This window comes from Pteropus medius, unplaced genomic scaffold (assembly GCF_902729225.1).
Source record: "Pteropus medius unplaced genomic scaffold, Ma_sr-lr_union100, whole genome shotgun sequence".
Lineage (NCBI taxonomy): Eukaryota > Metazoa > Chordata > Mammalia > Chiroptera > Pteropodidae > Pteropus > Pteropus medius.
In genome coordinates, this window is record NW_024340848.1 from 3,810,040 (window position 1) to 3,954,218 (window position 144,179).

Here is a 144,179-nt window from a genome sequence, read left to right on the forward strand (position 1 = left end):
GTGGTTGATGAAATTTTCAGTAGAAGGATAAAGAGTAAACATGTTCTGCTTTCCCAGCTATGTGGTCTCTGTCTCAACTATTCCACTCTGCAATGGTATCACTAAAGCATCCACTGACAGTACATAAAAGGACATAGTTGTGTTCCAAAAAAACTTTATTTCTGAAAGCAGGAAGCTGAACTTTACTTGAGAGTCATAGATTTTCCTCTGCGGATGAGGAAAAATTCTACTTGAACATTTGGGCCAGGGGGTGGAGTTCCAATTATTGCTTCCTAGAAGTCAATAAAAATATAATGGTATTCTTGAAAAATGTTAATTAGAAGATTCAAAGCATTTTGAAGGTTAATACTTATTATTTGAATTCTTCCTGCAATTTGTCATATTGATCCTTAAAACACAGATATTGTATATAATTATACTTTTCAAAAGTAGATTGGCAAATATGTAAAATATTGACATATATCCTTTTTTTTTTTTTTACAGAACTTTAGTAATAGCAAGTTTATAGTACGTAAACTTCAAACAGGTAAATTGTCACTGAACTTTAAACTGAGGTAGTAAATATAGCTTTTCTGATAAAAATGAAATGTGTTTAAATTTTATAAAATTAAGGGGAAGTAATTTTTATGCCCTTTGGAATGTCTTGACATTAATTGTTTTTTCAAATATTTTTATAACATCTAGATAACTGTGTTCTGATTGAAATTTAACAATTGCCTGCACAATATGGTAAGATAACATAAGATCATACTTTTAGTCTTGTTTAAGTATCTACCCTGTTCTATGAAAATAGGCATATCACTTAACACTTGTTCTTGGCTGTAGCAATTCATAGGAAATATTGGGAAAGCAATTTTAAAAACACTTTATATTTTACAAGTGACAATACATATTGATTTACTAAATAAGACAGAAAAGAGCACTTGTATCATTTGAGACAGCCAAGAGAAATTGATCTTAAACTGGTTGAAAAACATGTAAAAGGAACATTTTTCAAAGTAATATTGGAATTTAGATTGAAGTTAGAACTGTCTAATTCTGGGTCTTTGTGCCTTTGAAATTCCAAAGTACTCCAATAAAAATAGAAAAAAATCAATAAGTAAAAATGTTTAGAAACATCTGAGTCATTGATTTTTCCCTGTTTTATTTGAATATGTAACAGGCATGTCTTTAGTTAGTAAATAGATAAACTAGAGTACTGACTATTCTATAAGACTTCTGCTTTATCAGTACTTTATTTTCTTTGTGTAACATTTTTTTACCCATAAAATGGATTTTAAAATAACTACTGATTTGGAAGCTAAATAAAGCAAAATATTGTAAAATTCTTCTGGTCATTCTAACTAAGCTTCTTTTCATAAAAATTCATGAATAGTTGTAAAGGAGTAAAATTAACCTTGATGCCCAGTCAGTGTAGTGATGTTCATCAACACAAGTTCATGTTGGCGTCAGGTCAAGGCTAGACTGGACTGAGATCTTACTAGCTTTCAGAACTGGGTTCTGTGCCCACTCACTACTACTAAGAGAAAAAAAGAAAGGCTGCTTTTATATACGTCGAGTTTCCATGAGGAAATTATCTTGTTAAAATATTCACAATGTGTATCATTGTTTTGTTCTGACATAAATTTTACTACATTTTTTTCTTCAAAGGACTCAAATATCAAGAGATACTTCTTACAACATGGAAAGATATATATTTGTAATAGACAGATGGTATTGAAAATTGTAAAAATGTCTATTCTCTTTGACCTAGTACTTCCACAAGAAAATATATTTATTTTAAAGAAATATGTAAAAATAAACACTTGATCAAAATGTTCATAATACTGATAGTATCAAAAGTTAAAAAATTAAAATATCTAAGAATATTCAAGTTAGTAAATTAACGGTTGATACAAATATAAAATAAGCAGATATTAAATACAGTTTTGCAAAATTTCACAAATATACGTTGTTGCAACACATAAGTTGTTGATAATACAGATGTTTTGCTTTACTTGGTAAGTATTTTTATACTTTGTTTTATAAGGAAACTCTGAGGCATCTAATGGTACTTTCCTGCCTGGTGATAATGATTAACAGGTAATTGTACTTGTTGGTTCATGAATTGATAAGAGCAAAGGTTCAGACATTTCAGGATTGAAGGTCAAGGCAACCGCAGCCTGAAAAGTTACCTAGACCAGCAGAAATGCTAGTGATTGGTAAAAATCTAAAATGGATAGGAGGAGAGCAAGGTAATCAATACAATCAATAGCCTTAAGTTGGTTGCAGAAGTATTGATTGTAGCTTGTTACAAATTGGCTTTCACTTTGGCTTTAATAGATATTAAAGCCAACTTCAAACTTAAAGACTCAGTGACAAAACAGACCAAAGTGAACACAAGTGGATCTGAGTAGAAAAAGAATGGTCTGTAGCAAACACCTTATGTACCCCATATCGCATCCCCTCAATCCACCTCTGATATCAGTAGAATATATTGGACAATTTCATAAGCTCAGATTCATCTACCAACTCCCTTACTGACCATCTTTTTGCTGTCCGAACTGGGACTTTCACCAAGGCATTAAGATACTGCTGGATCCACTCACAAAAGCAGCCTAGAAATGTTGCTCCCAGAGTCAAGCCTCAATCCACAAAAGAAGGGTTCTGGCAGTTAGACACTCTGCTTGACTGTTCTACATTCTATTATACCTCTCAGGGGGCCTAGAGAAGAATTTGGTCCCCATTTCCCACAGTAGTAACTTTGAAATAAAACTTTTGTGTGTGTGTGTGGCTTTTCCTTCTTCTCTGTCTATCCTTACTCTTGAAATATTTCCCAGATATACTACCTAAATCCACTTTCTTAGGCTCTGCTTTTGGGGAACCCAGGCTAAGCCCTGATCACATTAATTTTATGTGATTGCTATGATCATAATTCTAATACTAGATAAGGATAGTTAAAATAAAGTAAGATTGTAATCTTAATAACTATATGTAGAAACAAAAAATCTAAAATACTAAATGAAATACTAATTATCAAAGTATATTAAAATTATATGATAATAATTAAGCCATCTTGGGGTTATACCAGGAACAGATACAAAAAATAAAGACAGAAAGACAGAGTCATTTTCTTCAGTGATCTAGTCACCCTTCCACATAGAAAATCCAGTAAACTTAACACAAAAACTATTTCAAACTAATAAATCAATTCAGGAAGCTTTCTAGATAAAAGATTAAATTATAATTGACAGTTTTTAGATACATTCATATTAGAAAATTTAACATACTACCCACTTGCTATAGAAATATAAATTAAAAAGTATCTATGAATTAACCAAAGAAGACATAAGGCCTTTATTGAAAAACATTTAAAACTCTTATAATAGACTTAAAAAAATAAAGAAATGTCATTAACGCATGGTATTAATTTTAAGATGTTACTTTCATCTATTTTAATATATAAATTCTATGAAATTCTAAACTTAAGCAACTATCTTGTAGAAATCTTATCAATCTGAATCTAAAATTTTAAAAGAGTAACAAAACACAACCAGGAAAGAAAAACAAACAGGAGGAACTACCATGCTAAGACATGTTGTACAACTATGCAGTAAAAAGTTTTATATAAACACAGAAAAGAACAGACAATAAAGTTGAAAAGAAAGCCTAGAAAGAATTGGTGCATGATAGGGGTAGCATTAATAATTAATATGGGTCAAGGATGGATTGGTGAATAGTTATGAGAAAATTGGCTCTGTGGTGAAAAAAGTCTGATTTCTAATGCAAATGAAAAAGCAAAAACTCCAAAATAAATTCATAACCTAAAAATAAAAGTTAAAGCCATAAATCAAATAGGAAATACAAGGACAATGTGACTGGGGAGATGAGAGTTATCTTTTAGAACAATTCATTAGAAGTACGTATAATATAGGCACAACATAAAGAACTTGTTTACATTCAGGTTTTATTATTCAACCCTGTATACTATACAATTTTAAATTAGGATGAGAAGAACTATATGTGGCATCTGGAAGTAATAAGGATTTAATACTTAAAACATAACAAGATATCCAATAATCAACAGGAAGAATGTAGGAAAAACGGAAAAATAGATAACAGGTATGAAAAGTTGATTCATGGGTTCCAGAATATTTTGAAGCACATATTTATATTATATAACCACATCTTAGAGAAGAAAATTCTTCAAGATCACACAGCTGCTAAATGGCAGTACTAGGACTTAAACCCAAGGCTATCTTAGAATTGCCACTATATCATCTGAGGCTCCAGGTTAATGTCTTTCTTGATTTCTTTATTTCATGCCACTGGGCATAGAGTTTTAAAGTTTGATCAACCTATTGATCTACAGCTATTTTCCAGATTTTTTGTTTCGATAAATGACTACATTATAAGCTCTACAATGGCCAGTAATGTAGCTAACTTAGCCACTGCTATTTCGCCACATGCTTAGTACTGCGAGTGGAAAAAATAATGTGTTTGATACTACTGAGTGGATTTATAAGTGATTCTTGCCAAAATAATACACTCTCAGCATTGCGGCTACCACTCCCACCACAAGCAGCACCCACTGCTACTACCTCTACATATGTATGCACAAACTTGAGAAGGAACAGATATCACGTTCCCAAATACTATCACCACAGTGATTTTTTAAAAATGTTTTACATTATAGCTCTTGACCTTTCTTAAAGAGTTAGTGAGTCTGAACTCTGATGTGCAAATGTAGAAAAAGTGGTCTTTCTGAATTCTCTGATTTTCACAAAGCTTTCTACAATGGCTTGTGATAAACAAGACAACTGAGATATTCTGCTGAATTTGTGGTATGTGTGAGTGAGCTGGTTTAGCCTTTGCAAAAATACTTTGTATATTTAGAAAGGGTGATGATATGTGGTTATCAGCATTCACAGATATGTAATTTGTTAGCTTGACATTTTATCCCTATTGTTGGCAGTAGTTTATTTATAACATCTATTTAATCAGTAAGCAGACATTGAACTGGTTGACTAAAAACAGAGTAAATCTGGATAAATAAGGTATCCAGAAAAGGAAGATGGAGTTCAAACCTCTCCACTGGACCCTAATTTTTCTCTGGGGAAGGAACTAACTAGAAGATACAGATTTCCTGTTTTTCTTTTGGGTAGTATTTTAGAACTTTGACTTCTTTTTTTCAATATCTGATTGAGCTAATTGTGAGGACATATTTTTAACTGGGAAAACCTATTCTTATTGCCATTTTTCCCCTCCTGAAAGACAAGAATTGTTACTTTCTTTACCTCACCTCTCTGCATTAAAAGGCAGAACTCTACTTGATAAGCAGTAACCAAACCACTAAGGTAGTTAGAGATTGTTTCTAATGAGGCCAGGGTCACAGAGTAAAGCAGCATACATGCCAATTAGCTTTATGCATAGAAATATATTATCCCATGACTACCCACTGGGTTTCTACCTGGGCCAAAATTCATAAGATGGAATTAATTAGAAAATGCAATGACTCAGCAGAAACCTTCAACATTAGCTGAAGGCAGAGGGAATTTCATATTCATATCCTTTTACATATTGGCCAATTTTATCTTTTAAGTTAAGGAAACATTAAAAGAAGTCAGGTGGTTTGCTTATGTTAGATAGGTATAACTTGGGAAATGAAAGAGCTAAAAGTATTTTGTAATTGTTCTTTTCTCCCCCCCATAGAGTCTCAGAACCGATTTAATAAATCTGTGTGCTTATATAATACATGCTTACGGTACAAAGTTCAAAAGTTTCCAAAAGGTATACATGAAAACAATTTCACCCTTTCTTTCCTTTCACTCAGAAACCTACTTTCCTCAGTAAATTTAACAAACTATAACAGATTCTTGTTTATCCTTCTAGAGAAGCTTATTGCATATAAAAATATGTTTTACTATAAATTGTCTTTTTTTCTCCATCATTCATAACATATGACTTTATTCTTTGAATCATTCATTTGATAGTGCTGGGAAACTGCTACCTTCCCCAAATTATTATCAACTAACCTTTATAAAGCTTACCCCATGTAATGAAATACTGAATCAAAATCAGTGTTCCTAGGGAATCATTCATTAATATATTCATTTATTCAGTCCTCAAGTACTAATTTAGCATTGTTATGTATAAAGTACTGTGAGCATTGTACATATATAAACATTGAATTTCCTAGTAGTTGGTATGCTACCCAGATTAGTCTGACTTTTCTTAATGGTAGAATTTCATGTAGGTGAAGCCATATATTACATAGCTATTTGAGGTTTTCATAAATTTGAATACCTTGAAGTTTTTCAATTGTTGATCATACATCATAGTTGAATTCCCTTTTCATTGCTCTGCTTCGAATAAGTAAAGAAAATTTGACACTATAAATACATACACTATTATTCCAAATATTATTTGATTAGCACAAAATAAAGCTAATTTATCATCTCCCTTGTATCCAGATACTATGTACTACGGTTACCTTGTTTTCTAGAGATCCTCCTCATAAAAATGTCTTCCCTTAACATTATCTGTTACGACTTTCAGGAATTAATCTAAGGGGACATGCTGAGCCATCAAATACACTTGTATAGTTTGTATGTACACTGACAAAAGATTTCCAGTAAAGAGGACAGTGAGGATTCAAGCTCAGCCCCACTTTACTTTTCATTCTGTTATCTTGCTACTCAGTTGGTGCATTTGAAGAAAAGAGCATCTCTTTTTGAAATAAACAACAGTTCACGATGCTATGTCAGCCCAAAGGATCATTGTTATAAGTTTTAAAATGGAGCAACAAAATTTTTGCAGTTCCTCTTATCAAAAGGTAAAGTCCATTTCCCTACCTTGAATCTTGGATAGCCTTGTGTGGTGCTTTGACCAATTCAGAAGGTTGCAGAAGTGAGGCTTAATTTTTCATCTTTGCAGCTTTGTACTTTGTACTCTTGAATCATAACTCTAAGATCATCATATAAAGAATCCACTCTAAGCTGTGAGAGAATGAGAGACTACATGAAGATGAAGCAAATTACCCTAGGCCACATCCCGCACTAATTACTACACAGGTGAGAAAAACAATCTTGAACTTTCTACCCCAGTTGATCTGCCAGTTAAATGCTTTCTCAAGAGGAAAGCTAGGTAAACCAGCTGAGGAATTTCCCAGCCAACCCACAGAATCAGGGAAAAAAACAAATTGATGTTTGAAGCCGTAAGCTTTCAAGTGGTTTAACAGCAATCATTAATTCATATAGGTGTCTTTTATCAATCTTTCTGTCAAGTCTAATATTCAAGGAGAGAAGAACATGGGGCTTTTTCTAATTCTTGGAAAGGCACATATGTGCTAGCACTGATGCTATAATTCAAAACAATATTCAAGGAGTTTAAAAATATTCAGTATGAATATTATGAATATTCAGTATGAATAATATGAATCCCAGCTAAGAGCATCAAAGGGAATGGTTCTTGAATGACTGATTGCTGCAGATATCTTGAGAGAAATAGTATGCAGTCTTACCTCTATGTAAAAATTAATTCACTCTAATCATATGCTTGCCAAATAAACAAGGAAGTTATAAATTTACTAAGTCATTATAAGGAATACATTTGGGGAGTACACAATAATGGCATGAAGGAACAGAAATGCTGCTAAAATTTGTATAAGATATCTACTCTTGTAACCAGACAAGATCTTTGGGTCTTTGTTATTTGACTTCTGCCATGAGCCTACAATGAAAATTAGCATTTTGAATGGTAAAAACAAAAATGCCACAATATTTTGAAATGTAAGTATCATGCAAATGTTCCACGAGAAATTCACAAACTTCATACAGTTACTATAGCAGTGAATTTATTATTAAGAGGTATATAGCTAATATGTGAAAGTATATCTTTTTGGGTTTTAATATTTTTAAAGAATATTAATATTTTATTTTACTCTATTATTTAATATGTCTAAATGAAAAAAGTAAAACAGTATATTAGTAAGTTACAAAAAATTATGTGCTCGTAACAATTGTGTGTGACTTTATATTTTGATATTTGCTTGTGAATGTCTATAATTGTAAGTGGTGTGGCTTTTAAATATGTTTTAAACATGTGTTTACTGACTAAAAGTGCCAAACAAAGGAAATATTAATAAAGTTATGAATAAATTAAAAGTAAAGATATTTAAAGGAGATGAAAAAGGAAATATAAATGTTAACTTGAGAAATAAATTATTTAGAACTTTTTACATAATTTTGTTAAAATTAAACGAGCATATTTCACTGACGCTATGACAAATTTTCACTTTAAAGTTGAAATGCTGAACTTTTTACTTACTTCATGATAAAACATACATGTGAAATGAAAAACTCTTGATAGATTTAGTTTCCTTTCTCGAAATAATAATAAACTTATCACATGTATATAAGAAGATTAAAGATATATAAGAAAGCTTCCTGGAACCCTAACATAGTGACACACTAAAATAATATGCACATAGAAATATCTAGTCTGATTTTGGGTAATAAAAAAAATATGACTATTATCAATAATATTATTGAATTACCAAAATTAAGGGGCTTTATCTAGTTTGGACTTATGATTTTTATATTAATTTTGGCTCCAAACAATGCTCAGAATCACAAATTTTTTAAAAAGTAAAGTTTAAAAGCCATCTCAACAATAACAATAGCATGAAAGGCCCAAATCCATGCTTGTGACAAGAGGCGGTCTGTGCTAGGCTTGTAAATAGTTTTATATTTGTGTTTATGTAGTGTATAGATTAAAATGTAACCAAGGAGTTTAGATTAAAATGTAACCAAGGAGTTTAGATTAAAATGTAACCAACAAAATAGTCTCTACTAATCTTTTTGATACAATCAACGTAGCATTACCTAATCACAATACATTTTGGATTTTTTTGGGGGGGCGGCGGGTTTGTGTTTCCCTGAGTGGGGCATGTTTTAACACGTAGGAAGGTATTGCAATTAATTTTTTAAATTGATTTAATCATTACATTAGTTTCAGGTGTACATCATAATGATTCAATATTTGTATATATTATGAAATGATCACCACAATAACCCTAGTTAACCCTACTCCTTTTTGGCCTTCAAAATTTCTGCTGAAAAATCTGCGAATAGATTTAGGAGTATTCCCTTGCATGTAACAAGTTGTTTTTCTCTTGCTGCTTTTAAGATTCTCTCCTTGTCTTTGACTTTGACAGTAGTTCCCTAGATGTGTGTTAAATTAGATGTCTGCCCCTCAGGCCACAGTTATAAGATAAGCGAATAAGTGTAATTCATAAAAAGACTGGGCACTTCTCAGTGTGTTGCTTCTGTGCTGGGCCTTGAGTGGGTGAGCCCGCCTGATCCCTTTAAGAACTGTTTCTCAGTTCATTACAGCCTTATCTTATGAACACAAGCCTTGTTGGCTTTCCGAGCTAGATGTTTTGGGGGCTTGTTTCTCAAGATTATAAAGTTGGGATTGCCAGACGTGAGGTTCGAACTTTTTTCTTCTCAGGGAGAACCTCGTGGTTGTGAGTTTCCTCCCATGGAGGTTGCCATGCCAGGGGTGAGTTTATTCTATCCACTTTGATGTGGTTTTTGTGTCTCATTTGCCTTATGTATAGTTGTTGCTCAGTTAGTTTTTCAGAGAAAATTATTTGATATGTAGCTGTAAATTTGGTGTGTCCATGGAAGAAGGTGAGTTCAGGATCATTCTATGTTGCTATCTTAAACTGGAACTACCATTGGTAAAAGTCATAATGATTATGATGTCACGACAGTTATCACCATTCACTTAACACCAAAGATGGCATCCCTATTGCCATTGGATTAGTATGTCATCTATCTAGTAACATACTAGGGCAACAAAGAGAAATACATGCCTGGATATCTCAGTTACTATAAGCTCGTGGAAAAGTTTTATGTGCCTCTGATTAATTAATCAGTGCAATTGCAGAAAGCAGGCATGTGAAAGAGTGAGGCAGGGCAGGAAGGGAAGCCAATCAGATGGGTTTTGCTTAACTGACCACCGTTTGATATCAAGCAACACTGATTACTTGATATTGCTAGACTGTCTTCTGAGAAGACAAACACTACTTCCCAGGACAGTTTATCTGGAGAAAAAAGGAAGAAACATGTAATTCTCCTATATTTTATAGTTGTGCATATGTCTTAAAACCTCAGAAACTGGGGTTGGAAGCAAGTGTGCATAGTTGAGACATGAGATTAGGCTCTGCTTGTAGATAATTGGCTGGTGCCAATGCAGTGTTAGTGATTGCAGAAGCTGCTGGGCCAAGGACAAACAGACAAAATCACGGAAACTGATTACCTCTGATATTAATTGGTGCATACCTCTTTGAATACTTTATATCATTTGAACTACCCTAATCACATTTTGAAACCAAGAAAATTAAGCCTCAAAGAATTCCCCAGGACAATTAGGAAGTAACAGAGCCAGGATTTATATCAAGGTCTCTCGATTTTAATGTGCATGCTCACTCCCTTGCCCTTTATATAGGAAATGTATGATGATAAATGTCTAATATGTGTATATATTACTGATTTCTACTTTGGGTTATAAACTCGTAGCCTATAGACTAGTTGATATTCTGATGAATATCTATCTAATGTATCAAAGTTTACATTCTTTGAATATCACTGATAATATCTCCCCCTAAATACCTCTTTTCTATTATTTCTCATTCCAGCAAGCTTCCATACAGTGTCTGATCCAGAAACCTTGATGTGGCTCTTCCCTCATCTTTCAAAATATAATTAATGACATGTAGAAAATGCTAATATTTAAAAGCACTTGCTACATGTCTGGAACTGCCCTAAATTCTTTACACCAATCACCAATTCTTTACTCCAGTTCTTTAAAGTTTATAGGAAACTAATCAATTAGGCACTATTTTTATCCATAGTATTCAGATAAAGAAACAAGGCAATTTACGCATTCCCTCATAGTTAAAAAATGGTAAATCTCACATAGAAACACAGGCACTAGGAGTCTGTCCCTTAACGGTTAATCATTGTTTCTCAAAAAAAAAAAAAAAATCCTTCAATTCTACTGAATAGTTTTTGAATCCATTCGCTTTAATCTACGCTCACTATCAATAACCCAGTCCAAGTCATCATCTTACTGAACTTTTACTAATGTCATATTACCTATAAAAATGTGATTGTGGTTGTGAAAATTCAAAGAGTTTTTTTCTAATGCCCTTACACAAGACTGAACTTCGTTAACACAATGGATTTAGCATCCTGGATGTGGCTTATGCCTACTTCTCCATATCATCTTTCCAGAATTATCTTCCATCTCTATGATAGCCACATTCAAATAGTTTGTTCCTGAAAGATCTCACCCTGTCTCTTGTGCAACACCAATCCTTCTACATGCAACCTCTCATATCCCATCTTCAACATCTTCATGCACATTTTTCTGGTTTGTTCCATTGATCCTTCTTTTTCAAATTTTTTCAAAAAAGACTAATTCCAGAAAAATGGGTCCTCCTGATTTATGACTCTGTAGCTCCATATATCCTCATCATAATATTATTAGTAACTCTAATTTTATTATTGTTTAGTATCAGTATTTCTGGTTAGACTTTAAGCTCTCTGAGGGCTGGGACCACGTCTACCTTGTTCACTACACTCTGTATTGCTAGCACAGCATGGGGTACAGGAAAGAGTCTCTCTTTCTCTCTCCTTACCACTACCCCCACACACACAACACACATACACACAGATATACATAAACAATTCACATGCAACCACATGTATGCACAAACACACACAAGGATCCTTACAATCATTCAAATAATTGATTTATATGGTTCTTTCAGTGTGGTTTAATCGTTAAATACTCAACTGGGATACAAGTGAAGACAAACCTTAATTGGATATCACCAGTTAGCTTGACATTTTTTAAAGCTACCATGAGAAAATCACCTTAATAAAGGTTACTCCTAATTTTTGAAACTATTTTCAACATCTTGTTGCCTGAACATTGCTTCTCTGTCTTTATTCAGGATCTTTCTGATTGTAAAAATAGCATTAAGTTTGTTCTCTCCATCTCCTGTAAATCCCATGTTGATATGTACTAAAATAAATATGTTCTACTAATTGCTGATTCTATATTTTAAATAATCTACAACTTAAGCTGTATTTAATTAATTTTAAACATTAACAATTAAAAAAAAATCTGCTGGATTAGACATCCAATTTAGTTGCAACCTTTTAATTTAGCATTGAAAAGTACTATTTTCTTGTGTATTATCTGAATGGAACTGTTTACTGCATGCTAAAATATAAAAATGTATAAAATAAAGTTTAATTTCACATATTAAAATGGGAATACTTTGAAAACATATAAACACATATCTCAATATTGTTGTTACTAAATATTTTAATGGGATTCCATTGATATGAATTCTAAATATTGTAATCAAAGGATAGATTCAGATGCTTTATCTAATTGAAAGTCAATACTTAAAAATTCTGTTCCAATGCATGTAATTTTAAGAAAGTGACTTTCTCTTAAATATACACATAGCAATAAAATAACTAATCTATCCTACAAAAATTTAATTTGATCTGTCTCTATGCATTCAATATACCATGCTGTGATATCTTGGTTAAAATACATCTTTAAACAGTGAGTTTTGAATTCTGGCAAAATGTATGATATATTTTTATGTGTGTATCTTAGTAAAACAGTTACAGTGATTCTTTAAAGAAATGAAAAATTTCCAAAATACTTCTGAAAAATAATTCAAAGTATTTAAATATAAATGGAAATACATTATTCTTAACTCCGAAAATAAAACATCTCCATTTGTAAGGGAAATACAAATAGCTTTCAAATGCAACTATTAAAACATGCTATAAAATTCTCTTCTCGTTTCCCACCCCATCTCTTATTATGTCCTGATACTTGACAACAAAAACTTCTTTGCTATTTTTTTCTGCCACAAATCTTGTTGTTCTCAAATCCCTTCTATTCACCATTTGTTTTATCTAAAATTCAACCCTGACATATCATTTTGCATATGGAGATTAGTTGATGATTCCCATTTGGTTACATTAGAAGGTTCAACCTTAATACAGCATAAAATGTATTCCATAAACTTGTTTCTCATTTTGTTTCAATCTATCCTGCCAGAAATTTTATACAACCTTGATGAAAATGAGATAGCCCAGCACTAGAGAATCATGGGGCTCCATTTACCCAATTTAACGGCCAGGTTTATTTTTTAGCTCATAGTCAGATGAGGACTTACAGCATCTCCAGACACCATCCAAGAAGGTGATGTGGTTGGTCTTTGTGCTTCTGTCTCCCTTAACCAAGGGGAAACCTTTTATGGAAGTGGCATTCCCTACTTCCCAGCAGAATTGCTCTTAAGTTCATTGGCTAGGACAGGGTTGCACATCCACTTCTAAACTAATTACTAGAAGTAATATTTAAAACACTAATGTTTTGATCAGTTTTGACTAATTGTGATTTGTTCCCTAGAACAGGGGTCCCCACCTCCCAGGCCACAGACCAGTACTGGTCCTTGGCCTGTCAGGAACCAGGCTGCACAGCAGGAGGTGAGTGGCTTGCAAGCCAGCTAAGCTTTATCTGTATTTGCAGCTGCCTCCCAGCACTAGCATCACCACCTCAGCTCCACCTCAGCTCCACCTCAGATCATCAGGCATTAGATTCTCATAGGAGCTCCAGTGTTTGGTGTCAAAAAGATTGGGGACCACTACCCGAGAGCACTAGAGAGACCTTTCTTTTCTGAATATATTGTCACCTGAACAAAATTAGAGTTGAATTTATTTGGCAATAATGACAGAGGAATATTTGTTGGGCATGCAAATAACATTTCCTTAATCCTAGTCTCGAAGTTTCTGAAAGTTTTGTAACTGGCCTCAGAACTCTTCCTTTTGCTAGGTTTATTTCTCATCTTTAGTTTCTTTACTTCAAATCTCCAGTGTCCAGTGTCTTTTTCATTCTTATTGTTTTATACATTTTTATGTGTAAAGCAACTATAGAGGTCTTAAATTACACATAATTAGTCAATTTTGATCAAACACATCTAAGGTACCAACTCTTTCTAGTGAACCAGACAGAAAATAATTAGAAATGTTTTGTTTTATTCATATTTGCAGTCTTACCACTCTATATTTCTTTAATATTACTGCCAATATCATACTTTATTCATGTTATGCTTAGCTTCTATATATTTTTATCTCCATCCCACTTCTATCGCTACATTGGGAGCTGTCAGATAATCTCTAACGAGCCTTCCCTGACCTCACTTGCATTCGATGACCCCACTTCATGCTTTGGAAATACACTGGACATATTTTTCTCATAATCATCAATGTCCTTGATAATGTCAGATACATATTATTTTATAATGTATTTCTATTTTACAATGTAATTAATATATGATTTAGATATTTATATAAGATGCACATTAGCTCCAAAATTCTCTAGAGTACACAATATGGCTAAAAAGCATTTGTTACTTTTTATTATAAAAATTTTAAGTTGACGTATAATACCTAAACACAAACAGTATAATACCAGCATTTTCCAATGTTAAAAATAGTGACTTGACTTGAAACTGTTTAATTATTCATATATGCCTCTCCCATTAAGGACATAAATTTATTATTTTTACAGTAGCTGTACCAAGTTATTGCAATCTTCATACTGTAGGTAAACTTAATAAGCATCTATTTTTTAGTTGTTATTACTAGAATTCCTTACCCTATAAACCAGAATTCCTCCTTCTAAGATTCTATTTTTCAGTCATTTTATATCTTGAAATGTAACAGGGTAGAGTAAAAAGTAACATCAATAAAAATAACAAAACATTATATACTACCTTATATTACAAAATAATGTATGAATATGTGTCAAGGCGTATTGTCAGTATCGTATGTGCACGAGCTTATTTAATCTTTACAGAACATTTTTAAATAAATATTATCCACATTTCCAAGATGAAGACTGAGGCAACTTAGCCAAGTCATACAGTGTTAGTGATTTAATCAGGATGCATATCAAGGCATTCTGTCTCCAAAAGATGTTACATGCCTCAAATTAATAATTAAGTTGTATTTTCAGTTCCAGAGAAATAGTAAGAAATAATCCTTACTTCACCCCAGAATGAAGCAAGAATGGGAAGCTTAAATAAGACGTTTCTCTCTGGACCTTTGGTGCTTAATAAAGGCCATGTATTTGATAATATCACTTTCAAAATCATACCCCTTCATCTACTCGACATTATCCTGAGGTTAAAATCCACATTTGTACAGGGTAGTCAAGATAACCTATAATATGACCCGACCAACTTTTTCAGAATAATCTCTAGTTTTTGTTGTTGTTGTTGGGGTAATAAGTAGCAAAATAAAGAGGCATAGACTTTGGCTTCAGATTGATCTGAGATAAATCATGACTAAACTATTCTTCAGTTTTGTTAAACTGATCATAACTTCTGTCATCACAATGTTCTCATCTCTGAAAGGAAATGATTCCTAATATATCTTGGATGGTTGAGATGAATCGTGTACAAAAACTTTACTTCCTTTTCCCGGTCCATTCCAGGCAATTGATGCTACATAGCATTCCTGAATACAAGTGTTCTTTTATGGTTTAAGTCCCCATTTCTAAGAGTGCTAAACTGATCCTGGCAGTGTCACCTAAAGCATTCTGGAAAAACATTTTATCCCATAGTGAATCTCTCCTACTTATGAACTATTAGAGTGCTTTTTATCTAAATCAATTAATTGAATTTTGTTTGTCATGTTTTTCTTATTTTAAGTTTAATTTCTATTTTACAGTCTTTTTATTTTTTATTTATAATTTTTAAAAGTGTATAATTTTTGAGGTCAGGGACTGTAAAGTGACTGAATTTTTTAAGAGTAATAATAATATGGTATACTGACAGCATTCTGCTTATTTTACATATCATTTTATTATATTATAATCGTGGCTTTAAAAATATATCAAATTTAAAGGTATCTGTGAAGAAAGAAATTATTTATTGGACACTCCCTTTTGCTAGCAATTATGCTAATCACTTTGTATGTTATTTAATCCAAATAACTACCTCATGAGTACATGGCTAGAAACTTACACCCTGAAAGATGGGTTGTGAAAAGACAGGAAATCGATTGAATATGTACATGTGAGAATGATAAATAACCTGTACCTAAAGTAGCATCATTTATCAAATTGAGTCCACATCCAAAGTAAGATCATTTTGTAGAACTAATAATAAAGTCATTACATGAGGAATTTATGGTGAAAATTTAAAGATGTAATCCAATAGATTTATCATTACTACTATTATGTGTTCAAACTAATAATTATAAGCAATGTTAATTTGTGTCTTCAAATTAGACACTTTATACAATACTATTCATATATTACACCATTTAATACATTCAAAAGTCACAGATAAATACTATTATTTCCTCAATTTTACACACAAGAAAACTAAGACAAAAATATTAACAAAATCACTCAAATGTAAATAGCTTTGATAGAGGAAAGAGTATTGAATATGGGTCTGATTGATTTTATACATAACCAGAAGTAAGTACCAATTTATCCTGCCTCTTAGATTACGTTATGATCAAAAAAGGATTGCATAAGAGAAGAAAAGCAAAATGGCAAGGAAAAAAAAAGCTGCATAACTTACGTGTGTGATATACTGTTGACCCTTGCATGGGTCCACTTACATGTAGATTTTTTTTTCAGTTGACCTGTGCAGTTAATTGACCTGCACAGTTCAAACCCCTGTTGTTCCAAGGGTTAACTGGTGGTTGGGAAACCGTGAACGAGAAGGGTCGGCTGTATTTTACACTATCAATTTCACCAAGAGGCATGGTTTGCTTCTAATCTCACCTCCAGAGAATGATAAAATTTAACAATGAGTAATAAAAGATCTGAAGAAAGAATAGGCTAGTGTGTGTACATGTATGCACCCATGCAAGACTATAGGTGGGATTAGAGTTATAGTCATATAATTTATTAAATCTAGCCATATCATAGCATATCAACCCACCAACTAAAATATAGCCACTATGTGGGTAGATGTTTTCATCTGTTTTATTCAATATTGTAGCTGTATTGCTTAACAAGTCCTTAGAACACAGTAGATATTTAAAAACTGTTCATTGAATGTATGTATCTGTGAGTTTACCATGCATTTTTTGTACCACCTCCCCTAGAATTGTACAGAATGTGATTATGCAAGGTGCTATCTTATAGCAGTTAAAGCAATGTATTTCATACAGTACTGCATTGATTTACTCTCACTGAAGCCACAGAAAATCTGACAAAATATATTTAGTAAAATAGATTATTAAAGTGAAGGATTTTACAAATAAAGAAACCAGGGTCTAGAAATTTAGGGCTCTCTACTCTAGAGCCAGGTTCTAAGTCAATGCTTCTCAAACTTTTTTCTCGTTTCACTGAGCTATAATTGATATACAGGATTGTATAAGGTTAAGGTGTACAGTGTGATAAGTTGACTAATATATGTTGTAAAGCAATTACAATAATCTGTTTAATTAGCATCTATTATCTCATATAGATATAAAAAGGAAAAAAAAAGTGTTTTTCCTTGTATGAGAACTTTGGATTTACTCTCTTAACTTTCAAATATACCATACAGCAGTATTAACTATCATCTTCTTACTGTACTTTACATCCCTAGTACTTATTAATCTTATAAGTGGAAGTTTGTACCTTGTGACAACCTTCATCCAATTCCTTCTCCACCTCTCCCCTATCCCCTGCCTCTGATAATCACAAATATGATCTTTTTGATGAGTTTGCTTTTCTCTCTTTTTAAAAAATTTAATGTGTAAGTGAAATCATACAGAGTTTATTTAAATTACTTAACTTAGCATAATGACCTCAAGGTTTGTTTGTGTTGTTGCCAAAGACAAGAGTTTCTTCTATTTATGGTTGAATAATATTCCATTGCAATACCACAAATTCTTTATTTATCCATTCGTTCTTGGTCACAGGTGGTTTCTGTGTCTTGGCTATTGTAAACAATGCTGCTATGAATATGGGGGTACAGATATCTTTTTTACTTAGCATTTTCTTTTTTATATATTCTAAGAAAGAAATTACAGAATCATATGTAGTTCTATCTTTAATTTTTTGAAGAACCTTATACTTTTTCCATAGTGGCCATACCAATTTATAATCCTATGAACAGTGCTCAGGGTTCACTTTTCTCCACGTCCTCACTAGCATTTTTATCTCTTGACTTTTTGATGCTAGCTATTTTAATAGGAATAAAATAATATTTTATTATGGCTTTGATTACTGTTTCTGAACATCTTTTCATGAACCTATTGGTTATCTATGTGTTTTCTTTTGAAAAATATCTATTGAGGTCTTTTGCCCTTTTCCAAAAAATTATTGCTAAGTCCTATGTCAACAAGCTTTTTTCCTGTTTTCTTATAAGAGTTTTATGCTTTCTGGTGTTACATTTACATCCTTTATTCATTTTGAGTTAATTTTTGTGAGCAGTGTAAGATAAAAGTCTAGTTTCATTCTTTTACATGTCAATATTCAATTTTCCCAGCAGCATTTATTGAAGAAAATGTCTTCTCTCCATTGAGTATTCTTGGATTCTTTGTCAAATATTTGTTGACTGTAGAGGCCTGGGTTTTTTCTTGGCTCTATTCTATTTCATGGTCTATGTGTCTGTCTTTATGCCAGTACTATACTGTTTTGATTACTATGCTTTTATGATATAACTTCAAATCAGGAAATGTGATGCCTCCTACTTTGTTGTTCTTTCTCAGGATTGCTTTGGCTATTCAGGGTCCTTTGTGGTTCCACATAAATTTTAGGATTATAAGAAATGCTATTTTGATAGGGATTGCATTGAATTTACATATGGCTTTTGGTAGTATGGACATTTTCACAATATTAATTCTTCCAATCCATGAACATGGGACACTTTTCCATTTATTTATGTCTTCCTTGATTTCTTTCATCTATGTCTTACAGTTTTCAGTGTAGATATCTTTCACCTCCTCAGTTAAATTTATTATTTTTGATGTTATTGTAGGTGGGATACTTTTTTTTATTTCTTTTTCACATAGTTTGTTGTTAGTGTATAGAAACACTACTGATTTTTGTATGTTACTTATGTATTCTGCAACTTTATTGAATTTGCTGATTAGATCAAATATTTTTTGATGGCATCTTTAAGATTTTCTATGTATTAATTCAAAGGCATTTGCAAACACAGCTAAGTTTACTTCCTTCTTTCAAACTTTGAAGGCTTTTATTTCTTTTCCTGATTGATCACTCTGGCTAGAATTTCCAGTGCTATATTAAATAGAAATGATGAGAGTGGGCACCTTGTCTTATTACCGATCTTAGAGAAAATTCTTCAACCTTTTACTAATAAGCATAATGTCAGTGCTTCTCAAGTTTTAATGTGTGTACAAATCATGTAAAGGTTTTTGAAGATCCTGTTCTGGATGGCACCTCAAATTCTGCATTTTATAAATCTCCCAAGTGATGCTACCGCTGCCAGTTGTAGATCTTACTTCTAGCAATAAGGCTTTAAGTCACTATACTATACTGCATCGGTGGGTGACAGATGGGTGAGTGAATGAGTGTGTATTCCATGACACTTATTTGCAATAAATGCAATTGAAAATATAAATATTTCAAGAAAACTTTAGCCTGGTTGATTCTACTTAAATTTGACTATCATCAATATCCAAGCTATTCAATAAGGTTATTGAAGTTGGTGCAATATTCTTGTCCCCTATCATTAACATTGATATCAGTTTCATAAATAGCACATACATGATGCGCGCACACACACACACACACACACACACACACACACTATCCTATCAATGTCAGAAACAAACCGAATGAAAATCTGTGATCTTCGCATAGGAGTTTTCATTATTTCTAAGTATTTTCAAAACGACATGTTTATTTGCAATCAACAAAACAAATGCAATTTTAAACCAGAACATGAAAAAATATCTTTTTACTTTTGTCCCCACCTGTTTTCTTCCTTGGACAAATTATTTTTATTTTTGTTCATTTGTATGCATAACAGAGAATCAGTCATTAAGATAATTTATATTGCTAACATAACAGCAAATAATTATTTTCTTAAATATTTGCATTATGAAGTTTTTTGCTCCCATCTGATATTTTCTTGATGTATTTAGGTACATGACAGTTACAAATTTTCTTGATATATTTAGGTACATGACAGTTACAGATTTTATCACTGTGTGAAAGAAAACTGTTTCTAAGCTAAGAAAACACAAATATCTGTCAACTTGCATAATTAAGAAAGCATTGTTTAAAATTATCTAACAATAATTCAAATCAGATAAACAAAATTTTTATTATCTTTGTCTTCTCTATAATACTGAAAATAAACAGAAATAAAATACTCAGTGACATTATTTTAAATTTTTATGAACTCAAAAACAAATAGGTGATTAGGAAATAAGGTAGCATCACCAGAGTGAAGAAATGACAAAATAACATGCTAGTCTGAAATCAAAACAATACATGTCATTTATGATTTTATAAAGGGTGTTTTGCTTTATTTCCTTAAAAATACCTATTCTTCTATTGAAATATCAACTATTAACCATATTCTTAATTTAATTTTTTTGCACAACAGATTTGATGCATACTCCTATTACTGCAACTTATATAATGCTGATGATCATTAGAATAAACATTATTTCTCTGGAGACTATAATATGTCTGTATGCACAAATTAAGATTGATGTTAAATGTTAAAACATCAAGTTCACATTATATTAAAGGTTAGATTTATTTATATTTTCTCCATTGAGACATCACAAACTATTTTTATATTATCTAGAAGGTCATTTTTTTCCAGATTATTTATTTATATTGCTACCTATTGAAATAAGTTAAAGAAAAATTTTAAATGTTTAATCCAAAATAAAAGAATATATGATAATATTCATAAAATATGAAGCAATGAAGCAATTCCTTTGATTTTAAAGAGTTTTTAAAATAACAGACTTAACATTCACTTTTTAAGAAAACCAAAGAGGTTATTATGCTGAGTAAAATAAGTCAGACAGAGAAAGATAAATACTATGTGATAAATACTATGTGCGGAATCTAAGGGACAAAAACAAACTAATCAAAAACAGACTCACAAATACAGAGGACAATCTGGTAATGGACGGGGGCGGAGGGTTGGGGAGCTGGGAGAATGGGATGAAAGGTTAAAGAAGTACAAATTAGTAGTTGATATATGGTCACAGGGACGAGGAGCATGGCATAGAGAATGCAGTTAGCATTAATGTAATAGCTAGGTGGAGAGCCAGAGGAGAGGAGCAATTAGGGGGATCATTTTGTAAACTATATAAATGTCTAACCAATGTACTATATACTTGAAACTAATGAAATAAAGTTAAAAAAAAAGACAGAAATATGAAGCATACTTGTAATACCTGCTAAAATAACAAACCATAGTGAAAGTAGCAAAGGTGTGAGTAGGAATCTACTTCATGAATATTTCCAAGAGATAAATGAACCCAATACCTCAGAATAGCTTGCATAATGTTCAAGAATAAATTATTTTTTAATAATTCTGGATAGCAGACCAATACTAAAATGTATATATCAAATGGCTCTTGTTTCCAGGCACTGTTCTAGAATTGTTCAACTGTTAAAAATAGATGGATTATACAGATTAGAATCAGATAGACATATCTTTTCTCTGCAATTTTATCTAACTTTATTTTTGTCTTATTAATTTATTGCTAAAATAAAGACAATGATACCAGCCTCAAAGAATTACTGAGAATTAAATAAGTACATATTAATTTTAAAGTAACACCTCTAAAACAATTGATATTCTAAACATGTAAATAGGTTAAATTTTTCTTTAAATACATTATTTATCAGTATGAAAAATAGGCCTTGGCAATGGTCCTAATCTTTGCTCAAGGTGAGCGGATGAGAACTCAAGAGGCCACTAGAAGAGCACTGAAAAAGTGTAGTTGTCAGTACATCTTCATTTTGTGACTTTTAGCTTCTTGACTTCCTGCCTCAGGTGCTTCCTACCATTTTTAGGTTCTTGGCCTAATTAGATAGGAACCCGACAACCGAGTTATGAATGTTGATGCATGAATCAAAAAGGAGTGGGTCTTGGGTCAGTTTTATTCTGGCTTTCTGACATTCTCAAGATCCCAAGATACACACTATAATCTGAGAAGATCCAGTCAAACACAGTCAAACAACCGATCTTTATTTTTAGAGATGCTGTTCTGAATCCCACGTGCTTTGAATGTTGGTCAAAAACCTGGAAAAAAATTCCAAGAACTCTGTATTTTCCTACCTTGCTATGAAAGTGTTATTTGATGCTTTTTTAGTATAAATGGCAGTTTATAAAATAAATGGCAGTTTCTTGAGAGGACTCTTCCATTACATTGAATCATATGTATTCCATAAAGAACTTTGAAACCTTTGAGAAGTATAGCTATCCATGATCTAAAACTTCTTCCCAACAGAAAGCACCATGAACAAGAAAGGAGAGAGAGGATTCAAGGATGGAGAGGATTTGAGTTAGCAGGCAAAAGCCTATAGGCCAGAAAAGATTACATTCTCAAAGCCTCTCACCAGGCTTCTTAAAAGTCTCCCCCAAATGCTCATAATCTAGTTCTTGTATGTTACACGAGTGTTTGTGGGCTTCATGCCCAGCAGAGTTCTACCCACAAATACTGGGAAGTTTGGTTGACATGAAATACAGGCTGGAGGGGAGCAGAGTAAGTGATAAGAATGCAAAAGAGGATGTATCTTGCCTACTTGGTCCCAGTTTCTCAATAAACTAGTGCACACAATTTTGTGTCAATTCGACTGACATATGTTGTCTTGAGTTGATGCTTGATTACTTTCTTTTTAATAATTTAGAAAACAAAACTTGTTTGGATCATCAATAATATTTTTTCATAAATGGTTGAATTCTCTCTCCATATATACATATATGTACATAAACATGTATATACATATATTTACATATACATGTATATATATGCATATACACATATGTGTATTATACATATATTTATATAGATTAGTGAAATAGCAATAAATTTTTAGGAAATTTTATTTTAAAATAAAAATTATAGTACTTGATTTTAAAATTATTCTTTTATATTATGTAAATCAATGAGTCAAAGGAGATAATAAATCAAAGAGACTTGTGATTGCCTGTCATACTTTAGAGCTAAGATTTAGACAATTATAAGATACCAATGATTTTCTTCAATATGTTCCTGCTGTTAATAAGGAAGGAATGGTGTCTTCTGTCACATGATAATCAAGATACAGAGCAGACTAAAAATATCTAGTACATGATTAGGTGACTCAAAGGAATTCAAGGTTGCTCTAGTCATTTGATTGGAGATAAATTCCAGGGGAAGAATTTAATATTTTAACGGAAAATGGCATTGTTTGAAGGATGTAGGGTAATGATATACAATATCAGAACCAAGCAACAATGTCAATGGCTATTGCTGAAAAGAAGAGAATTTTAAATAAATAGAAATAGTTTCTAAGAAGACCAAAACTAGAAGAGAGATGAGCCCACATGGAGGCTGTCTGATACCAGCCCTCTACCATTTGCCCTACAACCTCTCAAGCTGGCCCTAAGCTGTTGTGACCCCTCTCTTTTTCCAGGATCCATTGTGATAACTCCTCTATCATCCTTGGAAAGAGGAACCAGTAAAATGCCCCAGTCAGGAGCACTATTTCACAAGGAAAACTGAACAAGTTAAATTGAGATCACATCTACCTTTAGCATACAGGACAAATTCTATCCAAAGTTTATAGCAAAGCCTAGAATTATTTACGCATATCAGGAGAGAGACAATGAAGTTGAAGATATTCTTCTCTTCATCTTAAAACAAATTCATTGAGCACCCACTATAAGCCAGAGGCTGTAACAGCCACCTATCTAGACTCACTTCACACCACTAGATATATCTATCTAGACTTGCTTCATACCACTCGATACCTCATGTGTTGTTACTCTGACAGCAATGCCCTTGTCTTTCCTGGGAACACATCAAGGCCTGTATATCCACATATTCTCTCTTCCAGGAATGCTCACAAGAGTGACTTTGTTTTAGTAAATTTCTTCATTATTTTAGCATTAGTTAATTGATGCTTCTCTAGAGAAGTCTCTTTGACATCCATCCCAAACCTATTACAATCTCATTACACTTTTTCCTATCTTTAGTAGTTCATATTGAATTCTGTAACTATGTCCTTTTCCTGTGATTATATATTATTGTCTGCCTTACCAATAGACCAGAAGCAAGTGTTTCTCAACCTTGGCTACACATGAAATTATCAGGGGCCTTTTAAAAATTTGCTAATGCCAAGAGCCCACTCTTAAATATTAAGATTAAATTATTTTAGGGTTTGGTCTAGACCTCAGAAATATTTGAGAGCTTCCCAAATGATTCTGATATGTGGTAACTAAAGCTGAGAATGTGATATACACTCTTTTAGACAAGGACCTATGAGGGCAAGGACAATATCTCTTTGGTTTGCCACCACACTCCCTATGCCTGCCACATACCAGCATCCCCTCAGTAGAAAGCCTGCTACATACCAGAGACCCACCAAATGAAAAGAAAGCCTCTGACATTTGACATTGAGTAACTCAAGAATGACATCCAGAATGGACATGTTTTCCAATTATGACTAAAATACTCCAGCGTATTTGTTGTAAAGTAAAAGCAGGGAGATATTTTTGGCTGAAACCAGGAGGGATATCCAGAGGCAAGTGAAGCATTATTTGGGTGATCTAAATGAGTTCAAGATACAGGTACAGATTAAATATTCAACCTTTTACTTGTTGTGTGACCTTTGCAAACTTTTTACCTTGTTTGTGTCTCAATTCCCTTAACTGAAAAAATGGCAATAACAATACCTACCTCATATAATTGTGAAGATTTAATGAATGAATATATAGAGAGAGTATATAATAAGTGCTAAGTAAGTATCTGGTGTTATATAGTGTAATTATCAGTAGCTGAGTATCTTATTCTGAAAATACAGCTACATATAAACCCAAAAGAAGTGACATATTATAAAGGAAATCACCCATCTGCCCTTATCATTCCCAAAATGAGCAATATATATCGACATGACAAAAATAATGCTTTGAACACTGCCCCTATTTGATGAGGTCAAGGCTGCACAGTCAGAGACCTTTGGAGTGAAGCCCAGCCATACAATTTACAAAAGCACTGAGAATTTTTCTCTGCCAAAGAAAATCCTAGATTTATCCTCCTCCTTTGCTTTCTGTGTTCTTATGACACAGAAATTTTTCTCCAAGATGTAAATCATTTGGGTTACTATATACATATGAAAATTATTGGCATACTAAAAGAATATAATAGCATATTGATGTAGCATAAAAAAAAATTTAGAATTAATGGAAGTTTGAACACTAGAAAAGTTAAAAAAAAATTTTTGAAAGCAGGAAGAATTAAAAAAAAAAAGACTCCAAAATCCTATGGACAATATTGAGAGTTTGTAAATACCAAAGTTCTAAAAGCTGTTTTTTGTGATGTCATTCTGTTTATTAATATCTCTCTCCTTTCAAATGTATACTGCCCAGGACTGCCAATTTATAAAATAAAATAAATAGATCTAAATAATTAATTTGACAATAATGTCTTACGTTTTCCTTTTAGAAAGAGCTTGTTGGAAAAACAATACAGCAGTTTGAAATGTGTTAAATATATGCTCTGGTTCTGCAGACAACTTTTGTTCAAACTCACTCTCTTGATAGAAAAGTCCTGATGGTGATAGATTTTTTTTTTTTTTTTCTGAACATTGCTTAAGAGTATGGATCTCATACGGTCCATAATTACTGCTACTATTATTTACTAAGAAGGGTAATTGGTATATTTGAAAGGCTGCATTTTTCCAATCCCACAATCTCTAATACCATTTTTCCTGCAATGAATGCTCACTTTTCCAGGGGAAGTCACAATGATGGGTCTGGTCTTCAGAGTGTATTAGTTCTAATTTGGAAGTATAATTAGAAAGTCTGCTAGGGAAGGTCATATGTCAGAAATAATGATGCTAAATCTCTTCTGCTGGAAAGGTCTTCAAGCCAGACTTTCTTCCTCCACATCTAACTGACCGACAATTCTTTACCACATTATGGACACATGAACATTGCCAGGGAATACAAGAAAATTTTCAAAGCTGTTGGCATCAAGAGTCTCAGGTATTTCCTTTTTAATGTTTAACATAAAGGTGATGAATGTCAGCTCTTTAATTTTTAGAATTTTAACAAAACTGGGAAAAGCAGGATGAAAGCCTTTATGTCATAAGTTTAGCTGAGTATTATTAATAAAGTGCATCATATGTCTTAGAATTAAATTTAATAGAAAACCAGTCTTTAGACAGTCAGTAGAGCTTTTAATGGACAAGTAATACCAACAGAGACTTAATGTATGAATTTCACTTTTATGTCTCATGTCTTTTATGTTATCTACTGTAAACCTCAAAAAAATGTATTTTAAATATAATGTAGTCAATATTACTGTCCAATACCTTTTATTTTAGAGATGGGCATTTTGTTATCTCAAAAAAAGTCAGATCAAAAGATTGCTGAAGATTTACTTTACATCCTAACTTTATATTTTGAATAGAGAAAATATTTCTCTTTGAATATTCAATACCTATGGATTGGTTTAATTCCGATTTTTTTATGCTCCTTCACAGAACTGTCACAGAACTCTCCCGACTGTAACTTTTCAGTCAATACAGTCAGAGAACATTTATATATCCCACACTACCTTAGCTGTAGCAACACTTGCTGTGTGGGGGTTCATCTGTCTTGCTTTGCAAATAGGTAGCATCTGATTAGTTTAACCTAAAATGAGAGCTCTTGTTTCTGCTAGTAACAGGTAGCTATATCTAGACATTGATTCTCTCAGCAGGAGAATTTGTCAGCACAACTGCTGTCTGATAAGTGTACAAGTATTCTAACATTAGTATTGCAATATTGAAAGGCAATTTAAAGGACCTTAGACTGCACTTTAGTTGTTCATATTTTAAAAGTAATACTTAACTTTTAGGTACATAATAAATTAAATCATAACATTTTTACTTTCTGTAATAAAATAATAATACTAGTTTTAGAAATATTTATTAATGTGATGGGCATTGAAAGAATATAATAAGCAAATGCAAACAATAAAACGGTCATTATCCTTCCAACAGACATACTCTGGTGGCTTTTTAAAAATGCCGTTTAATACCGTCCCATGACTTACTTTAACTGTATCTCTGTAAAATAAAATTGACTCCAGTTTCGAAAGTGTTATATCTTGTCATTATTTATTCAGGGTACAGAGTATCCTAATAATTGCCTGAAGGAAATCATTATTTTAAGCTTAATCTGAGTTAGTGAACTCTATGTGTAAGTTTGGAAATGAGAATGGCCCAAGGGCTTCCATCTGTACCTAAAGGCATGCAATAATAATAATAATGATAATTTAGCAGTTGCATTTTTAGATTGAAAACTGAAATTGTACTGCATAATGCTTTTCACTGCATAACCGACTGGCATGAATCAAAGGACAAAAGCTTATTAGAAGGAGGGTTATGGTTTAGATTTAGAATGACACAATTCCTGACACTTTTTGGAAACCCAATGAATGGATAGAAGAAGTATGAGTCTGATTTTCTCCTGGGCAGTCAAAGTTGCCTAAAAGAACTTAGAAGTTCATTTGGGGCTGTCTACATCACTGGCAAACTTAATTTTCTAAAGCCAAATTTAGGTCAAAAAGTTCAAAGAAAAGAATAGTTTATTGTCTGGAGTCCGTTGGAGGTCTGAATTCTAGAATTCAAATATAAAACTGTCTTACCTTCAAGAAAGAAATCAGCCATTTTTGAAGCTTTAATCTTTGAGATGAAAATAGAAAGATACTTTTTTATCTTGAATTAAAAAACAGAAAAATAATGGAGAAAAAAAACTAAATGATAATACAAACTATAAAAGTGAGAATAATGATAATCTTAAAAAATTTCTTGTTTTAGAACTCATTTGGCATCAGTTACTTTTTTCTATCTTCAAAATTTTATAAGCTTTCTTTTCCTTTAATTTTTCATAATTTATATATACTTTTTAAATGCTAGGTGATAGTAGAAATATTATAAGGTTTATTTTGACTTTCGCTTCTTTATTTGATCTACAATAACCTTAGGAGGAAATGGTAACAATATAGCTTTTCAATTTTTAGAGAAAACTATATCCAATCTTATTTTAGAAAAGATGATACAATTGACGCTTGATATTACACAGGACAAGTAAAATTCCAATATAAACTGCTACAGCTAGCGTGCATAGTTTTCCATGCCTACCCCGCAACACACACTTGCTTTAAAGTGAAACTTAAAATTGAGAACTTTTTTAACCTTTCAGGTACACCTAGGCTTTAGAGGAAGAAGTTGTGTTTTTAGCAAATATGTTTCTTGAGCTAGAGGGCTGCTTTGAGAGATGTAAAAAAGTGATATATACTTTACTACTTGTGTGTGGGTGTGTGTGTAATACAGTTCAGGAGGCAAGTTATTCTGCGACAGAACTTCTACAGCTATTACACTCTGATGTTGGCAAATAGGTCTTCCTCAATCAGACTTTGATAATCTTGTAGACCTTGTCCTTTGGTGGGGTGGGGGAAGAGTATGGTAGTGAACAGGAGCAATTGTTATATCAGTTCTCTCTGTCTCTGGTCAGTGCTGGACTAGGCCATCCTTCTCCTTCCCCTGAAGCTAGGCAAAAGGAAGCATTGAAGTATTGTAATAAATAAGGATTTCTTTATTTCTAAGTAATATTTAAGAATTTGGTCTCTAAAGATCATTCTGGAAGTATCAAAAGAGGTAGTCTCTTCGAAAACATATCTAATTCTTTTCAATTAATGTTCATCAATCACTAAGACACAGTGCTTAATGAATGAAATACATTTAAGTCTTGGCTTCACACTTAATTGCCGTGTGAACTTGAGTAATTTCCTCATCTCTCTGTGCCTTAATTTCTTTATCTGCATAGTGGAAATGATGATAAAAGTTGCTTCTTTCTTGTGTAACTATAAGAATTCAAAAAACTACATATAATTCTTCAGAACTTTGAACACTAAATAGCACCTTGTAATTGCTCCATAAATATGATATTATCTTTACTATAATTATTATTAAAAATTCTAGGGATTTGCACACAAAATTATGACCAAACTTTTACACTGATATGTGTGTGATTGTGTGTGTATGTATGTGTGTTTGAATGGTCTCAAGATTTGGTTTGTCGATATCACTTTAGATGGTTTTAGTTTCTTTAAAAGGGATCTTAGCATTTCTTCCTGAAATGTTTAGTTGGCATGCATATAACCATGTGACACATTAGAGATATTAGCTAATGTTACAGTGGTGATCAAATTTCAGTGTATTAGTGTATCAAATCAACATTTTGTACACCTTAAACTTAATGTTATATGTCAATTATATCTCAATAAATACGTAGCTATGGCATTCAAAATTTCCAGCATCAAAAAAGAAAAATTGAAATTATAGAGGAGTAATAAAAATTTCTATTTGCTTAAAGTTATGCATGGTCACTAAAAGCTTAACATTGATCTATATATTTGTAGTATCACTCATGATGAAAAATGGACCAAAGATCTTATAATGAGCCCTACTTCATGTACACACTGGTCTAGCAAATATGCTGCTAACTTTGGGATGTTTTCTCATAGTAAATTGAAAAGTAACCGTGTGGTAGGCATATATCCTTGCTGTTACCTCAAATCCTCACTATTTCTAAGATTTCTTTTAAAATCTGTTAAATTTTGTGTTTCTTGAGATTCCGTAGGTACAATCTGGACCATACATAGTAGGTAGCAAGGCTTTAATAAACATTAATTAAATAAATTGATGAAGGTTTCTATATTTTTTGTCTAATTGAGACTAATGTTTTTTTCTTGGTTGTCTCACTCTTCCTTTTCTCAGTATCTGACTACTTCCCTTCCTATAGGTCTCACCTCTTGACCTCTGTTAGGCTGTTCCGTTTACTCTCATTCTATTTTTATTTCTTTCTGTTTCTTTGATTGGTTCTTCTCTTCTTTTATAACAGAGATGACTCACAAAATTCTTTTCTTAAATCTTTAATGGACTCTTCTCTCATTTAAGTTCACTGTGAAATCTTTCACCTCATGGCTTCTAGCACTTTTATACTCATAATTTAAAAATGGTTATCTCTAATTATAAACTCAGCTGTTTCCAGTAGTGCTTCAAAATTAGAACAAAGCATTTTTGAGTGACTTTTTTCAAGCTCAAAATGCCTGGGCTCTTTGTTTTTAAAACTAGGTTTCAGTAAGAGGCAAAGAGTTCTGACCAATCAGGTTGAAATCCAGGAAGACATAAATGACATGCCCCAATTCTACTTGGTTAAATACAAGCTGCCATCAATTACAATTGATTCTTCTTTGCAATATCACTAAGACGTGCTACATCCTCTGGTTCCAAGGTCACAACCACCTGAGTAGAGACCTTTCAACTTGTATTATGTAAACTGCCTTTGGCATTTCCACCATCTTCTATAAGCCCCATATCGCATCCAGATTCATCTTTAAGAAACACCATTTTCATCAGGTCACTCTCCAACTTCTCCTTCCGGTGCATAGTACCTGTTATGATCTTCAAAGCACCCAATAAATCTTCCCCAGTCATTTGTTCAAATACACTTTTCCACAACATATATCCTTTGCCCAGTCACTTTCTGAAACTCCTACTGCCATGCCCAGACTCAAACCCACTACAGATAGACCATCTTTCCTCTACTGTGCTTTTTCATGGAATGATCATCCTTCGAAACCTGATCACTCTTTCTTCCCTATAGAATCTCTGAAGAGAAATTATTTCATCTTCTTACCATTCTTTTTCTTATTTTTGTAGTGCATTTAAAGTGAGTATTGCATGGTTAGTCACTTCTGACTTTTGTAGTGATAACTGATTATCACAGTCAAATTTTATATTTCTTAAGAAAAAGTTCAGGCCTTGAGGTCTCTTTGTATCTTTACAGTATTAGCACTGCTTTAGGCATTCCAGAGGGGTTCAATACAGGTTTTTATGATTTTTTTTTTGAGATATATAAGTAATCATAACAGGACTCCCAAAGTCCTTTTACCTCACTGATCTGTAGTGCCACCTGTATTACATAAAATTCCTTATTTTCATGAATCTGATCCTAGATTTTCTGTAAAGTTATATTGTTCAATGCCATGCATTTATAATTACAATAATTTGGTAATAAGTGTCAAATAGTTTTAATTGTGCATTTAATTGGAAATATTCTAGAACAGCAGTGTTTAGCTTAGCTGAATGAAGCTCATGGGTCTCGGCAAAACATTTTCTTTAAATTTGAACTTCTACTAAGTCTTCTTTAGGAGTTCTTTAACTATTCTCACCCTTTTACACTTATGTATACATTTTAAGTACTTTCATTGAATAGAGAAAATATACAGAAAATAAGAATATAGCGCATTACATTTTCAAACAATGAACCTACCTTTGGTAGTCAGAATTCTAAAATGGCTTTCAAGATTTCTACACTTGTTGTGCATGCCCTATATAATCTCTGGGACTGTGAACATTATGAGTTTCACTCCTGCGGTTGGGATATGTTATATGTTGCAAATGACTTTAAGAAAGAGGTACCTTGGGTGGGCCTAACTTAATCATATGAGCCCTTAAAAGGGACAGGGTTCTTTCAGAAGACAGATTCTAAACATGAGAGCGATTTAGATGAAGCATAAGAAGGATGCAAAGGAGATCTTTATTGTGGCCCCCAAGGGGGCCACATGGCAAGGAATAAACTTTAGTCCTACATAAGGAATAGAATTCTGCCACAACCATGAGAGCTTGGAAGAGGACTCCTAGATCTAGGTGAGAATGAAGTTCATCCAATACCTTGCTTTTCATTTTGGGAGACCCTAGAAAGAGAACCACATACACACATCATACTTGGACTTCGTCCCTACAGAATTACGAGCTAATAAACAGTTGTTTTAAGCTGCTAAATTTGTGGCAATGAAAAATTAATACATCACTCAATGTAATCAATAACCCCTCCCATAAACATACATTTGCAGCAACTGAGAAGTCCCCTGTTATTATTTTAATTCATTAAGATGAACCAAATTTTTAAATTCCACCATAGCTATGTTTCTACCTCTTGCATTTCCTTTCTGATGCATCCCAGTTCCATGTAACTTACTTTACCCTCCAGAGGTACATTTATCATTTCTAGATACAAAGGAATGCCAATAATGATGGAAGCAAACTGTATCCTCTCAACCACCTCAGCTTCTTATCAGTATCTCCTAACAATGAGAAATGCACTTGAAGAGATAACACTTCCCTAAAGACCATCATGATAGTAGTTGATATTCACAGGTGCCTCAGTGAATGATTAAGTTTCAGTATACCATAAAGAATGTAAGACAGGGTACAATCTTGAGCCCCATGAATAATTTTATGCTTTCAACTTACTCTGCCCATAACGGAAAATGCTGTATAGTAGAAACTCTGCAATCAGAGCTAGATTCTACTTCACCTTCTGCTGTTCACCATTTAAATAGTAGTATCAGAACCATCAAAAACCAAGCCCTTTTTTCCGCTTTGTTTATATAATCTATCTCTTAAGCATACTATATCATAGGAAAAAACTTCTCTTAAGTACAGTATAATCTACACGTATGAATCTTTACTTTATCCTTGCTAGTAATGTTAATACAATTTCCTTACATGAAACAATACAATCCAGCTAATCTTGTTTTATAAGTTTCATGCCCTTTCTCTTACTTCTAAATTCTTAATGGTAGTCACCCAGATATTGAAGCTCTGGGTTAAGTGGTAAAAGACATTGAATTTTCCACAATTTAGATGCTATTTAAATCTTTTCAGAACTGTCAAGCAAGCAAATGTTCAGGTACTAAATAAGTTTTAAAGATAATTAAAAGAGAAAAGAAAGCCTTTAAAATAAACTATCAACTTATTTTCCATAGGAAAATAAAAGGTTCTAATCCTTTCGTAATGAATAGCAACAAAATTATATTCTATTCAGCTCAATCTACTTTTTGAGAAGGTAAAATAAAGTATTAGAAAAATAATGTTTTGCCAAGGCCCATGAGCTTCAGCTAAACTAAACACTACTTCTCTAGCGTATTTCTAATTAAATATGCAATTAAAATGTTCACTGCACCCTAAGGCCTCCCATCCATTTTAAATAGCTTCTCATCCTACTTTTAAAGGTAAGTTATAACTTTCCAACTATTTCTTTAAAAATCTTTTAGATTGTCTATGTAATTTCTCTAACATATTTATCTCTCATTAAAACGAACAACTTCAGACATATGAACAATTCCTTAAACATGAAATAAGCATAAATTAGACATCTCTAAGTAGCTAAATTAAGTCAAAGCACAAAACATTCTGTGAAAAATGAGTGCTTTATAGAAAATTTGGGTATGATTCAAATAACCTCATGAACTATGTGTATTTTTGACTTATGTACCAATGGACTTTATAATAAATTTAAATATTCTAACTCATTATGTATCAATTATATATTACTGAATAGAAACAAAGCTCTACATAGTTGTATGATTTCAAATAATGCTCTTCTGTACCATGTCCTTAAATCATATATACATATGATACTTTTATTCACAACATGAATAATATCTATGGAAAATATTCAATTCACATTATATTTTTTAACAAATTACTTATAAGTCAGATTCAGCATAGAGGACAACAGATTGGTTAATTAAGTCTCTAAGCTTTTTATTTTACCACCTTCAACTGAGAATAAAAAAGACAATGGTAAATTCTTCTATTACTAGAGTTTTATAGTAAAATTTTATTATTTAGACTTGTCACTTAAATATTTATTTATTTATTTATTTTTTGGACAGTGGTTGGGTTAAAAAATGACTCTGTGCTGGTTCCTAGGAAGATCCCAAATTATTGGTGAATTTTTGGATCCCTCTTTAGAAGGGAACTTTGGTAATTACACTAGTCGAGTCTAGGTTTGTGGATTTCAAATCATAAACAACTAAGGACTATGTGTGGAAAGTAAAGATGCTTTTTTAAATCCCCCCTCATATACATTTTTCTAGAAGATCATTAGCCAACATGTCACAAATGTGGGATTTTAAAAAGGACACTTTTAATGTGATTCCAGAAAGAACCTAGGGTCTAATGTCAAGCAATGCTTAACTATATTTAAAGAGGAAAGCAGATAACAAGAGAATCATATAGACAAGTCAGCCATGATCATTCTTTCCTGTCACATACCATGCCAAACAAGGAAAATTGTTAGATATCATAAGAAAACTAGGAATCACTGTTTTGGTGAGAATACCTGGACATATTTATAAGATGTATGGAAATTTGAGTGATATTTATAACATTTAAAGATAATGAGATTTAATACCTTGACTATACATGAAAAAGAGAAAATCCAAAATAAAAATGGAGGACATTATCAATGTATAATATGCACATGAGGAAATGAAAAAACGGAAAATCAGAAAAATGCAAAGTCAAATAACATAAACTACCACATTACTCTTGTTGATTGACAAAAATTAAATATCAGATACTACTAAATGATAGTAGTTGATATTCACAGGTGCCTCAGTGAATGATTAAGTTTCAGTATACCATAAAGAATGTAAGACAGGGTACAATCTTGAGCCCCATGAATAAAAAGTATGGAGAAATATTATGTGTGTGACTGACTGCTGGTGGGAGTTTCTATTGTATTACCCTTTCTGCAGAGCAATCTGTCAACAGTTAGTCAAATTAGGATGTATAGGCAATTTGACCCATCTATACCTATCAAGTTGCAACTGCAGAGATGTCTCTTATAAAGAGTAAATAATCACATACGAGGATCTTCACTGTAGCAGCAGTTATGGTAGAAGAAGCCTGGGGCCACTTAAGTTTCTCTCACTAGAAATTGGATTGGGTTGAAGCATATATCACGATATTATGGAGTCATTAGAAGGAATACACCAGATGTGCATAAAGAACTATGACTATATCTTAAAAATATATTATTGAGTATAAATAGAAAAGAGAAAGAAAAAAGTTATAAACTAAGTAGATTCATGTAAATCATACATAAGACAAATTATATGTACATGTGAATTTTATTTAAAAGCTTGAAGTAGATGTCTATAAGGTGGAATGGAGTAGGATTGGAATACAAAGATGAGTCTTTAATGGATTAATGATCATAATGGATAATAATTTTACAAGTACTGAAGGTTATAATTAACTAAATTATTTGCACTTGAGGTTCAAAATAAAATCTGATAATATAAAGTACAAATAATACTGCTGAGTAACTTATACCAACTCAAGAAAATAACTGATTTAAGCACTTTATACTCCACTTACATATAAACGATGATATGCTCATTAGAAAATTTTGTTTTCTCAAGTTAGTCTTTCCTCCCAGTTATTTGTCAAACTTTTTATTAGTTTAATTTAAATTACTGTGGAGAAACTGAAAGCATTTAGACTTATTCCATAATTCAATCTTTTCACTAATTAAACATGACCCATTCGAAGTTAGATTTTTTTTCTTTCAAAGTTTGCCTTTATTTGGCTCTTGCAGAATATAAAACTGGTTAGGATTTGAAGTTTTTGTTTCTGGAAACTCAAAGCTATGTCTGTTCAGAAATATAAATAGTAGCAATTTTTTAGAAATGTGAATGACTAGAAAGATTCATACCAAAAATAAAATGTCTGTGACATTGTAGAGACAATATTCTAGTAAATACTGAAATGTGACTAATTTAATAGCATTAAAATCTTTAACATTAAAAAGTCTTGTTTTAGTAGGAATAATCTGATAATTTTCCTGTCATTTAAAAATAGCATTTCTAATCTCTGCTACTATACAATATAAGATAAAATAACTCACTAGGAGAGAAATAAATTGTTACATAAATAGTTTATATTTTCCTATTATTCAGAGTTCAAAATTGTCTATTTTTGTTTTCATAATATACATTAATATTACCTATTAATATTAAGTATTAGTAATGATAGTCTTAGACATAGAATCAATAAAAAAAGTAGAAGCAAAATTGTGTCACAAAAACATAATTTAATTACTAAGTATTTCCAGGTTAAAAGGAGCATTAGAAAGCTAATCTAATTTTAGTTCAAGGCTAGAACACAAGAAAACAATGGTGTGTTCATAAAACCATAATGTAACCTTAGTTTTACTTTTGACTTCAATAGCCAGATTTGCTCTGATTATGAAGATTTTCACTGTATGAAGACATACTGTATAAATTACTGTATAGATTGTATGATTTGAGAGAAAATAGAATGGCCTGCCATTATGCAAACATAGTTAATATTATTCCTGTAACCAACAAATATTTACCAAGTTCCTATGAAAATTAAGGTTCTTAGGAATCTTGCTGAAGACATATTAGCACTATATTATTTATATTAGCACTATTATATGTAATAAAAGGAATACCAAGATTTTCAGATAATACGATTCTGGAAGTGAGCGGCAAGATAAGACAAGGAAAATATGACAATCAGTACTTGGAAGATGCAGAGCAGGTTTGACACCTATATTTAAGGCTCCTTTACAGAAACCTCTCTCACCTCCCATCGAGCTTACATTTGGGAGGTAGAAACTTTCCCTTCTCTCCAACTGAGGAAAAGGTCTCTGCTTCTGAAGGTGAAGATGGTTGGATATTTCCATTTAGGTGCTGACATTAATAATTTTGAGGTCTGTATTAGTTTTCCAGGTTTGCCATAAGAAAATACTAACTGGGTATATTAAAATAGTAGAAATTTAATGAAACTAGACTGCTATCTATCTCCATACACCAATATTAACTTAAAATGGATCAAGGACCTAAATATAAGACCTGAAACAATAAATTGCATAGAAGAAAACATAAGTACTGATCTCATGGACTTTGGATTTAGAGAAAACTTTATGAATTTGACTTCAAAGGCAAGGGAAATAAAAGCAAAAATAAATGAATGGGACTATACCAAACTAAAAACTTCTGCATGGCAAAAGAAACCATCAAAAAGCAAAGATGCAACCATCTGAATGAGAGAACATATTTGCAAACAACACCTCTGATAAGGCCCTAATATCCAATATATATAAAAAACTCATACAACTCAACAATAAAAATATGAACAATATTATTAAAAAATGGGCAGAGGACTGGAACAGACTCCCAAGAAGACATACAAATAGCCAACAAATGTATGAAAAGATGTATCTGGCTATTCAGGAAAGGAAAAATCAAAACCACAATGAAATAACATCTCACATCTGCCGGAATGGCTATCATCAACAGGACAAGTAATAACAAGTGTTAGAGAGGATGTGGAGAAAAATGAACTGTCATTCACTGCTGGTGGAGCTGCAAATTGGTACAATCACTATGGAAAACGGTATGGAGTTTCCTCAAAAAACCAAGAATTGAATTACCATATTATCTAGAAATCCTTCATCTGGACATTTACCCAAAAACATGAAAACATTTATCTGAAAAGATATATACACCCCAATGTTCATAGCAGCATTATTCATGGTGGCCAGGACATGAAAGCAATCAAAGTATCCTACAATAGATGATTGGATAAAGAAAAGGTGGTACATATATACAATGGACTATTACTCAGCCATTAGAAAAGATGAAATACTGCCATTTGTGACAACATGGATGGATTTTAAGTCAGACAGAAAAAATTGAAAACCACATGTGGGATATAAAACTGAAAGCAACAAACATGACAAACAAACAGAGACTCATGGATACGGATAGTAGATTAGTGGTTACCAGAGGGAAGAGGAGAAGGCGGAAGATGGATAGGAGTAAAAGGGGTCAAATGTTTGGTGGCAAAAGAAAATCTAACTTTGAGTGGTGAATACACAATGCAACGTATATGACATATTGTGGAAGTGTACATATGAAACTTATTGGAGTTTTTTGATCAATGTCACTCTGATAATTTTAATTATTTTTTTAAAAAAAATTTAAAATTAAAATAATATAAATTTATCTCATAGTTTTGGAGGTTATAAGTCTGAGATCAAGGTGTTGATAGGGATATGCTTCCTCTGAAGTATAACTCTGTTTCAGTCTTTTCATACACCTGTCTTCCCTCTGTCTACATCTTTGCATGGTGTTCTCTTGCTCTCTGTCCATCTTCTCAAAGAGACACCAGTCATTTCGGATTAAGGGTCTACCTTATTTCACTATAATTCTAATTTAACTAACTCTGTCTGCAAAGATCTTATTTCTAAACAAGGTCACATCCTAATGTATGGGGGAGGTTATTTTGGGGACACAATTCAAGCCATAAAAGGGTCCTTCTCTTGTGGTATGTACCAATTATATGTAAAGAATTAATCTAGTTCTCACCGTGTCTTGTGGGGGTTCTAGGTATGGAAGACTGATGCTACACTGCTACTCTGGCAACCGTTATTGCTGTGAATAAATAAAGGTCTGAATATCAATTCAGCAACATGGTGTTTCTGTAAGGACCTATCTGTCTATTGGTCTGGCTATCCAATCTTCAAGTAGAGTAGCATCTCAGATCCTTCACAGCTCCTGATTTAACACCAACTTACTAGTAGAGGGAAAACCCCCAATTCACAGAGACGTAATTGCACTGGCCCAGTATCTGGATGAGATCAAAGAGCTGATATCTAGTTGCTGAAAATTTTGTGAAATGGATGTTTAAACACTGACAGAAATCTATTAATCTAGTAGTCTTGAATTCAGAGAAATAATTTTTTTCTTTAGGAAAATTATTTTTAATCTATTTGTGACAAAGCTTTTTAATACAATAACAATACACATTTGATACTGGTCTGGCCTGCCATTCTCATTCTTATCTAGGCCCTGAAGACAAGTGCTGCTGCTGAGGGCCCCCTCACAATTTTTGCAGTTCAACAGCCCATGCAGGATGCCTTATTATAATATAATCATAATGATTATAATATTATCATTATGATGTTAATCATAATCATCCACTGATGCTGAAGTAAGAAACTGAATCCAGAACTCATTCTTAGGTCTACATGAAGTGCTTAGTAAGTCATATTTACAAAATGAATGAAAAGTCTTGGTTGAATTCGTAGGAGTTCATCTGGAAAAGGCAGAATTCCATGGCCAAAACGCTAAGCATGTGTCTAGCAAGGAACCAGGGTGCTTCAAGAGGGTATACATACTAAACTTCTCCTTGCCAGCTATTCTTCAATATCCATCACTAAAGTCAATACATCTGACTAATTACAGTGAAATGTAACTTGCGCAAGATTTTTATGCTAACGTTTATTTTTACTATGATTCTTTTAGTCTATTTCTACTTCCTCAAAGGAATTACATATGGTTCGAAGTAAGCATTGAAAAATGAATTTGAGAAATTATCAAGAAAGAATGGAAGTAAAGACAAGTTGAGGGAACATCTTTAGCAAAATCACAGAAGTTTTAAAGTGTGGCATGTGTTCAGAGACTTGGAGAATTTATTTAAGAGAATATTGAGAGAGAAAACTGCAAAGAAAGCTTGAGCTTACTTCGTTTATAAATTAAATTGAAATTAAACTAGTGTTTGGATTTGAATGTTTATACCAGAATTTCCAAAATTATTATTATCATTTCTCATTGAGCATGTTCCCATATATGTATATTAATTTCTGCATTTTATATACATATACTCATGTATAATTACATGTTTATGTTTATAATAAAACAAATCTCAGGTTTTAAAGGATGATATAAAAATACATAGAAATAGAAATTCTGACATTAAAAACCCAAATGGATCTTCAAATACCATCTTAGAGCGAATGTATTTCAATTCAGAGACCAAAGTTATAGTAAGGATTAAAAAAGATTGTTGAACATGGAATGAATATAGTGATCCCAAATATTATATATTGTCAGCTTTGTCCAAGAATAGTCTTCTGATAGAAAAATTTTACAATACAACATAATTACATAAGTTCAAGAAACTAAACAAAGAAATAAACGGTATAGACCAGAAACAACTACTCTAGATGTGCTTTATAGCTCTGTATTTGTTTTGTCTTGGAAACTCTTATGAGAACAATTTCATTTGCACCGGTTCTGTGAAACTGGTTTAGAGCAGTGATATTTAAGCCACACTCTGTATACTTGTGTGGGAGCCTCAGAGGCTCTTGTCAGTAAAAAGAAAGGTTGGAAAAGATTGATCTGGTCTGTTTTGGGCACACTATTTCTACCATAGCATCTCTGATCATTCAATTTATACACTGAGGCTTCAGGAGGATTTCATTTGATTAAAGCATTCCTCTGCTTTCAAAATAAAAAAAAAGTAAAAACCACTGGTTAAGCAGATTAATGTGCCAAGAGGAAGCAGCATTTCTTGACAATTAGATGTAATATCAAACTTAGCTTTGCTACACTTTCAGATCACTTTCTGTCAACTGCATATGGTTGCAGTGTTGTTACTCAATAGAAATTTACATTTTTCAATTATATTGCTTTGACGAAAAGCATTAAAACATAGCTTACTTTGCTAAATATGGTCCAGCAATGGAGATATGCAAATTGACTATTATGGTGCAATGCAAAGCTCTTACTTTGTTCTCTGTTGTTACACAAAATAAAAACAGAATAAGAAAGAAAATAAAATATCCTATTATGGTGTAGAAGTAACTGAAAAATAATCTTCCTTTAAAGGAAGCATATTAATCCAGTTAGTTAAGAGAAATGATTATATAATGGAGTTTCATACTGACACCAGAAAATTCTACTTATATTCTTTGGCAAAATATCTTATTTGGATCTCAAATCCTTTAAGAGAAGAGACATAATTAACAGACACAAGTGTACTTGATTGTCTCATAAATATTAACTAATAAAATTCATGCTTCCTTCTGAACTACTAAAGTTTGCAATACTGTGAAGCTGGCTATGTAATTGTGATGAAGCTGGCTACATAATAGTATAGTTAATACAATGACAATTAATATAATTTATGTGACTGCCATTATAGTTCTTGATTGAATTTTGGGAAAATGTGAATAATTAAGATCAAACAAATATCAGAATTTCTTGGAGATAAAGTTATTCATCTGCTACTTACATATGACCTGGTTGCAGCTCATTACTCCCACATTCATTATTTTTTCTTTTCCTTTTTTTTTTTTTTGACAGAAGAAATAGTCTATTATTTTTTCAAGTTTAAAATATTTTGTACATCCTTAACCCATTTCTCCCACACTTCACACCACACACACCCCACAACCTGTCTCTGGCAACAACCAGTTGTTCTCTGTACCGATGAGGGTTTTATTTGGTTTTCGAGTTTGTTCATTTGTTTATATTCCATATGAGAGAGATCATATGATATTTATCTTTCTCTGACTTATTTCACTTAGCATAATGCCCTTGAGATTCATCCATGTTGTCACAAATAGCAAGATATTATTTTTCATGGCTAGATAATATTCCATTGTATATATACATACCATAATTTCTTTATCCATTCATCTACCAGTGGATACTTAGGTTGTTTCTTTATCCTGGCTATTGTAAATAATGCTGCAGTGAACATGGGGGTGCAGATATATTTTCAAGTTAGTATTTTCATTTTCTTCACATAAATACCCAGAAGTGAAATTGCTAGGTCATATTGTAATTCTATTTTTAATTTTTGAGGAATTTTCATATTGTTTCCATAGTGGCTGCACCAATTTATATTCCTACCCACAGTACACAAGGGTTCCTTTTGTTCCACATCCTCATCAATACTTTTTATTTGTTGTATTTTTGCTAATAGCCACTCTAACAGTTTTGAGGTGATATCTCATTCTGGTTTTAATTTGCATTTCTGTGATGATTTAGTGATGTTGAGTATCATTTCATGTACCTGTTTGCTATCTGTATGTCTTCTTTCCAAAACTGTCTATTTAGACTTTTGCCCACTTTTAAATCAAAATTTTTTTGCTGTTGAGTTGTATGAGTTATTTATATATTTTGCATATTAACCCCTTAGCAGATATATGATTTGATAGTATTTTTTTCCCATTCAGTAGGTTGTTCTTTTACTTTTTTAATAGTTTCTCTTGCTGTCCAAAAGCTTTTAAGTTTGATGTAGCCCCACTTATTTATTTTTCCTTTAGTTGCTTTTGTTTTGGGTGTCAGATTAAAAGAATTATCTCCAAGACCTATGTCAAGATAGGTTATTATTTTTTACTTAATATTAGTAAGTCAGACCTTGAATACTTGAATTTAAAAGTATCTAAATTTATAAAAAATATTCCAAATCACTAATACAAAAGTTGTTTTGCAAACTTATCTTTCCATTTCTCTCCCTAGGTTAACATTTTTTATTAAACAATGATCAGTTAATTCATAAGTTGTTTCTCTAAAAAAAAATAAAAATAGATTGAACAAATGCTTCCTTCTCTCTCTGTCAGGGTTATTGTCAAATTATATTGAATACTTCTAAATGTTTCTTAAACATTATCAATTTAAGATATCTACTTTGTAAACCATTGGGGTTTTGCTTCATGATATTATGTGAACACATTTAATTAAAATAATAGACTTTAATAAATAACAGCTTTATGGAACAATCCCTTGGGCCACAAAGAGAAATATGCAATGTCTTTTATTTTGATAATATTTTGTACAGGATTCTCTTTTCCCTGAATTAACTAGGAAAGGGATTACCTTATTTGCTTACACCAACCACCTTCCCAAGTAGAAAAAATCTGAAAATCTTTACAAAGTATTCTGTTAAAGTGATTTATCCTTGTTATATTTTTAATATAATTTTTGTCATGATAATTAAGAAAATTTTTTAATTTTTGCATTGTGCTTACCAAAATATTTTTCATGCCACAACAAAATTGTCTTAATTTCATTTTACATAAAATTTGATAAAACATATTTATAATTCTTGATTAATTTTATTTTGTCCCCAATCACACTAACACAAAATTCTCAACCTCAGCACTATTGGCATTGGGGACCAGATAGTTCTTTGTTGAAGGAGCTGACTTGTGCATTCTAGGATGTTTAGCAGCATCACTGGCCTTAATGGACTAGGCATCAGTAGTACACAGACATGCATTCGCACACGCACATACAAAGACACACATACAGTTATGCAATAAAAATATGTGTCCAAATCTTCCCTGGTGAGCAAAATTGTGCCTGGTTGAGAACCATTGCACTAATGTATTCTTTATAATAAATTGTGCTTTAGGCTACAACTAGAAAATTCTATTTATTTGGACTATAGGAACTTTCAAATTTCCATATTTTAACAACTAAATTTTATTCTCAGCAATAATAGAAAATTAATGACATATATACATGTAATATTTGGTAGAAAATAGTGTTATTATCTCACTAATGGAAACTTATTACTTAAATTTGACATAAAAATTAGATTTGAAAACATGTTAGAATGGTAGTATGTCTTTATGAATCCACACTATGAAGTTATGTAGCTGCACAAGCTGTACATAATTTGAAAGAAATGCAAATGATATTCCTAGAGAATTTAAGTTCAAAAGATTATAAGTATTTTCATATGCAAGGCAAACATTCTAAATGTGTTCCGTGAGATGTGTGATTTCTATTTTCCCTAGGTGCTAATGTCTAACAAAAATCTATAGAGAAAGGGCGTTTAGGTTATAACTCAGACCTATATGAGTCTTAGTGCTTTGTTTGTTCATTTGTTTGTTTGGGGTATGTCTTCCAGAAAAGGATAAATCAGATCACCCTGGGATATTCTTTAGTAACCCCCTAAGGTCTTGTCCTCATGACATTGTGAAAGTTCTCAATGATTAGTGCTTGCTTTCAAAGAACTTTGTTTACATACATATATACACATATACTTGTGTAGTTATATATATAAAACGTAAGAAAGATAGACCATCATATATGGACATATATAATTTTTTCCTGACACTGTTTCCATGAAATGATCATGGTCACTTTTTGTCTTAAGATGATAGCTTAATGTCACTAATTAAAGAAAAAAAAATTAAGAAAAAACAATGAAAAGTCTCATAAGGCAAAAAATAATAGATGTGCAAAACATTAAAAAGAGCATTTCTAGACTCTCAAGAAGAAGCTAAAGGAGTCTCACTAGCAGTTCTAAGTGCAGGAAAGGAATTATTCAATAAGGGATATTATTTCTTAACCACAACGTAATTTTCGATAAACTGTGGAAAACAGCATTTTCCCTAGGTGTGTGTGCTTTATGTTTGGTAGGTCTTAGATTTAGTCCTGCAGTCACCATGCAGGATTACGATTCATCATCTCCCATCGAATGAGATCAGATGTATACTTCATGCTTGAAAAATGTAGTACGCGGGTTTGTAAAACGAGTATAGAAAACAGGTACCCGTTTTTCATGTGCCATGCACGGGCACATGAGGGTGCCTATGTCTCAATATACATGTGAGTATTTACAGATAGACATAAACAACTTCAACCAGATCTGATTTATATTTCCTCGAAAATCAGACTTCTTAAATAACCACACCGGCAGCGGCTAAAGTGAAAGGAAAACAGCCAATTTAATAAATGTTCGTCCGTGTAGCTGTCTCATAAATGCAGAAAACCACATAGTGTTATGAAAAGTTTTCAATAAAATGTCCTATTCTTACTTAAACATAATGCTTATGGTTTCATTGTTGGGCTAAATAGAATGTGCCTTTCTAATAGTTTGCTTCACTTCAGTATTTAAAAAAAAAAAAATCCAGAGGTTGTAGTGATACACCAGAACCTCCTTTTCTCTAACATAAGTGGGTAGTACTGGGAGAAAGGCTGAATGGAATCAGTTATTACTCATTTTAATTATAGTTTATAACAATGTTAAGTGTCTTAAATTTCATTTAACGGGGTATCTGGCCACAATATATATTCAGAAAAGTTTTTGTGGAATAATGATTAAATATTATGCACCAAATCTAAATGTATAGAAGAATTATACAAGGTATCTTAAATCTTTTGTTACCTAGAATAAATATTTTCCCAGGAACCGGATAGTCAGTACTATCTTTAATGTCCCCAGCTTAATTAAATAGTAAGTTTCATAAAGCAGTATTTCTATCCTTCCTCAACAGAAGCAGATGATACCTTGTCAATTATTTGTATTCAGCAGAGCATAAGTATGTAGAGACTAAAGAAAACAATCCCAGTGCACAGTTTTCTCATCACCTAATTTAATCTAAGGAAAGAATTTGGATTACTCAAGGTAGGAATTTCCAAAATTTAATATTCATGAGAATTACATGAAGTGATTATGAAGTTCCAAGGCTTTAATTCCAGTCTCTGGTTCTGTGGGTTAGGGCAGGGCCCCTAAATCTCTCTTTTTTAAATAAAATTATTCCTATAAACACTTGATAACCAATATATTAAAAGAGTAACTGTGTATTCTCATCTCTCAGATGTCAACTTTTGACAATAAATGTCCACCATGGACCTTGAAATCATATTCAACTGCAATAAATGAATGCAGAAATAGCATTTTCCTGATTAAGAGTAAATGTGTATGTTTTAAAAGTAAAAAAAGCAGAGGACTGAGTTCACAATTTAAAAGTTATTTAGAAACTAAAAAGGACATTTGGCTGAAGGACCTATACACAATTTTAAGTTAAGACTTTCATTAGAAGACATATTTCATGTTCATCAATTTACAAATGCATGGGTCATAAAGGTGCTATGATTTTGAACTATGAAGTCTGCGCACAGTAGTTTGGGCCTTTAAAAGTATAATTGAAAAACAGAAATTCAATGAAAACTACACAAAACAAAGGCAACCATATCTCTTTGTGTGTATACACATATGTACATTAAGTACACTGATTGACTTGATATGTTATAATTTTTATTAAAGGCCAATTAACTTTTGGAGGATTATATTTTAAAAATTTAGTTTAAAAATATTTGATCATGAACCACTGTTTTTATAAATATTTAAAGGAGGGAATCAAGTTAGTTGAGACAATTTTAAGTTTAAAAAAATAAATAGAAAAAAACATAAAAATATATTATTTTTCTATTTTTGTCAGCTTTGAAACATATATAAACCTATAGCATAAGTATATGTATACACATATATTTATTATATATGCATATTTATAAATATATACATCTAGATTATCTAATATAATCAAGTCATGAAAGTACAAGTTTAAAAGAAAATTGAGTGGGGCCTTTCAAATTTATGCAGCCTGCCAGAAGATTATTGTTATTGACCCTAGACCCCCCAGGGGGGTATTAAGGTTTTTATAGACCTCATTTTCTGCCTGGCCTCTAGAGACACAAAGCAACTTAGCTACTGATGGTCTCCCAGAGTCGAAGTCTGTGCTAAGATCAATAAAGGTGCAAATAATCTAATGTTCTGACAGAATTACCAAAGTGAGAGAAAATAGAATGTACATGTCAACTGTTGACTTCTGTGTCTGGACTCATGGCTCCAAAAAGCAACATAATTTCATACTTAAAATGAGAAAACCACCAGAAAATCATTATTAGACTCCATGTTTAAGGACGATTATGAGAAAAATTCTGATGCACTCTCATCTCAACCACCTATTTTTTTTAGCTTTTTTTCTAGCTTATTGAGGTGTAAGTAATTTTAAAATTGTATATATTTAAGATGTACAACATGTTTTGACATAAGTATACCTTGTGTAACAATTACCACAATTAAACTAATTAACATTTCTATCTCTTCACATAGTGACTATTTCTGTGTGTGTGGTAAGAACACCTAAGTAGGAGAAGATGTAAAGACACTGCCAGTGGAAATATAAATTGATATAGCCATTATAAAAAATACTATAGAGGGTCCTCAAAAAATTAAAAATAGAACTACCATATTGTACAGCAATCCCACTTCTGGGTATTTATTCAAAAGAAAGAAAAACATAATATAGAAGAGATATCTGCATTCCCATGTTCACTGCAGCATTATTCACAAAAGCCAAGACATGAAAACAACTGAAATGTCTGTCAATGGCTAAAGGAATAAAGAAATTGTGCTATACATACATAATGAAATATTATTCATCCTAAAAAAAGAAGAAAACCCTGCCATTTGTGATAATGTGGATGAATTTGGAGGACAGTATGCTATGTAAAAATAAGCAAGACATAGAACAAATATTGCATGATATCACTTATATATGGAATTCAAAGACATTAGAAAACAGAGTAGAATGGTGGTTGTCCAAACTGGGGGAAATGGGTACAAAGTTTCAGTTAGATGAATAGGTTCTAGAGATTTAATATACAGCATGGTAACCACAGTTAATAATAGTGTAATGTATGCTTATAATTTGCTGAAAATAGTTCTTAAATGTCCTCAACTAATCCTTGACACACGGGACTATGTGCCATCAGCTCCAGTTAGATAGCTGTACATCAAAATGATCTAATGTTTCTCCTGTGAGCTGTCCTGTTCCACCCTCATTTTTTACAATAATGCTTATAAAGAGGTACTCATGTCTCAGGTTGCTGTCTCACATTTGGCCAAAACTCAATTCTTAATTTCCCCAACCCCAAACTCAGTCCTTCTCAGACTGGCCCATTTTCTTTTTTTTTTTTTTAATAAAAATTTTTGGAGTGACATTGATCAACAAAATCCAGTAAGTTTCAAGTGTACAATTCAACAGTATGTCATATATACATTGCACTGTGTGTTCACCACCCATCGTTAAATTTCCTTCCATCACCAAATATTTGACCCCTTTTATTCCTATCTACTTCCTCCCTTCCGCCTCTTTCCCTCTAGTAACCATTAATTCATTGTCTATGTCTATAAGTCTCTTCATGTTTGTTTGTTGCTTTTAGATTTATGTCCCACATATGAGTGATATCATGTGGTTTTCAACTTTTTCTGTCTGACTTATTTTTCTTAGCATAATTATCTCAAGGTCCATCCATGTTGTCACAAATGGCACTATTTCATCTTCTCTTATAGCTGAATAATATTCCACTATATATATGTAAGATATCTTTTTTATCCAATCATCTATCATAGGACACTATCAACAAATGATAATCAGAGTTTGAGATCATGAAAGTCAGAGGCAAATTGAGTAATCAGAAATAAATGGAACTTAAAAGAAACAAAACACAATGCAAGCAACAGAATAAAATTATCATTAATGTCTTTGATGTAGGAAAGTGTTTACATATGCAAAAAGATAGTATAAAATAAATAAAATATTATGGGGGATAAATCATCTTAAAAACTGAAAATATAACAGCATGAAAAATAATAGAGGGGTTGCAAGAATAAGTTGAGATAATTCTTAGAAAATAGGATATTGACAATACTCAGAAAATTAAAGGACTAATAAAAAATAAAATAAAAATAAAAATTGGGAGGAGGCATAACAAAAATGAAGGCCAGTGAAAGAGGTTTACAAAAATTAGAGAAAATTATAAAATAAATAGAAAATTATAAAATAAATAAAGAGAAAATTAGAAATAAGTAGTATGAAAATCTTTCTTAGAACTAGAGAATACTATATTCCATACTGAAAGTGCTTGCTAGGCCTCAGTAAAGCAAATGAAGAAAGATCACATCAAAACACATAATTGTGAAACTTTAGAGAAGAGAAACAATCAATCAAACAAGGTCTTAAAAGTTTAAAAAAAAAAAAAAGAAAAAAACAAGGATAAGAAGTTGCCTCTAGATATTGGTAATTTGGAGTAAGGAAATAGTAAGGTAGTAGACTGGTTATGTTTATTATTTTTAATTTTTAAAATTATGTATCTATATTACTTTATAAATATAAATTATTTAGCTAAGAGCTAAGTATTTTTAACCATATCATAAATTCTCTAAAGTTTTTTTAATTAATTAATGCTTTAAAATTTTTAGTGCCACACATGTCTACAAAGTAGTATAGATATTATTAGAGCATTGTTTGTAATAGCAAAAGATTAGAATCAGACTAAATATACATTAGTAGGTACATGGGGAAATAAAATGCAATAATTTATACAATGGAATAATATGTATTGGTCAACAAAAATGCAAATTTTGATCTGAAACTCCCTCTAAATTAATTGCTTAGCCAAAAAATTGAATAGTGCTTTTACAGCTACCATTTGTGGGAAAGTATATGTGGTATGTGTGTAGAGGAGTCATGTATGTAAAGTAATGTAGTGTAGTATAGTCAATTGTAGTGCAGTATACTATAATAGTATATATACTTTTATAATATATGTATGTATATGTGTATATATGCATATGTGTATGTGCATGTTTGCATAGTATCTTGTATGTTCAGAAAAGAAAAAATAGCACGTGGTTCACAGAGTCAGAAGAAAACCTGGGTCTTCGCCTTGGCTCCATCACCTCCTTGTTCTGTCACTTCTGATAAAGGTATTATTCTGTCCCTTAGTTCTCACTTCTGTATTGTAGGTACACTTATTCTCAGTTGATCATTATTTATTTATTTTTGTTGCCAGAGTGTTTCAACTTTAAAAATTTTTCTAATGACTATTACTGAGATACCTGAACCATATAAACCTAACAGATTATTTCAATAAAAATCTTACTGCCTATATTTATTAAATATGTTTAAATGTAACTAGTTATCCCAGTAACCTCATTACTGTGATTCTAAGGAATAATTAGATATGTCTCAAAAATGTATGCCACAAATTTTTCATCACAATATTATTTATGACAAAAATTTAAAACATTAACTTTCCAGTAATAAGCCATTATTTAAGTACATCAGATTAAATCTACAGAATAAAACATCTTAACTAAAGCTATATTTAAAAATGCTGATCATACATTAAAAACAATACCAAAATCTACAAAGACAAAACTATATATACCTTGTGGGTGAAATATACTTAAAATGTGTATAGTATTCATATATGTGAGTGTGTGTGTGTGTGTGTGTGTGTGCGTATTGATCTACTTTCTTTGTGTAGATACAAACACACCAAAGTAACAGTGGCTGCCTGTAGTTGGTGACAGTGTTTGTTTTCCTCCTTCTTTTACTTTTCTTTATTCTCCTTAATCCCCTCCTCCTCTTCCTTTATATTTCTAAATATGCTATATTATTTGAAATGTTGCCTGAACAAGACATGTTCATGGAATAGAAGAGCCACATATTACACTTGCATTCACCTTGACAGAGAAGAGTTTAAAATATTCTGCTGTCTTCCTGTGCCACACCTGAGCATGTCTGCTTCTCACAAACTATAGCTCTGTCATTACCTGGAAGGACAGATGGCATGGTTTTGTCACACCAGCACACAAATTGCCTTGAGCCTTTGGTTATGAATTCCTAAGTAAAAACCTTGATCATCAGCAAAACCAAGCTTGTATTCTATTTCCTGGTTAACTAGATTAACTATTAGTAAAAGTTTATAATAGAGCTTCCTTTAATAAATTCTGGATAAAATTATTATATAGCAAACCAAATGTTTGTTATAGATCAAGGACAGGGCAGCCTGAAAGCATAGGGCCGAGCTTTATAACCATTCTTAATTCTTTTTGGACCAATCAACTATTAATGATAATAAATGTATTAACTTGTTACAAATGATAGTGATCTCTGGCAACTACTTTTGGAAAGGTAATCTATTACTTAGATTAGATAATAAACTTATTTTATTTCCTAAACTTAACATTTTATAACCACTAATGTGAGGTTACTAATAATTTCATATCATTCGTATCAAACTCCCCTATTAAATTTTCCATAGTTATTGTATTTAAAAAATTTTTACATAGTTGAAAAAATATTTGTTCTCTCTATAGTATGTTCATAAAGCCTACTTCCCTAACTCACTGGAGGGAGAAAAATGTTAAAAGGGTTCTCCTCAATGCGGGAGATGTATTTGTTCCTGTTTCAAATCATCTAAATTCTAAAGCTCATTGTACATTACTGATCTTGTTTCTATGGTTACCTTGGAAAAGAAGCATACATATTATTACACATAAACCCACTATTTTAAGAATGACCAAGAAGGGTAAGAAACCACACATACATTTCCATTATTTTTAACCTAGGTCATCAAAAGTCTAGAGGGACAAAAAACAGAGTGGGAAGTGAAAGTCAAAAAGGGAAAATAAAAAGAAACAAAAAGAGAAAAAAATGTACACAGAAATCTTTGAGCACAATATTAAATTATTGTATCCTTCAAGGACGTAAAGCATACTCTGTGTATGTGTTATGTGAGAGTGCGTGTATGCACTTTAAAATCATGTAAATCGATAGGAAGAAGTAAGTTTGATGGAAATACAGTGAGTTTTAAGGATGACCTTCTGTGGTGTAAACCTGAAAAAAATAATATTTGCTTCTTATGCAACTATTGGATATATACTGAATTTCTGCTAATTGCTATTTTAACCTTGATGAGCAATTAAATGAAGGGGAAAGAAAAGATCATAAAACAGAGATAAGGTATATATGTATCATTAAATACTATAGACAAAAATATAAAAAGTATACAGTATGTACTTTCTAACCTAAGGAAGACTATCACGTGTTTATATTTGGAAAATCAAGATAAAATTACATGACATATTAGATGTTAAAATGTAAGAGTGTGAAAAAGGTGCAGTAGAAGCAGCACAGTAAGAGAGATCCAAGGAGTTAGGTTGTCACACGCCATAGAGTGTTTGGAAATATTTTTAAACGTGTGATTACAAACAGTGTTTATACTATCAAATGTTGGAGAGCATGTGAGGAAATAGGAACTCACATTTCCTTCTGGTAAGAGTAGCCATTCCAGAGTGTAATCAGCCACTGCTTACTGAAACAGAAGAAACAACCTTCATGACCCAGCAATCCATGCCTGAAAGAGAATATAAAGGCAATGCTGTTTACAGTAACGAGAAATTGGAACAATGCGGTCTATCTCAGGGAAATGGATAGTTACATCGAATTCTATGGAATAATGTTTAGCAGTTAGATAAAATACACATTTTATTTCATGCATTATGAGTACAAATTAAGAAACAGAATGATTCTGAAACAGAATCATTTGTGTAAGATAATACACTTGTACCCATATCAATGGATATTTGTTAAACTTGCCATAAAGGGAACGTAAATGGAAAAGGAGATAAAGAGTGAGGAAATGTTATAAAGAGGATAGGGAGGGCTTAAATGTATTTATGATGACAAAGGAGACTAATTCAGTCAACTCTAGCTCTCTGCACTGAAGTAAAAAAAAAAAAATAGTAATAATGATAATAAATATATCATATGTGGTCTTGAGGTTTTGAAAATCAATTATTATTAGAAAGCATTTCAATATTACCAAGTATCTTTCAGTATCTGAGTGAGAAGGATTGAGCTCTCAAGCACTCCTACTAAAATCCTTTAGCTGTTAGATCTTTGCACTTTTCTTAGCAGATACTGAAACTAGATACTTAATGTACGTATACTAGATACTTAATGTACGTACGCAGTACTAGATACTTAATGTACGTATCACACCTTTTTACAAGCTATATCCATGCATTTTACAACACCAGTGTTTATTTCTAAATATAAAAGTGCAAAGATTAGTCACAATAGCATTTGAAGACAGTTAACAGCTTCAGCCTGGCTTGAGAACATATGAAAAGGTCCTGTATATAAGATCCACCTGTAAAACAACTATATCTCTATCTATTCACTGAAAAGTTCCTTTTATTCCCTATGTAAAGCAATAATCTACCTGGAAGGAAATCATATTCTAATCTAGAACATCCTTACTTGAATGCCAAACCTAACAACGTTAAAATATGAAGGTGATTTGACAATTTATTTACATAGGAAATTACTCACATAGTTTCTTTATTAAGACTACTTTGCATTTCATTAAGACCAAAGAAAAATCACACATATGTGGAACTACAAAAACCAGGTAGGTATTTAAGAAACAATAACAAAAAGTACTACTCCTACCTTCAAGAATCTATTGTCTATTGTAGAAGATCAGCTAGAGAGCAAGTATTTTCAAAACAATGCTTTTGTATCACAATGAGGAAAACAGTGAAGAATGCTATGTGAAAGTTCCTGGTCTTAGGTTGCCTTAGCTTTTTTTTAAAAGAGATACTACACTGAGACTTGAGGAACAAGTGTAATATATCCAAGTAATGAGAGAGACGAAAGTATTCTTAGAAAAGTGAAAATAAAAGAATCAGTAACTATACATAGACAAGACAGAACACAGTTCATTCTGTGAACTGTGAGTACTTCAGTATGGCAGGAAAATAATATGCAAGGTGGTAAGTTGCATAAAATAAAGAAAAAGAGGTAAGCAGGGGCCAGATATAAAAGGGCAGTGAGAAGACATTGGATCATGACACCGGTTTGATCACACTGTGCATCAGAAAGATCAAGCTTCTACATGGAAAATTAATGGGCAGAAAGATTTGTTAGGAGACCTATTAAAACAAGCATGTATAACCTGAAGGGAGAAAAAAACACAAAAAGTCGAAACTGTGGAGATAGTAAAAAGATCCGTGGTTGTCAGAGGTTAAGGAGTACGGAAGGATGAATAGGCAGAGCACAGAGGATTTTTAAGACAATGAACTACTCTGTATGAAACTACAGTGGTAAATATATGTCATTATAAATTTGTCAAATCCCATTACACGTAAAACACCAAGAATGCACCTTAATGTAAACTATAGACTTTTGGTGATAATGATGTGTCAATGCAGGTTCATTGATTATAACAAATCTCCCACTGTGATACAGAAAGTCAATAGTGGGGATGGTTGTAGGAGTCTGGGAACAAGGGATACATGAGAACTCTATCCAATTTTGCAGTGAACCTAGATTACTTAAATTTTTTCTCACTAAAAAAATAGAAAGAATCAAGTTGTACTTTTTAAATATATGTAATTTTCTGGATGTCATTTATATCTTAATAAAGCTGTTTAGAAATTTAAAAAAAAAACATGGATGCATCGAGATGTAAAAAAGAAGAAGTATTTGAGAGCTAGTTAGAATGAGGAATTGATAGGAATTTACTGAGTAATTATATATGGGAGAATGTAGAAGTGAAAGAATTACTGAAGTTTCCCACTTAAGTGAATGTAGTAAATGTGCTTGACATTCAAAGATAAATGGAATAGAGGAGGAGAACCAAGCTTGGATGAAATGTGTGTGAGCAATGATTATTTATTATATTGAATCTGTGCATCATAGATATTGTAGTAGAGATGGGTAGAAAACAGTAGCAGAAAAAGGCAAAGGCCAACAACCTGAGGTCATGGCCTCCAAAAAAGCAAGCACTAAAAATAGTCACTTTTATAGTATTCAGACTTCACATCACATAATCTAGTAACTTAACATAATTTTGTTTTATGACTATGGTATCAGTGATAGTTTCTTTACTGACATTCAGACCAGCTAGGTACATTTTGAAGGAAGAGAAACATCCCTATGAAGAAAGAGAATCTCCTACTTAGGTGGTCACCTTCTAATAAGCATCCATATTAGTAGAAGCCTTATAACAGAAGAGGTAAAAGTAAGCCAAGAATGAGGAAAAGGTTTGTAGTAAGAAGTGATAAGAATTACTCTGCTTTTCATCACAGAGAGATGTATTAAAATAATATGAACATCTACTCCATTCCGGTGGCAACAAAAAGATGGCCATTGAAAACTACTATGCTATGTGTGCATGCCATATGTGTGTCCTGAACTGAGCACTGAGAATCTATTCATTGTAAATGGTTATTCAGAACTTGTTAATTTCATAATTAGTTTTTTTCTCAATACAGAATTAGGCTATATTCCTTTAACCAAAAAAACAAATGCATTTGGATAGATGTGTTTTCAGAAAAGGTCATCTAGTAAAAATAAAAAGACTGGTATGCTCAGAGTTCTTGTCGCAAAGAATAAAATAGAATTCAATGACTCATTTTCAAACTTGCTCATGGCTTAGAACCCAATATTCTTCTAAAATTTTGTAATAAGAATTGAGAAAATGCCCTTTGAAATCATAAGCCCAGGAAAGATCCAAGAAATACAATCTCCTTCTGTGAAAGGTACAGATTTTTTTACCAAGGAGATAGCTGGGCTTTGGTTAATAATCATAATTATTATTTTATTATTATTATTAATGTAATTAATATTATTATTATTATTACTTCTACATGTAGTGAGAAAGGTAAACTGAGGTTGAGCGGGGCCAGATTAAGAGTAGAGAAGTTTCCAGAAAGACATAGTCCTTAAGAAGAACTAAATCTTCACTTTCAATGTGCAGAAAAAGAAAAAACCTCATTTTACTATAACTATGAATATTTTTTCTTACATGTAGATAATTCTGAAATTACTTGAAATTAGGATTCTTCAGAGAAACAGAACCAATAAGATGTGTGTGTACAGAGAAATAATTATTTTATTAAATTGGCTCATGCAATAATGGAGGCTGGCAAGTCCAAAATCTGCAGGGTAGGCTGGCAGGCTGCAGACTCAAGAAAGAGCCAACGTTTTAGTTCAAGTACAAAGGCCATTAGCTGGCAGAATTTCTTCTTCCTCCAGAGAGGTCAATCTTTTTCTATTAATGCCTTCAACTGATTAGATGAGGCCCATAAATGTTATGCTTTACTCAAAGTCTACCGATTTCAATGTTAATCTCATCTAAAAATACCTTCACAGAAACACCTAGAGTAATGTTTGACCAAATATCCGTTACTCTAGTCTAGCCAAATTCACACATAAAATTAATCATCACACTGACCTTTTCACAAAACTTATTAATCTAATTCTTATTATTAAAAAAAAAAAAATGGTCTCTGGTGGTGGGTACAAGAAAAGAGTGGCCAAGGAAGGATGCTCTGCCACATTTTTCCCAAACTTAACACTGAAAAATGGAGTAAGTCTGTCTAATACGCAGAATGAGGCCAGCAGAAGAGAGCGTGAAAAAGCAAGAAAATGCTACAGCAGATGCCGGAAGTTAAATTTCCCAATTTCCCCATGAGTGTTGAAATAGGAGCAGTCTCTCATCTCCCAGTCAACAAGTAAGGGGGGAGCGGCTGGGAGAATGGGGTGAAGGGTTAAGGAAGTACAAATTAGTAGTTGACAGCCGGTCTCGGGGATGGGGAGCACAGCAAAAGGAATGCTGTTAGCATTAATATGATGGCTAGGTGGAGGGCCAGGGAAGGGAGGGAGCAATTGTGGGGATCGTTTTATGAACTATATAATGTCTAACCAGTGTACTGTATACTTGAAACTAATTTAAGTAAATAATTTTTTTTAAAAGAGATCTTTTGCCTTTAAAAGTATCTACATGTAAGATTCAGACAAACCCATAGAGTGTGAACTCTATGATAGCAATCAATAAAATATTTAAAAAATTTGTACACTCATAGTAGCCCAGTGATACAACTTCTAAGAAAATTTTCATCTCTGTTAATGTAATTCATACCCTGGTCATCAAGAATCTTGGAACTTGGCCTTTGGACTTATAAACACGGTATGCTGTAACATCTAGAGATACTACTCTTGCCATCGGATCTAGCAACTTTCAAATATTTGGCTATGTAAAACAAATCCCAGAGATGGTATTTTTATGTTGAGGTACTCGGTCTTGGAAAATATGGCTCATTGGGTTTTTGAATAGCTCAGGTATTTTACAGTCTGAAGATCACTTCTCAGCCAGACTTTGCATTGTATATAGTAGTAATGTATATTTGCAATAAACTTTGCAAAATATATTGTAATAATGGATTCACTGTCTTCAAATGAGATTAAAAACTTTCTGAAAGTGTGTGTGCATGTGTGTGTGTGTGTGTGTGTGTGTCTATCTACTTTCCCCCAGCCTACCTGAGATAATAAGCTTTGGAACCTAAGCTAATAGAAAGTCCTTAGAGTCAGTAATTTAGGCCATGATAATCTTAGCACAAGATAATTTCCCTGTTCTTACATTTTCTAGGACATGCAGATGAGGTTGGAAAGTTAAAAACCCTTATCAAATAACATGGGGCTGTTGCTCTAAAAACAACTGTATCCTCCTCACAGATACAAAGAGCTAGCATGGAGTCCTTTGCAGTTACATTCTTGGTCACATTTCTGGCCCTATCTCTTGTTTCTAGGTTTCTCAGGGTCACCTGTGGGAAAGCTTTGAGATGAAATGGGTAACCATAACCTGAAGCAAAATTTACAGTTTGGGTAAAAAAAAGTTAGTGAATGATCAATCAATAGCAGCAGGTTTATGTACTTCCCCTATCAGATTTCCACCCATAGGACCTGTTGTGTCCTTGACCCATTTAATAGCTGCTTCTGTCATTTATGACCTGTCACTCAAGTTGGATCCAGATATTTGATTTAATAAAACAGAACCTTTTGAGATAGACAGAATCCCTAAAAGCTTAGAAATTGACTTGAAAAGGGAAGAGCATGACACAAAATCCTGCATATGCACAAATGGCCTGCTAGATGTCTCATTGGCAACATTTCATTAGTTTTCTATGACTGTTATAAATGTTTAGTGGTATAAGGTACATAGAAAAATTCTGACACCCCTGCTGTACCATAGCTAACTAAACTGATTCAAGAGCAATAGTCAGAGATAGAAAATGGGTCTAGAGACAGGATTTGAGGCCCTACAAGTCTGGAATAATAAACAATGAAGTATGTTCTTGGGACCAAATAGGATAAAGTAACCCTATACGGCTGGATGTATATATGGCATCAAGATCCTGATCATAAAATACTGACTTACCAGTTACAATAGGATTAAAGTTTCTCAAACATGGAATTCCTACAACAACCATATCTAATTTCTTAAACAGTTTTATTAATAATACCTATGAGCCATGTATAACTCAGTGAGTTCACAACATCATATGGATAGGAAGGAGTTCTGGGCACATAGTGCATTGTCAAATGTAGATACTTCATTTACTAAAACGTAATTCTACTGAGCTGAGAATATATTTTTTAATGGGTAATATTTATGTTCCCAAACAACTACTGAATGACAGGTAAGTTTGATTGGGCAGGCATAAAGCAGTATACAAAAGAAGATTTTTAGAGATCTACAGTGGATTTGCTGTGGCTGCAGGATGCTGGGGGTGGGGAATGAACACATAATCAGCTTGAAGTAATTGCAGTAAGAGGAATGACTCATTTTGAGCAAGGACAGCCTTTGAAAGAAAAAGAGTCATAAACAGAGTTGGCAATGACTATTAACTTCCATTTGTATGCTGCACAATACATTCCAAAACACTTCCACATGTTTTATCTCAGTTGAGTTAGAAAACAATCCTGAAAGTTAGAAAAGGCAGGTACTGTTCTGCCTGTTTTATATGCAGGGAAAGGAATACAGAAAGGTTAATTGAGCTGGCTGAGGTCACATTGCTAGTTAGAGAACCTACAAGGAATAGAACCCAGATTCCCAGAATGTCAGTGTAATATATTTTTAACCATTCTTGGCTGCACACAGCAGTTTTGCTGAACAAAGAAATTCTTTACTCATGTACAGCTTAGAGAACATTGGTGTTTTTAGCCAGTCTTACCTTCTTAATAACAATGATGTCAGTTTCATCCTTCTCCAGCCATGAAATCACAGGACCCAGAGGTCACCTGGTTCATTTACCATCAATTGTGCCACAGCATTGACCAGTCCAAGGTCACATTAACTTTTTCAGCAGCCCCCTCAAAATGTTGTTGATCTTAAGGCTAAACATATACATCAGAGAAATGTATGATACATAGAATAACTTAGTTTTACTTAGAAAAATAGAATCTTCCCTAAAGAACATATTCTATCTGCTTGACCTGAGGGATGGTTGAGAAGAATATGAGGTATTTACATTGTGTATTATGTTCTTGGACTATGTTTTTTTTTTTTAATCACCTTAAAAATACAAAGAATAGTTCATGTTTATTTTCCACCCTAACATATAATTTTCTCTATTCCAAATATCTAAATCAAATTCCACCACAATCAGTGCTATAAAAGGGAAGAGAAAAACAGCTGCAGTTAGGTGGCTAATCACAACCTGCCAATACCTGCTGTTGATCAGCAGTGAGCTCCACTTTTCATTGTCAAACAATTGATTTTCCCAGGCAATGTCAGTGAAGTGGAGGAGAAAATCTCTTGTGTTTGCCTCCAGGACGACTCCTCCTGCTTGGAATAACTGAACCCCAAATCAAAATAATTTCACTCCACATCCTAATTATATCAGTTCTCAATGTCTCCAGTGTCAAAAATATCTCCATTTTTCTTCCAGTTGAGCATCTCAAGCACAAGAAAAGATAATCTAAAGTGGGAGTGAAAAGAAGCATGATCTGAATCGAGAGAACTGTTTTTGCATAAGGCAAAGCTGCACTTTAGTTTTCATTTGAATATATTTCAGCTTTTGAAGCTCTACATTTCTCTCCTTACAATGGTATTATCATTGATTGCATGACTTGTATGAATAAATGAGGCTTAAAAGATAACTACATGACTTAAAGTGTTTTCACCAGTGAAAATACTTATAATTTGTCCTCCAGTTGCAGACTTGAAATACAACTAGCAAAACCTAAATTTGTTTAATGTTCTGTCTCTTTCCTCATTGGCTGCCTAATGTTTTGATCTAGTCAATTCAGCCCATTTTTGATTGATAGGCACCATCACAATTTAGCTGCCGTTGATACTTGCCTACGATCAATAGCAATGGGACATTGCCTCACGTTATATATCAAAATATTCACATAGTTCTGTTGCCATAGTTTAGTGAGTCACATTTCCTTTTCTTTATTAAGCAAAATCAATTTCACACATTTGAGTTCCAAAGTAAATGGTAAGATACTAATCTAAATGCTGTGGAGAATAAAAGGAATACAAAATATGGTCACTAGTCTCAAAAAAGGAGATTGACAAATGTTGAGCCCTTACAATCTGTGGTATACTAGATCTTTTAAATGTAAAGACAAATGTCCTACTCATTCTTTTAAACTAAGAAGACAATGAGACTCAAAGAGATTTAATCACAGGTAAAGATCATACAGTGAGTACATGACATGTCTCCAGTTTCCAAGCCAGTGCAAAGTTTCCCAAAACATATAGTATTGTCTCTTTGAGAAATAAGACACAAATGTGATGCAAGTTACATAACAAAAATTCAAATGAGATTATAATGGCATTTCTTAGTGGTCATAAAAACACGAGTTACTGTAGTCACTATACTCTAGGAGCATAGCAACGCTAGAAATTATTTCAGGTGAAGAAGTTTAAGAAAGCCTTTGGGAAAGTTAAGATAATTAAACTACTTCTTGAAGAATGGTAGAATTTGAATGAATTAGAATGATGAGCTGGGAATTCTGCAGTGGGGGAATGGTATGAGCAAAATACACAGTAGATGGTTAAAGCAGTGTTCCAAGGTGTTTGAATAGAATGTAGAGCTTGATTTATATTCTGTCTTCCATCTTGAAGAATGGACTGATTGAAATATGGTGGCCCTCAGCATAGCCAGAGCAGATACCCCCCTGATGAGTATAGTGGAAGTTAGTCTCAACAGCTTGTCTACTCAAAAATATCTGCCTCAAATGTCTGTATGATTATTTGAAATTCTCAAGAGTGCCATTTTTCTTTCAATTTAAGTTTTTAGGTCTATTTAGCTACTATGGCATCTCTTAACTAAATGTAAATATTTTTCTTGAAGTTTTTTGTACATTAACCACTATGCTGTCACCAAGTTTGTGAGAGAATCTAGAAGCATGAGAGATTGCCTAAAGAGAATGAGGCTGAGAGTAGGTGAGCAGTGAGGAGAGAAAAAAATGGTGGAGTCTTTTAAAATGGTGAGAGCAACAAGAGCACTTGCTGACAGAGGGAAAAGATAAAAAGTACTTCAGGAAAGGCTAAGGATATACTGATAACACACAGGGACATTTTTAGTGAAGCCTGAATAAGGGAGATTACTTTACATGCAATATAAAATAAAGGTCAACAAGTATGGTTACTGTTTATTTCTTGGAAGTCTCTGAATTCATTGTAGTAGTTCCTACTTTGGACAAAGACTAGTACTTGGAAATAAACGTATTCTTCACAATACTAAATGTTAAACATTTCTTTAATGTATGACAGTAAATTGTAGAATTAGTCACTAATTAATATTTTCTATTGTATTACGACTTGGATCACGATAAAGTACCTATGTGATTTAACTACATGGGAAACTTGTTTTTAATTGAGATACAATTGACATATATCATATTAGTTTCAGGTATAAGACATAATTCAATATTTGTATATACTTAGAAATGACCACAATAATTCTAACTAACATCTATCACCACACATAGTTAGAATTTTTTTCTTGTGGTGAGGAATTTTATGATCCACTTTCTTAACAACTTTCAAATATATTATGTAGTATTATTAACTATAGTCACCATGCTGAACATTACATCCCCAGGACTTTTATTTTATGACTGGAAGTTTGTACCTTTTCACTACCTTCGCCCATTTTGTCCCTCCATCCACCTCTACCCCTCACCTCTGGCGACCACCAACTGGTTCTCTGTATCTATGAGTCTGGTGTCCTTTTTTTTATTGTTTGCTTGTTTAGATTTCACTTACAAGTGAGATTATAGAGTATTTATCTTTCTCTGTCTGACTTATTTCACTTAGCCTAGTACCCTAAATGGCCATCCATGTTGGTGCAATGAAGTCTACAATTTATTTTTTTATTCACCCATCAATGAACACTTAGGTAGCATCCATGTCTTGGTTACTGTAAATAATACTGCAATAAAGATGGAGGTCCACATATGTTTTAGTTAGTGTTTTAATTTCCTTCAGAAAAATATCCACAGATGGAATCGCTAGATTGTATGGTAACTTTATTTTTTTAGCCTTTTTGAGGAAACACCATTCGGTATTCCATAATGGCTGAAGCAAATAACATTCCCACTGACAGTGCACAAGGATTCCTTTTTCTCCTCATCCTCACCGACCCTTATTTCTTGTCTTCTTGATAATAGCCACCTAACAGGTGTGAGGTAATACATATCTCATCATGGTTTTGGTTTGCATTTCCCTGATGAGTAGCGATGTTGGGCACCTTTTAATGTAACTGCTGTCTATCTTTATTTCTTCTTTGGAAAAATGTCTATTTAGATTCTCTGCTTATTTTTAAATCAGATTTTCTTTTATTATTGAGTTATATGAGTTCTATTATATTTTATATTTTAATTCCTTATCAGATATATGTTGTGCAAATATTTTCTCCCATCTGATAGGTTGCCACTTCATTTTATTAGTGATTTCCTTTACTGTGCAGAAGCTTTATTGTTTGATGCAATCCTACTTGTTCGTTTTTGCTTTTGTTGCCTTTGCCACAAAAACAAATCATTGCTAAGACCATGTCAAGGAGCTTACTGCTTATGTTTTTTTCTAGGAGTTATGGTTCCAGGTCTTACATTGAAGTCTTTAATCCATTTTGAGTTGATTTTTGTGTATGAAGATAGTAGGATTGTTTTCTCCTTCTGACAGTGCATTAACAGTGTATGGAAACACAACAAGTTTTTATATCTTACAATTTTACTGAATTTTTTGATGAGTCCTAATGGTTTTTTGGTGAAGTCTTTAGAGTTTTCTATATATATCATATTTTCTGCAAATAGTGACAGTTTTACTCCTTTCTTTCTTATTCAGATGACTTTTATTCTTTTTCTTGCCCAATTGCTCTGGCTAGGACTTCAAATACTATATTAAATACAAGTGGTAAGAGTGGGCATCTTGTCTTGTCCTTAATCTTAAAAGGAAAGCTTTCAACTTTCCAACTTTGAGTACAATGCTAGCTGTGTGCTTGTCATATATGACATTTATTATATTGAGGTACGTTTCCCCAATACTCACTTTAATGAAAGTTTTTATTGTAAATAGATGTTGAATTTTGTCAAATGCTTTTTCTGCATATTGAAATGATCATATGATTTTTATCCTTACTTCTGTTTATGTGGAATATCACATTAATTAATTTGTAGATGTTGAACCATCCTTGCACTGCTACAATAAATTATACTTGAACATGGTTTATGAACCTTTAATATACTGTTCAGTTCAGTTGCTAATACTTTGTTGAAGATTTTTGAATCTATGTGCATCTGCAATATTGGCCTGTGATTTTCTTTTCTTGTGGTGCCCTTGTCTGGTTTTGCTGTCAGGGTAATGCTGGCCTTGTAAAATGAGTTTGGAAGTGTTTCCTCCTATTTTTTTTGGAATTGTTTATAAAGGATTAGTATCCCTTTTTTAGTGTTTGGCAGAATTCACCAGTGAAGCCATCTGGTCCTGGACTCTTTCTTTGTTGGGAGGTTTTTGATTACTGATTTAATGTCCTTATTTTAATCAGTCTGTTTAGATTTTCTACTTCTTCATGATGCAGTCTTTGTTGGTTGTATGTTACTAAGAATTTATCTATTTCTTCTAGATTGTCCATGGGAATCTTTACAAAAGTCATAGTGAATAAATTATTGTGAGAGAGGGTAAAATAAAACACAGAAACAACAGATAATAAATTGTCAGTTAAAATTATCTTATTCAGTATCCATGATCTGCGTCACTTTTTCCTCCTTAACCTCTCTTTCCACATTTGCTATGATATCACTATTCATTTATCTAATATGATAAATAGCACTTTTCTCTTTACCAGTAATGCATTTTGAACATTTTTGCACACCCTTTGTACCAAATAACTATTTATACATAAGAGTCACTTATTTGTTGGTTACTTCTGAGATTTGTAATGTTCTTCTCAAATATGTGTCTGGGCTTCTGAAAATATCTAAAATTTTTAGCAATCAATTGGTACCTATTGGCACATAGTAGATGCTCAATAACTATTTATTGAATAAATAAAATATAAAAAGAAGAAAGAATAACAGCATACACTTACATAATTTGTATGATCTATTTTACATGCCTTAGGTATTTTTACATTTATTTATTTAATTACCATAACAACCTTATGATATAGGTAAATGATTATCCCCTTATCATAGATGAAACAAACCAAATGCCACATTGGCAGTAAATCCCAGAGCTGATATTCAATCCCAGACAGCCTGACACAAGCATTTCTATTAACCACTATGCTATGCATTCATTAAGCTCAATAAATGAATAATTAGATCTACATAATTTCTTAAGATATCTATCAGTCAATTATTTTTCTATGAAATTTTTAGCTTTAATTAGTTTTACTATTATTATGTGACATAATGTGACTCTTTAGTAAAATTTTGATAAAATGAACATTAATAAATGTTGAAATCTTTCATTGAGTCTTACATCAGTTTATAAAAATATAGTATATGTGATTTTCTTAATTTAAGGATCCTATCTTATAAGATACTGTCTGGACAATGCAAATCGAAGTCTGCTTGCCAATGTGAAAACTAGCAGGACGAAAGGGAGAGGAAAACCAACAAGTGGAATGTTAGATTAGTATGAATGCAATTTCTTCAATATCTTTTAAATGTATCTAACCAAAGATTGATAGCAAATTTAATGAGTACTCTGTTCTTATGCTAAATGAGCATGATGCTATTATACAAAATAGAAACAACTGGAAATGTGTCAGAAATGCACTTTACAACATTAATTTAAAATGTTGTTGATTGATCAGTATCACGCTGTGTTTGACCTCAAGAACTACCTATACAGTATGTAAGACAAATGACATGTGAAAGGAAGTTTCAAGTAAAATTCATGTTTTTTTTTTCTTTTTTAACTATTCTTTCAAAGAGAAAATGTCAGTGTTTCTTTGAAGCAATATGCCAATAAAATGTCTCCTGTCACATAAAAGAAAGCAACCATTTTGGTAAATTATGTTGTCTAATTCTTTATATATGCCAGGCACTCATTTGGTAAACTGCTACGTATCTTGTTTTGCTTTTAGAATGTAAATTATATCCGGTTTCTTCCAAATTGCTACTTATTTAATGAGCATTTATTGAGAAATTTATTCTTCCTAACTTAACGTAAACATAAAGGAGGGCTAGAGGTCATTTAATACTTTATGGAATGCTATCCCAGACTGCAAGGAGGAAGCACTATATAACGAATAGAATCATACCATGAGTGGGTCACAAATGTTAATAGGTCTGACTGATTACATTTAGTAAAAATTGTCATCACAGAAGCCAGAATCAGAGAATTAAATTATAATCATTTGGCTGAAACAGAATCGGCAAACTCATGGGTCTTAACTTTTGACTTTGCTTCATTTTTCCCTAACCTCTAGCCTTTGGGATGAGTGAAGGTGGATGTGCTCACTGAGCCAAAAGAGCATTAAGAATACTACCAGGGAAAAGGATGACAAAATTTACCTGGAGCATAAAAGAGCATAATAGGTAGCTAATTCAGAGAGAGAGTTAAAGTTTATCTCTTTATGGCTCCCTAAGTACATAACCTCCTTAACCCCTAAGAGTAAAGATTGGTAATTTCAGAAAAAAAAAAAAGATAGGATTTGAAGAATTACTATTAAATGTTTCAAATTAAAGGGAAGGTAAATAATTTAAAATTATAAACATTATTTTTAAATATATAAAATAATAGTAACTAAGAATTTACATTTAATATCAATAGTTTCTCCTCTCTCCAAAACCTTATCAAGTCCCCAGAATCAACTACATTTAACCACATCTGTTCTTGGTTATAGTGATAGCAATGACCATAATTTTAAAAGATATGCATATAGAACTCTTTTATAGCATGTTAGCTTTTTCCATTATCTTTGACTCTTGCTATGAAAAATGAGGATTCAACCCATTTATCTTATTTACCATTTCTCTTATCTCTCCTTAGCCCCACTCGGTCAAAATTTTAAATTAGTTTTTGTGTTTCAACTGATTATTTTAAAAATTTAATGATTTATGTTCTTTATTTATTGTTTAATCTTCTATAGATATCCCCTTTTCATTACTGACTGGATATGAACATTAGCATTCCTACAATTACTCCACATCTTCTTCTCTGCTATTCTTCAACATTTTCAGGTCCCTATACTTTTATATTATTGGGGTAAATATATTTTTCTTTAAAATATATTACATTGAAAGCAATATGTGCCTATTGATAGATGTATATATAAAGAGGATATGGTATGTATGTACAATGGAATATTACTTAGCCATAAGAAAGAATGAAATCTTGCCATTTGCAACAATGTGGATGATCATGGAGGGTATAATGCTAAGTAAAATAAGTCAGACAGAGAAAGACAAAACCATATGATTCCACTTATATGTGGAATCTAAAAAACAAAGCAAACAAACAAAATAAAACAGAAAATAATCAATAGATATAGGAAACAAACCGGTAGTTATCAAAGAGGGGAGATGTTGAGGGGTACAAAAAATAGATGAAAAGAAAGAAAAATACCGTATGACTTCAACTATATGTGGAACCTAAGGAACAAAAAGAATAAACTAATAGAAAACAGACTCACAAACATAGATGACAATCTGGTGACAGCCAGAGGGGAGGGGGGTTGGTGGGCTGGGAGAAAACAGTGAAGGGTTAAAAAAGTACAAATTAGTAGTTGATAGATGGTCATGGGGATGGGGAGCACAGCATAGGGAATGAAGTCACCAGTAATGTAATGGCCATGTGTAGAGCCAGAGGGGTGATAGAGTAATCAGAGGGATCATTTCATAAACTATATAAATGTTTAACCAATGTACTGTATTCTTGAAACTAATAATAAAAAAAGTAAAATGAAATAAAATAATAAAATAAAATAAAATACTAAAAAAATAGGTGAAGGGAATTAAGAGGTACAAACTTCTAGTTAGAAAATAAATAAGTCATGGGGATGTAAAACTCCTGTTGTTCAACATAACCCTTAAAAAAATTTAAAATGAACCCATAATTTGTAATGATATCTATCTTAAATGGACTGTATTCACAGAAAATGATCCATGAAGTATTTGATTCGTATGCCATGTCTCCAGCAAGTTCAGCAAGTTGTTCTCCCCAAGTATCTAAAAGTATAACAACTATATTAATGTACTTGGACAGCTATAACAGAATACCACAGACTGGGTGGCTTAAACAATAGAAATTAAGTTTTTCACAGTTCTGGAGGCTAAAAGTTCAAAATCAAGATGTTGGCAGGTTTGGTTTCATTTGAGGCTTCTCTCTTCGATTTGAAGGATACCAGTAATATTGGATTGGGCTTTCCTGTGTGATCTCATTTTTACCTTTATTACCTCTTCAAAGGACTCATCTCCAAATATAAGGTACTGGGGATTAGAGCTTCAACATATGATTTTTTTGGCAGGGCGGGGAGAGACAGTTTAGCCCATATCAGTAATTTTTTATTTACCCTTTGTTAATTCAATAGGCTATTACTGTGGCTATGATAATAAGCTCCTTTCCTACACTGCTCTTATCTCCCATTCCCTGGACTGTCCTGGAGTGTTCACTTCTGTTTTTCCAGGCTTTTAAATTGTTTGCAGACAGTTTTTAGTCTTTTTTGCTAAATGCAGAAATGGTGAGGTAACCAGTTCTTTCTCTAAATTGTGCAATGTTGTTTTGCATTCTGTTCCTTCACTTGCTAATTCCCTCCATCAGCACTAGTATTTTCTTTAGCCTGAAATGATGAGAGCAATTTTAAAGTTCTTTCCTGTTTGGAGTTCATCCAAACTAAATCTGGGAACTGGAATCTACTCTCTCATTTAATTGGATCAAAGAGTGTCCCATGTCGCACCTGCAGCCACAGTAACTGCTTTGTGCAGTTATTGGGCGATCGATGCAGGCCCAATAGCTCAGGAGTTATGCAAGGCCACAAAGTTTACTACATAAATGGAGTTTAATGTGAAGTCTCTATCTGGAAAATAAATCACTAGTTATAATTCCTGGAGCTAGACACTGAAATATGTCTTTCAAAGTATTTTTTTTTCCCCATCCCCATTAACAAAATAATTATTTTTATGTGTTAGGAGGTGTTAAAGCCATTTCTTCTGAAATACTGGTGTAACAAATTAAATTTCTGTTATCAAGAGCTTCTCAAACCACACAGCTAATCATACAAATCACTAGCATTTACTACCTTAAAATTCAGGTCTAATCTTTTGATTAGGAATTCTAGATATGGGCAATAAAATAAATATAAATGCATTTTCAACACATATAACATATTATAATTTGCAATGTTTAATCATTTTATAATTAAGTATAATGAACAAATACATGACAATCTCGTATTTTTTATAAATATTCTCAGAGATATGCAGAACAAGAAAGCTGTTCCATCTTAAATATAATAATATTATATTTCCATCCTAAAATACAAAATTATGATGAATTATTGTCCTGGATCTTCACAGGTCCATGAATTTGTACATTCCAAAAAGACTGACCCCCCTCATATTTACTTTACGTTCTTTTTTAACACATCTGATTAGGCATCATCAGGAAATTAATACTTGGGTTCCTTCTCATGTGTTTTTGTGTCTCACAGCTTACAAGGTGAGTTCAGTGTTATTGAAATGTGCTGCTAATGATACCAATTTAGAGAGTGGGATGGTTAATTTTGTGTCACCTTAGCTGGGACATGATGGCCAGATATGTAGTCAAACATTATTCTATGTTTCCATAAGAGTCTTTTTATATTAGATTAACATTTAAATTGGTGGACTTTAAGTAAAACAGATTACCCTCTATAATATGGGTGGGCCACAACCAATCAGCTAAAGGCCTGAATAGAATGAAAGACTGGCCTCGCCACAAGCAAGATACGCGCACGCACAGCTTACTGGTTTTTCTTCATTAGAGAACGCTGACTAATACAGAGAATATCTCCAAACACTTTATGAAACAAAGCAACAACAATAAAAAGTGGAAAAAAGCAAAGTGATAGCAAAGAAGAAAAAAAGGGACAAAGGGAAAAAGAAGTACTTTTTTTAAGTACAGAGTTAAGAGAAAAAAGAAGGAATGTAAACAAAGGTAGCTCTAGCCATTCATAAAGCATAAATGTTTTGCATTTTGTAGAAGAAAATCTTCAAAGGGCATTTATTTACAATCAGAGAGAGAAAAGAAAATGTATGTAGGTCATTTTAAAACAATAGTTACCACTTATCATAAACAGTTTATATGCTTATCTTATTTAAACCTTAAAATAACCCTATGTTTTCTTAAAATAAGAAAATAAAAATTCAAACATGTTAATTGGCACTCCAAAATTTTAGAGTTCTATGTGGCAGATGGCTCAAAATTAAATCTGTGTCTCTAAAACCTGCTATGTTTTTCACAACTCACTTTTTGTTTCTCTAAGGTGTGAACTATGTCATTTGGATACAAATAGGATCAATATCTCTACAAATAAATCTTCCATGACTATAATATAACATAATATAAGAATATAATATAATGTAATATAATATAATATAATATAATATAATATAATTAATAATGTAATATAATATAATTAATAATGTAATATAATATAACATAATATAATTAATATAATAATTGGATTTCGCTCCCTTAGATTATATGTCTTACCACATTTATAAGTTGACCATATTGATTGAAAATGTTTCAACATATTTATATTAAAATTTCTTCACATTCTGTTCTTCTTAATTTTCCAGAAATATATGGAAATAATATAAATGAATAATTTCATTGTATAAATTAATAGTTACATTCTTCAATGTTTGCTAACATTTTAATAGAAAAGAACAAAAATGCGTGTTTAATATACTTAATTCTAAAGAACCCATTGTTGGGAGCCCAGCATCAGGCCTGAGTTCTTATCTAATTTTTTAAAACATTATCTAGCAAGTATAAAGTTAGCATGACCCAGAAAACATCCAGCCCTGGGCTTGCTGAGTTTCATAAGATCAAAAAAGATTGCAAATACTTATAAATAAATAAACATAGAATCATTGTTTTAAAATTGTAAGGTACCTATTGGATAGAATAATATATATTCCTTTTTCGGATGAGGAATTGAAATAACCGAGGTAAAAAGTCAATTGCTCAATTCCAGAAAATGCACATAAAAAATAAAGGCAGAGGAAGATTAAAATGTATACTTAAAGTAAAACTCTATATTAATCACTATTTTTCAAAGTCACTTTGTTTTATATTTAGAATGTTAAAAAGAAGCAATTAGGAATTTTTAATAGCTAAATGAACCAAAAGAACATATAGAATAAAATATTCAAGTACAGTCATAAAGAATTCAAACTATTAAAAAAAATATATTTTTAAATAGATGTGGGTCAAGTTCCTGCCAAAAGTGAAAATAGTGATAAAATGTTTACAGAGTAATTCATTTTGCAAAGAATAAATGTCTTGAAAATATTATCTTTTTAACTTAAACTGCTTTTAGGGTATTTTTAAAAGTTATTGTTCTTGAATTGCAATTCACTTTAATTATAAATGGCTTGCAATTAACTTTAATTATAAAGAAATTTTCTTTTATAAATTATATCTTTCAAGTTATGAAATTATTTTAAACTTTAAAACACACCCTCATACTTAATCTCTGGACAAACTGTAAACTCAGAAGTTTGTTTCTAAAGGTTTATTTAAGAACATTAAATAGGAGCTTTCTAGGACTATTGCAAATAATCATCTATGGCAGCTAAGCTATTCTCAGCATACAGAATAAAATAAATACACCTGAACTCAACAGTTGGACATTCAGGTCTGCAGCAACCAATACAATAGTCAATTCAAATGTATGTGGGGAATGAAAGAGTCTGTGTTTGCTTCTTAAAGACTTTATAATACCTTACCCTCAAACCGAAGTCTTAAAGGCAGCATAAAGATCAGTAAGCATATAGATACACTTCTTTGCATCCCTCCAAATATCCCTCCTAACATTCATTCCAATTTTTTGTCTGTTTTGTTCCAGGATGGTCCCTATTCTGACCTTTGATTTGCACCTTAAATAAACTTGCATTTGAAGTGTCAGAGTGTCCTTTGCTATCTTCAGTTTCGGCTCTTGTGTTCAGACTCAACAAAAAAATCTTTCTATTAAAAATTAAGTGTACATCCTCAAAAAACAATTTTAACCCAGAAGATGAGGTTATACCCTACATACCATTTGTAGCCTTCTTTCTTATTGATATGAATATTTTCTATGTCAATATATTTATTAATACAATAGGCATAAGGAACCATTCCCTGTGCCTTGCATATATAAATTTATTCAATCCTCACAGCAACCCCCTTGCTTTCTACTTCACTGAGAAAATTTAAGCCATTAGCAGAGAACTTCATAGATTTCTACCAACAAAATGGATATATTTACCCACATTCATCCCTCATTTTCTTCTTCTGACCTGTTATCAGAGATGATCTTACCAAACTTCTATTTAAACCCAGCCCCTACAGGAGCATTAGATCCCACCATGTCTCTCTAAAGAACTTCAACAATGCTCTTCTCTCTCTTCTATATCATATTTCATGATATATAGATAAATATATATATGTGTGTGTGTATATATATACATATGTATCTATACAAATATGTACACAATATACACACAAACACACATGTATATATATAGAAGAGCTTTATCAGAATCCTACTACTCCTGCCTCTTCAGTTTTTTTGACTCTCCCTTGTAGTGAAACTCTTTAATAGTTTTATTATTGTTATTCCTTTAAATTCTCCTCCTCCCAGGCCCTCTTAACTCACTGCCTTAGGCCAGAAAGCCATGAAATCTGCTCTCACCTCAAGTTGTAAATAATTAGCCATTGTTAATCTAACAGTCAACTTTCAATCCTCATCTTCCTTAATACATAAAAGTTAGATCCAGTTGACCACCTCCCTGTTCATCTCTCTCTCTTCCACCTCTTCCCCACTCCGCAGTGTCCACAGACTGCATTTTGCCAACTCCTAATCAAAAGGCAATCTTTCGTTTACATTCTCATAAACCAAGATTTTTTGTTGTTGTTATAACCATGACTAGAGAGTACCTTAGATAACATGTTTCAACTGACCCTCAAGAAAAAAATTATTTACTCTACTGAGACATCTGCAAATTTCCCATTGTGACAGCTATAGAAATGCTCTGCTCAGATTTCATGCTGTGGGGAGCATAGTTAACTAGCAGCCCAGCTGTCACCATTCTGTATCCACTGCTGCATATATGCTGAGGCCACATGGCTCTAAGGCTGCTCTCAGTCAATGAGCGAGTATGGCAGGGATACTACGAAAGCTTATAACTGTAAGATATAGGGGTCTATAATGGGTGACTTGGGGTGAAAGATTCCCCATTATCCTAGCTTAACTTTTTTTAAATATCTGCTGTAGTCTGAGAGTCTTCCTATACAATCCTTTTTTCCTTTCTCCTCTTTTTTCACAGGTGTCAAACTTGCATTGTGGTCAAAAGACTCTCCCTGTTCTCTCCTTTTATCTTTTGCACACATTTCCACAAATAAACTCTCTTAAACATCGAATCCCACTTGGCATTTGTTTCTCAGAGAGAGGACTCAAACAATCACACCAGATGAGTTCACCTCTGAGCAACAAATTGCCCTCATGCCATTTTTCTTCTTTACCAAGTTAAAAAATATTAGTTTGCTAGGGCTGCCATAACAACGTACCATAACTGGGAAACTTCAACAACAGAAATTTATTATATCACACTTTTGAAGGCTAAATCCGAGATCAAATTGTCTGCAGAATCGATTCCTTTAGAGGGTTTTGGGAGGAAACTGTTCCATGCCTCTCCAGTAGCTTCTGGTGATTTGCTGACAATCTTGGGTGTCCTTTGAGGATGGCGTTGTCCCTATGTCTTCACAGGATCTTCTCTCTGTGCATATCTCTCTCTTCCTGGGGCACTCTTTTTACAAGGACACCAATTATATTGGATTAAAAGCCCATCCTACTCCGGAATGACTTCATCCTAACTAATTATATCTGTAATGATCCTATTTCCAAATCGAATTACATTCTGAGGCACCGAGAATTAGGACTTCAATATATGAATTTTGAGAGGACTCAATTCAACCCCAAACACCAAAACATAACACTTAACTTCTTCCGCAGAGACCACATGAACAAAACAAAAATTATCTCCCATAAAGCAACAGTGAAGATTTGAGGGTGACGTGGTTGGAAGTATAACGTTAAACACAGAGCAAAAATTTAAGATTGTTTTTTTGATATTCTTAAAACATTTCAGGCTACCATCTCCAAAGAACAGGTACCCTCAACAGACTATCGCCAACTTAATATCCATCTTCCAAGATCTCACTGGTTTATTTCTCCCCTCCCACTTTTCCTCCTCTTCCATCTGTTCTCTCCTCCTTTCCTTGGGGAAGAGAAACAAATTCTTCTCATTTTCTCTTCCATATCTGATAACCACTTCCCTAGAGCAAAAATGAGACTATTGCAATAAACAGGTCTAGTCTCCTTAGATGCAAAATACACCTTAAAAGAATATTTTACCCTCCTCCTTCAGGCAGCAGACAGGCAATATAAAATGTTATCACAGAAGTTTATGGAGTATACAACAGAAATTGATTGCTTCGTATGACTGATACCTCTAGAAAATCCAGTGAACCACAAATGGGATATGGCACATTTTATAGTGAGGCATTTTTTCTTAAAAACATTTTTATCATAAAATTTTATACCCTCTAAAAAAATATTAGAGTTGATAGTGGAAAATAAGTTTTAATGTCAGGTGAAATAAAAATAAATTATTATAATTATTCTCTCATAATTTCTTACGTTTTCATATTTAACCCTCTCTCTGAGTGATACTGGCTTCAGTTTAGAACATAGGAGACTATTCAGAACAGCACATGATTAATTAACTGACAAACACTCCTCAGCTCAAGCAGAACTATAATGTTTTTAATCCAAACTTAACAAGTTAATGCAAACTAACAATTCCAGTAGATAACATGACTTGTGAATTACATGAATTTCGTCTATCTCACTCTGAGATTCTATTTTCTAATTGAACACCAATTTTGGATCATTGGACTCTTTGAGACAGAAATTAGGATGTTTAAGTATGGCAACAAGAGAATCATTCTGCTTTTACTTGACTCTTATATAGCTCAAGATTAAGTGTTAGTCATATTGAATTCAAGTAGAGCAGCTTGCCCCTATTAAAAGTACCACGTGACCATAGCAAAGGATTCTATAGGTACACTTTACATGAATACCAACTTATAAACCACATCGAAGTAATTTCCCAAACAGACTGGTGCTTTCCTTATTGAGATGGTGTAACTAGGTGTTAATATTGTAAACTGACATTGCCTTTCCTAATACTTGCAAGGCTAGTTGGATTTTTGCTCATTTATGAAGCATAAAGATCCAAGAGTTATCACGAACTCTTCCTTTCCCTTATACCTCATCTCATCTTTAACTCCATTTTTTCCAAGAACCCAACTTGATTTTTCTGTTTCCATTGCTTTCATTACAGACCATCTTTTGTCTCTACAACTGGAATTTTTAAACAATAAAATGGCTAGAAAGAAACTCAAATGTATTGTACTCTTATTATAAGTATTCGTGCTTTGCTCTGTGTTTTACATGATGAATTAATTCAATCTTTACACCAGCGCACATCAGCATGGAAGCATTCTGGACTGTAGACAGTTTTTTAAAAGAGTAAATTTCTCTTCTATTCCATAGTCTTTCAAATAACATTCAAATTATCAACTTCCCCTTTGAAGTAAAAACCTTCTGTATACTTGATGCTCATTTCTCTTTTCTAAATCTCTACCTTTTCCCCTCATTTTTTTAACATAAAATATAGAATCCATATTATAGAATATATAATGTTTATATCTGGTATAAAAACAATACTATTAATGCCCACATTCAGAATAGGTCATAGAGCAGAGCATCAATGGAGTATCTGAAGTCCCCCATAATCTCTTTAAAGATTTCATTCCCAATTATCTCCCTATAGGTAAAATTCTACCCTTGGGCTTTCTATTTGTAGAAATGGCAGACTGGATTATTTAAGATAAACTCTCAGTGAAAGGAAGGAAAATTTGGAAAAATATTTTAAAGGAATGTGTTTGAAGGAATTAAAATATCAACAAGGGAGAGTGCTCTTAAAGATGGGGAAACATAATAATATTCTAAGCCTGGCTTCTAGGCATTAATCTGAAGTCACAAGTTTGAGAAGCAAGGCATAATATGGAAAAAGAGAAGATTAGCAGCTGAGAAAATCTTCTGAGTATCTTTTGGAATGGGGGACAAAACTGGATTCTACTTGGATTAAGGTGATTTGTTCCTCCACTAAGTGCATGCTAAAAGAAAAGAGAAATTCTCTCTAGAGGAAATAACTCAAATCTTCAAATTTCTCTATAATGTTTCATGTACATCTGCAATTCAATCAAAATTCACCTGCAAAACCCACAGATAAAAATGAACAACAAAGAAAAAGAGAGAGAAACAAACAACAACAACGAAAAATACAGAAAGTTCAATATTGGCTTGATAAGACTGACTTAATAATTGATTAACATGTTCAAGAAATTAGATAAGAAATAGAATATGTAGAGAACTTTACAGAATTATAAAAATAAGTTTTAAAAATCAAATGAATTACATTTGTAAAGCTGCAAAATATAATAATCGGATTTGAGAACTCTATCTAAGAGTTTAAATAGGATTTTATATAGCCGAAGAGAGATTTAATGAACTGGAAAATAAGCCAAAATAAAATATTTACACTGAACCCAGGAGGAAATTTGTCTCATCAGTGACTTTCCCTAAACACCTCATGTAGAGTTGCATCTCCATCACCTTTTTATCTGTTTTTGTTTGTTTGTTTGTTTGTTTGTTTGTTTTGGGGGGGCTCACTTTTATTTACGGTATCTTTTTTCTCATCTATTTTATTTATATTTTGACATTTGTTGAAAATTTAATGAAAGCTTTTTGAGTCCACAGATGAAGGTGATCCCTATAGAAAAAAAACTTGCACTTGATTCTGCTAGACATCTGAAGACATTTCCAATTCAGAATTCATTTAAATAAACTGAAAACCACTGAAAACAGAAATTTTCAGAGAATGTATTTAGGCCTCAAAAATGTGTGATCTATAACTCATGGTCTCAAAAATTCAATTTATATATTTTCTCTTCTACCAGATCTAGTCCTGTGACAAATGAGTATTTTTTTCACCCTTTGTGGGGTATTTTTTTTTTTTTTACTAAATATCTCTTTCAGTAATATCGTTCTATAGGATTCCCAGCTTAATGTTAGGGTCTCTAACACAACTCCACACAATTGCATTACCTAGGTTTTGTCTTTCTTGCTTTCCCTTTTTTAGCAGTTATAAATAATACTCTTAGCAAATAAAAATAAGTAGAAACCTTTAGTACACTGGTTGTTACAGGATTGGCTTACCTCTTTGAAAATAGTGTTCCAATTGTGGTTTTTGTTTTGTTTTGTTTTGGCCTTCAAAAATTTCTTTTAAATTTTTAATTTAACTACATAAAAATTTTTTCTGGTTAAATGTTTTAAGAGTTTAAGTAATATTTTCTTAAATATTTAATATGAAAGATTTTTACAGTATCAGGAAAGATTTTTAGCCTACCAAATTACTACTCTTCTATTCAAACTGTCCTGATTAGTTTCATCAAGAACTCCATATTGCTGAATCTAATAAGTTCTGTTTTCATCTTACTTGAGTTTTTAGTAGCATATGACATAGTTGATCACTTCTTCCTTTTTTTAAGCAAAATAATATTGTTTTATTTAAATACGTATAGAAAGAAAAATTATTAAATGTAAGAATTTTTTAAATCCTGTTTTACTAATTTAATAAATAATTTTATTAATTAGAAAGTTAAATTTGTTTTTATTAAATTAAATTCATTACTTTCAAACCACTTCATTTACGTTTCCATAGAGCTTCATCATGTACAAGCCTCCACATGAGAAATCTAAACAGTAAAAGATAGTTTGTGATGCCAGCAATTGAAATAAGCTCTATATAATTAAAATATAGGCAATTTGTAAAAACATATTAAAGGAATATTACTCAGTCAAGATGTCCTGCCACTTTCTAGGAGGGATTTTTGGGAAGAAAATAGTAACTTACATAAGCAAATGGACAAACACAAATATAAGTACATAAAAATACATGAAAACAAACATTTTTAAGTATGGTAAATAACAGATTAACACTTTTTAAAACCATTAACACAGATTGTGAGGTTTCATGAAGACGTGGTTCATGAGTAATAGTCAAAGTTCAGGTTTGATGTAGAGGAAAATATTTATATTCAGTTCAGGTTTGATGTAGAAAAGGAAAATATTTATATTCAAGGATGGAAGTAGATGAGTCAGATTAAGTAAAGAGAATAAGAAAATATGGACAAAGGTGATGGTGTGAAGCCAGTAAGGAAGCATGTATGGTAAAACTCAGAGGTAGTAACTCATTCAGAGAACATATGGTGGGCACAGAGATATAAACAAGCCAAAATTCCTGTCCTTCAAGGAGCTACAATCTTGAGGGGTAGATAGAAAAGTTAATAGGCAATTAAGTCTATTGTTATGGTTAAGATAGGACTAGAATGCCTTGGGAAGTCAGAAAAAAGGGCCGTTGGTTCAGCCATGGGTGTTCAGGAAAATTTCTTGACTTGGTACATAATCTTCAGATGGTTTACCTTTTGAACTGATCCAGCAGCTGGCTTGTCTTGATGATTGGCCAATATTAAAAAGGGTAAAGCTCGTAATTGTGGGTGCTGAAAAGCTGAGTACAGACCATTTCTAGCAGTTTCTAAGTCATCTTCTGAAGAGGCAGTGTCCAATATAAATATTATCCCTTGAGATCTTCTGTAGCATGAGAAAACTCAAAGTCTCTGTACTCAGTCTTATTCTCAATTCTCTATTTCTCTGGAACTGATTTCATACAGTCCTATGTTCAAAATACAATCTATGAACTGATGGTTCCTAATGTGTACCTCCAGCCTCAACTTTCCCTTAAACTAAAGACACAAAAATTGACCACTTGAAATTTGCACTTGTGTATCTAAAAGAAAAGTCCTGATTCTATTCCTCCTACTATATTTTGGCAGCTTTCAGCAAAGGGTGATTTCAGTAAAGGGCACCTCCGTGTCTTTAGATGCAGAGGCTAAAATATCATTAGTCACTCTAGGCTACTCTTTTTCATATACCTCACATTTGATCCATATAAAAATACTGTAACCTGTATCTTCAAATATCTGAAATCCAACTACTTTACCAGTGTGCTACTACCACCTTAATTCCAGCCATCACTATCATTCACATAGATTATTCCAATAACATCATTACATGCACTTTAACTTATATAATGCTCATTTATCCTCCATAGCTATGGTAATTCTATTAACAGGGAATAACATCTTATCACATCTATATCTAACACCTCTAATGTATCCTTTTTATTACCTAGAATAAAATCCAAGTCCTTTCCATGGTCGATGAGGCTTCACAGCATTTGGTCCCTGACCTCTGATCTTATTCATCCCACTCGACATTTTTTCTCACTGCATTCTTGACTATTCCATGGATATGCCCAGCACACTTCTACCTCAAGTAGTTTGTACTTTCTGTCTTCTCTCATGGACTTTCAATATGATAAGCCACATGGGAACCTGACAAACAGTTTTTGCTTTAGTGAGAATTACCCTAATCTCTTTATTTAAAATGATGGAGTTTCTTTCATCATTCTCTATTCCCTAACTCTAATTTCATTCATAGAATTTTTCTTCCTATTACATACTGTATATGAATTTATTAATTGCTTTTCCTCCCCCCAAATTTAATCTTGATATAAGCATAGAATTTTTGCCTTTTGTTCACTGATATATCACCAGCTATAGCACAGAGTAAATCTTCAGAAAACAAAATAGAATTTAATACGTATAGTCTCATTGTACAGAATAGGAGTTGGAGGCTAAGAGAGTTTTATGTGTTTCTGATGTCATAAAGATAGTAAGTAGAATAGCTAGAAATTAGATTCTGATTATTTAAAAAATAATAACAAAGCAAAACGAAAAGTAATAATTCCTATTGTCCCTTGCCAGACTCCCAAATTTTTTCACATGGTATTCATGATTTCACAGCCTGACCCCAGTCTGCCTTTGGAGCCTCATTTCACATTATGAACCACTTTCTTAAGAAGGCCTATCTAAATCACAGCTCTATTACTTTAGCTGCCTTGCTCCAAAAAGGTCTTGCCTTTGTTCACTCTGTGCTCTGCTTCACACTTCTCTTTTAGCCTAAAGTGATCTCTTTCCCTATTTCTGGCTAAAGAAATCTCCTTCTTTCTTTGACTCGGGTCAAATGCCACTTAGTCCATTAAGTCAATCTAGTCATCTCAGTAAAAATTAATCTCTTTCCTTCCCAGGCAGTGCCAAATCACTGAGTTTTTATCAAACTTTTGGCACTTTCCACTATGTGCTTTGTGTTGAATGTAATAATGTGCCTTCCTGAACCCCTTATGTGAAACTAAGCTTCTTGAAGACAGTAGTTCTTTCTAACCACCTTTATATTCTTCTTTTAGGTCTTAACGTATTCCATATACACAACTAGTATTCAATTAAATATTGTGGAAGTTCTTTTAACTACCCAGTCATAACCAGTTGTCCCAATAAGGAAAATGTTCAACTATTCTCATTTTTAATATTATTGTTTTGATGCATAAAGTTATAAACTTAAATTTTTCTTTTTCTCTCTTGGCTTATATGTTACTATAATGATGAATAATACAACCAACAGCATTTATTTACAACATGTTTTCAGATAAATCCATATTATTTAAAAATAGAGAATCACTATTATGAAAAAAATAAAAATAATACAGAAAGAGGCAAACATAAAGAAGTGAAGTATATGTGTCTGGGAAGGAAATTCTCAGTGAGTCATGAAGGATAACAAGGTCTTCTCAATTCCTTTAGTTTTTTTTATTCTATCCATACTAAACCCAATAGGTTTTCCATTTTTCTTGTACATATTTATTTATTCTCCAATCTTAGGAAGTTGGAGTACATATTTATGGTAAAGCAGATATTTTGATGTAGTTAACATGAAAGATACTTTGTGGTGATACTATAAGTAGGTAAATATTACAAAGATAGAGTTTAACTAACAATACTTTACCATGCTAAGATATTAGAATATATTCCTTATACACATGAAGAGCCAGTGAAGGATTTTGAACTGAAAAGTAACTTAACCATATCTAAGATTTGAGAATTTAACATTGAATTCAGCAGAAAATATAAATTGTCAAGGGAAGAAATTTGAATCCAAGAGTTGGTTAGCAGAACAAAAAATGAAGGCCTCATTCTTAGTAGCAGATCAATAATAGTGAGGAAAAAAGAGAAAACTCACAAAGGTCACAAACTTAAATGACAGACCCTAGAAAAATAATTTATTAAAGTATTTACTAATCCTGGTTTCATTAACTTTGAGTTCTTACTATAAATCTTACGCTAAAAGATGGTGCTATTAAAGTATAAAATTATAATTTTTTTACATAGTCAAGGAGACAAGAGACATGACTACAGTTGAGAAGAAACAGTAGGAATTAACTATGAGGTGAAGGAGAAAAGGAAAGGTATTTCAAACTGTGAGGCTATCGTGTGCAATTCTAGTGGCAGGACAGGGCCTGGAAAATTTAAGAAACTCATTATAAGTCCAGTAGTGACTTCAAAAGACAGCAAGAAGTTTTGTGTGTGAGATGAGACTGAAGAGACAGATAAGCCAGACAAGGAAGGACATTGTAGATCATGTTAAGAATAATTTCTCTCTTTTGGTGTAATAGGATTTGGACATTCAACCATCTTTGCACTGGTTTACTTTCTATGCATAAGAAAGATATAGAGCAAAGATTTTTTTCTGACATCTTAGGAATTTGAAGTTAAAGTCCTTTCTATCCTATAGATAAACAGAAAAAAAAATCATATTCTGATTTATGAAAAGATAAAGTTTTTATTTGTTTGTCCGTGCCTCTCTATTCTCCCCAACCCACTGAAAAGGTAAAGAAGATGTAGACCCAGGAACTCTAGAATTGGCTCAGGCTTGGTGGGAGGTTACATTACAAAAACTGAGAAACTTGAAAAATATAATGGGAAAACAATCAGAAAAACAAGAGAACCCAGAAGGAAATAAGTGAGTTGAAATTGCAAAATATGTTTGCATGAGATCTTCTAAAGTGTTCAAGATCTTATATCCAGACCAATATAAGACCATCTGATTTTCATCCAGGCCATGGGATTTATCTCCAGCTACCCTTTATGTCCATCCTAGGGCATTTGTACTCAGTTATCTCCCTGCTTCTTCAGGGAGGAAAGTGCCCTGCACATTAGAAGATTGGGATTGCACTAAACAAACTTGGGACTCTTAGATATCACTGGAATAGTGATCACTGACACTTCATTTTTGTTAACAAAAATGAGAAGGCAAAAAATGTTTTAATATATTTGTGTTTCTGAAGAAGCATTCTGGCTGCTAAGCAGTGAAATAACTGAGTCAAGAAGGAGAGAATGCATGCAGTGCTTGCAGGCTACTGTAACAGGCATATCTGCAGGTTTTGTACCATCAAGGTAACAGTAGAAATTTTAAAAAAAAATTTGGATATGAAAAGATAATTAGGTAATTTAAAAAGAATTATTAACAGCTTATCAATTGGACTTTGAAAATGAGAAAAGAGCATTGACCCAAAGGATGCCAAGTTATCTGACTTAGGAGGAAAACTAATGAGCCTTGTGTTAGACAAGTTGAGTAGAAAGTTTTCAGATATCTCTGCATTAATAAAATTGCAAATGCAATTTTATTTAAACTGAAACACAGTTTAAAGTTGGAAGTTAGTGATTTTAATCATTTTCAAAGGAAAATAGCAACAAAAAGTATAGTCAAGGTCAGTTGTTATAATTCACAAATTTTATTTCATCTAGGCTTCAGAATAATACTGCAGAAAAACAATATCAGGATACTAATTTATAGATGAGAAAAATGAGGCTTACACAGTGTAATTCGCCTAGGATCTGATTTCAAAGTTTGTCTTTTTTTATTACTATTATTTTCTGCCTCTCTAAGATTGGATGAGGTTGCCCAGAAACAAATAGGAAAAAAAAAAGATCTTCCTTCAGCAAAAGAGAACAAAAAACAGAAGACTGAGAAGCATATAAAGATAGACAGAAGACTGAAGTACTTTTGAAATCAAAGGTGGAGATTTGGTTTTGAAAGTTAGATTTAACGAAATTTGTTAACTTGCAAAGTGCTTCAAAGATGCATAGGATGAGAAATGAGAACAGTTATTTTCATTCCGTCATTCAAAAATTTTATTGAGTAACTAATCTGTTCAAAGTGCTGCAAATATAACAGTGAACGACACAGAGAAAAATCACCTTCCTAATGGAGATTAAATTCTAGTAGAAGATAGACAATAAACAAATAAATGATGATGCAATTTAAGGCCATGATTTGACACTTAACAAGGAGGGGCTCGTTAGAATTATCAAAGTAAGGATTTTCTGGGTTGCAAGCCCAATGGCCATGAGTGGAAAGATAAAGAGGAGATATTTCTAGAGTGGAATAAAAAAAAACATTCTGCACATTGTATGTGAAGAGAAAGGATATACTGTACAGGTTTCTGAGGAATGTTGATGGCATGTACAGAAACTATACACACATACGATTATGGGCATTCAAGGAGTCCTTGGATGCATGTGGTCTCCTTCTTTCATGCAGTTCCCAATTAACAGGAAGATTAAAATGGAAAGTTTTAAATACTTGTTCTCAAAATTTAGCATTTATTATAATCAATTGGAGAGCTTATGAAAACAGAATGTTAGGTCTACTTCAAGAGTTTTCTTCAGTAGATCTGAATTGGGACCCAAGAATTTCCATTTCTAATGAGTTCCCAGGTGGTGCTGAGGCTGCTGATTGGTGGATGACACCTTGAGAACACCTGCCTTAAATAAAGTAAATTTTGTAAATAATTAGAATAATCAAGACTTTAATCACATTCCTTGTTCTCTCTCCCAACCAGTTCTTAATCAGAAGAATTAAACTTAAGCTAACTTGAGTAATTCTGTTCTTATTTAATTATTCAGAACATTAAATTTAAATCTTTAACATGTTGGTTTGCGTTTTCCCTGAAAAAGTCTCTGTGTCTCATTATATTAGAGGCTCCATATGCATTGCAAAATGTCAATTTTGCTGCTAAAAAGCGAGTTCTTAGTGCGTTTTACAGAATGTAAAAAGCAACCAATTAAAAAAACTTTTCTCACAGTGAGATATCCCATTAAGTATTCTAATCATAAAGAATATTTCATATTCCTGCAAAGAGCTGGGTCATGACTAATATTAACTTAAAATGTGAGATGTTAACATTTGCTTCCTTGTAAAAGTTATTGACTTTGTATATATTTAGTAAATGTTCTTATTGCACTCACAAACTATACTTGTAAGTAGCAACTTATTCTGCTCAGATTACTGCAGTGACTCTCTGGCTAATCTCCCTGTCTCTATGTCCATTAGTGAAAGTTTCCATGACCTCTACACTATTTAGTACACATTTCAGTTGTTTTTGTTTGTTTTTTTGTTTGTTTGTTTTTATTGCCATGTAACTCTAGCTAGATTTATTTTTTAGATCATTGAAATGTCATTTCATTGGGTGAGCTCTGTCTGATCCCCTTTGGGCTAGGTCCAGATTCCTTTGTTATAAGTGCTCACTGAACATTGATTTATTTTGTTTTGATTTGTAAACTTTATTGAAGCAAATATATATATATATAATTATATATGTGTGCATATATAAGAATGTATGTGTATATATGTATAAATATATATAACAAATTAAAGGTATGCAGATTGATAGATTTTCTGAAAGTTACCATATTTGTTTACCAGCAATCATCCAGATCAATAATCAGAATATGGCCAGAACATCATTTTTCACCATCTTGTGCACCAGATTTGGACAGGGAGTTATAGTGCCCTCATTTTCTTGTATCTGTAGACCAGCTCCACTGACCACTTTAGATCCAGATTTCCTCTGCCTGGAACCTATCCTCTGCCCTTCACTCGAAGACAGTTTAAGGCTTTTCCCAGTGAATGCCTTCCCTGAATCATGGCCTACATATACTGAGATTCTAGAGCCGCCTCTGAGGCAGCATGAACAAATGTGGGCTTTAGAGACAACAAGAAAATTACATTAAGCTCCTGGAGCCTCAGTAGCCTCTTGAGAGATCTGGAGTTTAAAATATCTACTTTAAGAGACTTTTTAAAGAATTATGTGATACAGAATATGTAAAGTGCCCAGCACAAAATTGGCACTATTTAAATACTAATTATCTTTCTTTCTACTACTCCACTTTCCTAAGAATCTCTTTTCTTTAATAATTCTGCCAAATACTTCTGTTCTTGCTCTTTAATTATCTGTCATGTTATAGAGATAGAAAGCATTTTCTTAAGAAATAGATATAGAAATGTTTTTGATCCTTTAATAAAAAAAAACATACACCATCATTTTGTGTCTAATATGAGCCAAGCATATTTGTTCAATTTATATTATCTCCAAACTTTATAGTTTTGTTTCGGAGTAGATATAATTATCTCAGATATTAAGTGACTCCTCTTGTGGAAAGAGCTCATATTCTTGAAAGTAGGATTCACATTTAGGTACTTGTCATTCCTCCATGCCTCACCGCTTCCATGTGCATTGTGTCATATGAAGTTTGCATGCCCATGAGAAGAAACGATGAATGAAGTCAGAAAAATGCAGTCCTTTATTTTAATAATTTACTATAAATTGGTAGAAAGTCGTGTTTTTTTTTAAGATTTTGAACATAACTGAATTTTTCCATTTAAAGTTGCTATTTGTGTTACAATTACTTTAAGTAATGCTTAAACAATCTCTAACTGAAATCAAATGGTATTGTTATATTTACTGTATGAATAGAGCAAAATGCTTCAACCTCAACCACAAGGATATTGCATTTGCCAATTCTATACTATCTCTGAAGGAATAGACTGATTTAGACAAACAAGTTACAAGAGTAAAGTACCTTCTAAAACATTGACTCAATCTCTACCCTCCATTTTGGCTCTATCATATCATAATAGAGTATCAAGATATACTTTCAGTACATGTTGCCATTCAGTTTACAGTTTTAACAAATTGTGGTTCATAAGTATCTTCAACAGCCATATTGCTATGGATGTCAAGACTACTGTGATTTAATGTAAGTGCTTTCGATGTAATTTTTCATGGGCATGAATACAAATACAATATCACATTTGCAACTTGTGAGCAAATATCAAATAAAGTAATCTGAAATTTTCTGGAACAGTGTATCTGATAAATGCATTGTGAACTTCTTTTGAAGTAAAAATTCTTAAGATGATCCCTTTTGCCTTAATTTTATGAATAGGCATAAGAGGAAAATTTAAAGTCAAATGATAAAGAGTATTTTTGAGAATTTTTTTTACCCCAATAATTTTTATAGGTCACCTGATGTATTTTAATAAAACATGCAATAAATTAATACATATTTAGCCTTGATACTAGTAATAAACAAACTTCAAATGATTTATTTAAATCTCTGATGTTCAAATATTGTAATATATTGTAAATCTGGCATATACAAAATATAGATTATCAAAATAAAATTGTATTTCTTGCTAATCTTATCTAATTTTCAAAGTCCATAATAAAATTTTAGAAGATATTACCACTCAGGTAACCCATTAATATGAAGAATTTAAATCTGTGAGACAAAGAAGGATAGGTAATTGGAAATCAGAAGAGAACTCCATTAAACCCTATAGCTGATTTATCTCTGATTTCTGCTAAATTCTTCAGATTCTGCTAAAGCTAAGGAATAGCTAAAGAAAAAAAATAACATGGTTGCATAACTTATTTAACATTTTTTTCATAGAGTTTTGTTTAATATCTATTATATGGCATAAATGATGCTGAGGAAAGAGTGATTAATAAAGACAAGGTTCTTAGCTTCATGGAATTCATAGCTGGCAGGTCATATTTATATTTAAAAAATAATTACATAAATTATTTCATTATAGTTGATATAAGTGTAAAAGTGGAAATTCTCCAGTTTCAAGGAGGTGGTATGTCCAGGCGCCAGTCCCCAGGGAGAGCAGTAACTCAGTTACAGGGAAGTGATATCTCCAGGCGCCACCCCAGGAGAAGCACAACATTCTAAGGTGCAGATGATAAAACTATCTGTTAGGCCCTGTTTGATCTGAGAGTTCCCTGGATACATTTATCTTTGTACAAAATGTTAACGGCTAACTTCTGCTTCTTGTAATCTGCTTATTCAAGGATGTAGTTGGAGGCTTTATAAGCTGCCTCCTCTGGAAGCTCGGAGATGATCTCCTCTAACCCTGCGTGGTAGAGAGTCAGTCGCTGGCCGGCTAATAAAGGCTCATAATTAATCTCAATTGGCTCCGTGGGTCTTAGAATCGTTTGCGCAATAACATAAGTTAAATGAAGAAAAGGTAAAATGTTATAACAGAGAACCCCCAAAATAACCTGGAACCAGAGACAGATTTCCAGAATGATGATATTTAATCTAAGAGCTAAACAATGATTCAAAAATTTCAAGGCTAAAAGGAATAGGGGAAGCTTTTTGAATTAGGGGTTGTATAGGCAATGTTTTAAGAAGGAAGATGAGTGTTTACTTTAAGTAAAGAAATGGAGACTGAGTTGGCTGAAACACAGAATTGTAGGAGTTTATGAAAATAAAACTGAGGAGCTAGGCAGTGGTGAATACAATGGGCTATTGTCAGGTTACAGAATGTGAATGCTTTCCTAAAACCAATGGGATATCAAAGCATATTGAGGAGAGAACTAGCATGATCAAACTTTCAGATTTTTTTTTCTCAAGATTATTTTAGCTTCTGTATGGGCAGTGGATTACAGCAAGGTAAAAGAAAATGCTAGAAGACAAATTCAGAGGCCACCGTAGTCATATGGGCAAGTGTTGTTAGCTTGACTTAATTATAATGGAAATGGAAAGAAACAAACAGATTTGAGATATAATCAGATAAGGAGTGGAACTCATGAATTGATTAATTAGATATATGAAGGAATCACTTATCAAGGATATCAAGGATAACGCCAAGAAAAGAGGCTATATCAAAGAGAAAGGAAAACATTGGAGGAAAAATGAATAGGGAGGTAAAGGGAAAGGAAGAGATGATCAAGTTTTAAAATTTGGACAGATTGTGTATGAGATGCCTGATAGATATATGTACATAAAACTCAGTAGTGAGATCTCATCTATAATTATAAATTTGGGTTTTTTAGACATGGTAGGAGAGGAAAAATATATATCCTCTACTCTCTGAGTTCTTAGCTGAAGCCCCAGTAATAAAACACAAATTAATAGTTGGCTCTCCCAACTATTAACTGCCTTTCTGATTTGGGCAGTCTGTTAAGTTCACTGTTTTTCACATTCTCATTGTAAAATGATGCTAATATTAATAAATAGGAGTTTATTATGTATATTTCATGTATACATGGGAGATACTCAGGGGAAAATAAGTAACCCAGAGGTAGCTTTAGAATTTAGGGTTAAATATCATTTTAATAGAGAAAAAGGTTGGGGGAGGAAGGTGTAGGCATTTTAGGGGAGAGAAAATTATTTTTAGGAAAGATGAACATGTCTTTAGAAGAATAGATGGGAAATATAGTTTGTGACAAATTTGTCTGGAGTTGTGTTAACTGATAAGAGTAAATCTTCCTTGGTTGATAAAACTCACTTACTGATGGGCTTCTAAACAATTGAGTTCCTTTAAAAGGTTTAACTTTAGGCAGATAATGGAAGTTCACAGAAAGCCTCTCCCTGCATTTGCAGTTTTCCAAGTGCCTACAGCTCAAAATAATCAATATGCCAAAGTGGCATATTTTGGGGTGGCATATTCTGCTATTCTTCAACATATAGATGATTTTTTATTCTATGGGAGGAAAATAAATTTTCTACAAGGAAAGTATAGTTTGGAAAAAAAAAAAAGAGTGTAAAGGACAAAGCCCTGAAAAACTTGTATATTTAAAGTTTTAGCAGAAATGGTGAAACCAGTGTTAAAGAACAAAATTCAACTGAGTAAATTTGAAGATCTAATTGACTTTAATAAGCAATTCAAGAATCAGGCAGTATATCATCTAGCAACTAGAAGGCACCTCTAAGAGATTATGGGATGAAGGGTGGGGCAAGGGAACTCTTAACAAAAGATAGGATTAATTTTAGAACCAGGACTTCTTCTGCAGGGGGGAAGAAAATTGCAAGGTTTTTTATCATGCATATTGCCTCTTCTTTCTCTGGGAAGGGGGAATGTAGAGGGGCCAGGTGACAGAATACCTCATTGGTCTTGACCAGAAAATTCCAGACTGGTTGATTCAGATTATATTTCTGGGAGAGGTTGAAACAGCAGTTAGGTCCAGAATTAAATCTAGGTTTGGTATCTGGGCTTCAGCACAGATTATTGCATTTTGGGCCTGTGGTTTTCTCTTTAACACCAGGAAGGATAACAAAGAAGGATGATCAGAGGGATATAAATAATGAAAAGTGAAGTAACTTAGAAGCCAAACTGTTTCATAATGGAGGGAGCAGTCAACAGAATTTGATCCCTGATTTTGCATGATTGAAGTTATTGGAGACTTGAGCAGGAGCAGTCACATCAATTTTACTGGCCTGTAATAAGTTGAGTTGTGGAGTATGTGGAAGAAGAAGAAACAGAGAAGCATAGCTGAAAAGAGGGCATGGGCTTTGGGAGGAATATTTATAAAAAGCACTGGATTATGGTTAAATGATAATTGGAAGGATGCCTGAAGAGGTAGAGTTTAAAGATACAAGAAGAGTAAGGCACATTTGATAGTATCCACAGTTCTTGAGAAGGGAGAAAAAAGGAGATGAAAGTACGTATGGATGAATAGAAAAGTACATTCTGAATATATTTTATAGAAAAGTTACTTCCTCCATGTGAATAGGAGGGCAAGTGGATAAGAGAAGATATTGATGATGGTAGGTTTATATAATTAATGTTTTTAAGTTTTTTAATAATTTTTTCCCAAAAAGACATAATTATCTTTAATATGGCTGGACCGTAAACAATATGTGTGGTGGTAATGAGAGAGACAATGCTTAAAATGTTAGAATTTGGGGAGAAAATTAACGGAATTTATCTGAGGAAGAAAATACTGATAAATATGTTTCAGAAAGATTCCTTTAGCTATGGCAGAGAGACTGGATTTAAGATGTCAAATCCAGAAGTGAAGCAAACTGAGAATAACTGTCTTCCTAAAGATTTCTGTTGATGTTCTTGGTTTTGTTCTACCTGCCCACCAATCTCCTGCCCACTTCACTCCCTCCAACACATGAGTTGCCACCTGTCTTCTCTTCTCATTGTCTACGAAGAGTTATACAAGGGTTGGTCTTGTATCTGAGTGATAGTGATGTTAACAATAGTTGTCTGATTCTTTTTCTTTATTCTTCCATGTAGGCAGACCATGCTAGTTGATCAGACCAGTATGCCAGTAGGAATTCTTTTCTTTATTCAGCGAGATTCTGTTATGTGCTGTTTGCTCTGCACCAAGCACTTAGGTTGACATAAATGTCTGTCATGAACCAAAATGAAAAGATTACTTAAACCACTGTAACTTTAAGAAGTAGACATGGCCACTGTTTCAAGACACATGGATATGTGTACATAATCACTTAAGTTCTTTTTTTTTTAATTCTGTTCAGTGTACATAATAAGGACATAGTAAATTATATATGACTTGGGAAAAGAACAAATAGAGAAGCATGCATTACTCTTATTTAGAATTAGTGGTGAACTTGAGCTCCTTCAAACCCTTGACTTTAAGTCACTAAAGGTAAAATCTAAGAATGGTCCCATTTATTTTAAACTTTGAAACACTGGAGTATAGAGTACCTATTCCAATACAAATGTACATAAAATATCTAGCCACCCAGGGCTACTTTTTATATATATCCATGTTAAACTTTTTTGGGGAGGTATGGGGGCACTATATGTACATGATGCTAAGCAATTTACTTTAATGTGCTGAATAATTATATCAAAAGTGTTAAATCTCTAGCACATTCTCATTTTATTATGTACAAATTCTGTCCATTACCTAAGAAAAGCTAACAAGCATTAAAATATTTTCTTTTCGAAGCTAATTTTTATCTTTTGGATTATGACATTTTTTCATAATGTGTTACAGGACACTTCTTAGAAAGCTAAGAAGTTTATAAATTATATCTGTTAAAGCCAATGAGTAGAGTATGCTACATGATGAATTGATGTATTTTTTTAAGCTTGATTTTCCATCTTGCCTAGAAAATATCAGTAACACACAGGTTTCTAGAGAAATCCAGAAAAGGAGAAAGGCTCCATCCCCAATAATGTTCTTTCTAGAGTCAGTCAATAAAGAATCTCTTGTCTGCAGCAACAGCCACTTTGTAAATCCTTTTCATGTCAATATTTTTTCAGGAGAAATCACCCTGGAAACATGAAACAGCAGTTAATCTTCTGGAGAAAGGTTAAGAGTGAAACAATAGATATGGAGCTCCACTGCATGGGGAATAAAATGGATATCATTTTATTTTACTTCTAGTAATGCTTTCCACAATAAGGTTATCATGAAATCATAACTGCTTTTCGAACAAAACAATTGTATCTTTAAGAAGTAGACATGGCCACTGCACAACTTTATACACAGTGCAGAACTAACTTTGGATGTATTGAAATATTTTGGCAATTTCTCTTGGTAGACCACTGAATTTAATTTTAACTGGGACTGTAAATTATAACAATTAATTAAATTTGGAACATTTGTTAACTATTTAATTATTCCAAGTGAGACTTTTTTGCTTCAAATAGTCTTTGCCACATATTAAGTTTTTGATCTTGAGCATAACATTTAAACTCCTTCCTGCTTGGTTTCCTCATCTATAAATTGTGACTATCAATTTAAGCATTAATCTGAACATTATAAAGCTAATATATCAAAGGCTTAAACAGAAGCCAAGCACATGATACACATATATAAGTACATCTATCATCATTCATATCATCACTATATTTTTGAGTCCATGTTAATCAAACTTCATTTCTACTGTGTAGTTATAATCTTAAACAATTTATAAGATAAGAGCAAATATGGCATTTGAGTTCAGAATTTTTACTCTATTTTCTTCTTAAATAAGACGAAAATTCCAATCAGTTAAAATTCTTTTGAATAGAGTTTTAACGAAATTCAATTCTTCCTTTGCTGAAAGTAAGTTCAACTGATGTAATTCAGTTTTAAATGTCCAAATGCATTTATCTTGTTTACAGAAGGTTTATACATGACATGTAGCAAAGTTGGTCAAAGTAATGCAATAATTTTGTTCTTCTGCAAAACTCTAAATATATATACAGTGAAAAAGGGAAGTGCATTAGGAATCTAGGGACAGAATTTAATGCTAAATAGTAATTGAAAAAGATGTGTTGCTTGGAAACTGCAGAGAGCACTGCTTTGTTTCAAGTAAAGGGTAATACAAATGAGGCATTAAAGTAGTAGAACCTTTTTAAAATTTCAGCAATGCAATTGATGAGAGTTTTAATATGCTTTGACACATAACTTAGAATAGTGCATTTCAATCATACAGTGGTTCACCAAGATAACCCACAAGCACTGATAGATTTATATTGGGGTTTGGTTACATACCTTATGAGGCTTCGGGTTATGGTCACATAAACTAGACTCAGATTAAAGGTAATGAAATATTCCTTCTAAGAATAATCACCTTTAAAAAAAAAAAACTACACCTAATCAGAGATGTCACACACCATTGAGTTTTGACCATAGGACTTGCTATTTAATAGCTGTTTGGTGACATTTGCATTTGGATGCAGTTATTAAAGAATGTAAAATGCTAATTTGTTACTTGGCGGGGGAGTGAGTGCTTTCACTCACGTCCAGTTTCAAAACATGATGACCCTGAAAGTTAATGAAAATAAAGAGATACGCACAGAGAGAGCAAAATTACAATTCAGTGGCAATGACTACTCATCTTTTGTTTGGCAGCTTGAGGGACGAAATTAAAATACTTACAGACAAAGCCCTTGAACTGTGAGGTTCTCCCTCCTGAAGACTCATTATATGCAAATCTTCTCCTATAGTTCTGAAAGTTCTTGCAAATTGGAAAATAATTGATCTGCACATAGAGCAGTTTCTGAGATGCTGATATTTTGGAAATTTATTCTTTATTTGACCCAAAATTTAATCTGATCATTTCTTAGTAAACTGTAACTCACATTAAGCTTCTCCTTTATGTATTAGTCATCAGAAGTTGGTTTTTATCTCATCTTAAAGAAATCAATTTATAGCAATTATAACTATCCTTAGTTTAATATAGGGGAAAACATTTTGGGGTCCTATTGAGTACCAGCCATCCTACTTACTTTATTTTAGTTTTTAAAAGCACACAATGAACTGGTAAGTTAGACACCAATAAAATTAATTTTGTAATAACAAATTATCAAACATAAAATTACAAAGATTTAGAGTAATTTTTGAATGGTTTTTGTTAACAAGAGATTTGGGTACTTTTTCTCTATTAATAAAAGAAAAGGGTTAAGAATACATGTACAAGATAATGAAAGTTATAACTTTGATATGAAATTGATAAAATCAAAACTTAAATAAAGGTAAGAGTTAATACTACCAAAGTTATAGTAATTTGAAGGTCTAAGAACAATTATCTCTAAATATCATCCAAAAAGAATTTTTGTTATATACATTATACTAAAATTAATTTTCAAATTATATCTTTCCAATTGTTTTGGTTATCTATTTTTCATATTGAAAAATATTTCTAATATTCTTTTATTAAACTTTAATTTGCAATGTTTTAGCACTTGACAATAACGAGTATAAATACAAGTATTTATATAGTAATTTCTGGTAAATAATTTTTTTTTTTATTTACGTTTTTACAATTGAATACCATTTAGGATAGTTTAGGTTATTACGAGATAACTAACATCACAAAGTCTTACTGACTCAGAAAACAGACTTACTTCTTCTAGTAGTCATTATCTTAACCATATAAACAAATTTAATGTCACTTATAAAAAAAAAAAAACTACTTTCTCAAGCTAGAGTACCCCATAGGAAGAGGGAGCTATGCTAATTGTAAGATCTTGACCAGTCTGAGGTAACAATCAATATTTCAAATAATGCCATATAAGAGGGAAAAGAGAAACAGGGAAAGGGAATCTTAAGCATACTATCAAATATCACATTGTATATTTGAAAGTTGCTAAGAGAATAAATCTTAAAAGTTCTCATCACAAATATATATATAAAACCTTGTGAGGTAATAGTTGTTAACTAAACTTATGGTGGTAATCATTTTGCAATGTATACATATATGAAATCATTATGCAGTACACCTTAAACTAATACAATATTCCATGTCAATTATGTTTTGATAAAACTGGGAAAAAATTGTGCCTCATACATGACATTCATCACTTCTGCCCACAACTCATTTGCCAGAACTAGTTCAAACAAAAGAAAACCAGGAAAAGTAATCTATCTTGTTCCTCGAATAGAGAAGAACTAGAAATAAGAGTTGAATAATTCATAATTACTATCGATAGATTTTATTCTTAGCATTGTTTTACAGATAAAGAGAAGAGACAGTTGTTTAAAAAATTTAAGTTGCTTGTTCAAGATCACCTAGTAGTTTTATTTCAGAACCAGGACTCACATACATATTTATAAACTCTAAATTTAGTGTTCTATTATAACTTCTGTTGTATCTGTATTCAGTCCACATCATTTCAATCCACATCTATTTCAGAAGTGTGGGTCATAGATTTGTAATCATTGTTCTTGTACAGAACCAGCCATATTGTTTTTCTCTTCTACTTTAGACCATTGTTTTGACTGCAACTATTAGTACATGACATAGATATCTACCATGTAGCAGTATTAAACTAAACCCAAATTTTACTCCAGTCTTCTCCTTCTTCACCTCAGGCACCTGGTATGATGGTCCACTTAGCCACACATTTCAGGATTATTCACAACCTCCTAATTTCTCCCACTCAGGGCATGTTACCAAACCCTAAGTTTTACCTCTCAAAATCGTAACTTTAGTCATGTGTTTCTCTTTCAGTGCTAGTGTATTCTTTCAAGTATAAAAGAAAAATTGTACCAGACAGTTGTTAAAAACTTCAAGCAAGACTTTATTTAAGGCTATTGCCAATAGGAGTCAAGATAGATGCAATTCAGCTGAAACAAAAAGCAGGAGAGTTTTTAAGTGCTGAGGTGAGCTAGTGGGGAAGTCCTAAAGGACATCAGTGAGACAGGTTAGTCATTGCTATTAGGCCATCTGTGTTTGCTAATTGGTGCTTATTGAAGTTGGCCTTCTACCCTCCCATAAAAACTGAGAGATAAGAGCTCAATCTTTTTTGAGGACTGTTTTTCAAAAGGATGGCTTTCAAATCTATGAGAAAGACTTTCTTGGGTTGCAAAACTGGACAACAGACTGGCCAGAAGAAGCAAAGAAAGAATTTACAATTTCAAATTTTCTAAAGTAAATTCTCTAAGCAAAGTGAGGAGCCTAAAGTCAGAAAGAAACTATCTAAAATTAAATCAGACTGAGGAGAATGTTAAAGGCTTCTTAGTCATTGGTTTGTATTTCTCTTCCCTGATCTATGAGAAAGCATCTTTCCCATCCCTGGTAATTCCTCATTCTCATCTGTGTTCTTTCTTAGCTCCTGAGATATGCCTTCCTCCAACAAAACAAGCTAGATCAGGTCATTCTTTTCCATAAAAAAAAAATAATAATTCTTGACACCCTTATGCTTAAAATATAAAATTTTCCTGACCCCCCCATACTTAAAATATAAAATATGTTTACAACTCTAAACTTCTCTCTTACCACTCAATTTTCCCTGTATGTACGTCTCATATCCCACTCTACTGATCTTCTCACTATTCTCTAAAAATACATTTTCATTACTCTTTGTCTTTGCACATTCTACTCACTTCTTCTAAAATGTTCTTTCTTTACTTCTCTTACCAGAACTTCAAGACCAGCTCAAATTTCATCTGTTTAATCAAATCTCCTTATGTCTGGTAGTCAGGGCTAGTTTCTCTACTACCTGGCCTCACATAGTATGTAAAACTGTTCAACCCTCAATAGGACTCACCAGATTGTTCTCCTATTTATCTATTCATGGTCCTACCTGTACCTTTGGTATAAAGCACCTCTAGGATGAGGACTCTGTATCATTTACCTTTACATTTTTAGTACTTATCAATTGTTCTAGTACGTAGTAGTTGCTCAGTAAACCTTTTTGGAGTATCCTTTGATGTTCGATATTTAATGAACGATTGTAATTTAATTATATAACTTTTTTAGATAAATACATTTAATAAATTTATTATGTAAGTATATTAAAAAATATATATTATTCACCTCCAGTATATGAATAAGGAGATTAAGTTCATATCATTCAGCTCATATCCTTGATAAAATTCAAGCTCTTCGAACAGTTTATTATTTAATAGTAGACCAGGCAGACATATATGACTCATTTAAGAATAAACAAATGGTAGTATGGACATTGCCAGAGACCCCAGTCCTTAGAGATCACCTCAACTTCTGAAAGGAAGGAGCACTTCAAGGTAGGCTAAAGGAGAAGGGAGCTAGTTCTGGCTAACTCCTGGGATGGAAGCATTCTGCACAGAAAGAGCAGTACATGCAAAGGTACATGAGGAAATAGCATTTTCTGGGAACTACAAGTAATTGAGTATTCTTGGAGCATAAAATGTGAATAATGGTGGGGGTGGGGGGAGGGGGGAATGAGAGGAAACCAAAGATAAGTCTGAATTAATTAGTTAAGGAAAGCCCATAACGACCTACAATGTCATCCAAGGCAATTTAGAATTTATCCTGTCATGACGAAACTAGAGAATCAAGCTTTTATGTGATTTGTTCGAGCTCATTCAGCTCACTAGTGAGGAAAGGAGATAGAACCTTGCCTACAGCTTGATATTTAATAAGTGTTTATTTCTTCAAAATATATTGTAATCAGTAATTAACACTGAATACTGAAATCCCTATGAGACAGAGCTAAGTTTGCTTCGCTTTTCAAGATAAGGCTGATTAACAGAACTGGTGAATCAAGGCCATGATAGCATCCTTTTGAATTAAAGATTAACATTAAGCAGATTTCACCACTCAGTTCATTTTTCTGTCTTTTGCCTCTCTTAGTAAATTACATGTTTGTATCTTTGAATAAAGACCCCAATGTTTCTTGTAAATTTAATTTTAAAATCCATGTTATTTTCTGACCTATAATTACACAGTAGATTTGTTATCTAACCAAGAATCTGTTAACAATGAAATAAATACCTGGTAAACATGTAGAAAGAAGAAAATACAGACAGACAATAGAGAAAGAGGCAACACATTTCTTTTTAGCCAGTGTATTACCTCACAAAGAAACAAAATGTGATGTAGTAGCCCTACAATTAACTAATAGTAAAGAATAAAGCTAATAGTAACTTTCTCAGGTGAAAACTGTTACTTAGTTTCCCACGTGAAATATCTATGTGCTACACATTGCAAATGAAAATCTCTTTTAAGAGGAATGCATGTATCTTGAAAAGATTATTTCATGATTTATGTAAAATTAAACTAATCCTAAGGGCAAACTGCTTAAATGAAATGATTGTAAGGCTATCTGGAAGCAGTTGATTCTGAGTTTATAGTACCTTGCCTTACTGTATCATCATCATGATCAACTTGCCTCTGAAAGCTTTTGAAATGATTTTTATTCCTTTGTCTTTGGGACATGTTGGAGATGCTGGGGAGTAGAGAGATAATTGTAATGGGATTTTTCCCTTCCTAGTATATGAATTCACTTCAGAAATCTCCTTCCTCTTTAATGATAAACAGTAGATATTGTGATCAAAATAATGTGAATAATAACACTCAGCATGAATCTTCCTCCCTTTAAAAAAAACTGCTTTCTTTTATATTCAGACTAAAAGCTTCATGTTAAAGAGGATGCTCATGAACATTGAGCTAATCTTTGAAGGAAAAATAAATTTCCTGACTGAGTTTTTGGCAAGGTTCTTCTTACCAATTAATTTAATTTTCCCACCATAACTTTAATTTTCACACTATTAGGAAGGAGTGTTCAAAATTTTCTTCTTTAGTCCCTCCTCCACATTTTTTTAAATGAGAGCAAACATGTTTATAACATCATTACATCAGCTGAAATATAATTATATGCAATATTTTAGCTATTTCTACTTTTTTTAATCATTTGAAATTGTTTAATCATATTATATGTTTTGTAATATACTTATATGAGTAACGAATGTATATAATTTGTATATAGTTTTACTTATGTGAGCAGTGGGCTCTGCTTTTGTTAATTGATAAGTATTTATCATCAAAAGTTGAAGCCCTCCACTATAAAACATCACTGGTTCTAGAAATTAACTTTCAATTTTAAAATATTTCTAAGTCCATTTCATCTTTTTCTTAATAACATTTATGGATTAAGGATATGGTTTAAGAATAAGATTAATAGTATCTTAATTCATGAATCAAATGACATCTTTTCATTCCTTTTTCCTGTTTGCATTAGATTTGACATTATTCATTATTTCATTTTTAAAAAGTTGTTGAAACTTAGATACTTGTATAATAGTCTTTGTTGATTTTCCCCCTTTTCCTCTGCATTTTCTTTCTATTCATCCTCTTGAGCACTGGTTATCAACTAAAGGCAATATTCCTGGGAATTTCATCTGCAGTTTTCTCCATTTCTATATTTATTTCCTGGGCTACCACAACTACACTCATTATCTCACTATCTAAGTAACAAAAATTCTCAACTCAACCTGCTCACCATTTTCATACATTCATCTCAAGCTCTATATATTCAAACCTCAAGTCAAAATTTTTCTTTCTCAAATGAGTTCTATTTTTGTACTCTCTACCTGAGAAAATGAAACAATCATTCAGTAGTTATCCAAGCCAGAAATGTGATTGTTATCCTAGATTCTTGTTTCTTTTTTTTTTCTCTCTCTCTCTCTACTTCATGTTAAATCAGTAGTAAGACATGTACAATTCTTATTCCTGATCATTTTTTAAATTCTTACCATACTTTCCATGCTAATGCTTTTGTTCAGGCCCTACAACATTTTTCATGTAGATTATTGGAACCAAGTGACTTTCCTTTTCCCATTTTGTCCCAATTAGTGATGAATCTAATTATATTATTCTTTTGCTTAAAAAATATTACCTCTGGATCAGCATTGGCTAGATAATTAAAATATGACCTATCAACATACTCAGGACTTTTCATGATCTATCTAAAACCTGTATTGTTTTGTTTTGTTTTGTTTTGTTTTGTTTTGTTTTGTTTTGTTTGTTTTTGTTTTGTTTTGTGGTCTTGGTTTCAACCTGCTCTGCAAAATGGAACCCAAATTAATACTTTCATTCTATACATAAAAGGCCTCAAAATAGAGGTAATTATTTAATTAAAGAAGAGGTGATTATTCAGTCAATAAATTTAAATTCTATTTAAAATACTACTTTATTGTACTGAAAGATGGTGAAAGAGAGCAAAATATGCCACCATCAAATATGCTACTTTGGCATATTGGTTACTTTGAATTAAAATTACCTAAGAAACAGCAAGAGCAAGCAGGGTACTCTGAAACTCCCTTGTTCCTCTGAAAGCAGAAAATAAATCTCTCGTATGAAAGGTACCCTCCCTGTTACCATGAAGGTAGAAGGCATCCTTATCACCAGAGATAGGGAATTCAGGGCTGAAAAGGCTGTACATTGTTATTTCTTCACTAATTTACTACCCCAAGCCCAAACTCCTTTGTCTTTTCAATTCAATTTGTTTCCTTGTCTGAAGGTATAAAATCTGTTTGCTTTAGTCACTTCTTTGAGTCTCATATTTTCATGGTACTTCTGAATATATGAAATTAAATGGTTTTTTTTCCATTAATCTGTCTTATATTGTTTTAATTATTAAACCAGCCAAAGAACCTAGAAGAGAAGAAGGAAAAATTTTTCTGCCCTTATAATGGTATTAGTTGAATACAAGAAACAATTTTCACAAACTTAAATAATATATAAAAATGAATGTATCAAGTCAACTATCTACTCCATCATAAATTACTGCTTTTTTATTTTATAATTGAGCAGCAGAAATTGGGTTGTCTCAAAATGTCATATCTGTGATCACTGAATAGAAGTATTTATAAGGCTGCATTTGGGAAAGACATTTTCTTGCTTTACTCATTTTAATTCTTAGAAGATATGCCATTATATAATTTTGACCTTCATGCTATCATTCAGATGATAGAATCAAAGATTAAAACAATTTCCAATCATTTGTTTTAGTATCATTCTAGAAAAAAGGGAAGAAAATCTTCAGATATTTTAGCTATTTGCTCTCCAATCTTCCCAACCCAAGAAATAATAGATTCAGTTTATTTTGAAGACATAGAATACAAGGTCTTGCCACAGATTTTTTTTTACATTAACTATCCCAGTTATGATATATATTTACTGTCGGTGTAAGAAACATCCAAACCTGTAGAGAATTTTAATGAGTTTATTTGAGCCAAACTGATGACAATTTCCAGGAAGCAAAATCTCAACGAATTAAGAAAATGCTCTGGAGAATGGCAGTTTCGCAGCTTATTTTATACATTAGAATCAAAGGAGAAGACATAAGGAGTGTTCATTGCTGGTAGATAAAGGGAATGGGAGAAAGCAAAGTGGAAAAATGTCTGAGACTGGGTAAAAAGTAAAAAGGAAGGACACATACTTCTTTTACATTGGTAGGTACAGGAGAGTTAATAATTAACATTTACAGCACAGGGATGCAGGGGACAAGATAATCATGAGGGGTTCTGTGGTCTTGTGCTCTCCTATGGTGGATTGAGCTCTGAGGGGGTCAGGAAAAAAACTGATTACTCTGACATTAGGAGGCGATGTTATCTTAGATGCAAAAAGACAATAAACGAGCTCCCTTAAGGTAAAGGCTGACCTTCATCAAGAAAACCACAGGCCAGGATGTGACTATCCACCATTACCTGCTTTGGGTTGGAAATTTTTCTGCTCAGAGACTGAGTTGGTAGGGCCCATCATGCTGCCCTCCCCTGAGCTTGTCAGGTTAGTATGTAGCCCTTTTTTTTTTTTCCCATCCAAATTACAATGTTATTTGAGCTATTTGGGAACTAATAAAAATAAAATAATTCATATAAAACACATGAATATGTAATTCATGTAAAACTCGTGGTACTTTAGATAGACTTTCATTTTTAGTATAATTGGTCATCATTTAGCACATCCAGGCTTATTGATTTTTCTATTTTTATTTCAGATGTTTCAGTCATTAAGATAGACCTGTTTCACATGAAGCATACACATTTAAATTTCCTAAACTCATTTGTTGACTTATGCAATATTAATTTTAAAATACTGTCTTTGGTATAATTTGTTTTCCATATGTGATTTAATTGATTCTTTTACATAATTCCAGAGATTCTACTCGACTGTATTATTTCCTCTTTCCCTCTCTTAAGCTAATAATTTTTATTTTTATAAATTTGCTTTGTATATCAACCAAATTTTACCTGTAATTTATTTTAAAAATATATTATTCCATTTAATGGAAATAATGTTTGTTTCAAGATTCAGGCACAGATTTTATTTTTCAGAAGTATGATAGTTATGAATTTGAGAGCTAATTGGTCCTTTACATACAATTGTAACCAGATTTTGTGGAAAACTAATCTGCGAATCAATGCTTTCTGTGATTTGAGATTTCAGTTCAAGGATGCTAGCTAACTCCCAGGTTTTCAGCTTCATTACATTTATCCAAATTTAAAGTATAAAGGAATCAACATATTGGAAAGTAATTGCTCTGTTGCCAAAGGGAAAGAGATTAGGAAAACTGAATTTAAGGAAGTAACTGTCTGGGTAGTAATCCCTTTTATTATCTACTCTAAGCTATAAATTATTCTATCCCTAACTTAATAAATAATTATGTCATGAACTGTAAGGTCAGAGGACTTTAGCAAGATTGTTAAGAAATACAACTATTAGAAACTTTCCATACTCCTAAAGTCACATTATCCCTTTTAAAAGTATGTATCTGACAGCATGAATGCAATACAGATGGTAATGCACACAGCAGGGGAGAACAATTACCAAAACCATTCATTTACTAGGTGATCTCTAAGGCCCCTTCTAACTTAAAAATTCTATGTCTATGTCTAAATTAGAGTCATTTTTATTTGAAATGACAAAACTAATCGCATGTTTTAATTAAGATGTGTTCCTTTCATTAAATAACTGTGTGTGAGATCAAGGAATTATGTTAATGGGAACCCAAAATTTATCTGGAAAGCCAGGGTCATAGAGCAGATTGAATTTAGACAAATGATGAGATCTCACAGAACAAGACTGCTGGCAGAGCCTGTGCCAAGGCCTTCATCAATTGGGCAGGGGACATAGACAAATCTGCAGATGAGGCCAGATGAGAACAAGGATCAGTGGAGATAAACATGAAGTAAATAGATAAGGCCAACTTAGGTTTCATGAAAAGACAGACAAAGCAAGCTCTGGAGGTGTGAGTCTAATCTTACTCTTTTATTAGGTCTCAGATTTTTCCTTTTCAGTTTTGCTTCTAAGATGAGCTCTCTTAAGCTTTCTTTATCCTAGCACTATAAGAGTAATTTTGGATCTATTCTGCCATTACATTAATTCTTAATAATTAGGTACAGAAAAAATTCTAGATAATATGTACAAATTATGAGCACATCATAAAAGTCGGGTGTGGAGATAATGTGGGTGTTAGGATTCCCTGGGGACCGATGTGTAGTTGCTCGTAATTTTCCCGTCTTCTTCATTATTATATTCCACTTCTAGGACCCAGAACTCCACTCTGAGATTGAGATGAAGTCTCAACAATCAGGTATTTCACTAAAAACTAAAGGAAAATAATTAGCTTTAATGAATAAATAATGAATTTTGTTTATCCTCTCTGGAATGTCATATTTCATTCTTACCTATATGAGGACACTCTCTCTCAAATCTCATTTTTAATATAAGCAGCTTCAATGACCAAGATGGCCTTTTCTAACTCTGCATTCTGTGGGGACAGAAAATAATTTTCCTCCTATTTAGCTGGTATAAAATAGCTTAAACAAGAGAGCCTCCATCTTGTCTAATACTGAGATTTTATTTTTCATTTTTAGCTATGATCTGACAACTTCCCTTCTTGCTGACATTCCAGTTAAGGTTTAACTCAGTGCCCACAGCCTCTGAGGGGAAAACAAAAACAAAAACAAAACAAAAAACAAAAAAAAACCCACAATAATATCTTAAGTATGCAATTTAGGACTGGTCATTTAAAATACAAAGGCTAACGGACATATTTGTATAAGCTTTTGTTTTACAGGACCTCAGCAAGGACCGTTACCCATAGAAAAAACACCTTGTGACCATCTTGAAACCAGTGACTATGTGGCAGGCATCATAGGACCAAGAATCACATCCTCATTCCTGAATCCATTCTCACTTTTTGATGGCCTATATAATCTGTCACAAAAAGCCTTCAGGGAGCATGTTTGTTTTGTTTTGTTTTTCCTTCATGCTCCCTCGTGCACAAAAATGCTCTCTTGTTCTTTAATAAACTCTGTCTGCACAAATTTATTCCGAGTTTAGTGTTCATTTCTATGACACGAAGACTCAAGAGTTTTTCTGGTTTTTTCTTTTTTTTTTTAGAAACCAAGTTTTCAAGAGTTTTTCAAGTTCAGGTAACACTACCTTTCTAAATTCTTCCGGTGGGACTAATAAAATTAACATGAGACAGATTAACAAAAGAAAAGGACCATATTTATTATGTATGAACATATAATGTTTCCATAAGAATATGAGACCCTTGGACAGATCAGTCAGTTAAGGCTCACATGTACTCTTGAGCTAAGGAGAGGTGTGGTTTGGGACTTCAAAAGGCAGGAAGGCAATTCAAATGGAGGTGGAAAAGCAAATGTTTGGTAAATAAATGTTTGCTGGGCCATCTTTGCAGTAGGACACAGAGAGGACTTTGATCAAATAGGCCTTGCTGGGTTCCTTCCTGTCTATCACACTTAGTTCATATCAAACTATAGTTTTCTATGGTAATCACTCCTTCCCGCAGCAGGTCCTCTATATAAATTCTTTTAGGCAGTTGGGGGAAGGCCAAAGATTGCTCCTGAGTCCTAGTTTTTTTAAAATAACCAGCTTAAAATAATTAACATCCCAAAGAGGCATATTTTGGAGTGGCAAACTCAGTGTTCTCTCAATTTTTCTTTCATCCTTATTAGAGTCACTTGCTGCCTTATAGCAGCTCATATTGTTTTCTTAAAAGAGTCAACTATTTAATGCGATTTAACATGTTAGGTGTTTATGACTTCCTCTAACCAACAAGACCACTACCTCCTTGAGGAAATTAACAATGAAGCATAAAATATTCACAATAGCATAAGTTCTAAGCAGGCAGGGATTGTGTCCATCATGTTCAATGTTATATCACCAAATGTGCCCAATAAATACTTGTTGAATACATGAATAAAAGTGAGGGCAAGGCGTGAACAATCTCAGTATGAATAGAGCAAATGAGCTGATATTTCCACTCTTGAAACCAAGAAGCAAAGGAAAATAAGTTTAAGAGAAAAAGATAAATCATAGTTCAAAAATATTTATGTTACGTCCAAGTGATGTTCAGCTCTTGATAAACACTTTACTCCTCACGATTTCTTCCTCCAGGTGCTGTTTCATAATGAGAAAAAAAACACGATTGTTGTGTTTCCTCTTATATGAGCACTATGGGGACAGTGCCTATCACATATGGGGTACTCAGTAAATCTTGACCACATTAATAATTGAATTAATTTAGCTAATTAATATTAAATTTATTAGTATTCAGAAGTCATCTTTTATATAGTTAATAATAATAGCAATATGCAGTGTTTCCTTTGTGTCAGTTACTATTCTAAGCACTTCAATGTATTAACTAATTCCTCAGAATAACACTATGAAATAGTCACTATTATTCTCCCTTTCTACATATAAAAACAATGAAGCACAGATAGTTTAAGTAAATTGTCCAAGGTCACCAAGCTGGTAGATGTTGGGGCAGGAATCTGAATGCTAAGTCTCTCTGTATAGGCCATGCTGTTATCCATCGTCTTATTCTTATCTGTAATTTCCCATAATGAAAGTAATGCTTCACAATCTATTTTGGATAAACTTTAAGTAAAACAATTGGCAAATGAGAAAAGAATTGAAGAGAATTTATGCCCATATATATTATGGAAAGAGTATTAAAAAAAATGAGAGAGCTCCACTGGTACAATCAAGAAGTATAAGAAGACCTATTAGAAATTATCATTGGGAAAGGGACAAAAGAGGAAACAAAAAAAAATGTTTTCTATTTTAAATAGCTCACTCTGGCAGCAATAAAAATGTTCATTTTAATAATGCTGTTGTGGAAAGAATTTTAAGTAGCAGGTTATCGCATTCCCCAGAAGAGAGGATATTTGGGGAAGTGAGGAAAAGAACAACGAAATGGCTAACAGGATGACTTCAAAAGAAATTTAAAAGGTAGAAGGACCCAGATATAGAGAAGATATGAAAAATGAGAAAATATGAAGAGTAAGTGTGGGTCTTGGGCTTCTGGTTTTGATGACAACATGAATGCTAGACCCATAAAGATATAGGGGAATCTAGATTATATTTTGTGTGTGATGAATTTAGTTTGGGATATTTAAATTTATGATACCTATGTATATTTTCAGCCTCTCCTGGACCAGTGTATATTTGCCTACTTATTACTCCCACTAGTTTAATCTTTCGAATCTCTCAAAATCAACACATGCAAAACTGGGTTCATGAGCTCTCTTCAAACTTCTTATTCCAAATCTCCAGTGTTCCCATCTTAATAAAGGGTACCGTCACTTACCTAGTGGCCCAAATGGAATGCGAGGACTTCCTTCACTTTACCCTCTCTCTTCATTTTGACTTGCATCTAAGCACCAAATTTACATCCCTAGTACAATTGAATACAGTCATTCTTTTCTGTCCCCAATATTAAATCCTCATTATTTCCCTTTATATTTAGTGATACTTTGCTAGAAGAGCAGGTGTTAACTGCAAGAAAGTGAAACTTAGCCCCACCTCCATTAAAAAATTCTTGCTTACTCCTACTTCACAAATCAACTCTTTACTTAGAACTCAGCTAAAAATTGCTTCCCCTGGGAGACCTTCATTAACTTCAAAGCTAGGGTAGGTCGCTCTATTATACATTCCCATGGCACCTTTTTCTAACATTTAACACCTCTATAATTATTTGTTCAGTGTCTGTCTTTCATACTAAATTGTAAATACCATAAAATTGTACTCTGTGTCTGTCTTGTGTACTGCTGTCTCCCCAGTGCCTAGAAATAGTAGATGTTCAATAATTCATTAAAGAATGAATAAAAGTAGGTTAAGCAAGGAAACAACTGAAGGGATTCAGAACAGGCTTCTCTCAAGATATATCACTTTGGCATGTGGATTATTTTGAGCTGAAGGCAATTGAGACCCTGCAGGCTCAAGAGGAACTTTTACCTGCCCCTTAAAGAATTTAAATTTGGGGCCTTGCCAGTAATAAGAGTTATCACCAGAAATAACTTTTTATGACCTACTTATGCAGCAGAGTAAACTTCTAATTACTAAATTCTGTTCTTATGACCTTGTGAATGACCCTCCACCCCTCTGAAGCTTCAGGGCATCATACCTCATTCCTTAGCTCAGGATGCTTTATATATCTCATTTCACCTTTCTATCTCTAACCTCTCATGTATGTGGGATCTCTGACTCACATATATTGGGTTTGTGTATATGTGCATGTAAATAAATTTGGTTATTTTCTCTTGTTAATTTGTCTCATGTGGATTTAATTATTAGACCAGCTGAAGGAACCTAGAAGAGTAGATAAAAAACTTTCTCCTCCACACAATTTGCCTTCATATCATGAAAATTATTGGTAATTTACGCAAGAGCAATTTCAGTGTGGGAGTTGTACCAGGAGGCATAAAAGGTAAACAAAAGAAAAATAAGTTAAATAATTCAAATACATTTCCAGGAAATGCTGCTGACATTTTAGATGAGTTGGAAGAGGAAATTGTAACAATTGATTAAAAGGAAAGTACCCTCTATTCATTGGCAGATACCCACTGAGGAAGAATTGAGAGCTGGCATGCCTGCAAACTTGTAAACAATGAGATCAGCAAGAATTATTCAGTAATGCTCTGTTAAATTTATTTGAAAAAGCCAAATATCAATCACAGATTTTTCTAATTCTCAACTGGAACAAAATGGGAATTATAAAATCATTACTTATAATCATAATGCATTTGATAATTCTCAAATTATTTCCCATAGTCCAAAAAACACTATGACTTTCTAAAGGTGAGACACAGACATACAGCATCCATACTTATATTAAAAAGTTACAAGGGCTTTAACTCCAAAAAGACACAGAACAATCTAGCAGCTTCCCAGGCAGTCAATGCAACAGAGAAACTTCTGGAGGTTAAGTTTGACCTGCTTTTCTCTCTTGGGGACTTCATATTCAAGGTGGCCTCAAGATTGCTCCAAGCTAATCCTATCATAAGAGTCAAGATAATAGCAAAAACATATAATTAATATTTTTTTCTGTTAAAATTTTTACAAGGACAAATAAAATTTAAAAATAGTTCATACAATAAATATTGTTCTCCTTTAAAAAAAAAAAAAATCTTTTTAGGCCTTATTCTTTCCCAAGTGAATTTTAACACATGACTATTGTCCTTTTACCCGAATAAAATAGTTTTGAATACAGATTAGCATAAATCACTCAGAAATTTTAAGTCTAAATAAAAGAGGGTAATTCAAAACTGAGATGTTAACTTGTTTTGAATTTTTGGCTCTCTGCGGATCTGGACTAGATAGGCACCTCCTTTTAAGTGGGTCCAGTCGTATGATAGATGGCCCTTTCACTTCTTTAAAAAATGTTTTGAACTATAGATTAAAATCCTATATTAAAGGATTTCAATTTTATTCAATATTCAGTATCTCAAAGGAAAAATTAAAATGCAACAGATTACTAAGTATATTGGAATGAGTATAATAGCTTTACTTGGTAGAGTCAGCGAGGCTAAGATTTCTGCATAATGAATATTTCTAACAATTAAGCTGGTGAAAACAGAAATGAATTAAGTGCTATCATTTAATAACACATAAAAATGACAATGAGATTTCTAGTCTCTATTTCTAACATTCAAAACCTGAGGGTGGGGGCAGTGGAGGAAAGGCCCTTGAAAAGACTTTAAAATGGGTATTGTTCTAATTATTAGGACAAACAATATTCAAGTTTGTCCTTTGTATCTACCAGTTATCTTCATAATTTCTCTCATGAATATGTTTTTATTTAATATACAAATATAGATTAATACTTATTTTTCTTGTTTGTATTTATTAAAACCAACATACTAGATTCTTTAGAGGCTTCAACCATGAAAAATTAGACTATCTTGTTGGAAATTATGACAATTTCACTAATTATACGGATTCTTAACCTAAAAAGTAGGCAACGAATACTTCTGTGTTTACTTATCATATAGAAAAACTTTTGGAGATTTTAAAAATAAGACAAGAGGCCCAAAACAAAGTCACTTGTGCTAATCCCCACATCAGCAAACCAATACTTATTAATACCTAACCTAATTATAGTTTTAGCCTCTCCCAGGAATACAAACTTTAACCAGTCAATCTGGGATTACCCGGTCAGTGCTAGTGAGGTAATACACCTGATAGACCCCTTCTATCTCCCATAATACACCTGATAGACCCCTTCTATCTCCCATATCTGAAAGAATCTACCATTTTCTAGAAATTACCTTTTCCTGCTCCCTTCTCTCTATAAAAGCTTTTTATTTTATGTAGATCTTGGGAGCTCCTTTCTAGTTGTTAAAGCGGGTACTGATCAATTCATGAATCAGTAAGTGAAGCCAATTTGATCTTTAAATTTACCCATTTGAATTTTATTTTTTAACAGCCCAATTTGCTGACCTGTAGATAAGCAAAGGAATTCTTTAGAGAATTTTAGTTGGAATTGAAGAATTTTCTCCGCATGTGGTTTTGCAAGTTACTCTCAGTTCTTTAACTCTGTCACAGCATCATTTGTTAAGAAAAATATGCCAAGTCAAAGAAAAAATGTTATTGTAAAGATACATGTAGACACAGTAGTGATCCAAAAACAACAGGCTGTGCTCTAGTGTGGCAACAGTTTTTTCTCTCTCATGGCATATCTGGTTGTTAACTATCTAATTTTCTCTTCCAACGACATTCTTCTGCTTAAGAATAATTTCTTTCCTGCATAACTTTGACTTGAACATTTACATATGTGTATTTTTTTAATATCTTAAAATTTTTTTGTAATGATAACGTCAATAAAGCTGGAATAAAAGACAAACCAGATTGGGTCTCATGATACCCACTAACATCACCAAAGTGGACAGTGCAATGTTTTAAATTTACCTTAAAAAATGATCGATTCTATCCCATCCATACCCATACATAAGTTTATTACGTGATGTAGTTGTTATTTTTAAAAGAATAGTTGTTTGCAACTGTTAGTGTTTCTCTTTGGGGAATGCCATTGTCTTCTCATCTTTTCTTGTGAGTATTTGATGTCTTGTCATATTACAAATTTGTATTTTTTTAGTCCTGACTCTTCTTCATGGCCATTCATCTGCTAGCCCTATATAACTAATTCGCTCAGATTTAATTAGTTCAAATTTCATTGAGAGTAATTTGCTTGTTCATCTTTTATTTCAAAAACACCTGACCAGACTTGGGATTCACTGTCCTTGGGTGAAGTGTTTGCTCTGGATTAGTCAGCTGTAACCAAAGTGACAAAGGGCAATATTAAAAATGTGGCCACCAAAAAAATTGTGCATAAAAGAGTTTAGCATGATTTTAAGAGTAGGCATCTGAATAAACTTATATATAATAATAAGAAGAAATGGATATATCAGATACTGTCAGTTTAATGAATTGTAAACATTTTTATTTTGATAAAACAAATGGCAATAGTGAAAAAATACAGCAATGCTTTTGAATGAACAGTTTCTATTATAAAAGAGCTCTGTATTATTTTCACTATAATCAATTTTAAAATACTAAAAATTTATATTTTGTATATAAAATTTGAAGTATAAGTTATTTGAGTAACTCCATTTCCTTCCCTTACTATGAAATAATGATAATTTTACTAAAGTGTTTTAGCATTTCATAATCATAAAATGGATGCTATGTTTATTTTTGGTATAGATCAAATCAGATAAAATCTTTCATAAAAACATTTTTAGAAGTCACAGTGACACTTTAATAAATATATAACCATAAGCAGATATAGTAATGACTTTTCTACAGCAAAATGTATTGTCGATGAAATAATGTATCAATTCCTAGAATGTGTTTCTTTCAACATGTTATTAACTGCAGATCAAGTCAATGTTAATCTAAATTATAGACATATTGTTTTACATAGTCTTTTATTACTCTAAATAGTATGTTGTACATATTTTTCCAAACTGACATTCTAATGTACATTATTCCTATATACTTAAAGTTATCATTTTCCTTCATACCTTTCACCTGAACACATTTTAGTGGTAAAAAAAAAATTGTCTTAATTAATTATAAAGTAATATCTAAAATTATATATATATATATGTGAACATTTAGAGAAAAGTTTGATGCAGTGACAAATAATTAAAAAGTAAAATAAATTGTTCTGATCAAGGCATCTTTTTATTATTTCACATTGTAGATTATTATAATTTACTTGTGAAATGCATGGTGCTTCTGCAACATTAATATCTGTCTTTCTCAATCTCTAAATTGTTTTTTATTCCATCTTGGAACTTCCAGTAGAGGACAAATGAATTGTTGAATCATAAATTATGTCTGAATGCTACATTGTAATAACATCATATTAAAACATAATTATTATTTTAAATTTACTTCATGAGAATGAAGCAAAATATGGGGAATATATTATTAATTGATTCAGAAAGCAAAATAAGCTACTTTTAGCACCTAAGACAAAATTTAAACTTTAAAAATTACTTTAAAATATGAAAATTACTAACTTTAAAATTTTCTACCCTACTTCTAGTGAAGGTGGTTATCATCCATTATTGAACATCTTGCAGAACTCGTTCAGATTTATGAATTATGTTCATGTTCCAGTGCTTTGTGGAAGGCAGAATTTGTGAGTGATAAAATTGGATATGTAGCTGAGAAAATTTTTAAGCAAAGTGTTGAAGGAGTGCTTATTTCCTCCTGACTGCTTGAAGTAAGATGCAAGAAAGAGAAATAAATTGAAGAAAGAATTGTTAAGCAATAAGCAAAAAAGAAACTAGAACTTAAAGATTTGAAAATTTAGCCTATCCATGTTGCAAAAAACCGAGAAAGCATATTCCGAAGAGAACACTCAGGGTGTGACTGACCACCCATTCTGATAGAGAGATCAGAGTGTGTATAAACCATGGAGCTAATCAGTCATCTAACAGAAATCAGGAATAGAGATGGGATTATACCAGCAGATATACTGACAGCTGGGACTAAAGAAAACAGAGGAAATGGGATGGAATGAAGGAATGCTGTAAATTCATGCTATTCTTTAAGAAAAGGGGAGAATGTTTCTCCAAGTGATTTATATATCATTAAGGTCACTATCTAAGGCCAGACAGCCTGAAACTGAAGTATGGAAGTGGAGTTGCCTGTAGTCATGGGGGTGCATTCCCTGACCAGCAAAATATCATCATTTATATCAATATTGATATTTTCCTGGCAACAGTTTTCACAATCTATTTTTTTTTTTACATAGAACAGTAACTACAGAATTAAGACTAGTTTTATATATATTAAATATTACAACGCACTGTATGCAATTGACAATAGAAAGAGATACTCTGGTTGAATAAAAACTTGATAAAGAATGAAATTATTTTTGTTCTAGTCTTATCGTTATCGTTGATTATCTGTGTGCTTTTCAGCTGGGCCCTGTCATTCTCTCTGCCTTGGAATTTTTATGAGTACAATGCTTAATCTACATACTTCCTAGGGTTGCTGTGAACAAAATAACCATTAATAATTTGGAAATGTGATGAATGAGAAAATATAAGATCTATTATTGCTGGTATAATTTTGATAGTTAAAATAAATTTGATTACTTGAGCAATGATAGCTGCTTAAATGTAGCTGCTTCTCTATTGGATATACAATTAAATTTGTTGTAAATGTGTAAAGGTTTTTGCCTTCTTGGTAGTTTAGTGTTTGTTTTACATCTTAAAAAATCTTTAGAGCAGAAAACATTTGTAAATTATATAATAATTTAAGCTCTAAAGGTAAAGAAAGATGTTTTAGGTTTAGCTTCAGGAAAGCCTACTTATAATTGTTTGTCTCCCATCTGCTAATGTCACTTAAGGTGTAAAGAATGAGCTGTGAGTTTAATTTTACATTAATCATGAAAACATCACCTTGACATTTAAAAGGAAAGAAAACATTTTATGGGATCGCAAATGAGCACTTAAGATATTGAAATTTTCCTTGATGGAAAAAATAAAATGCTCTTCTTTTGTCTTTTAAAATGCCAGTTTTCTTCTCCATAGTAACATATGTCAGAGTATCCTACATAGATTTGGGATGATTAAGCCAGTCCACAATTCTTCAAACTATCGTTAAGTTTTGCCATAAACTAAGCCTTTTTTTTTTTTTTAATCTTGAGAGATACACAAGTAGGAAGTAACTTTCTAAATGTCTGCTTTGGGAATGAGGAAATTATGCTTTGAGGAAAAACAGTAGAAAAAAATCAACCAATATTAAAATGGCATTTATTTATCTTCATAGGATTATATATTTTGTGGGTGACTGGCAGATAATTTTATCTATTAATGGTTAAAGTGGTTAATGTGTGAGCCATAGAGAGGTTTGAATAGGAGCATTACATTGAGGTGAAGCAAGGTATTAAAAGAAATCTGGATGAGGATTGCTTAAATCTGCATATTGCTTTGGGTAATATGACCATTTTAACTATGTTGATACTTCTAATCCATGAAAACAAATATCTTTCCATTTCTTTGTGTCTTGTTCAATTTCTTTTAATAATGTCTTATAGTTTTCAGTGTATAGGTCCATCATATCCTTTGTTAAGTTTTTTCCTAGGTATTTTAATAATTTTGTTGCAATTGAAAAAGAATTGGTTTTATTTTTTTCATTTTTTTCTGAAATTTCATTGTCAGTATATAGGAATGCAATGGATTTTTGTACCTCGATTTTGTATCCTGCAACTTTATTATATGTTTATTGTTTCTAGTAGTTTTTTGGCCCTTTTAAAAGATATAGAACAAAAAATCATCAGATTTGTATGGACCACAAAAGGTATTAAATAGTCAAAGCAATCCTGAGAAAAAAGAACAAGGTTGGAAGTATCACACTCCCTGAATTTAAATTATAATACAAAGCAACAATAACCCAAACACCATGGTAATGGAAGAAAAACAGACACACAGATGAGTGGAACAGAATTGAGTACCCAGAAATAAACCCACATGTAATATGGGCAAATATTTTTTGACAAAGGAGCCAACATACAATGGAGAAAAGAAACCTTCAATGAATGATGCTGGGAAAAATGGAAAGCCACAAGCAAAAGAATGAAAGTAGACTGCTATCTGTCACCATATACCAAAATGGATCAAAGATCTAAATATACAACCTAAAAGAATAAAATATATATAAGAAAACATAGTTACTAAACTTACTTACCTTAGAGAAGATTTTATGAATTTCACCTCAAGGCCAGGGAAGTAAAAGAAAAAATAAATGAATGGGACTATATCAAATTAAAAAGGAAACTTCACAACAAAAGAAACTATCATAAAACAAAAAAGCAACCAATCAAATGGGGGAAGATATTTGCAACAACACCTCCAATAAGGGGCTAATATCTAAAATATATTGAGAACTTATATAACACAAAACACCATGACAACAAAAAATAAACAGTCAATTAAAAAATGAGCAGAGGACCTGAATAGACACTTCTCCCAAAAAGATATACAACAATGGCCAACAGATATATGAAAAGATGCTCAACTTCACTAGCTATTAGGAAAATGCAAATCAAAACCACAATGAGATACCACCTCACACCTGTTAGAATGGCTGTTATCAACGAGACAAGTGATAACAAGTGTTGGAGAGGTTGCGGGGGGGAAAAAAAGGAACCATCAAACACTGCTGGTGAGAATGTAAATTGGTACAGACGTTATAGAAAACACTAAAGAGGTTCCTAAAAATATTAAGAATGTGATCTACCAATTTCTCTTCTGGGTATCTACCCAAAAAGTTAAAACCATATATTCATGAAGATATATGTACCCCTATGTTCATTGAAGCATAATTCACGATGGCTAAAACATGGAAACAACCTGTTTCCTTTAATAAATGATTGGATAAAGAAGATGTGAATATAATATAATAATATAATAAAGATAATATAATATAGAATAGAATAGAATAAATATATAATAAATATAATATAATATAATTAATATAATATATAATTGAATATTATTCAGCCAGAAGAAAAGATTAAATACTGCCATTTGCAACAACATGGATGTAGCTTGAGATTTTTATGCTAAGCAAAATAGGTCAGAAAAAGTTGAGAACCATATGACTTCACTCATATGTGTGATATAAAACTGAAAGCAACAAACAAACAAGATAGCAAACAAACAAAAACCCTTAGACACAGACAACACTTTAGTGGTTAGCAGAGGAAAGAGGGGTGGAGGTTTGAAAAGGGTAAAGGGCTCAAATATATGGTGACAGAAGGTTTACCTTTCAGTGGCAAACATACAATGCAATTTACAAATGATATATTAAAGAAATGTATATTTGAAATCTTTATAATTTTATTAACCAATGTAACTTCAATAAATTTAATGAAATTAAAAATAAAGAAATAAGGGGTCAGGAAACCATATGCATGACTATAGACTGAATATCTCATTATTCGAGTATATGCTGATATATATAGATTTGCTGAAATATATACTCAAGTTTATTTGTCAATGGCAATTTTCTTAATCTACTAATACTAAAATTCTAACTACTATCAGTTGAAAATCTGCATATTGTTTAGAAAAGTTTAACTACCATTAAATTAATTAAACAAGTTGATTGAGCTGAGGCGGCTCTATTGCCATGAGGGCCTATATAAGCAAACAAAAATCTAAGCTTAAATGTCTAAGATTATAAAATTAAAACCTAAGGACAACCAAATTCAAATAGCCAACTAGGCTCTAAGCTAGAGCCAATCAATAATTTCCTTACTTTGTTTCTGCCTTTTTTTTTTTTTTTTTTATGAAAGTCTCTTTCTCTAGTTCTTGTGGGTGGAGTGCTAACCATTTCCAGTTTGGAACTGCATAATTTAAATTGATTTTTGCTCAAATAAACTCTTAAATTTTTATATACTTCAGTTTATCTTTTAACACCAGTGTCTAAAGCTAATGCTAATATTAACAACTGAGAGGTTATGGAGCTCAGGGAAGGAGCTGTCTATACAAATTTGTAAACAAAATATAATCCAATAAAATGATCATTCTTGGCATATATTAGAAAGTTTACTTACTTCAGTCCCCAAATCAATGTTATATAGGCTAATTTTTAAAATGGATAATTATTTACACATTCTATATGTTCACAGGTACATAAAAATGTAAACAAAATGCAAAATACATCTATAGAAAAAAAATAATATAAAATATCAATATCAATTACGTTTGATCATGAAACTATTCAATCTTTTTCAATTTCCCTTTTGAATTTCCAATCATTTTTATAAAAAGTACTAACTGCTCTTACAATTGAAAAGAAAACATTTATTTTAAGTAAGCTAAATCATTCTACTAGCAAAAATCGAATTTTTAGTTTTTTGCATTTTGATACTTTACTTTTAGCTTTCATTAAGTTGCTATAGAATTTATATTAATTAAATCAGAGCTTCATAAGACTAGGATATGTTCAAATATTTATTTATTCAATAATATTTATAGAGTAGCCAATATTTATAGTTACTGTTTTAAAGTACTTGGGATAAACTAAAGAATAAGACAATTGTGGTTCATTTACTTACAGAACTTAAAGTCTGAAAGGATTATGGAAATTATAATAAACAATACAACTAGAAAAGTAAAATCTAAAACTTAAGGAAAGTAATGAGTTGTAATAAATGTGACAAGAATTTGAGATCCTTAATGTATAAAGAGTTTATAAAAGTTGATAACAAAAGCACAAAAAACACTACTCTTAAAAATTGCCAGTGTCAGGAAGAGACAAAAATGTGAGTAATGCACCTGGAAAAAGCAACCGATATTCAACTTCATTTTATATAAATCCAATGAAGCACAACTCTCTCAATACTTCTCATTTTCTCTCTCAATTGGCCAAGATAAGGTTGATCAGGATAGGTTCAGCTTGGCTTGCTCACACAAGCTTTCTGGAATGCAATTTAACAATTTGCCTTCTATATTACAAAGTTTACCACAATATGCACAATAACTTTTCTCATAAATAACTAAGTATTAAAATAGTCAGAAATTCAAACTGATAATTCCAGCAAAGGAATAAAAAATTATCTACACAAGTGTAACAAAGGTAATATTATGAGAAAACTATATTAGTATGCTCTTTCCCTTATAGTTTCATATACTAATCTTTCCCCACAGGTTCCTAAAGCATTAATCTGTGGAGAGTAGGAAAAAAGAAACAAAGGGAATTGAAAGACAAGACATGAGGATTATTGGAGCAAAGAGTTTATTATTTAACTTCTGGTATCCAAAACATGGTTTTTGAGGTGCGCTGGGGAAAATTTTTTCTGAAGAAAGTGTTAGGATATCAAAGGCAGGTCTTTAGGGAAATTAAATCCAGGAAATTTCTCAACTAGGAGAGTCCTCTCCGCCCCCCATCGGCCATGAAGCATGAGAGAGACTAGAGAAGTGATGATGTCACATTCTGACTTTTGAATCTTCCTCTGTGCCCTGCAAAAGGGATGCAGAAAGTTGCCATAGCAGAAGTCTAGTTAGGATATAGATAGCGGAATGATCAAGACATGTGTTCCAACAACAGCCCTTATCCTTAAATGCCAATGAGACCCTGACATGTTGAAGTTAAGCCAAATCAGACTCGATCAGTTTGAATGCCATTCCACTTTACATAGAAAATAAGCGAGTGACCTGTAAGCGATACCACGGATAAAAAGAATACTTTCCACTTTAAGAAAGAAATAGAGGAAGCCTGATCATAAAAGTCCATGCCAGTCGAAAGCCTCGAAACTGACATAATTACAAGTAAGATTTATCCACCCCAACGACCATCCTTATCCATTCCATCCCATCCGATCATAACAGAACTGATCACAAGCCATCGAGATCTCACGAACCACATCCAAAACAACCGATCCCCTGAATCCACGACATCCCCATTCTCAACCAACCAATGAATATATTTTGTTTTATAATAAAATTTAGACATCCTCATCACATTCTCTATGTCATTGTTGACTCTGAAGTATGAATTATTAAAACTTATTTGGAATGCATTTTTTCCTGTGACGTTAAGATACGATTCAGACACTTTACGTTGCCCTTTCCTACTAAGGTGTTACTAATACTTAATTTTGAATTATAATATCAGGATTTCAGTGTATGATGCTACATGACTCTTCAATCACAAATATTTATGATGCTGTTAAATAACAATGCTAATTTCTGAATTCGATTCCATAGTAATATAACTAATAAAATATTTCTGAACCAAAACATGTTTTCATATAAATATATTGCATTACAATAAGTACTTGAACTTCTTAAAATTCACCCAAAATTTCAATATCATAATGAGTTGATAGAATCATTTAAAATCAATGATATAATAATAGAAATCAATTTCAACCTCATATACCAACACTAATACAGAAAATATTTCTTGCACTACTAAGTACTATACTTATCCTGGTGCACAGGCTCTTTATTTTAATGTGAATTTTTATTATTGGTTATCTTAATTATTTTCAATATTTGTATACAAAGAAACACATGAACACTGGCAAAATATGAAATCTGATCAAATTAATATCAGAGTTACTAGATATAAAATTTCATCTATCCAGAAGGAAAAGAAAAAATGTGTCTTTAAAAGATGAATTTTACCAATTTTTGGAATGAAGTGGACAGTAGAGTCTATTCTACCATAGATTAATATCTGGTGATTACAGAGCCCTTAGCCTTCTTTCTTGAGGTATGGGCGTCTTCTCAAATGCAGGCTTTGATTAAAAGAAAGATAAATGAAAACGATTTTCTTGGTTCTTTCCTACCCATTTCTGAACTGACATACACAATTAAATTCCATTTATTTCTCTTTCTTAAGTGCTCATACCTTCTATCTTCACAACATATTGTCACCTTTCTTTCAGTCTTGTCAGTCATTCAGACCCAGCGAAAAGAATGCACAAGAGCATTGTTGTTTCAAGACTAATTAGAAAAAGATAAAGAGCAAAAATTTTCATGGAAGAATAAGTCAGAAAGAACTTGGATAAGAGAGAGGGCTTGGGGAGTCCTAATTGGAAGAACTGGGAAGGGTCAGAAATAGCTTGTTCTATTTTTATTTATGAAAAAGTTCTGTAATGGTGGAAGAGCCCACAGATTTTGAATCAGAATTCATAGGTTTCCATGCCAGTACTGACATTTAGCTGTATGTTATCTCCACAGTACTGACAACCTTTCATTAAACAGAGATAATATCTATCTCACTGGTTTTGAGGATTACCTCAGGTAATTAGTATAACAGGATTTTATGAAAGAGATTGTATTATGTTAGTGCAAATTATCATTGTTAGAAAAGTAGCAACACAATATTTTTATTAAATGGCTAATTTACTCAGATCAGTACTTTTAGAAATAACTATGCTATCGGCCATTGCTGCATTTATTCTTGATAAATGTTTTCCTGTATATGTTCCTCCTCTGAGTTCATGAAAAACCATGACTGTACAAGTCAATTCACTTACCATTAGTGAGTATATTGTGCTAAGAAATTTGAATGCATTATTTTCCTTTGTAATCTTTACAATAACTTTATAAGTAAGTTATTTTCGTTACATAGGAAACTATAGCCTGGAGAAGTGAATCAGGGTAATCATTTTATATATTAAACTAGTGTATTTTTCCCCCATATAGTTTTTGTCCCTCATTTATCTGTAGTTAAGATATTTTATGCCCAATGCCTCAGGAACAAGAAAACACCACAGAATTTTGTAATTTCCATTCAAAAATCCTCATTTCTTTCTCAAACTGTAGTCCAATGAGTAACTAATAATGGTAGTTATTTTTTTGATTTTTTTAGTATACAATAGAATGTTTTATAAATATCTTACAGTATTTCATCTAACCCTCTGAAAAACACTAGGAGATATGTGCTATGATTATACATATTTTATAAATCCTTACATGGATCTGAAGTAAGGTATCTTTCCCAGGCCACATAGATACTAAGAAGTAGAATGAGGCTTCAAAACTCTCTAAGCTTCGCCCTTAAGGAAAAACCTGAGAGACTGCAGAGATTTGTTTGGACTATGTATGCTATTCTGCCTTTTATATGAGCCCAACTAAAGAGAAAATTTTTATTTTGAATAGCAAACTTGAAGATCCAAGGATATAGTGTATCTGTGCCCTTGAAATGCAGTTAGACACAGAAGAAATTGCCAAGAGCCCAGAATTCCCCTAAGACCACATAAAATCAGAGTAGAAGAAATGTTTGCATGGTACATATAGACAAATAGCCAAAATGACCTTGTTGACTTAATACTATATCAATGTGTCCCAGCATTACAACTAAAGTATGATTTTTCTTGATCCATAGAAAAGCACAGAGACAGAACATGTGACAACTCTGCTAAGTTTCTCAGAGCTCCAGAATTGCTCAAGATCGGCCAAATATTTATAAAGTGAGGAGGAGGGGAAATGGAAGTAAAGGAACTAACGGAGAGCTGCGCAGACTTGAGATGCTCACAACAGCAATTTCATGGACAGAAATCGAAGGACACAAAGTGATAATGGCAAAGATGGGGTTTTCATGAAGGTATTGAAGCTTAAGGTTCAAGGCTCCTAACTGTATGAGTTCCTCCAAGGGCAAGGAATGTGTTGAAATTAACTTATTATTTTCCAATATTCTATTCAATTAAAGGTAAATCACTAAAAAAATGTAACACACACATTTAAAGTGTAGAGTTCAATGAATTTTGATAAATTTATACTCTCATGTAATCACCAATAATATCAAGATATAGAACATTTCCATCACACCAGAAAGTTCTCCTGTGCCCCCTTCTATTATATCCTATACTCAGAGGCAAATGTTCTTACTATTTGCTCTATGTTTTTTTTTCTGGGTTGTTTTGTCTATCCTAATTGTATATATGTCCATATAAACTTCAGAATCACCTTGCTAACTTCTTAAAAAGACTTGTAACTTGGAAGGAATTAAACTCTAAATTTTGTCTCCTTACTACTTAGTATTTGCTGATATCTCTATTCATTTCTCTCAGCCTTCAAGCTATCCGGGGTCTAACCCACTACATACATAGTTCAAGAAAACATGGGATGTTTGCATGCAGGCTTGGGCCCCTATTCATGACTCCCTCTTTTATGGTACTTCTTTTCTTTTCCAGTACTTTTTTATTGAGGTTTAATTGGCGTAACATTATATTAGCTTCGGATGTACATGATTTGATATTTGTATATATTATAAAATGATCACCATAAGTCTGGTTAACATCTTCTCTCTTACATAGTTACAAAAGAGTTTATTTCTTGTGATGATAACTTTTAAGGTTTACTCTCAGCAACTTTCAAATATATGAAACCATATTATTAACTATAATCACCATGCCCTACCTTACACCCCAGGACTTATTTTATAAATTGGAAGTTTGTAGCTTTTGATCTCCTTCACCCATTTTCTCCATCCCACCCCTCACCTCTGGCAATCAACTAATCCTTTCTAGATTCCACATACAGATGAGATAGGATGGTGTTGTCTTTCTCTGCCTACTTAGCATAATACCCTCAAGTTTCATCCACATAGCCCAAATGGAAAGATTTCAATCTTTTTAATGGCTGAATTGCAGTTTATCCATTTATCTGTTGAACACTTATATTGTTTGCATATCTTTGCTATCATAAATAATATCTGCTTTCAGGTCAGTGTTTTCATTTCCTTCAGGTAAATATTCAGAAGTGGAATTGCTAGATTATATAGTAGTTCTATTTTTAATTTTTTGAGGAACCTCCATACTGTTTTTCATAGTGGCTGCATCAATTTATATTCCCACCCATAGTGCATAAGGGTTCCCTCTTCTCCACATCTTCACCAACACTTGTTATTTCTTGTCTTTGATAACGGGCATAAAGTGATATCTCATTGGGGTTTTGATTTGCTTTTCTCTGATGATTAGTGATGTTGAGCACCTTTTAAGTACCTGTTGGCTATTATGAATGTCTTCTTTGGAAATATGGCCATTCAGATATTCTGCCCATTTATTAATCAGATTATTTATTATTATTATTATCATTATTATTTTGCTATTGAGTTGTAAGGGTTCTTATATATTTGACCCTTATCAGATCTATGATTTGCAAATATTTTCTCTCATTCAGCAAATCGCCTTTTTATTTTGCTGATATCTTTTGCTGTGCAGAAGCTTTTTAATCTGATGCAGCCTCACTTGTTTATTTTTGTCGCTTTTGCTGACAGATTCAAGAAATCACCAAGACTATATCAAGGGCTTACTGCCTATGTTTTCTTCTAGGAACTTCAGTTCTTACGTTTAAGTCTTTAATCCATTTTGAGTTAATTTTTGTGTATGGCATAAGATAGTTGCCCAGTTGCATTCTTTTGCATGTGGCTGTCCAGTTTTTTCAACATCATTTATTGAAGAAACTGTCCTTTCCTTATTGTATATTTTGACTCCTTTGTCATTAATTCATTGACTATATATCTGTAGGTTTATTTCTGGGCTCTGTGTTCTGTTCTACTGATCTATGATGTCTGTTTTTATGCCAATACCATACTGTTTTGATTACTATAGCTCTGTAAAGTAGTTTGGAATCAGAGACTATGATACCACTGAAGAAAGAGTCAAAGATCTGGGGACACTGTGTATGCAGGTTTTGGACACTCCCACTTTTGACTCCCTCTTTTAGGAATTTCTTTTTAACTTTCTGGCTTTTTTTGATCTTACACTCTGGCCTATGGCATCTCAGTACATTTTGACCTCATTGTTTCCTTGAGTTCTATTTTACGTGCACTGTTTAGTGGCAAAAAGCTGGGTAGATGTTGGTTTTTCCCAGTCTCTTTTAAGAATCACATATCCTCTGGTTTCAGCCTAGTTTTGGTCAACATACAGTATGTTCACAGTTAGTTTTGAAACACACAGTTTGTCTAGCTGGAATGCATAATTGTCTTTGGACAATACTTTAATTTATATATGACATTCTGACAATACTTTAATTTATATATGTTACTCTGACATTTCCATGACCTTTTTTTTTTTAATTCACAGAAGTAATATATTTTAATTTCAATATGTTGAGAACACTGCCTCTTTACACATTGACTTCCACACTTTCACTCATGTAGAGTGATATAAGAGTGGTGACAGGCATTTAGGAATCTGGCAAAGAAAAAATGGAGTTGTTAATATATATCGTTTGAATTTACTGGGTTTATTTAGGTGATTCTCAAATATGTTATATTACTACTAGTATCCTAAGAATTAATGGCTTCCAGGAATATTTTTACTGCCCATTGTACTTTCTCAGTTGCTATAATAATTCTAGTGTATAGAACTAGAGGTTACCTGGCACAAAAAATATAAGGGTAGTGGATGAAAACAAGATTTGAAATGTTCAAAACCTAAAGATATTCCCTTTTTTTCTCCCTTAACATGCTTTATTTTTTGTGACAGCTTTAGATTTACAGGAATGTTGCGAAGCTAGTACAGAGGGTTTCCATGTACCCGCACTTAGTTTCTCTTATTATTATATCATATATTAGTATGGTTCATTTGTTACAATTAATGAACAAATACTGATACACTATAATTAATCAAAAAAAAATACTTTACCGATATTTTCTTAATTTTGGTCTAATGCCTTTTTCTGTTCCAGAATCTCATCTAGGATACCACATTATACTTAGTCATCATGTTCTTAGCTTTGATATACCTCCATTACCATGTTGAAATCCAGAAGATGGTCTGTGAAATATTTTCAGTCATCTCTATCAAGAGATTGTAACTGCCAGGAATGTATTCAGTGGAATAGTATATATAATTATTAATGTCATACACAAAGATAGATATATAAGAATCACATCATGTAGAATTTAACAAAATCTCTTTTCTGTAGGTCATACCCTCCCAATAGAACTATAAACAATGACTATGTCTTTATGTAAAATCATATTATGATCTCAATTATCAATAATAAATAACAAAACTCAATCAAGAGGAAAACAAATTATCTATTTACTCTCCAAAAATTTTAAAAATTGTTGTCATTAGAAGAGGGAATTAACATATAATCAAAATTGTAGGCAATAAGGATTATAAAAATACAAGTTGTTCTATGGAGTTTTATATTTATAGTGTCGATTAGTTTTTTTTTACAGTTCTAAATTGCTATGATGTATTTTGTCATTCTAAATAGATATTTGCTTTTGTACCTAATTTTATGCCTATAATTTTGTATTATTTTCATTAAAGCTTCCCCCTCCCACTACCAAAAGTAAAATTTTTAGTACATGTAAAACCTGATTCCACCCCTGGGTAACATATAGTTCAGTCTGTGTACACAGCTGATATCTGAGGACCATCTCCCCTGAACCTGTTAGTAAGACACTAAATAGATCTCTAATACTCAAATGCAACTGTAGGACAAAAGTTGCAAAGAACCTGAACTAACAGAGGGCTGTTTTGTTTTTATTTTAATATCTCCTGGAATGGATCTTATAAAAGAAATGAAGTTCAGGTATAGATAAATAAACTTATACTTACTGTTTGGCTTGAGATAAGTACTTATGATGGATGTTAAATAAATTTCTTAAGCCCACAAAACTGGTAAATAGTAAAGAAGGATTTTCAATATGTCTTTAGGCTTTAAAATAGAGTCTTTAATATAGGAATAATGAAAGTGTGCTGGCCTCATTTTCCTAAAGTGTATTCTTAAAGTCACTTTGATTATAAGGATATACACATGTGAGCATTAGGAGTCTTGTGAGAGAAGATATTTTGGAGAAATAATAAAGTTATATCCTTGATTTTATCAAGGTCATTTTTCGTTTGATATAACACCTACGTGATGTTTACTCTGTACAAGTTACCATTTGGAGGTTTTTACAAATGTTAGTGACATAACCTCCATAGCATTCTAATGGAACGAATATTGTTTTATCTCCTTTTACAACGTCAGGAACTGTGAAGAGTTGAAGATTTTATCTTGCTTCCTAGCTAATTGGTTAGCCTGCAATGATTTCATAGATGCAGACAGAAAACACAAATCCTCATGGGTTAGAGACAGAGGACTTCAATGCTAACGGTATAGCAGCAGCATAAACTTCATGCTCACATCAGTTCCCCATGTCCCCCAATTCTCATGGGAGAGACGCCCAGGCAAGACCAAGTAGATGTTGTGCACACAGTGGGTTGAAACACCAAGCTTAGTAAAACTTCAATTTATAAAAGGAACTGCTAGCAAACCTACCCACTTCTGACTCAGAGAGAGTCATTACCTATATTATCCTAAACAGAAAACAAAGCTGCCTTCTGACCCACTAGGAAATTCTATCTTTAATTTTCAAGACTATGATCCCCAAAACACCTTTAAAAGTTAGGCCAGAACAAAATCTGTCACCTGACATGTGGAAGCATCATGGAGAATTGTTCCCCAATTTACAAATAAAGAAACTGAGGTTGACTAATTTGTCCATGATTGCTCAGTTAGTAAATGGTAGACTTAAAATTATAAAGCTGGAAAGTCGGGCTCTAGAGTCTTGTTCTTAACCACTACTGGATTTTCCTTCTTTATATAATTTCTCCAAGTATGGAAAAGAACATCACTAAATGTTAACTGATTAGTAAACTTCTGTCTCTCTGTGAGGTTTTAGGTACTATAGGGCTTATTCTGTTCCCAGAGGGATATACTGAATCCCCTTTGTCAATTCTTAGGAATCCCTCCCTTAAATACCTCTAGAAGAATTTCTCCTTTATTTCTCAAGGCCCTTTAAGGAATGATAGCATCAGACTTACCTTCACCTCTATTTCGGAACTCAGTCTCTCTAAGTCTTTCTTCTGCAAATAATGTTGATTCTACAAATAACACAATGTTACAGAATCATAAAATGTTGTACTGAAAGGGAACTCTTGTCCAATCTTACAAATTACAAATAAGGGTCATAAGGCCTGAAGTAGTTCAATGAAATGCTTGCTCATAGTCATATATTTAGTTAGTAACAAAACCAGCATCTGTTTTCTGACTTCCTTCCATGTGCTTTCCACCATATACCCTGAGAAGTAAGATGAGCCTCACACCTTTAATTGTAGGCTAGAGTTTTCTGCCCCTGAATTGTTTAAAAGATAATATCACTAGTCGTCTTATGGAGCATTAAGGAGAGCCACAAGCAAAAATGGCCACTTAATTGATTTTTTTTTTTTAAATCCGAGGACAATGATTATAAAAGTCAAAATGTAATTAACAAGTTTTTTTTAAATTCCAAACTTTTAACTTGACTCAAATTACTCACCAAGACAAAGAAGATTTCCTGGGAAGGGTAAAGCAATTACAGAAACAAATACTTTCTATTCAGTAAAATAAAATAGACCCAGGTAGAAGACTTATTTATATCTATTTCACCTGAGGCTTTTTTTTTTTTTCTGGAAGGAGTTTCAAGGAGAAATGAAATTTTGGGACTAGATGACTCAATTATGTAAATGCATTAATTATATATGGAATGGATCCTATTTTATATATTTTATTTTTCTTTCTCCTTTCCCTTATGACTGGGAGAATTGTTTTTAGATACATGTGTTTTCCAGGGTTCTAAGAAGGTAAATGTTCTATAAATGTGCAATGGTTAGAAATACAGTTCTATTTACTATGTCCTCTATCGCTCCTCCAGGTATGGTTATTTTGTAATGGGTGATACAATTTTTGTATTAGTGACATGCATTACTAAAAGTGTCCACAGGCATTCCACCTAATTTGAAAACTACACTATTATGGCCTCATAAGTAGGTAATTAAGCTTAAGTTTAGGTAGGAGGAAATTTAAAAGCTGATATCCTTCCTCTGCAGGACCATGACTATTAGTGTATTTTAAAACCCAAATGTGTTTTTTACTGTGGATAAATAATATCATTTGCACTATCGTTTTTTAATCAAGATATTTGTGTGTGTATATATGTGTGTGTATATATATATATGTATATATATGCATACAATAAGGCAGAACAATAATGTTACTGTGTGGTTATTTTAGAAACATAGTTTATACTAAAAAAATAAAAAAATAAAAGAAATACAAAGTGCTTCCAAAAGTCAGAAGCTCTGAAAAAACCTTGGACTCATTTCAAATATAATTGTCAAGTAAAAGAAATAGATATTCATAGATGTCCATCTGTTCCCCATGCTCTTTATTCAATGAGTCAGTGCTCTTATGTTCTCATTTCTCTTTTCTTAAATCAAAACTTCTCTCAGATTCTTAATAGATTGTAATGATATAGCCAACTCCTACTTCAAGACTACCCATTATAGGACATTTTTATTTCAAAAGAGGAATAAAAACTTTTAAATCAGAAGAATTAAGATGCAATATTTGGCAGGCTAGGGGGCCAGCATTTGAATAGACTTGGAACATTTTTTGAATATCTCTGCAATCCTACTATATGCATCCACGTTAAGTTAAATTTTCGCTTGCAAGTCCCTGGCACGATATTCTCTGCCCCTTTCTATAGGACTCTACTATAGCCACTTCCTTTCCAGGACCCTCATGTTCTGCACAAAGACTGATAAAGTTAGAAATTTAACATTTTTACTTCAATTTTTGACATACTATCAGTTAATAGAATGTCAATGTGTTTTTGACACTTGAATGATTGTTGTCACCTTGGCACAGTCAATAGCGTCTTCAAGAGCTGCTGACTACATTTCTCAGGATTCTTGTCCTGTGATGCTCATGGCTATTTGCTGAGGTGAGGAACCAATGAGAGATATGCAAAGTGGAAGAGAAGCAGAAGCTTGAATTTTCAGAGCTTCAGGACGGTCACCGATGGGTAATGGTACTGAGACCCTTCCTGCCATGTTGTTTGCAGCCTCCCCCAGGATGTGGGGCTCCCTTCTCCAACTCCAGAACTTCATGTGATTGTTGTAGTATCTAATTTCTGCCTGCTGCCTTCTGAATTTTCAGAAGTTCAGTTCCAACACGTTGGTGGAAACCCTGATTTCAACATGAAACTCCTCATTCTCATGATAGTTGCAGTAGTTTTGTTTTCCCAACCAAACTCAGCCTGACACTAGCTATCAGAGAAAAATTTTAACAATCTTTTCAGTAGAGAAAACTTTCACATTTATAGAGCATAATAATGGGTGAGATAGTCTGCCAAAAACATAAGTAATTTTCCAAAGTATGTTTAGCTTTCCACATGATTTTGATTTATAATAAGGGACAAAATTTAAAACTCTCTAATTTAGATGTTTAATTGTCTTTTTCATGAATATCTAAAACTGAGGAAGCTTAAATATATTAAAAGACATAGCCAATACCGTTGTTTTTTTCTTTTTAATTTCACCCTGGTATTGAGACTTTTTTAGATTTCAATATATAAAATTTTATTAGTTCTATAAAAACTTTACATAAAAATGTTCTGATTTATTTACATAATTTCTAGATATTTTCTAATATACTTCCATAGAAAATACAGAAATAGAAGATATTTATATTTACATAATTTCTAAGTATTTTCTAATGTAGTTCTATATTATATATACAATATTGAATACATCAATATCTTCTATTACTTATTAAGTCAAGGCCAATAAAACATCATTACTTGACTAAATGCTTTCAAACCAGTATTATGCTGGAAGTCAATGGTACATAAAGAAATTATTAAATCGGTGACTAATACTATTCTCATCGGTCAGGTTCAAGAGCAGTGCACCCAGAAGAAATCTAAGCATAGTTTATTTACTTGATCAAATGCTAATTTCAAACTTTTCTCACACAAAGTTTCTTCATTTAAAATGTTTATGCTCACCATGCATCATGACATGTATGGAAATAAAACGAGTTAAAAACTGCATTTCTTGAAACCCATGCTCTTATCATAGAAGTTGTGCCATTTTCAAAGGGCATTTCCTACTACATTTATATGAAATAAACCACCTATCAAGGATTTTCCTAATGTGGCAATAATATGGATCAAGCTAATGCTTCAAAAAGGAAGTCAGTGTTGTATTCAAACTAGCCTTCATTTTTTTTCCATTAAAGAATCATAAAGCGTCTTTAAATAAATAAATCCAATGTGCTACAACTCAGCATGAAGCACACTAAATAAAGTTGCCCTGGTGGGACACCATATTATCAAAGTTCAGTGCATAAAATTCAGAGCATCCGTATTGTGTTAAGAACTGAGGGCTCAAACACGAAACTGCTCTTTGTGTTCTGCTTCTAAAGCATCTTTGTACAACAATGGCTTCACCCATTGTTGTATTAAGGTAAATGTTTACATTTTAAAATTAATCAATATATTTTTAATATCTATATTAGAGAACTGTGATAAGGAATAAATTTAAAACTGTATCAAAACATTTTCGGTCCAATTTTACTATTTAAAATTTTAGTAGTTAAATTTTAAAAGTTTGATGATAAATAGTGCAGAATTAAGTTCTTAACACTGCCAGCTACCAGTTACTTTTGTTGTCAACTATGCCTTTTACTTTTGCACATCTAAATAAACGCTCATTTGGAATTGACTCACTAGATATCACTAACCGTATTTTACAGAAGAACATAATTCAAAAAAAATGTTTTTCAATAACACTCTTTTTTAAGAAAACAAGTTGTTTCATTTGTACCTTGGGTAGCTCTCAAAAGCAACTTGTTTATAATTATTCAAAATATTTGATGCTTCAGCACAATTATTTCAGGAAACTTGATTAAATCTTTAACCTTCATAAACCCAACACTGAGGAATTGCCTTGGTTTAGAACAAGTTTATGCTTGTTGTCAAAAAGCATATTTTACACTTAATGCATTTTGGGGAACCTGTTGTTATAAAGTTCGATTTGTGAAAACAAAATATCTTGTTGATACTTCACTTGCTTTAACACTTTATTTTTTCACACTTTTTATTTTATTTTTATTTTTCTGATAGGATGGGAAATGATTTATCATAGATGTCATAAGTGATTCTGGAGACTTTTTCTCCTCAGGAAACTTTCAGGTAGCAAAGTTACTGTTTTAATTTAATTCACTATCAAATATGTAAAGAATTTTCAATACAATTTTTCTTAAAAGAATCACAGTCTACATAGAAATAAATAATTATAAGGTAATTATAGCTTTAAAAAGTTATTCTTTTTAATTTTAATTTTGAACTTTTTATAAACATAATTTTGCATAAAAAGGGATATTATATTCATATAAATTGGTTAGCTAACATATTTACTTTTAATATTTGTATTAGCTTCCAATCTATTTCACTAATTATTAAAACATTTAAAGTTTTTAAGAATTGCTTTATTATTACAATTAATGACTACCACAACCATCATTAAATATTGTACTTTTGTACTCAGAATATATCTTTGTCTTTAACTAACAAAACTTTAACATAAACTATATAAGGTGATTTTCCACTGCAAGTTACATCTATAATTCTTGCCTTTTTTAAAGTGAACATTTTGTTATTCAGGTCATGCCCTTGTTACTGATGTGTTACTGATAAAGCATGATGATAGCCTGTGTGCTAACATATTTATTGGTCATATATGAATTCAGGGATATCAGAAAAGACAATAAAGTTGATATTTCCCTATTTTCCCTTTGAAAGGCTAAAACTGGAATAGAAGGTAAATGTCATATTTTGCTGATGACTACAACCAGAATCAAATATGGAACATTTATTTATCCATGTACATCTTTCGCATGTGATCTTAAGTGCTTGCTTTCCTGTAAAGTACTAGTGTACATGGGGATACAGTGGTAAAAAACACATAACACAAGATATTCTCTATTCTGGATCTGGAGAAGGAGAGGCAAGCAATAAAAAGTAAAGAAGTAAATACATAACGTGGTCAGATAGTAACAAGACCTGTGAAAAAAGGTAAAAGAAGCTGAGAGGCTAGAGTGAAGGGTCCTGTTTTAAAAACCATGGCAGAATGGTCTCTGAGGAAATAATCATTGAGTAAAGTTTTTCTTAGCAGTTCATCATCCAGGGCTCTCTGATACCACAGCCTTAGTTTGTTAAAAAATGTCAGCCTCTATCTTTGGGGAAATTCTTGAGGACACCCAGAGAGATGTTTATGTATCTATCCTCAAAATTCAATGAAAATCTGTCCAGCCATTTTATAAAATGCATAAACAGACTACATTTATGAGCTTTAATGGCTGATTCACTGTTTTTCTGTATCGTGCCTTATATTGTGTTCATTTAAATGTATCCAGCTATTGACTTTTAATGTGTTAGAATCCACTTAGACACTTTATTAATCTAAGGAAGCAATTTACAACCTGTCCATTTAAACAAGAATTATTATGAGATAACCATTTGGGCTTTTAAGAAAATAGAATTACCATAAAGGGGAGGATAATGAATGTTGTGTTTCCTCCCAGCCCTTAATGAGCCTGTGCAGTGTTAGGTAAAAATTGGACTAGCAGTACATTTCATTGACTGTGGGCGAGAGGGGTTCCAAATTTCCAAAACCATGCAAAAGATTGGTATTCTTTCTGTATTTCCAACATCCATTCTATCACAGAGTCCTATGATGACTTAATCTTCTCCCACCATCTCCACATCCAACCTATCAATAAGTCCAGTTATCTTACTTCAAATCCAAATTATTCCATTTCTCTTTTACAGAAATATGCCAGTGTTTGAGTCATCTCCCTCTTGGACAAGTAAAATATTATAATTATAATAGACTTATTTCCCTTATTTGGGAATTGTGAGATTCAAGGCTAAGGCTGCAAATCAAGGAAGTCTGGAAGATTTTAATACTTATAAGACCAGTATGTACCATATGTAATTGTTTCTCTTATTACCATGCTTTTCTATCTTTTGTGGTCACACAATAGCACAGACTCAACTTGGTGAGGTCTGGTGAGTTGAGAGAGGAACCTGCCTATGGCTTAGAGGAAACACATGCCCATAGGAAGAACTGGCCTGTGGAATTTTGCAGCAACATCAGCAGTTCTAAAGGAGATCAGTAATTACCTGAACAGTTTTGTGGAGCATGTGAGCATTGTTCAATAACATGTTAGAATTTTTTTGGAAGGAGAACCAGTAGAACAGACTTTATATTTCATATTGTTAAAAAGATAGAAATTCTCAGTTTACTTGGAAACGAAAGTATTTATTTCTGTAGTTAGAAGGCTACTGAATTTGGACAGATTCATTATGCAATCTTTTGAATTTTGCATCGTTGTTAAGAGCAATCTGGGAATATTTATAAGTTTAAAGTTACTGATAAAAATAGGCTACAAAGAGAAATATTTATTCAAGTGGCAGACTAAATAAATTAGAGTGTTCTATTGGTACATCTTTAACCTCCACCCATGAGTCTTTCTTCAATAATTATATCCCAGACTAAATGCCACTAGGCTCATTTTGCAACCCTCTTGATTAAAGCTAAAATATAACTCAGTCAGGCACGTGGATTGACTTCTTTTATAACATTTGAGCTGAATAGTTTCAATTGGTCTCTTAGAGACCTATCAGCTAAATGAACAGCCTCCATGTCCTTGCCATGGGGCAACAGAGTCTAAAGTTTAAACACAATTACAGAAGTTATGTTTCAGGTATATATAAAATCCTAAAGAACTGAATAATTTGCTTTTAGATATTTGAGAAATTTGATTTGATTGTCTTAATTTGGTCTCTGATTTGTGGTTAAATTGGCTCCACAAAATTATTGCTCATTAAAAAAAACAAAATCTATGTTAGCGTTCAACTGGAACACTCAATTACAAAGGAAAATAATAAACAATAGTCACCTCAGCTATAGATTTTCAACCCAGGATGATGAATCACAGTTTTAAAGATCATAAAGTTAAATTTCTCTTCAGATAATTATGCCAATGACTCACTGTTTATATTTTTGAAATAGAAATATCTTCTTTAACTTGATGAAACAGAATACATTTCTATCTTCTATAAATATGTTTTTTAAAAGACACATGAAAATAATAGAATATGCTTTTAAGTAAGCCCTTTGTATTGGATAGCAAAGGAGCAATAAATTATTTTGTTTGATAAATATATAATATTTTCCTTTCCTATGAACTCAAAAAAGTTTTAAAAGCTAGGTCAAAATAGTCAATATTTGAAGTTTATGTTTAAAGAATTTATACTTAGATTATCTTTGAAGTTCAAGTACATAGATTTTTTTAATAGGACAAAATGTCATAAATTACATAGTGAAGATTTTATATGCTTATAATAACATTATTTCAATCTTGTCAACAAGTCTGAGTTCACCTTTTATAAAAGAGGAAAATTTGGTTATATGTATATATCACAACTTATAAAATATGTAAAAGATTCTACTTCATTTTAATTAAAGGGGAAAAAAGACATGAAAGTTTAAAAGAAGAAAAATCCCTCAATATTCCCTCGTATTCTAAATTAGGCAATCTGATTTTGTAGAAAAACATTAAATGAAAAAAAAAAATGAAGAGTAGCAAAGCTTTGGAGAGCTGTTTTTAGAGATTGCTGTTTAGTAAAAAAAAAATTGCTGGAATAGCTGCAGGAAAGTCTGGCACAAAGATAGGGCTATGGTTATAATATGCTCTATTGCTTACTAAAACAGAAGGAATCGCAATGGCATAAGTATACAAAGGATAAGGGGGTAAAGCACCTACACAACAGTCAATAACATAAAATGTCAATTCTTAACCCTATTCAAACAACCATGCATGATTTCTCCCGAAATTACTACTCCAGGCTTGATGGTTTTTTCATTAGCTTTCTTATTGCCACCTCTACATAGTGTTAAACCAGGGGTGAATAATGGTCGCCCTGCAGCATCATAAAGTGCAACCCCTTGCTAACAGTCTCTCTGTAACTACAGAGCGAGAACACTGATTAGTTGTGGAGTGTTGCAGCAAGGGAACTCAACTAGCAAACAATTTCTCTTCTATTATCCCAGGTGATTAGAAGAAGTAAAAATCAATGTAATTTTCAGAGTGATTTTGTTATTTGAAATATGCATAAAACTTAGTGCAGCCTTAAAGTTTATGGAAATATAAATACTCTTCTGGGAAGCAAACACAAGACAGTCTTTAAAATAAAATCCAAGATTTATTTTGACCTTTAGCTAAAAGCTATTTCCCAAAAAGCAATATTTTCGAAATAGAAAAGAAAATAACAATGATACTCCTGAGTTTCAGTTTTTACTTCTGTTCAAGTCTATTATAATACTTACTGCTGTGCAAAAAATTACCCCAAAACTTCAAGGTTTAAAACAACAAAATTTTTTATCTCATTGTTCTGTGTGTTAGGAATCTGGGCACAGCTTAGCTGAGTGCTTCTGGCTCAGGGTCACTCATGAGGTTTCAGTCAAGCCTACATTGGGGAGGAATGTAGGTACCTCAAGGCTAGTCTACAGCTGAATAATACTTTGAAGCTCATGCACATGGTTCATGGCAGGCCTTGGATTATTACTAGATAGGCCTACAGAGAGAGCAAGCAAGCTAGCACCATGAAGCACACATGACATAAGCAAAGTCTCTTTAGAACCTAATCTTGGAGGTTACATGGCATCATTTGTGCTGCATTCTGTTTGTTAGAAGTTAGTCGATAATTTCAGTCCATTCTCAAAGGAGGCAATTATAGAAGGAAAGAGTAACAGGAGGCTGGGATCATTGGGAGCAATCTTAGGATCTGCTTATATCTATGCCTTTTTTTTTTCTTTTCACATTTACTTTTATTTTAGAAAGAAGCAAATTCTTATTCTACCTAATGACAAACATTGAAACAAAGTCTTCTTTCTAAACATACCAAACTATGAATATCCTTTTAAGAGCATGTAGCATAAAATTTAAAAACAATCTTTAAGAACTATCATTTTAACCTATAGAAAACATCAGTTATATTTCTTTTTAATAAGTATGAATATTTACTGTTACAAGAAAATAATTTAGTTCATGTGCACATACCTCCAAGAGGTTTTATTTTAGATTAAGAAAGACATCTAAGTTCATTTTTTTTAACTGACCATTTACCAGATTCTAGACTAGTTTCTGTCTGAACACTGGAAATTGCTTTCTCTGTGTACAATACTGTCATAGGTATTTTGATGTAAAACATTAAAGTAATATGCATGACTAGAAAATTACGATATGCTTTTTTAAAAAGTTAGTTGTAAATTAGAAAGGTGAGGTATACTGGAAACAACAGAAATTTATTTCTCAGATCTGGAGGCTCTGACAGTCCAAAATCAAGGCGTCAACATGATCAGGTTGTCATGATAGCCCTCTTCCAGTTGCAAACTGCCAGCTTATCACTGTGTCCTCTTATTGTAGAAGGGACAAGCTACCTCTCTGGGGCCTCTCTTATAAGGGCACTAACCCATTCACGACAGTTCAACCCTCATAACTTTGCCATTTGCTTGTCTAAAAGAGTAATGTCATTGCTAGCATTTGGTGATTTAGTTATTTGCGATAGAAAAATATTAGTGAGATGCACACCTACAATGTTTAACTGATTTATCAAGGGAAATACTTCATAGGCAGAAAAGAAGCTACCCAGTCATGAGAAACTAACAACATTGAAAACTGATCGCTGATTAACATTTACATTTTACCAAATTTCATACTTCAATACTCTTATTATATGTTTAAAATAATAAATTAAAATTTTAAAGTTAAATTATCTATGCTAAATAATGCCTATTAGAAAGTATTAGAATCAGACCTAAAATATAAAGAATAACTCAGAAAATATAAATTCAAAAATATATATATGCTCAATGTTAAGGTTTGTTTATAGAATTTATCAGAGAATCATGAAGTTTTACATGAAAAGGACCTTAAGTTACATTCCATATTATAAACACACTTAGTATATAGGAACAAATTTTGATAAATACGTGGTAGATAAAGAGATGACACAAGAATAAAAGAACAAGAGTATGAGCAAGAACCAGAAAGATGAACGAGCATATGAATTCCTTTATCTTGTTACACTGAGTGCTGTCAAATATAACATTTTATAGGTTTTGGTCAATTGATTGAAAAGGTTTCCAATTTGGTGATGAGAGAAAAGATGGAACTAGAAGTGTCATTTAATATCAGAGATCTCGGAATTTATGGATAGAGTCACCGACTGGTTTGATTGCCTTTCCCATCTTACTTCCTTTCACTTCTTTTTACTGAGTGGTTTAAGAAAAATAATTTTACTATAATATTTTTTGACATTGATACATTATGTGTGTGCGTGTGTGTGTGTGTGTGTGTGTGTGTGTGTGTATATATATATATATATATATATATATATATATATCTCCACCAATTATGTTATGTCAGTTTTAAAGAAAGGCCTGAAATGAATGGGGTGGTGAAAGGAAAATAGTCCTATATTAGAGACAAAATCCCAAAAGCCCCTTAGTAAAAACAGACAAAAGAGGAAGTAAAAAATATATCCTGCACAAGACTTGATCACTGTTATGACCAAAACTGTACAGCAGGATACTGTTTTGCTTTAACAACTTAAAATATATCTACTGATAAATATGCTTCTGTTTAAAAAATAATAATAGGTGAATTGGTTAGTAAATCAGGGCATTGCATTTGTATTAAAAAACATGACCTGTATCTGCCTAACTGGACCACTGGCATGGCATGCAAATATTTCTTTCTTATCATTATGTCATGTAAATTGATGGAGTGTCTTCTTAGTACCTGATTTTCATGGACAAAATAACTTTAACCATTATTTAAAATGACTCACTGCATAGCATCTTGATAGCAAAATTTATGCCTACTTTTCTCATTCTGTAAAACTGAGTCTGGTAATTTTAAGATTTTAATAGTTTTATTTTGTTCTGAATAAACTTGTTTTAAGGGAAATTTGGTAAGGCAACAGTGAATAAAAAATGCAGACTCTCTGTGTTTAAACACTGTAAATATCTGTGTGTGGTAAATTGCTTCCTGCTTTTACATATATATTTACTTATTTTTTTCCCCAGGTGACAACTGGATTCTTGCAAAAGCTGAATGTAGGACAAAGGTTATTTCATTTTTTCTTACCATTAACTAAGCTTAAATTTTCCATATTCTCATAAATTGTGAATCAAAACCCAAAACTAGTTTCCCTATCAGTAACCAAGAACTGCATTTTTATATGGTTGCCAAATATGTGTCAAATCTGAGTTCCTAAACCACTCTCCCTATTTCATTATCATTTATAAATGGAAAAATGAGTATATGTGCCGTTTTCTCAAATATATTTAAAAATACATTGTTGTTTAAGGGAGAGTAATTTTTACATGTTGACATTTATTTCTTCTTTTGTCATTTTGTATTTATAAATTATCTCATCTTATTTTTATTGTCTCACTAATCTTTCCCCTTAGCAGATCCTTCATATTTTATTAGAAATACCCAGCTTTTTCTGAGAAGTAATTTCTCATATCTCTGTGAATACAAATTGCCTCCAGTTGTTCTTTTAGCATGTCAGCTTTTAGGGAATGAATTAGAGGCCTTATAAGTGTTGACCTATTCCTAAAGAAGTCTTGCTTTCCCACCTCTCTCTCTGATTTTGTCCCCTCTACCCAACCCACTCATCTCTATATGTTGGAAAGCTACTTATTTTCCAGGCATAGCTCTAATCCCACTTCAAAAACCTTCCTGATGCATCGTATCAGAAGCAATCTTCCCATTTTTTGAATCCCATACAACCCCGAATCTTCCCTGAAAGGAAATATATTCCTATTTATAGTAAAGCTAGCTAATAATTATTGAGTGTTTCTTAGCTTCTACACATGGTTCTTTGTTTGTTTTTTACAAATCTTCTATAACCTTTAAAATTGCCAGAAATATTTTTTAAAAGATTTTAAAGATGAGGAAACTGACAGAGTGTTTGTACATAGAACTTGGGTTCCAACCCAGGGTGCTTGATCCAAGAACCTATGTTATTAACATTATGTTGAATATTTTAAAAATATAGTGTCATTATTATCTCTAACTATTAAATAATTCCTCAATAGTTTTTGGGGTTCGATAAATATGTTTAAATAGAATTGAACCACTTGCATGATTTGAATTTGACCTATGTTCTTCTCATGTTAGGGCCCATCGGTAATTCTTCCAAACCAAACAAGGATCTATCTCTTGATTTTCTCAACATTTATAACATTCTCCAAACCCAAAATATATCTAACTGTATGATGCCATTAGACTGATCTTGCTTCCTGTTTCTGAATAATTATCACTTTCTTCATGACCTTTAATCTTTCTGAAATATATAGATCTTCTATCTGCAACTAAATTTAGATAAGTACATTCATAAGACGCTAATTTGTAGGATGAATTAATTATAAATGTTGAAAGGATTACAAAAATAAGTTTAATTATATTAGTATTCTAAAAGATTATATTGCATATTTTATTTTACCGTTTATTTTCAAAACTCACTTCAAGAAGCTAATACATATAGATTGACAGAAGACAGAGGGGCCTCTTATACTGGCAGAATTTATTGTTTCTTCATCATATGTGTTTCCATAGCTTACATTTCAATAACATCATTCACCAAATTTTATTATACTACTTTATTTTCTTGTGTGTTTTTCTCTAGATTGTGAGATTCTTGAGGACAGAGAAAATATCTTTTAAATCTAGGCCAGCTAGTATTTTGTATATTGATATGTTGACCTTCTATGGCATTTTCTGATTACTTAGCCTAAGGAATTATTATTATTATTATTATTATTATTATTATTATTATTATTATTATTTCTTTCTCTAATATTACCTTGGTACATTTTTAATGGCCTAAAATTACCTTTTTCATTTACTTATCTCTAAATTTTATAATCTCTCATTTTCCCCTTCCTGTCTCCCATAACAGCAGAGTCGTGTCTTGTTTACCACTGAAGTATACCTGGCCCTCAGTAGGTGCTAAATACATATTTGTTTAATGTCAAAATGTATCATGCTCTATTTTTTCCCTCATGAATCTGATTTTTAATGTACTTTTTACCATGAGCAAGTGTTGTCATTTTTAAATCTTCATTCATGATATCATCCATGCGGTCAGATATCACTAGAACACAAAGTAAGGGCTGCACTAATCACATTGGCTCTAGACTGGTTTTTTATCACCATCCTGAGATGAATAACAAACTTTAATGTATTGAGCCATGAGAATGAAAACTGACAATAAATACTCAAGAAATTGCCTGGGGAGATTTTATCAAATAAACATAACTTCATAAACCAAAGAGAGTGAGGTGAACTCACCAATATCCCCTTTATTAATTAAATATAGATTTGACTGTATGTACAAAAACCCTGAAATAACTAGTAAATTATCTGGCAATCATCAAGAAACATGTGCCTCCTCCCAGCTCATTGCTCTGCCATCCCAAAGGAGATAGCCCTCATCCTCATAATCTAAAACTACACCCAGTAGCAACAAAGACTAGTCTGCTCAGGCTTTCATAACAAAATATCATAAACTGGGTGGCTTAAACAACAGAAATGTATTTTCTCACAGTTCTAGAGGCCAGAAGTCTGAGATCAGGGTGCTGGCAAGATTGGGGCTTGTAGATGGCCATCTTCTCACTGTGTTTTTACATGTGAGAGCAAGCTCTTTGGTGTCTCTTCTTACATGGGCACAAATCCCATCATAAGACCCTACTCTCATAACTTCATTGAAATGTAAGTAACTCCAAAAGGCCCCATCTCCAAACGTCAATGCACGGGTGTTAGGGATTAATCATATGAATTTCAGGGAGATACAATTCAACCACAGCAGAAATGCAATCCCTGATCTAAGTAACCACAGTTCTAGGCAAAAAAAAAATAATTAAGTATATATAGAATGAAGTACTGGGGGCCATCCTACAATCTCAAGAACTGAAAAATGAGCTATACTGATTCTGGAAGAACTGGCTTCCAAATACCAGATAGATGAAGTCCTAACAATTACAAGTATGTCATATTCCAAGAATTTTTAATCTGGTGTCAGTGGTCACCTAGCACAAGAGTTAACAAACTACGGCCTGTGGCCAAATCTGGCACACCATCTACTTTTGTAAATATAGTTTTATTGAAACACAGTCATGCCCATTTGTTTGCTTATTGGCTGTGGTTGCTTTTGTACTATAGTAGCAGATATGCAATGCAACTAAGACCATATGCCCACAAAGTTAAGAATATTATTTGTCCCTTTACAGAAAGCTTTGCCCATCCCAGTCCCAAAGCATCCATAAATACACTTTACATGTATGTAAAGGGCAAACTGAATGATGTATGGATGGATATTTATTCTCGAGTGGCACCAAATTTTTTTCAACTCTTCAACATATATGTGATCCACTGAAAAAGTTCACAATTTCTCTATAAACCTTAAGGAAAGATTAGGTAAGAGATTCACTTACTTCTAAGTACACGCTGATGTGTCTATAAAAAGACAACTGGTGTGTAAATCAACCAAGTGTTTGGAGTCATATAGTTTAGTACCATAAAGGCAACTTACAAAAAACATCTAGTTAGAATGCCATTTGAAACACAATAGAACTTAATAGAGCCATTTTACAACTTTGAAAAATTATTTGTAAATATTGACATTTTGATGTTATTAACTAAAGTTGCAAGAAAACACATTAGCAACTTTAACTCTGTGAGCACATTCAATTGCTTTTGGATCACTTCATTAGTTCTGGAATTCCTTGAAAAAGATACTGTAATATCATAAAAGTAGTACTTTTCTTTGTAGTTACAATTAACATAAATAGTTCATAACTAAGACAGATGTGTATTCTCCATTCTTTTCTTTTACTTTTTTTTTTTTTAAATAAGATAAACCTTTATTCACTGGACTTTTTGTTTGAATTTAGACAGCTTCCTTTTTCTACCAGCTCAAGATTCATAAGGGTATTGTTTTCTTTAACAAGATTAAACTATTGAAATGAGAGCTGCCAATATTGCTGCTTCTTAGAAAACGTGTCCTATGGTCCGATTATTTCAAAATAACATCAATTGGCTCAGTCCTATAGATACATGTAACACGACAATATTAAAGTTCAAGAAGAAAAGGAAAAGCAAGGTCAAGTTTACATTATTTTAGTTACATAAGTGCTATTACGTTTATTTTAGGCTGGCATGAAGAAAGGCCTTAATGAGTCAGATAGATTATATCTTTTCCTGCTAAGCATCTAAAGATTATTTACATAAAATTTGCAATAAAATTATCATTTCTGTAGTTTGGTAGGCCAATGTTTCATTTTTATACAATAATCTCTTAATATCTTGGATTTGCATATCTTTTAAAAATGTCTTTTAGAAATGGTTTCACATCTATTAACTCACAGCCACCCTATGAGCATGGCAATTATGCTCTCTTTTTATGGATTAAAAAATTGAGATTCAGTGAAGTTAGGTCTGTGATAGAGAAAAACTGACCTGATGAATCAAAATCTCCAGTTCTGTGCTCTTTTTTAAAATTACACTAATAAAGTTCCTCTATTTTTATATGCAGAACAAAAGGATATTCACATGTTGAATACATACATGCATTTATTGTCATTAGGAAACAAAAAATATAGTTATTTGTTACTAATTTAAGCTATACACAAAGAAAACATTAGACTCAATGAAAGAAAAAACATTCAATATAAAGTTTTTTTAGTTATCATTAAATTGCTCCTATTTTTAAACTAATATACTGAGTTCCAGTCAAGATGGTGAAGTAAGAAAACATTGTGCTCACCTTCTACCATGACCACGTCAAAATTACAACTAAGTTATAGAATAATCAATTGGAGAACCATCTGAAGACTAGCTGAACATAAATCATATAATAAGGATATTCAAAAGAAGTCATATTAGTGACTGGTAGGAGGGGTGGAGACACAAAGTGGGGTGGACCAATACCCACCTATAGCAATCAAGGATCAGGAGGGATAGCTCAGTGGCAGAGGTTCCCCTTGAGGAGCAAGGAATCCCAGTCCCACACTTGGCTTTAAACCCAGAGAACCAATGCCAGGAAGAAGAGCCTCCACAACATCTAGCTGTGAAAATCAGCAGGGATTCCATTCATCTGGGTGAGACAGAAGGCTGCTGGAAACCCAGACATCCTCTTAAAGGGCCCTAGCACAGATTCACTTGCTTGTAGGCACTCACTCTGGGATCTGGCAGAGCAACAGCTGCTCAGGGGGAACCAGGAACATATAGGGAGAAATTGAGTTGCGTGGCTTCAGGGTGAGGGCTAAAGGGACAGTAGCTATTATTCATGTGTTGAACCCTCTTCCCACACAGTTGGCAGACAGGGGCCATCTTTCATGTGTTGAGCCACCCACCCTCTCCCCACGCCGCCACCCAACACACACACAGAGCCAAATGTGAATCTGCATTAGCTTAGGAAATACCACTTGCCCAACCCTGATTTCTCCCTGAGACCTCACCCTAACCAACTTGAGCACCACCAGAAACATGCAATCTTCTAGGACTGAATCAAGAAGAAACAGAAAATCTGAACAGTCCAATTACTAACAAAATCAAATTAGAATTTTAAAAACTCCCAGCAAAGTCCCAGACCATATGGCTTCACAGGTGAATTTTATCGAACATTCAAAGAATAATTAACACCGGTCTTTCTCAAACTTTAACAAAAATTTAAGAGAAGAGAAAGCTCTCAGTCTTATTTTATGAAGCCAGCATTACCTTGATTTCAGAACCAGAAAAAGACATTACGAAAAAAAAGAAAATTAGAAGCCAATATCCCTGGTGAACGTAGATGCAAAATCTTCAGTAAAAATCAGCAAACTGAATTCAGCAACCCATTATAAAGATAATACACCATGATCAAGTGAAATGTATTACTAGGATGCAAGTTTGATTTAATAGCCACAAATCAACTAACATGATACACCACATAAAATGAAGAATAAAAATCACATGATCATATTAATAAATGCGTTAAAAAAATTGACAAAAATCTAGCATCCATTTATGATAAAAACTCTCAACAAAGTAGGAATAGAGGGAACATACCTCAATGTAATAAAGTCCATATAGGACAAAACCCACAACCAACATCATATTCAATGGGGAAAAGCTAAAAGTATTTTCCTTAAGATCAGGACAAGAAAAGGATGTTCACTTTTACCGCTTTTATTAAACATAGTATTGGAAGTCCTAGCCACAGCAATCAGACAAGGAAAAAAAAAGGCATCCAAAGTTCTCGTCAAGATGGCAAAGAAGATTAATGCTGTGCTTACCTCCTCCCATGACTTCATTAAAATTACAATTAAATTATAAAACAATTAACCCAGAGAACTGTCTAAAGACTAGCTGAATAGAATTTCTATAACTAAGGACATAAAGAAGAGGCCACACTGAGACTGCAAACAGGCCGGCGCCATATCCACATGTGGTTATTAGGCACCAGGAGGGATATCTCAGCTGCGGAGTTTCTCCCCAACCCCTAGTGGTGTGAAGGGTTCCAGCCCCACACCAGAACTCCCCAGTGCAGAGTTCCAGTGTCAGGAAAAGGATTCCTCACATAATCTGGCTGTGAAAACTATGGGGGATTTCAATCCTCTGAGTGAGATGGAAGGCTGCTGGAAATCCAGACATCTTTTAAAAGGGCTCATGCAAGACTCACCCACTCGCAGGCAATAACCCTGGGCTCCAGCAAAGGGGCGTAGCTTGGGAGGCACAGGAGACACACAGGGAAAGACTGAGTTGTTTGGCTTCAGGGTGAGGCAGGAGAGACAGACAGACGCCATTGTCTTTTTCTTGAGCCCTCCTACTATGCAGCCTAAAGGTGGGCGCCATTTTGCCTATGCTGAGCCCTCCCCACACACAACCAAATATGAATCTTCATTGGCCTGGTGAACTCCATTCCCTTCATTTTGGTGACTCCCTGAGACCCCGTCCCACCCAACTCTCGCAGACCTTGGCTCATGTGCCCCTGGAATTATTTATGGTGGTGGTCAACCAGCCCAGGCCTAAGCTGCAGTATTTCTTGAACAAATCTCAGGAGTCTGCGGGCCCAAGGCAGGCATCAGCTGGCCTCAGTGTGACTCTGAGACTTTTGCAAGTGGCCATAGGCTCAGCACTGGCACCAAATTTGAATCTTCACTAACGTTGGGAACACAACTTGTCCAAACCTGGTAACTCCCTGGGACCCCACCTCACTCAACTCATGTACCACCTGAGGCTTTTTTAGCTGCTGAGCCTTGTGATAGCTAGTAGGCAGCCAGCAGGCATTTTCAGGCCTTGGAGTGCCCTGGGCCTTTTGTTGAGCTGCCCAGGCTCGATACTTGTGGCAGCCAGTCTCAGTTCATAGTGTAGCCTTTCCCACATACCTCCAGGACCAGCACAGGCAGCAATAAACTAGAATAGCTTTTTAGCTCCTGCTAGGTAGCCTTGGATGGTCACAGGGAGCAGCTGACCTTGGCCTACCTGGGAGCCCTTCTTAAGGAGCCCCAGAACCAGTACACCTGGAGGCTGATGTCAGACTGCAACAGAGCACCACCTAATTAGCCCCACATGTGGCACACCCAGAAGGTAGTCTCAACAGGTACACAAGCCTGCTGGGGCAAATACCACTCTATGGAAACAGCCCCTATATGGCAGCTCATACACTATGGGCATAGCAATTCCTCATAGCCAATTAGCCTGTGAGTAAATCTCACCCACTGACGCTAACAGCAATCAAGGCTCAACTACAACACACAACAGCACACACAACCCACAAAAGGGACACTCCTGGAGCACCCAGTACAGGTGATCAGTGAGACCGTACCACTGGGCCACACAGGGCACCTACAACATAAAGCCACCTGGCCAAGACTGGGAGACGTAACAAATCTACTTAATATATAGAAATGAACACAGAGAGGCAGACAGAAAATCACCACCTAGCCAGTATTACAGGAAATATTAAAGGGACTTCTTTAAGAAGAGGGGAAAAGCCATATGAATAATAAATATGAATAATAAAATGGCAATAATGATGTACCTATCAATAATTACTTTAAATGTAAATGGATTAAATGCTCTAATCAAAAGATATAGGGTAGATGAATGGATAAGAAAACCAGACTCATACATATTCTGCCTACAAGAGACCCACTTCAAATTTAAAGACACACAGAAACTGAAGATAAAAGGATGGAAAAATTATTTCATGCAAATGGAAATGAAAGAGAAGCCGGTATAGCAATACTTATATCAGATGTAATAAACTTTAAAACAAAGGCTATGATAAGAGACAAAGAAGGACATTACATAATAATAAAGGGATCAATCCAACAAGAGGACGTAATCTTAGTAAACATTTATGCACTCAATGTAGGAGCACCTACATATATAAAGTGAATATTAATAC